This window comes from Poecilia mexicana, unplaced genomic scaffold (genome assembly GCF_051168715.1).
Source record: "Poecilia mexicana isolate PSO_F unplaced genomic scaffold, ASM5116871v1 scaffold_6, whole genome shotgun sequence".
In the NCBI taxonomy this organism is placed as follows: domain Eukaryota; kingdom Metazoa; phylum Chordata; class Actinopteri; order Cyprinodontiformes; family Poeciliidae; genus Poecilia; species Poecilia mexicana.
In genome coordinates, this window is record NW_028263375.1 from 23084419 (window position 1) to 23228597 (window position 144179).

A 144179-nucleotide genomic window follows, 5' to 3' on the forward strand; every position below is an offset into this window, starting at 1 on the left:
TGTGAAGGGGAACAAACATGATTCCAAGTTGATATAAATTAAAAATCAGAAAAGTGTGCCATGCATTTGCATTTACTCACCATTAGTGGATACTTTTATGGATCAGCCTTTTTTCTGTAGCTTCAGCAGAAAGTCCCTCGGGGGGTTGTCTCTGCCAGCCATCTAGACACTAAAACTTCTGCTCATTCTTCTTGGCAGTAAAGCTCAAACTTAGTCAGATTGTATGGAGAGTCTGTAAATGACGGTTTCTGAGGCTTGTCAAAGAATCTTCTATTAACAAAGATTTCCTTCTTGTCACTACTAAACACAGGTCACATTTCTGAAGCATATACCCAACAGCAGTCCTATAAACGGATACTCCCTCCTGAGGCTTGGATCTGTGCAGCTCCTCCAGAGCTGCTTTGTGTCTCTTGGCTGCTTGCTTGACTATTTCTCTTCTTGCCAGCCTGGTCTTGTCAGGTTCTCAGTTGTGCCATGTAGTGGCCTATTTATGGTTTCATTAACTCCAAATTATTTGCAGAAAAATCGCCTATCAACTGAATTTCTTTGTTTTGTTTTGGGGAGTCCTAAAATAGTTGGGGGGAAAAACAAAATCATCCTAGGAAACTGACATACCCAGGCAAAATGCTATGCTACTGGACACATTGTTAGCTATTAATTGGCTGTACCGCCAAGAGCAGAAATAAGGAAGAATGTAGATACTAGGATCTTTGGTTGAGCCACAACACTTACCACTTTGTGCATTATTGCATAATAAGATATATTTTTGGCATTTAAACAACTAAAATGGCTAGTTCTATGTGTCCAGTATTCACAAATTTCAGCTATTCGTGGGTGGTTGTGGTCCCTGACCCGCAAAACTAGCATTCCACTGCTAGATAATTTAATCATCTTAACATCTCCTTGCCCTCTAGAAATATTTATGGTGCATTAAAGGACAAGTGCAACTAAACATGAATTAGATGTAGATGACCTGAATGTATGGTATGCTTACAAAGTTAGCTAGCACTTATTGTCATCCCTGCAGTTCTTCGGGTTATGCACATCATATGAAGAAATATTGCAACAATAAATTTGTGATGCACCATTTTACTCCAGTGTATACTCCATATTTTTAAGTGATGGCCTAAGCATTAATCTGTAGATCTTAAAAGAATGGGATATTGTTTTATGACCAAACCTGCTTTAAGCTTCTTCACGACTGTATCCCTGCTGAGCCGTACGTGTTCGTTGGCGTCCATGATGATGTTTGTTCACTGATGTCCTCTAACAAACCTCTGAGGGCTTCACAGATCAGTTGTATTTATTGCACACCATTGGACTCCATTTATTAGCAAGGAAACTTTGGAAGGCAATTGATTGTACTACACACCTTTCAGATTTTTTTTGTCTTTATTTTCTATATTTGAAAACCATCATGTTTACTTTTGATTTACATTATGCACTACTTTATTTTAGTATATCTCATAAAAAACCCCATGAAATACTGAATTTTGCGGATTAATGATAAAAAATGCTAAAAACTTAAACGGATATGAGTCTTTTTTTTTTTTTTTTTTTTTTTTTTTGCAAGGCACTGGTTGTAGATGGAAAATTTACCTTGGCAACCTTGCAACAACATTACACCAAGGCCACAAATCAAAATGTGCCCACCAAGATGTCACATGGCCTGAAATGTGGCTGCTCCAGTACATTATAATTATACAAGAAGACTTTGCAGTAATAATAATAATAATAAAAAAGTCATATATGTTTTACACAGATTTCTTTGTATTAAATAAATATTAGCACATATTATAATCTCATAGCCCACAAAAAGAAAACATAAACTACCCTAAAACGAAGAAGAAGGGGGAAAAAAAACAACTAAACCTCAGTCAGTTGCAGAAATACTCCAGCTGGGCTGGCACAGGGGGGAATTGGTGGGTTTCACCGCTGCTCCCTGTGTAAAAAGTTGGAACTCGTGGGTGTGAATAAGCTGACACTCGCGGCTGGTTGGAGAGCTGGTGACAAAACGCTCCGGATTTTATCGAGAAAACGCCGAGCGGACACTCGCTCTTCGCAGCTCAAATCCGCCAAAGGAGTTTATCCTCGGAAGTGCACCGGAGGGACTGTTTCATTTCATTTCAGTCGGAGGACAAACAGATCATTTATGGTCCGGATGGTCGCGGAACGGGGTTGATGTTTTCTTTTTTCTTTCTTTCTTTTTTTTTTTTTTTTTTTTTTTCCGAGGTTCTGCTGCTGTTTCCTGGAGTCTGAAAGCAGAGAGAATGACAGAAAATGTGAAAAAAGGCGCGCCGCAGAGGGCCGAGCGGGACGTGCGTGCAGAGAGGAGCAATGCCCTAGATCTGTAGCACAGCTTCTGAGCTCTACTGTCACCCAGGCTCCTTTTTAATGCAGCTCTGCGTCCCGCACCTGGAAAACAAAGAGAAGACTAAACAGATCCATGCGTAAAAGGAGAGACGTGTGTGCGTTTGCGTCCTATGCGTTTCCCAACATTTTTGCACCGAACATTATGAGTGTTTTTTCCACACTTAACTCAAGCCCTGGCCTCCCCCCTGACCACACCTGTATAGATGCTTTATAGACTTCCTCATACTTCATATCGGGCCATGAGTGATGGCGATGTCTACAGAGGCTTGCAGTACCACCGGTACGCAGAGCAGCACTCGTAAGAAAGGCTTCGGCGCACCAGATCGCAATGGGTATGTGAAAACACGCGTCACCCCGCGGTGCAGCGACCCGGACTGCGAAGCGTGGCTCAGGCTGATGTTTAACAAACTCTGGAGTTCCCAGAGGGTCCGGAGGGCTGCGTGCGTGGGCTCGCTCTCCGTCGTCCTCGCCGCCCTGGTCAAATGCGCAGGCTGGACAGCTGAGGCCAGCAGCAGCAGCAGCAGCGCTGACAACACACTCTCGCCCTCACCGTCCCCCCTCCACTTTGTTTCAGACTGCGCAGCCGAGCTGTTGCAAACTTGCTGGAGTGCGCTGTCGTTGCTGTTTGCGCTCGTATGTGCCTTCTTCTGGGTCGGCGTGTACTTGATCCACTGCGGGGTGCTGATCGAGACCCTCCTCTCCCTCCTGACCTTGTGCCACCTGGGCGAAGTCGCGGCGTGGTCTCTTCTGGACGGGACAGATGAGCAGCTGTTCTTGTCCGCCACAGCGGCCGGGGTTGTGCTCCTTTGCGCGGTCGCGGGAGTACTCATGGTAGTTCGGCTGAACCAGGGCACATCGGCGATCGTTCTCATCAGCGTGGCCAGGACTATCTCGCTCCTGTCGCTGCACAAAGTGCGAGCCGCCTGGAGACCGTACGTGGCGTACCTGGTCGGAGTGCTGGGCATCCTGCTGGCGAGGTATGCTGACAGGCTCCTGCCTAAACAAGGGACACACAAGGAGGGCTGCACCCCCGTGACAGGAGCCAGGGAAGAGATTCCTGTATTTAAAAGGCGCAGGAGGTCCAGTTCAGTTATAGCCTCAGACATGGCACACAGTCAGTCCAACACTAAGTCACACCGACGGACCTCTCTGCCATGCATCCAGAGGGACCAGGTAAGACGCTTCTGTCCCATTCAGCTTTTCTCTTTCTGCTTTGGTCTTCATCCCCTCGAGTTTGGGGTTTGTGGTCCCCCCCCCAACCCCCTTTTTTTTCTTTTTTTTAAAAAGTTCATACTTTTGATCACGTTTTTTATTTATTCTATTTTAAGGGTATTTTTGTGAATTTTGAGCAGTAATTGGAAAAAGAAACCCTCTCCAAAATAATGTTTCCCATCACTAAAGCTTTAATACGATTATAACTATGAATCTTATTCTTTTTTTTTTAGCATTGTAATGCATGACGAGGTGCTTTGGAGAGATTGAATGCTTGCATATTTTATTAGGTAAAGAAATATTATAAAAACAGCACTTTGTCATTATGCTGAATTTACGACGTTGGTTACAACATTCCCATATTTTCACCTCTACTCTTTTTCTTTTCCATCACCAGTATGTTTGTTTTCCATCAAGCACTCTTCCTGAGCTTACCACCAAATATTGCATACTAGCAGTCCTTTGTGACTGGGACTTTGCATGGCCTGATATTTCAGTTATAATTGTGATTCAGTATCTTGTGCAGCTCTCAACTCTTTTAAGTCACTTTCTTGATGTTTCCAATCAAGAAGTCTAATCTATTTTACACACTTTTCCCTACAATCGCCCAGATTTTGAGAAACAATTTTTTCATATCTGGTTTTAATAATAGTTTCTAAAGCAACCTGTTTGAAATTATTATCAAGAAGTAGAGTTACTCTGATCAGACTTATTTTTTGGCCTATTACTGATTTCCGGTTTTCCTCGAGGTCTGAACTATGAATTATGAAACATGTAAAACAAGTGCTGCAGACACTTTGATAGAAGATTTGTGCATCTTTTGCATCAAAGCATGATTGCCTAACCTTTATGTTCATCTTTCAAACAAAAGATAAAAAAAAAATCCCATTAAAGTACACTATTGTTTGATGTGCATACGTACCAGTAATAATGGGAATTACCAGTTTTAATTCATATGAAGACACTCCGTTAAATAGTTGATCTACCGATCAACATTCAGAGCCAATCAATGGATATCCGATTTGGATCTCTGATTGGTGTATCTCTATAGAAACACAAACAAAAAAAAGTTGTCAAGCTTTACTGAAACTAAAGCTTGACAACTTTAGGTAGAAAAATAAAATTCTACCTAAATTGACTCACCCAGTTAAGCATTTTATTGGAAATAAATAGTTTTCTCAACCAACTGTGCCTCTGATAAACAAAGCTAAGTCTACAGTGTTAGACGATATCCTTACATCCACAGCTTTTCGTCTTACTGTCGTTCTTCACATCAGTCCTCACGGCTCACTGTCCTCAAATACTGCGGGGATGTTGTAGCTCTGGCTTTTAAATCTCCTCTGACGCTGCTGCACATGGATACATGGAAACGGTTGTCTGTGACGATGCAGCAAAGAGGATTCCTCAAAGCAAAACTTGCAATCAGTGAGTCAGATGATGAATCTGTGAGTGGCAAACAAGCATTCTGATTGATCGTCGCTCACGCTGCGATCTGGAGAGCGTGTTAGTGTCAGGAGACACGAGAGGCTGCATGTCAGTCTGTCCGGTTGGAGGATGCGCTCACCTCCCAGGGCTCACTGGGCGTTTTCCGGGTACCTGTTTATTTTTCTCTAGAAGAAAAAGAAAAAAAAATGCAGTGTGAAAATACAAATTTAGTAGCATTTAAAAGCTCAGGCTTTTATGTATTTTTTCCTTTATATCTGTGGAGTTAACATTGCAGCTGAGGACCATTTAAAATGTCCACTTTGATTAATTTCCTGTGCTGTTGTTTTGCTGGAAGTTGTGCACTAAAGATGCTGTTTTCTTTTGTTGTTTTTGAATGAGAATCCAGCTGGAAGTATGGCTGGAAATGGTGTGTGTCTGAACTCATGTATGCTTGTTAACTGCAGGTTATCCCCCCCAGGCCCCAAGAGCAATCCGTGAAAAGGATGTTGCGTTCAGAGTTCAAACAATATTATGATTTATGCTTACTAAGAAGTTATTTTAATATTTCACATGTTATTTCAGGGTTTAAACAGATACAATTTCAAAATGCTAGTAAGTCCCTTCATGTTGTTTCTATGTTTTAAATCCATGAGGTGAAAAAGTCTGAGACAGTAACCAGAATTTTCTATGACTACATAGAGTAAGGCGGCGCCGTCCTTCCCCAAGTCATTGCTGCACACTGCCATTCAGCTGCATTTACTACATTTACAAGACAAACTTGTAAATGTTTGTCTTGTAACCTCAGGTTATATGGGGTCCAAAGCAGAATCTGATTTGGGATCCACAAGTCAGTGAGATTTCATCACAGTATCACTAATGTCTCTCGTATTTGACCGTAATTTGATCGTTTTTACTTTGTGCTTTTTCAATAATGTTTGATCACTTAGCCAGCTAACCATGAAATTCAAGTTGTAATAAAATGTGATCAGCCCTTTTTCATAACACTTAGGATAACAGGGCTTCATATGACGGTGCATTAGAGGCAGTTCTGGAAAAAAAACTTTTTTTTTCTTAATTTAGGATACATTTGAAGACTGATGATAAAGTTAAGATTATTTATGGGAAATGATTTAAAAAATGCTGTAATCACTATATTTTAGCTCTCACTGGTCTTTGCATTTGTGCCTGTTTAGTGTACTGTAAGCTACATCTGCCATCATTTTTCTTGAAAACATATTTAGTTTTTTGGCATTTTAACTCAAGCCTCTATCACAGTATTTTGACTTTAATCTTAACTTAGTTTTTCAACTTTAATCTAAACATTCCGACTTGATTTCTCATCCTTTATAGACTTTTTTTAAACACGCTAAAAATACTCACTGCTTTCTTTCAAAATGTAAAGTGACCTTAATACTCCGCCCCATTTGAAGTAGATGACATCTGTAAATAAATTGTGTATTCTGGATCTCTGAGTAACTTATGGTCTGACAATTGTGTAGCATTTTAACACACAAATGACTAAACTGCAGCATTGGGATCAAATTATGACTGTTAACACATCTATCAAACCATTAAGTGTCATTTTGGACGTTGCCAGTCATCATAAATCTAAAGTGAACGTAGATGTTAAAATAAAATAAAAAAATCCTTAAATTATTTTTATTGTGCTTTCCAGAATTTCTCTAAAGGGATTATTAAAATTTGTCTGTCTCTTGGCAAACATCATTGCATTTTGAGGTTTTGAAATCCATCTTCTTTCGGAAAAATTAGTCTCTGTTGAAAGCCTCTGTTGGCTTGGGGGAGTCTTGTTGAAGTAGCAATGTTTTAAAAGAACATCTTGTGTTACTCCAAAAAGAGCACAATTGCAAAAAGGTTTATTATTATAGGTGTTCTTTATTTCAAGACTGCGTTTCAAAATCGAAATAACCACGAGTTAGAGGGAAATACATCATTAATACAACTGTAATCACGAATAAGTTACACGATTTTAGCAGCCACATAGAAAATAATGTTCTTGTTTGCTTGAAAAGTAGTGAGATCTTGTGTAAATACCATGATGGCATAAAAGCGTGGTATTTTTACTCAACGTTGTCATACCGTGAAAATCTGATGTGGGCCCATGCCTTCTGAACTCTTAACATAAACATATTCTCACTATTAAAACAATGCCAAATACGTCAGACGTGGAAAAGGAAAAATTCCCACATTTCATAGCCTCAGACTTGGACACAGCCCTAAAATCATCACCTAAAGCTGCAGTTCACTCAGTAACACAGTTTCAGCCACATTTTACTTTTTTGGTCTTCAACTTTCCCTCAGATTAAACTGAACTAAGACCCAAGTAGAGTTAACAATACTTGGAGAGATTTCAGACCTTTCCATCATCTCTGGACGCTCTCTTTGCAACGCTGCCCTGCTGGAAGTCTTTACTGAAAGATGATCCAAGTTTTAACTTTTTGTTGTGGGACATTAACGGACGGCGTGAAACGGGGAGGAATATATTAACGTTTCTACAACAAAGCCATTCCCTTTTATCTGAGCGGCTGTCCGGCGGTGGCCCCCCGTCTGTAATTGAGACACACATGGTGTACATATGCCGTCTTGACCGAGTCTTGTCTGTGTGGTCTAGAGAGTGTAAACAACCCCGTGCCGATCCACTCTAGTCGTCACCTCGCTCGCTCTGGGTTCCCCTGAGTGGGGTGTGGGTGGGTTAGGGCAGGCTTTGTTTTGCGGGGTGAAACCCACGATCCAGCCTCCTCATGTTGACGAGAACAAAGAAGATCCCGGTCTAGCTGACGCCGCCTGCAGTTTTCTGAAAAAAAAAAACAAAAAAAAAACAGCACGATTTACCATGCAATAGCTAAAAACATTTGAAAATATTCCAGAACTTGTTGCTTTATGGTCACCTGCTGCTTCAATCAAGAATAAAGAAAGTTTTGAAGAATAAGACGAAGCCGTGCTTTGTTGCACATGTGGTGACATTAGGTCTTTAATAAACAGAATAGCTCTGACAGGAGAGTGAGATTCAACCTCGACATTCGACCACAGAGGGAAGGTAGACTTCAGGTGGATGTGGAAAAATACAACAGATTGATAATTAGGGAAACGTCAGCTTCAAGAGTTTTAACCATTGTCTTACAAATTATCTTTTTAAAAAAAAAACAAAAAAAAAACACCCATATCGCCATCAGTACAAAACATACAAAACAAAAATAGACCGAAATATTGCCAGGCATCTATGTGGCAGTATAGGAATACTGTAAAAAAAAAAAAAAAAGAGGCTTGGGGCATGCGGTTAAAGTTTCCTGTTGCTTTATCTGGCATGTTTGGGATCACGGAAGGGTCATGTTTGTGTATGTGAGATCTTAATTTTCCAATAGCTGCATTTTTGTTATCTACACAAACAGTTAGCAAATGTTAGCAAGACGGAGTGTTGGGTTTTTCTTGGAAATGCGTGCAAAACATATATTGAGTAAAAAACAAAAACAGAAGGAAAGACTTGTTCTGGGGGCCCTGAAACCTCAAGCCCCAGGCTATTGTCACTAAGCCCTTGCTGAGCTCCAGGCCTCCCAATAGCCACTGAAATCATAATGAAAACGTCCATAAAAGGCAGAGTTCAGGACTTTTCCAATCAGGTTCACTAAAGTAGTTGTCAGTATTTACCGTCATACTTGCAGTAAATAACACTTTCCACCTTCTTTCAGTATAAACTGAGTATAGCTCGTGAAACTAATGGTTAGACTGAGACAGGTCAAAGGTCATCTAAAAAAATCCTGTGTCAAAAAGAGTTTTGTGGTTTATACCAATAATATTAAGTCTATCTTTATAACACAGTTTGCGTCTGATGGCTGTTTACGCCGACGTCGATTATTATTTACCCTGAAAATGGAAAGATTGTCAACAGTGTTCCAGTCTGTTGGGAGTAAGGTGGTATAAAAAGCAACATTGTTATAATGACTTCAATGAGTGATCCTTTACTGGTAGAAATGCTTTCAAATAAAAAACTGCTGAGGTTGGAGGTTGTTAGGATAGCCCGTATGGGATAAATTTAGCTCCATATTTTCTTCCTGATTACTCATTTATATACAAAACACCCGATCCGATGTGACATGATGTTTATTGGCTTAGTCATATTTTCAGATTAAAACAGATATTCTGCTAGAAATGGATCCACCTGAAGCACAATATTTCTGCTCTTCGCACCTCTTTACTTCTAAATCAGACCAATATGTCCAAAAATAGCACTTGCTGAGTCTGTTATGTTTGATATTAACAGCTTTGTCACATCCTACTTTGTAAGTTGCTTTGGATTCGAGCATCTGATGCATAAATCGAAACAGAAATACTCTACCTGTTCCCTTCTCAGTATGTTTCACACAGGGTGAAACATACAACAAACATTGTTGCTGCTCCTCTAACCTCCATTTTCTGTGCATATAGTCTTTTCTTTGAACAACCAAAGTGACAGCAGTTTACAGGTTTATAGCACAGTGGTTATATAAACCGCTACGACATATTTTCAGATTGAAGTTGTTTCAAGACTTTGCTCTGACGATGAGGAAAGATGAGACGATCTCCACGAGGGAAGTTCATGTATTACAGTTGCACAAACACAAATAAATTACAAATAAAGTAACATGACAGCAAAAGGAGCTGAAACCACACGAGTAGCTCGATACAAGAGACCACATCTAGCGTTTACGTTCAGCCTCTGGAACCATCTCGTCTGGTTTTATACAGAGAAAGATATTAGCTGGTCATAACCTATCAGCAGAACCCCACTTCGAATACTCTCAACTGTCTCTTTCACAAAAATTTCCTCTTCGTAAGAACATTTTAATCTGAATTAAATTGCACAAAAACAAAACTCCACCAAGGCATCTTCTAAATTGCCATCTAAGTGTGGAAAGTTTATCCTTCGTAAACTCATTCACACTCCTCGTGATTATATTTTGGCTGCCAGCATCCATCAGCTCTCTAAAGAGGCACATTTTGCAAAGCTGCGGTCGTCATCCACATCACAAAAGTCATTACCAGCTGATCTGATAGCGGTTAGCGAAGGCTTGTGTGGGATAGTTCTTCTTCTCAGGCTAAAACAAAATGACAGGCCAGGCTCCTGAGTTGCAGCAGGGGGATATTAAAGTGGAGGATGAGGTGTGGAGCAGCGGTGTGGATCCCTTTTTGCAGTATGAAAGGAAATTTGATTCCCTCCTGCTGCCGACATCAGCGCTGTCGCAGAACTTTCTCCCCTCGCAGTAAGAGAGCAAAGCAAAGCAGGCAACAGACTGGGAGTTTTTCACGAAATCTATCTGAGCTGCAAAGTTGGAGCAGAACTGATTAGGCAGCGAGTGGGAGTTAGCCGCTCGACGACATTAGTAGTGGAAACCCGCCTTCCCTCCCCCCCCCCATTTACTCTCAAGAGCTCCGCCCCTTTCCACAGCAATTGCTCTCTGTCCTCAGAATGACACCAACACAAATATTATCCCAAATGGAGGAGGAAATTCTTTCTTAACTCGGATAACAGAGATATTCCTAAAAGCTATGGTAATGACTTCCTGTGCATAGAGATCCAAATGCAATTCCTGATGCCGTTGTAAACGCTTCTTCCTCGCAGTCTATTTTTGCTGTAATTGAATTGTGTTTGGGTTGCAGGTTGGTGACAGCCTGTAGGGAAGTGATTTAGCAACGAACACCCTCATTCTGATTACTTGTTTGTATTCTAAACACACAACCTCATGGGATATGAAGCTTAATTTTATTTTATTGTTTTTTTTCTGTACCATTTCGACTCGTATCCAGTTTAGAAAAGCAAAAGAAGAAGATCCTGATGTAGCTTTCTGTATATCAGATAACTGGGTAATCAAATTCACACTTCAAATATCCATCCAAGCCCTGTGCATTAGCTCTGGTGTGCATATATGAGGAGGAGGCGAGCTCCGGATGAATTGGGGTGGGAATGAAAGTAGGTCATTCAAGGTTTTTGTTTAGCTGCCAAGCAAAACAGCATTCTAACTCACGTGCTGTGATTGAGACATTTTTTTTTACGGCTTTTCTGCAGTGTTTTCTATGTCACAATTAATTTTTTGTCAGTATTGCGATAAGATGTCTCAGATCAAGAATGTCCAAAGTATATAATCCACGGGTCCATTTATGGCCCTCTGCATGATCCGATCAAACCTGCCTGCAAGCCCAGACAATTGTCGACGCCTTTTGTTCTTTGTTTTTTAATCTTTAACATTATTTATTTTTATTAACCAGTCCGCTGCAGTCAAAATAGAACAAAAGAGGAAAGAAACATTAGAAAATTGTCTGTTTTTCAACAACACAATGATGCTCGGATTCGTGTTCTGCAAAAATCTGACTGTTAGTCTCCATACAGTCTTTGATGTTTAGTTTATTAACGAGCAAAGAAAATAAGAAAAAGCATTTGAATCTGTTTTTTTAAAGCATTAAAATATAGTTAATTTTTGTGGCCCAGAAGTCCTTTCGACTTTGGTGCAAAAAAATAAAAAAATAAAAAATTACGCCTGTCTGTAATTTGAAAGTATATTTAAGCCCAAAATATTCCCTGCCCTTGACAATAAAATATGTAAAATTGTTATCATTCAACTAGAAGGTTTGTTTCTGATAGAAAATAAAACCAAAACTGAAAGCAGTACCAATTCTTGTTCATAAAAAAAAAAAAAAAAAAAAAAAAAGATCTGTTTTTATGGACATTTTTTACTTTGAGTCGGAAATAATTAGACTGAAAAGGTTTTAAATTCTAGTTTGGTAAATGTTTTTTCAAATCACTGAGTGGACAAGTTTAGTGTGAGGAGAAGCGATGCCCTCCAAGCCATTTATGCTTCACTGTGGAGTGAATGAATGATTAACAGGTGTTAACTATATCACCACGGATACACTTTCAGTTTTTCTCTGAATAAACACCTTGTTATATGAACAGAGCTAACACAATAAAAAATCAATTATTTTTCAAATGAAGTAAACATCATACCCTATTAGTGTTAAAAGTAGGTTCTAGTGGGCTGTAAGGAGGGGCAAATCAGATTATGCAACATCTAGTAAATAAACAAAGCAAAACACTTACTACAGGAGACCTAGTTTACAGGTTAGCCTGTTATACAACTATATTTCTTCTGTAGTGAAAACACACCTGACACATAGTATTTAAAGGATTTAATATTATCAGAAATATTTTATTTACATTTTTGTTTAGACTTAGGGAGCTATAAGAAACCATAACTTTAACGTTTTCATGTGAGTCTTGGCAGATAAGTTAGCCAGACGGCTACCATCTGTACTGTACGTTGTTGATGTAGCTGAGTTTGCTACCTAGAGCTGCTCTAAATACAGTTTTCAGTGTTAAATTTCATATTTCATAAACCCTTTGTCCCGCAGACAGATGATCAAATTTCTTTACTAAAGCCTTCTTAATTCATAATGCTTTGTTTTTTTTGGTTTGTTCTTCATAATCGAGATCAAATGGTCGAGAACATGTATAAGTTATTATTAATGTTGCTACAAATAGGCCCAGCTTCTAATAAAGCAGAATGAAGTCAGCATTAAATGGCTCACCAATCCGAGTCCAATACTTTTACTGTCTTTATCTGCAGAAAGAACAGTAGCTCATATTCTTCTGACCATCTAAGCTAAATGAACCAGAGACCTGAGACTAAACTGAATATCCCGTTACACTCAAATCGCTACTTTGGGCATTGCTACCTTTTTTGTTCCCAACTGATTACCATGGAAATTGTGGAAGTCTTGCATGTGTTTGTGCATGTGTGCAAGCATTTGAGTTAATGTAAGGCATCTTGATGGCTGCCAGCTGTTTCAGCCTGAGAGGCTGAGTCTGCTCTGAGGAAAACGGAGGGGCCCTAAACCACAGACAAAACCTTACGCAGCTAAAACTGGTAGACGGGCGCAGGCCCCCAATCCCAGCACACATCATGCAAATTAACACCTCTGCTTCCCTGCTGCTAACTCAAATTTGAACAACCTGAAGCTTTACGTGTGTTGAGGTTTTGATTATATACTGAATTTTATTTTTGCTAAAGCAGTTGTTTTGCTCAGGGGTTTTTTTTGTGTGTGTGTGTTTGTGTCATCATAATAAACTGACTGTTTCAGCAACGCGGTTGAAAACGGTTTTAGGCACAAACATGTGGGTTGGCAACACATGCCGGCGACCATGTCCAAGCATGTTTATTCACATATCACACCATGTGGCGACAGTGATAGAAGTTTGTTGATCTTTGACTTTGCATGGTGGCCTCGGCTCCGTGAGACTGACCCAGATCAGCTATGGCTACCTTGTAGTAGCTTAGCATCGTGAATGAATGAATGAGTGACTGGCTGAATGTAGTGTGAAACGCTTTGAGATCCTCTGGACTTGATAAAGTGCTGTACAAGTAATGGCCATTTACCATTTGCATATGCAGTACGCAGTAAATCGGCTATCAAATGTCTCGTATTGTGTCCATGGTCACATTGTTTAGTAAAATTTTTGACTGGCTATACTTTATCCCCAGGCCTCTATAGCCAAAAAATAATTTAAACAGAACCCACTTACAGCATGAAGTAGGCTAAATATCCCAAAAGCTAGGACAAAGACTGAAAGCACATAATGAAATTTTGTTTTTGTTTTGTGATTGTTTTGAAGTGACTTAGTCAAAGTCTACACTTAAATCCTATTCTTATTTGCTGTAATTTTATTTTAATAGGGCTTTAAGCGCTAAAAGCCCTCCAAATTGGATAATAAAACAAATTCTGCAAAGAAGCATGGACCAAAATTCCTCCAAAGCAATGTCAACTACTGAAAACCTGGTTTTAGATTTGTGTCGGTGTGTGATGGTGAGGATGGATCCAAAATGCAGAACAGGCGTCAGCTGCGAATGAAGTTGAATAATTTAATGAAAAAAATGATAAAACGAGAACTTACCAGCAACAAGGTGAACGCAGGAAGAAATAATAGGAACAAACGGGGACAAGGCACATGAAATTAATGAAGAAACCAGTGTGGGGTGTGGTGGAGAGTGGATGCTGGAAGAATGGACGCAGCTGTGAGGGCAGAGCAGAAGGCTGGCTGAGGGAGAGCAAGAGTGACACACGGGACCAAGGAGGAGTAAACACAAACAGGGCAGCTGAAAAAAAACAAATCTAAATGACAAAAACACAAGAAATAAATAGTAAGATCTAAAGAAAACAAGTAAAAATGAACTGAGCTAAAGTAAAACAAACAAGGTTGATCTAATCAGCACCAAGGCAAAACACAGATAACAAATGAACAAAACTATAAACCCAGAAACGACCTAAGATATTTGCCTTCTGACATTTAGTTGGTAATTACTTTTTCACACATGGTCAGGTTCTAGTTTAGAAACAGTCTCTTGTATTTACTCTGGCTCTCTTTGATATAAAAGTTGGCTCGAATACCTGAAACATATAAGCGCATCAAAAAAAAAAAGAAGAAGAATCTGTAGTGGGATGAATACTTTCTTAATGCATTGTAGATATGGACACTGAGTGTGGATACTAAATACTGAAACCCTCGAAACAACACAGTGTATTAATATTCCATTTCAAATCCATAGAAAGATATTTGGCTTTAACTAAATATTATTCCAGCATTTCCTTTCCACACATTGATGCAGCAGCGTTCGTGTTGCTACAGTAAACTGAGCAACATCTCATCTCATGAGATGACATGAGATGAGATGTCATCTCATCTCCTGTTACACTTTGCAAACTCTCTGTCCGCAATAATAAAGATTTACTCTATTCAAGATGCCAAATGTGTAAAACTGGCGGTAGAGAGGGCAGTGTTAGCTGTTTAATAATTCGCCAGTATTTATTTGAATAGATAAAATGTTCCTCTGAAATAGTGATTATAAATATATAAATGTGACAAACGATAAAAAGCAGTACTTACAAACTGATAAAAGCATTTTGGTGATTGATTTTTTTGTTGTTTTCACTGAGCGCCTGACGCGGATGTTTTTACTTCTTCAGATGATTGACAGGTTGATACCGAAAGTGAACTGAACGTTGCTCCCATGTTCCTTTCATTTCTGCCCATCCTCTGAAGGGCCTTTTCAGTCACACCTCCGTTAACACAGTCATCCCTCACATAGGGTGGCATTCCTGCACTCGCCCCGCTGCTATGAGCTGGAATGTGCAGGTTGAGCAGAAGTTTGAAGGACAGGCCTGTGGGCCCGCTCACCAACCCTGAGCCCCCTCTGGCACACTGTGACCTGAGCCAACACCACCATCCTGTGCTGTCACCAGGTGTGCAGCTGGTCTGCGCTGAATGAATGGACACTCTCACATCGGCCCGAGAAGCGTCCACTGAAGTAACTGTGTGTGCGAGTTACGGGACAGGAAGCTGGAAGTCGAGAGGAAGGTAATCCTCCTGAGTTGCAGAGCGGTAAAATGTAATGTGCTAAAAACAAATAGAAGCATTCTTAATTTCCACTCCATGTTCAACATTCGGTTTCAAAAACTGATCTCGGAGCCAACGGCGGCTGTAATTCATTTGATAAACAGGAACATTTTGCACATTTTGAAGCCCTCTGACTGGCTTTGTCTAATAAATCCCGGCATAGTCTGGTATTAATTCCTCATGTAATTCAAGAGAGCGACACAGGTTGAGGGTTTCAGTGATAGATGAGAGTAGTTAGTCTTTCATCGCCTAGATTCAGGATAAGTACCTCTTTAAAATCTGTCCACAGAACCGTTCTATATTCAATCTACCAACAAATGTTAAATCGGTACCTAAATGTAGCCTTATTTACGTTCAGTTTGCGCGCATCACAGAAATGAAAACGTGCTTGATTTTATTTTGCAATCAGCCTTGTCATTGTTTTGCAAAGCAGACATGTAATGTTAAAATACACTTTATAACGAGATCTCTCTAAAACAGAAAGATTCACGTACATTTTGTCTTTTAACAGAAAACTGACTTTTTTTCCTGTTTATAACCTATTGTTTTAACACAAATAACTGATCTCTTCGAACTTTCCGACCTCATTCACAATTATTACTTGCAACAGAGACTTGCATCTTTTCTGTTTTTATATGTTTTTTATGCACCTTCTCTTGGCATAAAGTCACATGACTCATAAAAAAATGCTTCTACATCATAGCATCTTTCTGGCATATCTTTGTATCAGGTTTATTTTGGTGGCATACCAGCATCCTAAAACATGATGTATTTTGATTCAGTGGATCTTGACTTAATATCCAAGTAAACATTTTGTTTTGGCCAATGTATGCTTTCTCAAATATATGCTTAATTAATGTTTAAAGCGTCTGTAAGCGGCTTTATTTTGGAAATGCTCACTGGACTGGACTTGACTGGACTTTAATTGCCCAGACACAGACATGACACTTCTGACTGCTCATATGTTGTTGCTGCAGACTGGTAAGCCCAGACAGTCTCCACCTGAACAGCACAAACTCATACAGACTTTCTGCTGTATTTAACCTGATTTATGGTGTGAAATCATAAGTTTGCTCTCAACATTTAAAGATGGGAAATAAGCTGTTCTACTTACTATATTGTTTATGTGTGTACATTTAAAACAAAGTGTGATTTTGTGTAGAAAAGTGAAACTTTTAGCTGCTTCCATTCACTGTGGTTTACAACATAAAAGCACAAATACAACAAGGTATTCTGGAGTTGCTTGGAGAAAAGGAAGCACTTACGTACACTTCTGTGTATCAGAGTAATAATGCTGGTCATAAACAGAGCAAAATATGCTTGAAAGCTGTCAGGATTGTAGTTTTTTTTTTAAGTTGCAATATTTCACCTCACTTTCTCCTCTCCTCCTTACAGGATAAATTTACACAAGAGTCTTTTCCTTCATGGTGGAGCTGAAGATTTCGCAAACATTTTGAATTTGAAGCATTTCTTGTGCCATAAAACTTATTGAGATGGGTTACCTCTTTTACCTTTAACCACAGAGAAATGGTTATGAATGCACAACAAAATCCATCAAACTTATATGTTAGTCAGTTTACCCAGCAGCCAGCTTCAATCTCCAGCTTAGTGCTGTGATGCAGGGAAATGTGTTATTGTAACTTCTGCATGGTGAGCCCTTCCTGTCCCTCCTGCCCGCTGCCTCTCTGGCTCTCCACGTCTGTGTCTGCAGCCAACAAGGCTTTTGCTGTTCCCTGCTCAATGCTATGTTTTACTGTCCAAATATGTAAGGGGGGTGGGGGGGAAGGACTCTGTCTGTACATCTGTCTGTCAGTCAGGTCATTTCAACTCCTTGGAGTTGTGCAAGTCTCAGAATTTGGGTCAGGAGCTGCTTTTTCAGAGTCACTTTCAATTATTAAACATGCGATTTACATCCAAAGATCTGTGCTGAATTAGGCTGGTCGCATAGAGTTTCTATGGAATATACATTTTCAGGGACACACCATAAACATTTACGAGTGATGTAATGTTATGAAACTCGCTTTGAGCCACTTCAGTAGATAAAAAAAAATAAACAGAAATTGTAGCTATTCATAATGTATAAAATGATAAAAGGCAAGCTAAGTTTCACCACATTTTTTTTTCATTTACAAATAAAAATTTGGAATGTGTCAAAGTTTTTATGTTCAAAGGTCTTAACTATAATGGCCCAAAGTAATATCCAGAGCATCTAACTGGCTTTGTAAATAAATAGCCTCAATAAACAAGCAGCTTTATAAACACCAAGGAAACATACTAAACAGATCAAGATAAAGTTGTTGTGGACTCTGTACATCTGACCTCATACGGTTGGAAAAAGGATGTTATTGTTAAAAATATATTTTAATTGCATTCATTTGCTAAGAAGGAGAACGTAATGAGTGCTGAAAAACTAACAAATTACTCAAGGAACGATCCCCGTGCAGAAACATAGTGGTGGCAACATTATGCTGTGGGAATTTTTGTCTTCAGTAGGGACACATAAACCAACCGGTCAGGTGTTAAATACATGGTACCTCCTGAAAAAAAAAACAAAACAAAAAAAACACCTGTTAAAACTGTTAAAAGTGACAGTGGGGTTGAGGTTTACCATAAAGCTGAACATTTAAATGCTTATATTTGTGTCAGAATGGTCGACTAAAAGCCCAAGATCCAATTAAAAATTCTGTAATTTCACAATTATGCATGAGTTGGTCACACTAACCCTAATAATAAGCTTGAATTTTTAGGTTATATTATGACAAGATGTAAAAAAAATAATATTCTTTAATTCTTTATTATTTTTTTTTCTAACAAACATGAAAAAAACAAAATCAGTTGCCTATGTGTCTTGTATCTCCTCTCATTGAAACACAAGGACCCGGCACAAAATGCATATTTAAAGTCAATTCACCAATATTGCCTTCCTTATCTAGTAGTAACAAACCTGTAACCAGTAAAGAAAGACTTTTAGGGACGAAACAGGATTGTGGCACATTTGAATCTGATGCAAAGCAAAGACAGCAGCAGCAGCTCAGTCTGTGGGTTTGCACAGAGCAGAGCCTCTGAGTGACTCTCTGCTGCCCCTCCGTAGCCACCAACAGCTTGTTGAAAATGCCGTGCAAGTTTGCTTGTTTTTAAAGCACTGCGCAGCTTACATGAGGTTTGCTCAAACAGGATAAGGAAATCCCTTACATGCATTTTGGGGATATTGGTGAATGCTGCAAGTTGTAGGCTACGCTACTTTGGTTCCCCGATCTCAGCTGCATTTTCTGAAGGAATGCCCGGCCCGTGATCTCGCTGGTTCAACTCTATTTAACTGTTAATCTGAAAAGGGCTTAAAAGAGGGAGGGAGGCATTATGTAATTTCCAGACACATAGTGGCCTTTTATTCCACAACCAACTTTCAGAGAATGTTGTACATGTCTAAAATAACTCTCCCTTTAATCCTTGTGTTTAGAAATGGGGTCCAACCGACCCCACACATGTAAAACTTTTGTATCATTTGCCACAGCCCTCTGCGTTTGCCTCAGTCCTCACACGCACAAGGGTTAAGAAGCTGCTACTCCTACTGACACTCCCTCTTCGGCACGCCGTCACAAAAATGCTTCTCCTTGATTCCGTTTACATTCGTTCCTAGAAACGTTGGACTGAGAAGTTGTTTGTGTAATAAGTTCAGTTCCACCAGGTGTTTGCTAAGTGCTGCAGGAGATTCAAGGATTCCTCAAACATGCATGAAAGAATCAAAGCAACACTCCGGGTATGTTTTTGATGAGGGAATGACATTATAACATGATGTAAAGTTCAAAACAGGATGATGATTTTTTTTTTTAACACACGGCTTTTCATGCGATACGTTGATGTTTCAGCTTCTTTTCCCATTTTAATGTTAACAGACTAAAGACTAAAGTAAAGTAAAAGGAAACGGTTTAGACATCATCGTTCCACTATACCTTGCATTGCCTGACGATAGTAAAGTAAATTCAGATTTAAGTGTTATTGCATAAATAGTATCCAATTAGCCTGGTAAAAACCAGCCCCTACACTTTGCTTCGTCCAGAAGGTCTGGGGTCTCGATTTTTGAAAAACAATTACTTCCTGGAGGGGTGGACACTGTTGAGGTTTTAAATTTTACCCCATTGTTAATGTTTGCCGGTGATGTAAGTAACGCGTCAGTTCAATGCCAAGAAGCTTACCTGAAATTGCGATCCAAACGAGGTGGGTTGTTGATGTCAATATTTGGAAGTGTAACAAAGAAAACTGAACGACTTCGTTAAAACTACAGGCAGACTACAATTCTAAAACAGTGCAGGAAATCGACATCATCGTTTACAACTTCTCCTTATGTTTGCTGATTGGTCCTGTCAAAAATCAATCAGAGACAATCTGAGTGAATGGGAGAAAACCCAGACTGCACTGGAAGTGAGAATCTTTCTCGAACGGCATTGCGCAGGAAGGCAATGGCCAGGCTAGCATCCAGTGAAATATGACCCTCACACACAGGACGAAAAGCCTTGTTTCAATAAGTACCGTGTTTCCCCAAAAGTAAGACAGTGTCTTACTTTCTTTTTATCCCCAAAAGCCCCACTATGTCTTACTTTCGGGGTATGTCTTATATTGGAAAAAAATTGTCGAATTTTTTGTTTTAACCATAAAATTAACGACAGTGACAAGTGCAGGGGACGGCGCGGTGACGTATGGAGAGGGGGACGGCGCAGGCGTGGGCAGGAGGCGGCGCTCATTTGGATCAGAGGGAGGTGGCAGACGCGGCGACGTATGGAGAGGGGGACGGTGCGGACGTGGGCAGGAGGCGGCACGCAGCTAGATGAGAGGTGTTTTCCCGAAAAGTAAGACATATGTCTTACTTTCGGGGTACGGCTTATATTAGCCGACCCCCCTGAAACCCCCAATACGTCTTACAATCGGGGGTGTCTTACTATCGGGGAAACACGGTACTTGCAGTATTTTGTCTATTACTGATCTTTAAGAGGTAAGAAATGTGTCCTACAGCAGACATATAGGAGCTTTTTTATGGTTATGTCTAGAGCTTCCTTAGAATTCCAGACTTTCTCCATTCACAATTTTCCCTTAGACTCTGTTTCATTCATACTCTCTCTGGTCAGTGTGTGTAACTTGCCAGGCACTGGATTAATTCACCAAATATCTTTCTTTAAATCTAATTAATTTTTTTCTTAATCTTTTCCTTTGGGAAATGCTCAGAGTCAGGTCCTCAACATCTGCCTAAAGTAGAGCCACTAATTTTGTTATTGTATGTTTTCTTGACACCTTGGTGCTAAAAAAATGTCAGATTTCCACCTATTTGCTTACATGAATAATCAAACCTTGCAACTTATTTCTTTGTGTCGTGATGATCAGATCTAGTTCTCAATTACCTACCAGAAGTTCACATTTGCCTGGCAACTCACCAGGACTTCAGGGAAAGGATTTCCATTGTAGGCATGTGGCGGTTTTTGGCAGAGCTCCACAAACCGAAGAGGCAGAAGGACTTTTGACGTCATCAGGAAACGTGACCCACTTCTCAGGAGGAGAGAAGCCTTGGGCTGGTTGAGCAGATGTTGCACAGATGAGCCACCACACACACACGCACGCACGCACACACCTACTTTGTATGCACACTCAGTTCTGCCTTTTATTTTCCATTAAAATGTCCGAAGAAAATGAATTAACAACGCAGAAACGCTTAGAAGGGTCTCATTTGGGTTTGCGGTTGTATGCAGGTGCGAACTGATGTGGCTGTCTGCTGTGCGATGGCAGAAGAGATAGAGCATGATGAACGGGAGGCTCTTAGTGGGTCACTCGGGTCATATCTTGCTGGTTTTCTCATAACAGGTCTCAGAGGGGTAGAAAGAGGCCTGAAGCAGGTCTATATTATGTCTCTCAGTTACATTGCTCTTGTTATGTAACGTGGTTGCTCCATAAATCTCAGCCCTGTTTCAGTGATTCCAGGCGAAGTATTTCCTTCTGCTCTGTCAGTCATGGTTGTTTCTGTTTATCTTTTTGTTTTGTACACCTATTATTAAAAATCGTACTTTCGGCCTGTTCCAGATGCCTGATGATACTGCTCAACCTCATATTCCTACTGGAGAACCCGTGTTTTTTTTTTTTTTCATTCCTTCAGTCTGTAATCAATACATTTGTTTTTTTCAACAATAGATCACATGACTACATACAGGCGTCGCTTATAACCACAGTATGAAGCCACAGAGAGCTATTCCCTGAGTCTGCAGTCCTTCTCAGATTTTGAGGTGCTTTAGCATAAATTAACTCATAGTTTTGGTTTTCTGGCCTGTATCTTTACTGTTTTTTTTTATTTCAACCAGCATTAGGCAGCTGCTACGAGTGAAAAAAAAAAGATTTTATAACACCACAGTAGGCTACATGAGTATCATCAAACAGGGAAACAAGTTAGAAAACAAATTAGAGGCTTAGGTGGTGCTAAATGGCACAGGAACACAATTAAGGAGAAAGGAAACTGAGGTGGTGGAAATTAACCTGCCTGCAAATGTGTAGAGAAAGTTATATTTGCAAGAAAGTGCATTTGTGTAAGTACTTTAAACTGTTCAACTTTTAGAAAGCACTGAGAGGAAGCACAAGCACTTGTTGAAGTGTCCAATTCAGCAGAGATATTAGAAGAACAAATTTTTTTAGAATAAACCTTTTGAGAATGTGGAGTACAAACATACCAAATAGCAGAAATACAGGTGTTTGTCTAACAGCATGGCATGGCAATTCAACTTCATTTATGTAGCACCATTCATACAGTAGACTACCCAAAGTGCTTTGCAGGACATCAGTATTGCCTTGTGATATTGGTACAGCTGGAAGTGAACTCATATCTCTGGAAATTTAACTGCAAGAAGATATTTACCTCAACTAAGAGTTTGACTGACGTTTCCAGCTGAATCTAAAGCGAAGCAGTTGGATATTAAAGGACACAAACTGTTTGGATGATGAAATTCTTGCATGTATTTTAATGGAAAAGCTGAAAGAATACCAGCATCCATAATACGTCTGACGGATTAAATAAAGAGCTAAACGTTGTGAAGTGTGAACAGCATTCGCGCAAATATTTTTCAACTGCATAAATGTATATATTTTTTTAATCATTGCTAAGTAAGTTCTCAGCTTTTTAAAAATGTCTATTGTCTGTCTGCTACATTTTGTGCATCACTACGGAGAAAACAGTGTTACATAACCCAAGTCAGATTTTTGTTAGCTGTGGCTTCACAAATCAACCCATTTTGTGGTTCAGTCTAAATGTGCTGAGTGGATGATAACCATCAAGCGCTGTGCATGCATCGCACCAGACCCAAGCTGTGAAAGAGCCGGGTTTCAACCTGAACTTCATCCAAGTTCTTTCTTACCAATTAGTTTTTATTTGATCCCTAAACATGACCAGGCACTTTGCTGTTAGCGTTTAAAGAGTTGCAGCCCTTGCGTTTGAGCTCATTGGTTAGTTCTCCATCCGCCAGCTAAACAACAAAAGCAACAAACAGAACTGGGATTCTGTTTTTCTGTGATCAAAGATTTTTGTTTCTACTCATTGACCGTCTGTAGCAAAATCCTGCGATGACAAAACATATGAAAAGAAACGTTCTTCTTCAGAAATCAAGTACTTTGCTTCTAACATCTTAATCACTGACTAGCATTTTAGCTGCTCTCTACATCTCTCTCTGTTTTATTTAGAGCTTTCTGCAGATGTTAGTGGACTGTGCCAGTAAGTTACCACATAGACCAACATTCAACAGCCTAAACAACGTCTGTTAAACTGCAAACAGTGTCATTTAGGGAAGCAGTTTGTTAGGAATAACCCAGAGTTATTAAATAAACAAATAATGCTGTCTGCCATAATATATTCATTTTAAATCCATTTACATTAAAATAAAGGATGCTGTAGACACATTATAGACAGTAGAGCAACTAGAGTCTAATAAATATGAGATAATATTTTACAAAACTCTACAGCTGTCGGCAGAAGGACCTTATCAAGAATATATCTCTGTCATTTTCCCTGTGAGGTGAGCGCTATCATTTTATGAAGTTGGTTTTTGGCCAGGTTATTTATTTTTTTTCTCATTGAGTTGAGCGCTCAATTTCCAACGCAGGCGCTATTAACACCTCTGTAGCTTGTTCATACCATCGCTGTTTAGTTCGTTCCCTCAAAAGTCAACAAAACGTAGAATTCGTGCCTTTCAAGAGGGATCTCGATTGCAACAACTGAGGTGTTTCTGTTTGTTGAGAGCTAAATAAACAGCGCACGCTCATTGCATTTCCTGATACTTGATTCTACGCAGCTACAGGCACACATGCAGCTCAGTCTTACGTAAAGGAGGCCGAGGGCCTATGATCCCTGCGAAGTGCAATAAGCGCCTATTCAGATCGACACAGGCAGAAGGTTAGGACAGCCTCTCTGTAGCTGGTGTGGGGAAAGGACCAGTGAGCACGCTTTGAGTCAGTGAAAGATTTCCATCATCGCACTGCATGCTCCAGAAGGCCCAGTCCAAACAACACAAACTCTGAGGCCCTTTGACAACGCTGAATCTGCCATTAAGTCAATAGTCGCTCCTTGCTCTCTCCTTCCTCTTGTCCCTTTCACAACTGACCTGCTGTTAGTTTTACGTACTTCCCTTTTTACTTGCCCTCAACAAGTCTTATCCAAACAGCTGCAGGACTTCTCTCCTTACTTCCTAGACTTGCACTTTTAAAGTTTCCCACAGTCCTATTTACTTTCTCTGCCTCCTCGGTTTATAACCGGCGTCTTTTGTTGTTTCCAGACAGCGGTGGAGCATTTTGAAAGCAGTGTGCTGGATGTCAGGCTTGTTTTGCGTGGAGGAGAGGCACACAGACATAACTACCCCACTTGGACACGTCAGACACACAGAAGGGATGGTTCCAGGAAGGTGGCCATTAAATGAGGATTCAGTGAACCATTGCAGACCTTTTACATATGGCGACCATACGCTGGAAAAGAAACAAACAAACTGGAAACGGGAGTCACAGTTTAGAGAAGTGAAGATGACACATGTTGGAGACTCGGTGACACATTCTCACCAAAGCCCCGTAAAGCTCTTCCCTGATGCTCGGTGCTCTGGCTGGGTTGTTCATTTTTTGCTGATGCTAAATGTTTTAATACTTGTAATTACTCATTTTGCATGTAACAAATGGCAGAATGTCTTTCTTCTTCGCTGTTGTTCTATGCTGAATTTGTTCAATATAATAGATCAACATCCGCAGCAGTTTACTTCCCCACCTGCCGCTCATACTTGGTAGTTTCTTGTAGCAGCTTTCCAAATGAGCAGCAGCGGAGCACCAAACTGCATGACCTCGACCTCGTCCACTTTCAGTCATGCAGGGTGAAAGTCAATCAAACCAAATGTCGGTGATCGTTTTCTTTTAATTTCCTACCCAATCTAACCAATTCCCCCGAGCTAACACATTTGTACAATTGTTTTTGCAAACATTCGCATTCAAGACTTCTTCCCCAGAAAGACATTGGAGCCAATTGTACAATATTAACAGGAACGTGCAAGTTTATCACTTGGATGTTCATCCTATATATATCTGGTGTTAAGTGGAGGTTCTCATTGCACCCATTTATGCTTTTGTACCTTTTTACTTTTGGTTCAAAAATGAATGAGTTAGTTATGCATAGTTTATTGTAAGGAAAAACAGTTATGTGACTCTAATAAATACTATTTACCACCTCTGAGCTTTTTTATTTGATCAAGGATCCTAACTTCAGACTTTATTTCAATAGACGGCAATAATTAATGTAGGGTCTAAAACAAACGACTGTCTAAACTCAGATGAGACATCGAAGATAATAACCATATAGAGAAATAATGTGATAAGCAATGGTCAGCAGCTGCACCATGAATGCAAAAGGGTTTGTTTACATGTATGAAATAAAAGTAGGTGGAGATCAAATTGCAATGTGAAACGATCCAATGTCTCTTACATACAACGTCTTGTATTAAAAAAAACAAACATTTTCATGTATTTCATAAACTGCTGTTTTGTAGGGTTTGTTTGTACTTTGTACTTTTCCCGTCTAAAATCCAGAAGACATACCAAACTTATCATCAGCCGAACACAGTGACGTAAAACAGATTAAAAAAACAAAAAACCGTGTGGCTAAATGGTGGATGTTTTAGTTTGGGGGACATTTTTTATTTTTATTTTTTTCAGTGAGCAGGAGTGGTCGTGTTCTTGTTTGTGTCCTTGAATACAAGAACGTGAAGTGAGAAGCTGATTTTATCACGATTATATAGATATTTACTTTTTAAGGGCAGCTGACATCAAGCACCTCAAAGTGACTTGCTGTAGTTTTTCTTTGACAAAAAAAAAGTCCTACAAAGTTTACTGATGACATTAACAATTACAGTTTGAAGAAAATGTGACTTGCTAAGACACACAGCTCTCTGACTCATGGTGTCAGAGCACCTGGTTAGAGCCTCGGGCGGCGGATGTTGCTGTGCATGCTGCATGAATACAAGACTCATTGAGTTCACCGGCCTGCCAGATGGACTGCAGCTTGCTTCAAAACACACACGCACGAACACGCACACACACGAACGCGCACACACACGTGGGGTACATATGCTCACACTGTAATGCATGAATGTACCCATGTGTGCCTGCTAATCAGTCCACAAATAAGGCACATTCACAGCAACTTAAAGAGGCAAGGCAAGCTACTGGGCTTATAAACCTCTAATCCGATCATCTCAGATATGGTATCTCCGTAACCACATTAGTGATGATGCAGAGTATGCTATATCAGATTTTCGCCAGAGCTCAGTCACACTTGTGCCAGAGCAGTGTCACGAAGCACTTTGTCCAAAATGCAATAACGGACCTGCGTCATGGACAACGAGGGCAGTTAAATATACAGATAGTCTGAGGTTCGGCGACGCTTGTGAATACAATGTCATGTTCACGAGGAAAGAGACGAAGCTGCAGCTTTGTCTCCGATGTTTGTGTTTTTAAGATGCAAGAAAAATCTATTTTATTCACGTAAATCCCAAGACGGTTCTGCCGAAAAGGAGTATTAATATTAGAATAATAAAAACACGTATGATGGTGATTTACGAGATTATACCATCAGCAGTTAGAATCGGGTTGGTGTTTTTGTCGAGTTCTACTGGAAGTACGTCACATGCCATCGGGAAAACAAAATCAAAGACGCTGACTGATCATGTTCATAAAAAAAAAAGAGCAAACAATCAATATAAACCACTGCACAGAGTAGTCTATGCATAAATGCTGATGGGGTTGCAAAACTCTGGAAATGACAAAATAAAAATTCGAGACAAAAACTGAATTTATTAGAATTTTCCAAAGCTGATTTGTTAGATTTTCTCTGTGTGTGTCCTCCCTCTCAGGATTTTTCTGCTCTTGCTGTCTGTACACACTCACCTAATGGTGTCCGTGGTGGGAATGTACACGGCCTTTGTAATGGAGTCTGGATCACATATTTGTCTGTGCATACTCTCCTCTGATAGGTCAGTGCTTCTTAATTACCAGAATGTCTGTTTATCCACTCTATTTGCCTGGATCCTTATCAGCCCTAACAGTGTTTTAACTCCCTGAGGAGAATGTGTGGGAGATGGCGAAAGGAAATGTGCATGTACGTGTATGCGTGGGTGCGTGTGCGTGTGTGTGTGGTGCCCCACATGTGTGTACATGTCAGTGTTTGATGTATTTTGTCAGACATGGGTCAGAGTGTGTGGAATGCAGAACATGCAGATTTTGACAGTGATATTATGCTTGTGGCTGTGCTGATGAGGAAGTCTTTGTGCTCCTCCTGGATGGGATGGATTCGTGGGCTGCAGCCTGAGATCGACCACGTTTGAGCCTCAGCATGGTCCTGGCCTGTTTACCGACTGTTAAAAAACCCCCAAAACAAAACAGGAATAAGCATCCCGTTATTCAAAATCAGTAGTATGATTTGTAAAACATAAAAAAAAAGTGAGATTATGCTGTTTGTGTGTGTGGATATTGAAGTGTAACCTGAGCTCCAGCCATCTCTCTGTCTCTCTCTATTTGTGTGTGTGTGAGTAATGGTCCCTTGTTTTATTGGCTCCTTAACAGACTCTATGAGTAATCACATAATGCATGCTCTGACGTCAGGCCTGTTTCTATGGTAACCCAGGGCTCCCTACTCCGGGGATAGTGTCCTTTCTTTCTTTCTTTCTTTTTTTTTTCCTCACATCTCTTCCTAAAGTCTTCAAAGCTCCGGGTTGGAACAGAGAACCGGTCCAGCTCATAATCACCTCCTATCGTATAGATTTGCAGCGTTATACTTCCAATTAGCGCCACAAATGTTGCTCACTTGTACTTCACTTTTTTTTTTCTGTTCTTTTTCTTACTAAAACATGCTCTGCCACGGTCTTTTAATTTTTTTTTTTTTTTACTTCATTATCCCGACTTTATTCATCTTCATGCGTCTTGCTTTCCTACTTTGTGTCTTTTATAATTAACTCTGATTTTTCCCCAGTCCTCTTCTTCTGCGCTACTTTTTCTCCTCCTTTTCAAACTGTGTAATCCTCAACCAACCACCTCTACTATTTCCATGCCAAATGAATTCATTTTTCTCCCTGCCTTTCATGCGCTGTTGAATTCCACTGAACAGCTGGCCCCTTTCTTTTTTAGACCGTCTCTCTCTTGTTACACTTTTTCCTTTCCCTTTTTCTCTATCTTTCTTCTCCGGTGAGAGGATGGGTCAAAATGAAAAGGAAACACACTCCCTTGTGTATTCTTTCCAGCCAAAGATTAGCACAGTGTCAGCCATCTCTAGGATGACATTGAGTGATAAAGCAAACACGTGTTTAAATTGTTACAGAGATGGGGATTTTTTTCCGAACAGAAGAGTTTCTGATAAATTATACATCATACAGTTTTATAGTTTCTGGAAACTAGACCCATTCTTTTAATTCATTTAAAAAATATCATCATATAAGCAGTGTGAAAGATTAACTTAACTGCACAGTAAAACGTTGGTCTGAGGACACTGTATGTCTTTCCGCTCAACTCATTTTATCAATAATATATATATATTTTTGCCTTAAAATGTTAGCAAGTATTTGAGAAATTTGCCAATAGGACAGCAGCTGCCGTTAAACATGTTTTCATTGGGCTCAGACAGAAAGTGAACAAACAGTTGCAACTGAAACAATTCATGATTTAAGAGAATCTAAAAAAAAACTTCAGCAGAGGTTTGTTTTGTAATGACAGAAGACACAAAAAGTAAAAAAAAAAAAAAATACTGTAAAAGGAAGCTTTTTTGTATGTGATAAACTTTATGCTAAAAAACAACAGCTGTAGCTAGCTTTGGCCTGGCTGCTGACTTCCTGTCAGAATGTAGGGACTTGATTAGTTTAACACTGAAAGTACACAGAAGGAAGAATAACGTCCCCCAGTGAAAATTTACCACAAATATAAATTCATTTTTGTATGAAATTAATAAAATGTCAAGTATCGGTCCAGTCTGATTCTGTAGCTTCCAGCCGGTCCCGCTAGCTAAACACTCGGAGTCGATTCTGTCTTGTGTTTGTTGTCGGTGATCTGACCGTTTCCTCCACTTACTGCTGGATGACTATTGTTAGTAGTGAAAAAAGAAAAGGACTCACCACTTCTATTGTGTTGTAGTGAAACCTGCGACAGTCACTCATCCAGTCAGCAGTCAGATTGGTGACTAAGAAAGGACCGAGTCTTTGTCTCTTGCTCACTCAGGCATCCGTCCTCATTTCATAGTCAGACCTTCTGGGCTCACAGTCGCACAGGTAATCTGTCGCTCAGACTCCTTTTGCACGTGTGGCCAAGATGTGAGAGAGAGGGAGCAAAAAAAAAAAAAAAAAGTCTGTGACAATTTGTGACCGTGTGTAACTTTCAGCGGTTTACTAGCGAGGCAGATGACAGTCATAAAAAAACCAAAACAAAAAAAAACTGGTCAACCTCATGTCACATGGGTTTCTGGCTGACTTAGCCTAGAGACGTTTAGCAGCTGGGACACTCAGTACCCTTTCCATTAGCGCATTGTTGCATCTGAGTAGAGTTTTGACCTGGATCCCTGGGAGCGCTATTGAGCCATAAACCAATGAGTCAGAGTTTAGGGCGAAGGAGCCTGAGGCAAAGACTATTTTGCCAATGCAGGGCTCCTGGCCAGCCAGAATGCAGCATGAAGCTGACAGTTTAGGAAAAGAAAGGTGAAATTAGTGAAAGACGAGGACAATGTGTCCGCGAGAGTCAAACTAGACGGATTTACTCCCTGTGAAAAGGAGTGCCAAAATAAAACAGAAATAAATAATTAGTTTAATGTTTTCTGTGTAAATGAACTGAGTGCTGTGATGGAGTAAGGAGAATATTTTTGTGACCCTGCATGGCAAAGGTATATGACCTTACATAGCCACTTCAGAACGTTCAGCTATTAATCAATAATGAACTGGAAAGACCCCAAATTAAATTTTCACTTTACAAATTCGATGCAGAGTACATTAAGCTTGTCGGTTGTTTTTATTTTCATTTGGGAACCTGAGTGTCATTTTAAATTGCTTCTTAAAACTAATTTCTATTCTTTGGCATTCAATTAAGGCCTGATACCGTAGCTCTTCTGTTATTATTTTAATAATATATATAAATTTTGTTTTTCTTGCATTATTTCTGTTTTTCTTTATTGTTTTTTTTTTTGTTTTTGTTTTTTACGGCACTTTGGTGCAGGTTTACACCTGTTTTTAAAGTGCTATATGAATAAATTTGACATTGACATTGAATGTGCCATAATAATTTCTGCTAAGCTGTTCATCCAAATAAACCCCGGCTTTCTCAAGAAAGCATATCAGTCTCTACAAAACAAAGAAACCAAAATAGAAAAACATAAGATACCTTAAAGCAGTGGTTCCCAAACTTTTTCTTCTGCGCCCCCCCAGTGGTTTCCAAACATATTCTGCCCCCCCCCCCGCCCCCTATGGATTACAAATGGCTGTCTGGTTGAAACAATGCGTGTGACGGGAGGAGGGGGGGGGGCATCGACTTTTTGGGGGGCAAAATGAATGTATGTAGCTGAAAATAGACACCAACATCGGTAGCCTACAAGGTACTTGTTAAGCTTAAGGTTCTGTATTGATATTAGCTAGTCATCTTTTAGCTAACATTACCTGCATCCAACAGCTTTACTCAACTCAGTCGGTTAGTTTGGAGGGAAAAACTGTGAAAAGTTCTTTGCGTTTTGCTGGTTTGCTGCCGTGATTCTAACACACCTGTAGCTCCGCCCAGCAGCAGCAGGTCTCCTTCACAGGTGTAAACCCAGCGCGAGCTTCGTAGCGCTCATGTTGCGTTTAAAGGCGACTCGGAAAAACAGGTTAGAACATGTTAACAACGGATTAAACAGTTTTAACTGCTGATAAAAGTGACAGAGGACACAAATATGGGAAGTGTGGAAGCCTCTACTGTATCAAATTGACATAGGAATAACAGAGAGTTGGCCATTCTAAGGTAAAAACCCAGCGCATACAGAGTTCATGTTTTGTTTTGTTTTTCATCCAGATGGCTTCCCGCGCCCCCGTGCAATGACACGGCGCCCCCCCTAGGGGGCGCGCCCCACAGTTTGGGAACCTCTGCCTTAAAGTATGATGATGGTTAGAAGAAACCCAATAATGGTTTTAATCTTATTTTCAGAAGATTTGTTTACAGAATATGTAAACTAATGTTTTGCTTTTTAATTAATCATCTCGTAAATTTTCTTTTTATGTTACAGTAATTTTATTTCAGTCATCAATAAATGTCTTTTCAAGCTTTGCCCCAATTTCCTTAATTTTAGGAGAGCAGTGATCGGTCGATATTTGCATGTGAAGCTGATCTTATCCGCCGTTCTCATCTTCCTCAGCAAATGTTTAAAAAAATCAACCACTCTTCTCTTCTGCTTTCCTGTGAGAGAGGTTTGACTGACGGACAGGCCCATCGAGTAATGTCTGCACGTTTGCAGTTAACAACAGTCACTGCCTACTCAGTAACTTTCTTGCTATATTTAGCGACATTTCAGACAAAAAAAAAAAAATCTGATCAGTATCGCCCAAAATTGAGGGATTGGATTGACCTCGCATGCGCTTTTACGCTTCTTTTTTCTTTTCCCGTCAAACATCTTTAACTTTACATCCTGGTTTGAATAACATGATGAAATTTGAGCAAAATGTTATCATGACGTTAATGTATTCTTCAACCCAGATCAGATATCAAAAATATTATAACTAAGGTTGATTCGCATCATTGGAAAAATCATTATTTCAGCTCCATTAGATTTGTATTTTTCTGTTTTTTTTGATATATAAAAATTAATTGGCTATGCATCTTTCTTTCCATTTCATCTATACTACATGGCTCTGGCTGCTTTGTCTCTTAATCCCATCTTTCTTCATGTGAGACTAATTTGACAAAGTGTCCATTCTGGTGCAGCTGGACGGTCAATTATTACTGCAAATATGTGACAAATCAACAACTTTTTATTTATCTAAATCCAGTTTAGGATGACTGCAAAACCTTGAAACAAGTTTGCTGTGAAATACTTATGTCACTAAACGATCCCAAACAAAACTTTACTTACTTGGAAAACTAAAAAAAAAAGTCTACCCAAAAACTCCGGCTGCAAACAGGAGACACATTTAGTCTGATTTACTGGCAGCTTGGCGTTCAACACCTCCAGTCTGAAATGTGCATTCACTGATCACAGGCGTGAAAGTCGTATTAAGGTTTGGCTCGTTTTCTTGTGACAAAAAGTTTCATGAATGTTTTTTCCAACCGCATTCATTCCAACAACGGTTCTGGATTAGTGTTTGAGGTCATTATTCAGCTGGAACATCCAGTTCTGTACAAGTTTTAATTCACTTTGTGCGACGTATCAGTGCCACCGACATCCTCTCAGTCCACGCGGTTGTTAAAAGTACAACTAACACAAGCACAACTGCGCACGCAACAAATTTTTAAAAAATATTCAAGCAAAGTGGGCGGAGCCAAGAGACACTGATGGGCGGAGCCGAGTGTTTGGATGAGCGGGGCGAATGTCTGAGTGATGAAAAGTCGTAGTGTTTCAACTGCATAGGCATCGTTCGACCCAATCGGCAAAATATCGCAGAACTAAACAAATTTACACAAAAATGTCAAAATTCGCACAGAAACACAAAGATAGAACACTAAATAACATATTTAGACAGTTTATCAGCATCAACAAAGTTAATTTGGGGGTTAGTTGTACCTTAAATTAGTTTCAACGTGGACAGTGTCCCAGCCTCTTCCAGTTTGTAATTGGTTTGTTGAGTTTTGGTTGGTTTCTGAACTTTCCAGACAAATTTTCCTTCACCTGAAAGCGATTCTTTGAGTCAGGTAGTCGAAACCTGGACACAAGCTTAGCGATGATCATAAACTGCATCTAAACATAGTTTTAACTGAATAAAGTTAATAACTACCTTTGTATTTACGTAGCAACTTTCAAGATAAAAATTACAAGGTGCATCACAGCAAAATAACATAAAAGAGACAATGAGAAAATACATTGGGAAAAATAAAATAAAAATAATAAATAATAGGTTGATATTAATCTTTTGGAAATATTTTCAGGTACAATTACAAGGCGAGTCAGTGCCAGGAACTAACTAACATAGATAAGTTTGACCTGTTCTGACAAAGACATCAGCCAGATGGTCAGCAGATTGTTAATTACTGCAGAGAATTTAGTACTTTTAACCTCTATGGACTAAAGAAAACCCACAAAGGATTTTAACACTTTCACCTATTTTCTTTAATTCATTCAAGCTGCTTGTTGCACTATCAGCCCAAATAACCCATACAGATGTTTATTTGACGTTCATATCCTTGATTAGTGTATGACCATTTCATATCTCGAATAATCAAACTTTTTTCATACATTTTATTCCGGTTGTTTTTATTACACTCGATTGTTGTAAAGCTGTAAATCCACAGCTTCACTCTTACAGTCTCCAAACCAGCAACCTCAGTCCTCTTATTCTACCTTAGATGCTGTAATTCTTACTTTACTGCCATAATTATTGACAAGAAGACGCAAACACAGACTCTTGACTTTATGCAGCATTTGCTCCGTCCTTCAGAGAATAATAACGTGGCAGAGATGGCATAATCTCACACACCCCTCCTTTTTAACCCCATTGATCATCTGGCCTAGATCTATTTTGGGTTAGTCTGCTGCAGCTGAACTAATCAGGTTATAGAAGACGAAGTCATTTGTTTTAGATCTGTTTTCCATAACAGCGGTTCCCATATGCGCATGGCGAACACGCAGCTTTTCCAGAAGGAAATAAAACGTGCACACTTACAGAGATCTGGGTGGCCATCTTGCAATAACAAGTAAACCACGGCGGCCTGCAGCCTTATCAATTGTGCAGTAGGTTTAAGCCTCTGCTTAATGATGCCTCTGCTTTGGTCTGCCTTGCTAATTAATGAAACTACTTTCTATTAAAGTGGATTGTTCTCCCAATTCTTGGTGCCGTTTTGGAGTCTGAGTTGTTTTCACAATGGTTCTCATTTAAGGGAAGGGAAGCAACAGACCTCTCTTTCTGCTTTTTACATGATCCATGGAAAGTGCAATTTAAGCAATTACACATGAGAAGTCACACTAGCTCCAGGCTACGGGCCCAGCGTGCTGGACCTGCACAGGACGTGAACTATGGCCGAGAAAGACGCGGAAATTAGAACAAGTCTTTCTTTTTACCCTTTGATTAATTATCCTGCCACTGCAGCTGATTTGACTATTAAGAGAATAGCAAACTGATGTTTTGGAGATGCAGTGACTTGAAAGGTTGCAAGCAGCCTTCTCTTACGTCTCCCTTCAGATGGTAGCAAGCTGAGCCTGCCGTTGTGTTGTGTCTGTGGAGCACGGCGTGGGGAGCAGAATGTGAGAGGCAAAGGTCTCGGCAAACTGTTTCTTCAGCTGCGCTGCACAGTGGACTGTTTATGAGGAGTTTCGAAGCCCAGGAAGAGTTTTTCTGTTGTTTTAAACTTACTCTATTGCAAGAGTTTTTTTTTATTGGCTTGATCAACAGATTGCACGGCAAGCCCCACTGTGTTGCTAAAGAAGAAGATGTGCTAATGCAGGCAACAAGTGAACATCGTGTTTCTGATTACAAATGTGACATAAAAATAAGTCAGTTTTAATTGGTTTAGACAAACTATCTTAACCCTTTCATGCATGAATTATGATCCTTTGTGTTAGGATTGTTTTTCCAATTTTTTTTTATTTTCTCAAGGCATAAAAAAAGGTAGGAAAAAAAAATTGTAAAAAAAAAAAATATATAATTTTTTTAGGTGATCAATTGTAATTTTCTCCAAATACAAAGTTGTTATTTGAAAAATACATCAGTGGTATTGTTCTTTAGGAGTTATCTGATGTCACAATATTTTCTTTTACCTGCAAGAGTCGTCTACCCCAGAAGGAGGGACCGGGTCGGTCAGCCATATTGGGTTTAACAAAAACAATCTCTTGCATTTTGCAGCTGATGGCCAGTAGTTGATAGTGTATTTTATGATGCATTAGGGTCCACTTCAGTGGCCTGTGTGCATTTATAACATGAAAATCAAGATAGCTGTCCACTGCAGTGACCACGATGCATGAAAGGGTTAAATAATGTGTTGTTGTGATTTGTAAACTGTTCAGCCTGAAATTACCTGGGATGGCTTCAGGCCACACCCTGAACAGAAACAGGAGAAGCATCTGTAAAGTGAGCCTGAGTTAAATCATCCTGACACTGATGGGTTAATGTCAGATCTATCAAAACTAAGAAAAATAATTTTCGTTTTTCATTGTAACTTTTTTAATCGGCATACACCAAAACACTTTATTTGCTTGCTTGAATTAGTTTTTGTTTTTTTTATTGGTTATGATGAAAAGTACCTTGTGCTGCTGAGTTTTATGAAATTATTACTCAATATAAACTCTAATAATGGTACGAGGATACAAGAACTTAATTTGGAGATTTTGGTATTTAAGAGATCAAAATCCATGTCACACTGACAAACATACACCAACCATAATTAGACACTTAAAAAAATCTTCTTGTTTTTTCTCAAATTAAAAGTTGGATTTTTTCAGATTTTTTTTGCATTATAAAGTAATAAAGCAATAAAAAACTAATTATAAGGCTTTTAACACATCATTACCAGTGATGATATTAAGAATAGAGTTCACTGTAAAATCTAATTCTGCTTATTTTAGTTTAGTTTTTTTATTATTCACCCAGCTCTGATGTTTTTATACACACATTATTGAATTAAAGTCATTGTCAATATTCTGATTCATCACAACAATCTAGAATATGTTTATCAAAAATATGTTTATCACACACCTTAAAAAAAAAAACTTTCTGAAAATTCAAGCATATTTATGTAGGGAGTCATTTGTCCCGAGTATTCATATCTTGACAGCAGTTTTGCAATTATTTATGGATTCAGTGTTTTAAGTGGAACAGGAGGACTATTTCAGGCAATACGTCTTCATGACCGCTCAACTGTTTATGATAACAGATGGCAAAGTGGAGGTTATTTATTTTATCAAGAGAAGATAAATATAGCAAACACAGGCCCAGTGAATTATTGCCGCTTTTATATTGTGTGATCTTTGCTCCCTCTCTTTCGGAGTATCAGAGACGGTTATCAGTGAGAACTGAGCTTGATGAATGCGAGGAATGCAGGCTGACGTCAGAGGACGTACGGCGGCTTCAGTCACATGGCTACATAAACACGAGGACGGATGTTGTGGGAAGCAATCGCAGCTCGGATGCAGAACATCCACTTTTCTTGAGGTTTTTCTTCAGGGTTTTTTTTTTTCATGTGTAAGTGTGAAAAAACACACAAATGTTTTGTGTATTTGTACTAGCATTCCTTCCATGTTTAAACAGCAGACTAGGTTTTTTAACCAGTGTTTTCATAGCTTGTGGTTTGCCTTTGTGCCGATCCTCAGCTCACATGCACACAAGGATGCTGTTGCACATCTGTGTTCATTGATATGTCAGCGTCTGCTTTTTTACGCCGAGAAACTAGAAAGGCTTTTGAGAAATTCACTCACAAACAAATACACAGCATTAAAACAAAGCTGGTGTTTAAAAAAAAAAATAAACCTGGTGTTTTTGAAGCAAACACACATTAAAGGGCAGTCAGAGGGTTTCGCTGGTTATGGAGTGAATTTAATCAAAGCTGATCTATTTACCAAACACCTATAAAATAAACCAGCGTTCACCACTGTGCTCTGCACAAAAAAAAAAAAATAAACTATGGCAAACAAAATGTGAACACCAAGTAAAAATAGAACAAGGTAGAAAAAGTAGAAGTTTTAAAGTGAGTAGCTAAAATAGTAAGTAACAGCTTAGGAGAATTAGCATCCATTTAGTTTTGTTTTTGATGTCTCTAAGAAAAGCCCTGTATTTATTTTAAAATACACCGGTGTTGCCAGGCCACAACACCAAAAGCACAATCTGATTTACAAATATTGTAGTCTGGATCTCGGAACAGCTAAACCAGCAGTTTGGGAGATTTAAAAGATGTAGAATTAGAATAAGTACGGAAAAGTGAATAAGACATGCACAATTCTCAATTTAACAGCCGGCCAGCGCATAGATGCTCCAGCGGCCTAATACAATCTCCTTTTTCTTGTTCTAATTAGGATCCTGGCGGCTGAGTTCTGTTCCAGCTGCTGACGGGAAAACACAGACTGACTGATGCCAAAATGAAAAGAGCTGCAGCACTGTTATCACTGCCGCCGATTCACATCATAACCAGATTATATTCAGCATTTAAAAAGGAAATCTTTAATACCTCTTTATTTCAAATCACAGTCCAAAACGGCTTACATGTTCTTTCTACGGGCCTTTGGGTGGTCTAGTTTTAATTTCGGTTACATATAAGCAATATTAGATCTTCAGGAATATTTTCTTAACAGTGATCTAATGTGTTGGGTTATTGGAAAAAACAACAGAAGCATGCTTACAGAGGCTAAACGTGGCATTTGGGTAGCTCCAGGATGGAACAGGAGAAAATGAATATTTTAACAAGAGAACATTTTTACTTTCAGTGGCGATGGCCCTGAGTCTCAACCTGGTCCAGCGGGAGATTCAGAGGGATATGCAGATCAGAGGCTGTTCTAAGGTTCACGCACTTCAAGCTTATCTAACACTATTTAAGAAGAGCAGGCCACAGCGGACTTTAACTGAGCTGATTCAGGGCTATTACCCAGCTGTCAGTCCAAAGACTGGCTACAATTTAAAAAGGATCAAAGCTGTGCATAAATAATTTTGTCTAGAATATCAGAAATAAATTGCAATCTGGAAACTGGCCTATAATTTTAAAATGTTAAGGAAGGTTAGGCTTTTTAAAGAAGTGACTGAGTTGTCCTTAAATCCTAAAAACAGGATGAAACTACTGGACTTTCTTTACCAAAGTAAGATTCAAATGATAAAAACGACACATTTCTTCCATTTGCCAGTGCTGTCAGCTCAGGAGTTTCCAAAGAGTATCTGACTCTTTGGAAGAGTCAGATACTCTTTGTATGATTTTCTATAACATCTCTCTGCGCTTTACTCTCTGTTTTTGCCACTGCAGCACCAAAAGCTGTGATAAACCAGCCTTTTATTACCTGCGCAGCATCAAAAGGCAGACATCAGAAGTCGGCCACAAGGCCATGAAACATTTTATGGCGGTCAAACTCCGGCGAGATCTGTGGGCTGTTCGGCTGTGTGGCTTTCATCTCGTGAAGACTTATGAGCATGAATCATGCAAACAGGGTTTTAGAATAAACTAATTTGAAAACATAAACAACGCATCACCATGCACTTCTTCTATGGTATGCCTTCCTTATAGTTTCCTGGCTAGTTGACCTGGTTGATGTTCTGCATGGTATCAAGAGTTACTTTAATGTCTTAATGTCCAAATTCCTTCCCAATAAAGGAAATGTAATGTTTTAGACCAACACAAAATAGAGCATAATTGTGATTTGATACTTGATCAATTATTTGCTGTACAAAAAAATGGATCTGAAAAGTGCGGTGTGCATTTCTGTTCAGTTCAGAGGTTCATATGTAAGTTAATAGAACTGTTCCAGGAAGGCATCGTGGGTTTGTTAGAGAACAAAGACAAAGGAACACCAAACAGTGCCAGCCCAGCAGTGAACACGGAGAGGGAAGCATCGTGATGTGGAAGTGTTTATGGACCTGCGGATAGAGCACTAGTGCATAAAATCCTGTTAGAGGCTGTAAAAACCTGGGACATTGGCCTGCCTGTCAGCAGGACAATAACTCTAACACTATCAGAGTTACAAGGAAATGATTGTGATCTAAGTGGCCGGAGCAAATAGAGTGTGATTGAAGTCAAAATTCAGACTTTGATTTAAATGAGAATGACAGCTAATGTTCACAGAAGATCCAGTCTGACTGAGCTTGAGCTATTTTGGAAAGGTAAACAAACATTTTAGGCTGAGCAAATCTCATGCAAACATGCAGGATTGCTGCTGCTGCTACTGCTGCAATAATTCCACAATATATTGACTAAATACAAACACATTTTACATGTTTTTGTCTGTAAAAAAAAAAAAGTGACACGTAAGATTTTTATTTGACTGCACAACTGTGCACTACTTTGTTTTGATCTATCACATAAAGTCCTAATTATAACACATTCAAAAGCGAGAAGTCGGAATAAATAAATTTTGTAAGGGGAACTTTGCTGAAGTACTCCAGCCAGGCCAGTGGGTGGCAACAACATCCAGAATAATGACATTAAACACATTAACTTATTGATTGGCAACACAGTCTGGATGAACTTTGACAGACAAAGAGAAACTTAGGTAAATGGTGCCATTGTTTGCAAAAATACTTATGTTGCCTTAATATGGTGCAGACCTGGAGCCATGTATCACTGCTTTGAGACGCAGTGATGAGACTTTACTGCTCCAGTGTGCTATCTGTGCTTATGACATGCATCATGTAGGAGTGTGAAGCAGAGAGCTACTCACTAAGCCTCTGTGATCCCCAGTAAGGGTGTGTGAGGACAGGATGGCTCGCTATGCTCAGGCCTACTTTCCCTGGAGGAAAGCCATCATCCCTCATGTCTTATCCTTGTGTTTGGTTTACATCGGGACTGGTTTCCAGGGTGGCTGTCGTTGGTCCTTCGCTTTGTCTCAAACCAAGACGAGCTCCAGCAAAGGCCGCCTCCTTTCTCTCCATCTCCACAGTGTCCATATGAACGTTACTGTCTTTTTCTTGGGGAACCATGTGGACAAAACGCAAGCTTGTGTTGGGGAACTCCTCCCCTTGGGGGTCGACCCGAGTCTCTTTCAGAGGATCAGGCTCAGTAGTAATATAAATTCCTCCACCTGCAAAAAGAGGAAGCAAAGATTTATGGTCTCCCGCAGGTACACATGCTGTTTATTTGAGGCTTTACAGCACGTTTATATTTGCATGTCAGTGATTTATAGGAGATGAATGGATATGATTTAATGGTACATGCTTGAGGGGGCAATTCCTGTCTGTCTGTTTACTGGAATCCTGTGGGAATCTTGATAGGATTGCATTGGCTGAAATTGTTGGGTAGATGTGTGCATGTTTCCATGTGCGGTCCCTGTGAAAAGCTTGAAGAAAGAAAAAAAAAGAAAAAAGAACAGGCGTTGCCGAGTCAGTTCAGTTCATAAAAGATGAAATAACGTGGAGGCAGCATCTGTACACAAATTCCCATACTGCTCTCATAACATCGCCTCTGAGTGAACTCTGTCGTCAGTCTCTCAGTGTGACGGCAGCGCTGATGTCTGAAACCTTCTAGATCAGAGTAATTTCAGAAGACAGAGCTCCAACATTTTTTTTTTTTCCTGCCAAAATTAACTATCTAGCTGTTTGGTTCAGTGTATTTTACTATGTTGTAATGAACAAGTTTAAGCTTTTATTGCTTTGTCATTAAACCGTTCATTAACTTTAGAAGTCAGGCTTGATGTTCTTTGCCTCTTCTAGAAGAAATAACAAGACTTCTGGCTTCATAGAGACATTTTCTTAGCCGACTGTAGCGCCTATCTCTGCGGATGTCTGATACCTTCTCTTGGTTATGCCGAAGCGAACTGGCATTTTTTTCTAACTATGTGGCTTTTAATAATGTGTTCATCGCTACGGCAAACCTTAAAAGGATAGATACACTTGATAAACAATAGCATTGTGACCGCATGTCTGACAGTATGTTATTCTACCCAGACATGCTTCATTTAGGCCCACTGGACTCCTGGAGTATCTGGAACCATCCTGATTTATTTGGCACCAGATCCATTGAGTCCTCTCAAGTGGGGCCTGCATTGATTGGACTTGTTTGTTCTACACTTGTTCGTTTAGATTACTATCTGTGTAAGGACGCAAAATCGGCACCTCAAGCTCTTTGTTGTGCTTCCCAAACCTTTCCTAGTGCAATTGTGCTTTGTGGTAAGGTGTGTTATCCAGTTGAGAGAGGCCACAGCATTACTAGAATAATGTAGCAAACTAACATCTAAAGTCTGGTTTCCCAGAAGAACATTGCCCAAATCGTCAAACTGAACATGGTCCAACTTTCAAGCTTGTTCCACTACTGCTACAACTTTTATTGGTGGACAAGGGTCAAAGTTCATTGTGCATTTGTGCAGCATTCTGTCATTTAATTTGAGCTGTAGTACCTCATCTGTTTGATCGGACCAGATGAGTCAGGCTTCACTCCCCAAATGCATTAATGCCCACGCTGCAGTCGCTGGTTCCCTGCTGGTTCCACCTTGGACCACCTATGATGGAGGCTGACCACTGCAGACTGGGCACACCCAGCAGAGCAGCAGATTTAGACGTGCCCTGACCCAGTCATGTAGGTGAAAGTTTCCCTTCATCAAACTCGCCCAACTTTCCTATTTTGATTCATTTTACCTTCTTCTAACACATCACCTTTGAGGAAAAGTGTTCACTTGTGTCCACAAGTTTTCAAAATGTTGTGCAAGTATCAGCTATGGTACTTAAATTGGGCCTCAAGGGAAATTTTGGCTAATTATTGACAAGGTTAATGTAAAGGTATTAACTGTGATAAACATATAGATAATTATATTATTTTCTTTAAAATCTTACCTTTTCCTGGGTAGTCCACAACAGGTTAAAGGAGTTTTGTTTCATTCCTCCTGACAGAACCGAGTAAGAGATCAGACTTTTGTCATGCTCAATCAAACAAACTGATTTTATTGACCCAAACCTCTTCAAATGTGTATGAGTCTTAACTTCCTGTTGTTTCAGTGTTTTCCTACAATGTTTTTTTATTCCCATTGTCATCCATTTGGTGAAACACAACAGTTCCGCCTGCAGCAAACACAACCACACATGATTTTCACTTTACGGCCGAGATGACGTCCTCAGGTTTGAAAGCTGCCTCTTTTTTTAACGTAAACTGCGAGTTTCTCAGGAATCAAGCTGCCAGATACTGCAAAGAATAAACCTCAGCAGTGACATGTTAGAAAATAGAAATGTCTGAAAACATAAAGTGTGAATAGTGGATGAGAAGGTAAAGGAGCAAATGTAAATCTACTGTGGGACCTTGGCATCATTTTTTTGTGTGCGATTTTGTTCATTAACGCTACACTTTGGAAGCGTGAGAAACTGAGGATCTGTGGATGCTTTTAGCAGTGCATGTGCAAATCTTTCACTACACACACGCACACACACAAGCGTGTTCCTCATTACCTGCACACAGCCCCCCTCGCCTAGCCTTGGCAGCCCACCTCAATAGTTCCCTTCCCTCCAGTGATGACGCAAATGGCTCACAATTACTGACCCCCACAGTAAAACCTGTAAAACATTAGCCAGCATGATTAGGAACAGCTCTCCATATTCCTCCCCAGCAGGCAGGGAGGCAGGCAGGAGGAGAATTTACAACGTCGTTTGATAGCGCGCTGCAGAGTCGATGAATGCTCCGGAGGAGAATGTTTATAGGTTTGCCTGGAAAAGTGAACACAAGTTTGCTGAATTTCAAACTTTTACTGAGCTTTCGGTTTCGCTATGTGCGGTTGAACATAGTGGCGTAGGTTCCACACGAGCTTTCGTTTTTCCCTAAATACATTTAGCTACAATCACACAGCAGGTCATGATTTGCCATTTCCCAATTTTTTTTTTTTTTGTCTAAAATCCGAGTTGTTTTTTTGCGCGTCGGTTGATGCTACAAATTAAGTGCGAACGCAATTAGACTTCTGCGTAAACGATTTATGATCCCAAAGTGACCTCAGTGCGAAGAAGACAAAACGTAGTCTCCACACGGCCGAACGCTCTTTACTCTCTTTATGCTCTTTACGCTCTTTATGTCATGATAGTGTTTCTGTGTATTTATTTTTAGAGTTTTTTTTGTGTTCAGTTCCTTCCTGTGAGTCTCTGCGTCTTCCCCGTTGATTGTTCCCAGGTGTTTCTCGTTCCCTTGATTACCCCGTGTGTATTTAAACTCACCTGTTATCTTTGTCTCTTGTCGGGTCCTTGTCGTTTGACGTCTATGCGCTCCAGTTGAACTGTGAAGTCCTGGATAGCGTTTGCGCCTATTTCCAGTCCTGCTATCAGTTGCTACCGGTGTCTAGCTGTGTGCTAGTTTCTCCGCCGTGCTGCCTGTTTTTGGACTGTTCTGAGCTTTATTATTAAATTCATCATCATTATCACCGTAACCTGGGTCTCTGCGTCTATCCTCACCACCACCCACAACCGCTTCCTGACACTTTATGCTCTTTACGCTCTTTACGGGATGGATTCTAAAGTTCTCGGGCTCAGGGAGTCGGCACTGCTTGCTTCAGCTGATGTTTATTTCTAAATTTACTGTGTTTGGCTTCTTCTGGTGCAGAATTATGACGCGTGTCTAAGTAAAAAGCAACATGGTTGTTCTGACTGCAGACACGAAGAATTGCTCTCTAGCCCTTTTCGTTGACTGACATTTTAAAATCCCGTCGTAATCTATTTTTACTCATCGTTTTTTTAATATAATAACGACATACTCGATTGCATCTATTTTTTTTATTCATTTTAATTACATTTAGACAGAACAAGTAGAACAGACAGTCAACACTGTACCGTCACACAGATGAAAATATGCAACTTTTTACTTTGGCACAAATAACCACATATAAATATTGAAATCAAGCAATTGCATTTAAAATAACAGTTTACTTTCCTCCTGGTCCACATGCACACGCTTGTGTGTAATCAAACGTCTCAAGGGGGCTTGCTGCAGACAGTTTATTGTCATGAAGTTTTGGAGTTTCGCCTCGGACAGATGACTTCTCGCTGTTTTGGTATTGATCTTGGAGGCTTGAATCCGTGCTCTGCTGCCACACTGGAGACTGAAATTACAAGCCACACTTCAGCTAAAGAGAGGAAGCAGAGCAGAGCCAATGTAGAGATGAATGGAGCTCAGTACTGGAAGAAAATAAAAGCTCTCAGAGGCTGTAAAAGACTTGGCAGAAGTTTGTTTTCCTGCAGGACACTGACCATAAACATGCAGCCGCTGGTACAATAGAATGAATCTGAGCATACTCATGTACCAGAATGACCTAGTCAAAGTCCAGACCCACGAGAATCTGTGGTGTGACAGAGTTTGAGCTATTTTGCACTGGAGAGGATTTTTAGTACTAAACTGATAAATTTTACATTTGTTAAAAGCATGCATCATTTCCTTACCACTTCACAATTATGAGTATTTGTCTGTCACATAAAACACCAAAAGAACTAATTAAAGTTTTTACTTGCGATGGACAAAAAGTTCAAGTGGACGAATACTTTTGCGAGGCATACGAAAAACATGAAAATAAGCGATCAATGTCAACGAGAATGATAAAGAGAAGCTCTGAGCTGTTATCTTGCACCGAGCAATGGGTCGAGGCAGATACTGGTACAGATTTTTCCGACTCTGTAACGATGTGATGACAGCTTGACAATACGATGGGTCGGCCTCGTTGTGAGACTTCAGCAGGATCGATCAGAAGACGGGGGTGTACGAGCCGTCACCGCTTCCCATCCTCACAACATCGCCTCTCAGCTGTTTGTGAGCAGAACGCGACTTGAAGGTTCAGCTTTGGAGCGATGAGGTTCTTCTATGTTCCTGTTTTGTCTCCAGCGCTGCCCTGGCTGCCATTGTAATCAGTCATACTTTATTTGAAGAGCAGTTTTTATATTTCAAGTATGAAGCAGCGTACTGCGCACAAGTTAAAATGTGAAGACAGAAGTTGGAGCTGTTGCCTCACATAAAGACGGTCTTGTACTGAAAACCAGGATGGGCCAAGTCTTTTCTCTAAAAAGTCTGCATGTTCTGTCTTGCAGAGTGTCCGTGCGTTTTCCACTGCAGTATACCACAGTGCATGCACGCTCAGGTTGAATGTGTGTGTGGATGGTGTAACACCTTGATACACCTAAATAAGTCCCATTTGCAAGGAGTTGCTGGTTGTAACGTTTAAGCAGGACAGTAAACCTATGCGTACAACCAGAGTCACAATCAAATAGTTGACATAAAAGTCTATTCATGTGGCCCAAAGTACAGGTTTAAGTGTTTTGTCAAATATGCTTAAACCTGTATTTGACAAGTTGTGCAAGTTGATATTAAGCGTATGTTAGCTGTGGCACTGCAATCAATATGCTACAGAAAGTTATGTTCTCACATTGCTATTCTATCCATTTAACATTGTTATATGAACAAATTGATCACCGGAGAAAACCGCTTATTGCAGAACATTTGGAAATGTAAAACACTTCTTCCTCACAAGTATCAAGGCTCGTGTTAACAAATGCATCACTGCTGCACAGCTGATGTAACTCTGACGGTAAACGCTCTCATTGCGACCTTCAGAGTTACTCTTTGCAGGGGGGCCTGTGTGCAGGGCTCACATTTTGTGCACAGCTCAGATGTTTTGCTTTTTTCTTCTCCTTTTTTTTTGGCACATCAAACAGCATGTTGAGACTTCGATGCAGTCTAGGTCTGTCTTTCAGAGCAGAGATGAAAGGTCGAGTTACATAACATCAGAACGTGGAACGGCTGTGTGTGTGCGTGTGTGTGCGCGATCAGGGCGCTTCACTGTCATGGCGATCCTCTAGTGGCGCAGCACTTTTGCTGCTGCTTAGCAGGGAAGGTTTATGCTGCCAGCTTTTATGAAGTTAAGGTAAAAAGTCGATGTCAGAGCAATAAAAAGTTTGGTAAACTGCAACTAATAGTAATTACTATAAACTACAGTTATTCACATTGCTTCTGTGCAATATTTTGCACACTTGTTAAAACTTTGAGGGGATTGCTGATAGTCAAAACCTGCTTGCCCCTTCATAACTGTAGTACCAAATAAAGAAAAGTCGCCCTTAAGAGGATGAGAACATTGTTTGAGAAAGCACTTCATGTTTCTTTTTTTAACTTCCAAAATGTCAAAATATGGAAAGGCTGTTCCAGAGCCATTTTCTTTTTATTTATGATGGCTGTTTATAACATTGTTTGCTCACTGTCAGGGTCATTAATTATTGGACTGCTTTGCCTATTGTTAATAAAACCTTGACCAAAGAACAACGTGTTTTCTCTCTAACAGATATCCTAGTCTGCTAAATATTTGAGTGGCATGTTTGTTTATCAAACATACATAAAAATGTAATCCCTTTGGTTTAATGCCAGCGATTGTGCTCCAAAGGACTGTTAAATAATATTTAATGACTTGCTTTAAAGTGTATTTTTCAGTTGGATGACTTGGTGTGCTGAGCTCAAATTCTAGGAAAATATGGTCATGTGACCAACATGTGAAGATCAGCAATTATAGTTATTGGTTGGGTAAAAAAAAAAAAAACTTCATTACAATATTGGTAACTTGCTGCTTGATTAGATTATAGTAAATTCAATAAAATGGCGAAAATTACGACTTTTGTAAGTATTAGGCTATTAGACATTTGTGTGCTACATGGTGAAACAACCAGTGGATGGATGGATGGATGGATGGATGGATGGATGGATCAGTAGGTGACGATCTAAATCTAATGTGAGTTTGATTTATTTTATTTAAAAGCTTAGCTTGTGTCTTTATTTTCAGAACAATGCTGTTGCTGATTTTGAACATTCCTCTGTAGCTTAATGCTACCAAAACATCAACAATATCTAACAAAGTGTGCTGCTGAACGTAGAACTAAATGTGACAATATTAAAGGTTCAAATGTTTGCAGACAATGGCGCTGATGGAAATGGGGAACATGTCAAAGACAGAAGATTATTTGTGCTTTCATTAGCGTTGATTGGAATGGTATTGTTCAGTAATTATACCTATTTTTTAAGCAGGAAATAAAAACGTATCCGGTGCAAGGAGTTCTAGTCTAATTACACACAGCAGCACTGGGCAAACCTTTGACTAAGACGTGAATGCTGACGCCTTTGGCCAGTGGATTTAGCTGAAATTAATTTTCATTGTTCTTATTAGGCATGAGGATTATCAGCTTTTGTCTTTGTTTAGCAAACCGGCGCAGTGGGGAACTTGAAGGTATACTGTTGTCCAGACCGGCGTCATTTTTCCACTCATAGCGTGACACAATTCAGTGACCTCCACTGACACAGTAAATTACACCTGAATTATTAAATTGGCTTTTATACTGAGCCTCTTTCTTTGCAGCTCTCAGCAGCAATTTAGCAGCATGCTGGGCTCGCTTGTCGCTGTGGCAGTGGGTCCGACAGAAATAACCACGAGTTTAAGGTTGAGCTCTCAGGCAACATGCTCAGCAAAAAAAGAAACAATGGCAGAACCGCACTTATGCGTGTGGGGAAACACGAGAGAGTGGAAAATGGGCTTACGAGGCCCGTGGGACGACGCAGAGGCTGGTAATTAGAATAAATAGAAAAATCCTCAGCCTTCACGTGCTACTGAGGCAGTAAATAACAACTAAGGTAAACCTAAACCTGACTGTGAAATTACATTAAAGATGTGTGCTTACTGAAAAGCACTAAAAAGTAAAACAACTGCAGACTTTTTCTTCTTCTTCGAGAGCATTTCCCGTCCATATGCTTCCATTTTCCGAAGAAAAAAATAAAACAAAAATCTGATTATTTACAGTTTTTTTTTGGGGGGGGGGGGTGCCCTCTGATGCAGGAAGTCACCGGACACAGGATGTGAAGCGCTGTGCTTTGAACATGTTTCTGTCTTTGTTTTCCACAGATGCTCTCCCGTTCAGAATGGGACCACAAGAGAGGCTCCCGAGGATCACAGGTTAGCACAATGATCAGATAGACATGCAGTACCAGACACGTTTACTGGAGGGCCTGATCTAGATGTGCCAGGCCAGAAAATAAGAATACACCCCTTATCCCAGCATAATAATTTTATATTTAAGAATCCAGTCTTGAATTTGAGTATGCTTTTTAAGTGGAGGAAAATTCACGTTAACAGAGCCGGAGCTTATAAAGGAGAATCGTTGGCTCTTCCTTCTTTGCTTAGACTATCTTAAATATCCACTCCTTGTTATTGTCAACTAACCCCTCGTGTGTCTGTAGGATTCAGTCAAAACGACTGAGACAAGATTGATTTTCTAATTTGATTTTGGTACATGTTTCGGATTATCATCCTAATTTAAGAAAAATGAAGACATACATAATGTTTTTTGTCTAAAATCTCCTGGTATTTCAAAGGTTTCATGAAGCCTTGCACACTAGTAAGCTTTCTTAGCCCCTCTGGGTGAGAAAAAGGCATCACTGACTCTCCACCACACATTACAGTGTGTGTGAGTAGCTTTACTACAAATCCATCCTGTATTTTTTTTTTTATGTTTTTACCTTTATAAGAGCATACTCTTCCAGTATAGTCCTGGTACGGTTTATCAGACTCCATGTTTATATTTGTGATGGTTGGACAAACAGGGCTTTTATTTCTGGAATCACTTACGAACCACTCTTTGGAGACTTTGTGACTTTCAGATTCCTTTCTTTTGTGTGGTTTCATATCACTGTGCTCTGAGTTACTTTTTCTTTTACCACTTCTACCAGCAAGATAAGAGTGAGTCCCAGTTCAGTCTTGTGTCCAGAGGCTAAATAAAAGGCCTCCATGTCATGTTGTATTTATAAATTGTATTTATTTAAAAAGATTATAGTTGGTATCATCATTAACCATGGCAACTGTAATTTTGTTAATAAAATAATTACTTATTAACATGCACTTTGCATACATTAATGATTGAATTTTTTTCAGATTTCTTTCTGTGAGATTATGCTTTAGCAATAAAAGAAACATTTCCTCTAAGGCTTTTCGACGTCTTTACTCCTGATGAACGTGTCCAGCGTCGTAGATGTAACAGCAGACAGGAACGCCCCTGTCTCTCTCTCTACAGATAGAGCTTCAGATTATCCACTCGTCTTACGTTTGCCTGAGCACCATGTTGGGAGGCGCCGCTCTCTCCAACAGAGTCATCGTCTCAGTGCTGGTTTGAAAGATAGAGTGACTTGGCTCTACATGAGGTTCTCTAAGCGATTAAAGGGCAAGGAAATGGGAATAGACTAAGCAGGGGCCAGGGGAATTGGCTCTTTGAGAACAGACATTCAGCCACATCCTTCAGATAACCTTCCCCATCTTTTGTGGGCATGGGAATTTGTGGATGTGTCTGCGCTTGAAAATTGATGTATTGAGCTGCTATGGAGCTTCGGGGCAGCACTCCTGAATGAGAATAAACAACGCCCTTGGCGCCGGTTTTGCCACGTCCAGCATGAATGTGTCCTGTACCTCATGTCCTCCTATCAGGAGGGGGGGGTGGAGACATCCTTCAGAAATAAATGGACAGCCAGTCTTTGCTGACAGTGTGCGGTTTATTTAGATAGCACCAAATGCTGCAAAGATGCACAGCACTACACTTAGAAACTGTTTATACAGAGCTGAATTTTTACTTAACTCAAAAAGTATTGGGGGAAAAACAAACTGTGATAATGCATTCTGGGTAGGCTGGAGAAGAGCAGAAATTGTTACTTGTAAAAATGAGCAAAAATATTAAAATAGTCGACAACCTGCTAAGGACGTTTAGCTCTTAGCAGAAGCAATAGGTCAAACTGCTGTGTGAGATGTTGAAAAGGCAAAGTTAAAATAAACAGAAATGAAATGCGTTTTCATTTAACTTACGGGCAAATTTACCTAAAATTGATAAAACATACTAGATCATTTTAAATATTTTTTTAACCATCGTCACGTTGATATGGTCAAAAGTTTAAAGGCAATAAATGTTTGGATTTTATTGTCCTAGTGTCAGAAATGTGGACAATGTTCAAATTGCAAGTTGGTTGGTATTTAATGCATTTGAAGCACATAGCTCAAACTTCATTAGAAACTGCTGCTTAAAGACATGCTATATAAAAGAGGAGAAAAGTCAATACGTTCTTGATGTAATGTTGATGACATGGCAGAAATTTGTTGTATTTGATCAGAAATCTAATGGAAACTAAAACGTGATTATATAAAAAGCGGTAGAACCTGAAATTGGCCCAACGTCATTTCACCTGTTTTCATTGTGTGTCGGGCCGAAACTAAGGAAAAGTAGAGAGTCCTTAAGAACACAATGAGTTTCAAAGGTTTTAAGGTTTGTCCTATTCAGATCTGTTGAAGTGTATTGCCAAAATAAGTAAAATATTTTTAAAAATGTAGCACTTTGCAAATAGAAGACATGATGGCTACCGGATTGTTTTGAAATATGCTTGAAATAGCTCTTATATTGCAGGAGTAGCAAGAAAATATGTGGGGAAAGTCTCAGCAGCTTTAGGATCCCAAATCAGCCTTAATCTAGCAACTTAGCAACCCTCAGACCAAAGAAAGCCTTAACTCTACCCAGAGCTTTATTCTCTGGGACTTGTGTAAAGTTAGTAGGAGGAGAAGACATATTTCATGACGGAGGCATCACCTAAGTTATTTACATTCAGTGGTCAGTTTTGGTTTTTTTTGTTTTGTTTTGTTTCTGGACAGGAGCTGCACATTCCTCACTGGACCCTGGCAGAGATCCAGAGAATGACGAGATATGGAAGAGGCCCAGGCTTATGTTGGCATCTTTCTCCATCTTGTGGCAGTTTTCTCCTTAACTGTTGGACCAGGTTGCTGGTCAAAAAGGCAGGCTGCACCTCTCTGTGCCCCAGCAGCTCACAGCATATTCAAATCACAGACAGAGCGAGAGAGAGAGAGAGGAGAGTGGGGTGGACGGGAGACTGGACCACTTGATTGATCTTCTCTGTGTTGTATTTGCCAACATGCACACATTAGTGGGCTCATTTTCCAAACCACATCTTTTTTCCACCTCTAAAGCATGCGGTGGATGTTTTAGCTTAGAGACTGACAGTAGCGTTATGTATGGAAAGAGCTATTCAAATATTTGTATTGAACTGGAAAGTTGTTAGTTTTGGACGGAGACCAGGGGAATTAGAAAGGGGTGCTTGTAGTCCTGGATGGATTTTCTGACTGTTATTCTAAATTAATGAAAGGTTGAAGGAGTGCGAAGCAGACAATTGATGATGTTGGTGTCATGCCATACACTTGTGAAGTGGTTGTTTATTTTCCACCATATTAAAGGCTGCGCACTGCTTGCTTCACTGGAATACATATTCCCGACTTTCATAGATTGCTCTGTGTTACCCATGTGCTCAGGATAAGTTACTGCCTTTCAAGAGCAGCGCAAGTGGCAAAAACAACCCAACGTGTTTTGATTTGCGCTGGGCCATTGATTGTGCCTTTTTCCAGAAAGCTTATTTATTCAACAGTCTATCACGTAAAGCAGTTTGAATTGCCTTGTTGCTGAAATGTGATGTTCAAATAAACTTAACTTGACTGAACAAAACATGTAAAGTTCAGTCCACCAGGAAAAAGGCGACTATCTCTCAGCTTTCAGTGGCAGCAGTTTAAAGTCGTCGTGTTGCGACGGGGAGCTCCAACTTGAACTTGAACATAAGTTACAGAAGCAAAATTTAATATTTCACTTTAGGCCTAGCAACAGTTCTCTGGGTGTTTTTATTATTATTATTATTAATATCTTAGTTTTGTTTTGTTGGATTCTAATTAGCCCATTCATGCATAGTGGTCACTACAGTGGACAGCTGTCTAAAAGCCATTTTCTTGTGCTTTTGTGGATTTTTATGTTATAAATGCACACAGACCACTGAAGTGGACACTAATGCATCATAAAATATACCATCAACTACAGGCCATCAGCTGCAATGCAATGCAAGAAATTATTTTTGTTAAATCCAATATGGCCAACAGACAAAAAAAGCACGCCAACCGACCCAGTCCCTCCTTCTACTGTAGACGACTCTAGCAGGTAAAAAAATATTGTTACCTCAGATAAGCCCTAAAGAACAATACCACTGACATATTTTTCAAATAACAACTTTGTATTTGGAGAAAATTACAATTGATCACCTAAAATAAAATAAAATAAAAAATTACAATTTTTCACAAAAATTGTTTTCCTACCTTTTTTTTATGCCTTAAGAAAATAAAAAAAAAATGGAAAAAAAATCCTGATTCAAAGGATCATAATTGATGCATGAAAGGGTTAAAATCACCTAAATATGTGTGCTTCCCCAGCAATGACATTACTTGATTATTAAAATAAATAAAAATAAAATAAGATCGTGTGTAAGGGCTAAAGCAGCACCAGGCTACATTCTTGTAGCCCATGTCTTTGTTGACGCAGTTAATGTCATTATGTCATGATCCGTTTTATTTTTAGGGTTTTTTGTGTTCAGTTTCCTTCCTGTGAGTCTCTGTCTCTGCGTCTTCCCCGTTGATTGCTTCCCAGGTGTGTCTCATTCCTTGATTACCCTCCCTGTGTATTTAAGTCCACCTGTTGTCTTTGTCTCTTGTCGGATCGTTGTCGTGTGTTCCTGCCCGTTGTTCTGTTGGACCATCATTATCATCTTCTTCTGGGTCCCCGTGTTCTACTTCACCACCACCAACCACATCTCATGACACATTATGTTTGTCTGCTTATGTTTGAGGTTTTCTGGTAATAGAGACAAATGTGGAACAGTTCAGAAAACAAAAAAGCTCAATTAGTTGTTTTGGTTTCGAGCACAGAAAGCCACAGTGGGGCCATGTATGGAGCAGTGCTCTTTGTCTGTTTTTAATGACCTCCAAACATCCAAGCCACATTTGTACACCATGCAGAGTTTTAAAAGATTTGACTTTTTAAACTTGTTGAATCTTTTAAAGTCTTAGGTCAGTAACAACAGCAAAAAAAAAAAGCCATTATTGGATAAAAGGTGCAAACGAGGCAGAAAACCTTCAGTTTCCAAAGCATCCTCTTTAGTGTGGACAGGTCTTTAAATGCCACCTGGTGACTTGAGTTAGACTGGAGTTGTGGGACGCAAGTCTCACAATCTTTATTAAATGTGACCATGAGTGCAAGTGCTTAAGCCTTAGAGAGCAGTCGTCACAGACAATGCATATGTTTTCCAGTGAGTGGTTACTTTGATTTATAAACCAGGGATGTTTGCAGACCCCAGGCTACTAGTAGCTCATAGAACAAACTTACCTTCAACATCATATGCCTCATTTCAGCTACACAGGTTGGTGCAATCCGGTACGCTGTTTTTGCTGTTTCCATTATCAAAGCGACCCATGTCACTCCGTTCCTGGGTCCACAGGACAATGTAACAGTCCGGTTTAGGGCAGAGCTGCTAGCATCGCAAAACAAAGTCCAAGGATTCACTGCTTACGACAAGGACGAGACAAACTAGTGTGTCACATTGACGCACCAGTATGACAACACGTTAGGTGATTGGATTAAACCCTGCCTGCCCAGGAAGGTCCATCTGACTGTAAAAAAAGCGCCGGACTGTAATGTACCCGCGTCTTATCACTCGGTGGAAATTAGGCATTATTCTTTAGCTTTTACGGTAGTGTGTTTGCAAAAAAAAAAAAAAAGACAATTTGGCTTGTTGCTGAAAATGTGCTATATAAAATTACCTTGTCTTTAATTTAAAAAGCGGGATCAAATACAATCCATGATAGAGAAATATTTCCATCTATCCCATAAGATTTTTCCAACCTTGTGAATATTTTAGACCTAGTAGGTGTCCAAGAACCACTTCTAACAATATCTAGTTTTTTTTTCTGCTCTACCTTTCATGTCAATACTGCATGGATCTGACTTCTTTTAAATCCTGTGTTGCAACTTTTCTGGACCCAAACGAGACTGTTGTATGGTTGAATATTAGGACTCATTCGTCTTAACCTTTCTCTTCAAGTGAATCTTTGACAAAGCAATTTTTCCCTTTGCTTTGGACCTCCTCAGTGTTCCCCCAACAGCGTTCCCCGCCTCTTTGTCATAAAACATAGAATAGCGTGTAATTGTATCCAGGCTGCAGCTGAGGACCTGGCTCTGTGTTTGAGCTGACTGAGGGTTTGTGATGGGAGTTGGGTAACAGCAGGGTTGAGGGTTTGTTGTGAGTTTTTAGGTGCAGTGCTGTCAACTTCGGTACTGGCAGTGGCGTCTTTAGTGGAGTCTCGTCCTTCCAGTTTTCTGTTGACCAGTAATCCCAGTGGACACATGTAAGTATGGAGGCACTGGAATGGAAAGCTTCTGGATCTTTTTCTGTTGTAAGGTGATTTTTATTTTTGTTTCCCACACAGTTTTTAATGAATTACTCTGCGTTGACTTTAACACAGAGGCATGTTTTAAGGTTAGTGTGTGGCAGTCGAAAACTGACCTCCTGCCATCTGTTGTCGAGCTTTTTCTTGACATGCTAGCAGAATTTTACAGTAGCTAATCCACCTCATTTGTTTTTGCTTCTGCTTCCTACATCTCTGCTTTTAAAGCTAGGCTGATTACCATTATAATCAATGGTAGGAATGGTTTGAGCTTCCTCCTTCTGTTTCTACTCTCTGGTCCTCCTCTGCATCTACAAAACATCTTTCAACTCCTCTGGCATTTGGGGTTGTACTTGTAGTTCAAGTATAATTTGAGCTTTTGAAATGCTAATTGGCTGCTCCTAGCTGTAAACACAATTACTTGTTGCTGAGATTGTGCAGCACAACAACTATCTGAAAGTAAAAGAGGAAGAGCTGGACATTCTTCCAGCTGCAAAACCAAAGGGAGTAATTGTCCAATCATGGAATGCAAAAATTACAATCAAAAGTTTAAAGAAAAGGACAAAAGAATCCCAAATCAGAGCTCAACATAAAATGAAGAAAATTATGGACAACCCTGAGTGTCTTCGTCATGAGGCATTTTTAGAAAAACAGTCTCTTCAGTCAGAGGCTTCTTCAAATTCACTGTCACACTGACTGCTACAGGAGATCCTTCCTGTGCTTAGCCATCACCATCTAGAATAATTCTTTGAAGAACCTTGTATTAATATGAGCTACAACAACATTTAATTTCCCTTTGGAATCAATACAATATTTTTTCTTTTGAATGAAATCGAATTGAAGCTGCTGCCACCACTAGTGGCTCAGTTCCAGAGTGTAACGATACGAGAAAATAAACAACACTGAGTTCAGGAGATTGAGAGAAGGCAAGAGATTATCGATATTTTCAAGAAATCATTTCAATTAATGAACTGAGTTTTAAAGAATGTAATCAACTCCAACACAAATGGGCAACTGTTCTGTCATCTGTGATGTTTTATATTTCAACACATGTTCACCAGCTACTTCATTTGGTTAAAATCATCTTTCAAAAGTGAGTCCAAAAGAAAGTCATTGTTGGCGATGGTCTCTAGGCCTTATCCTGCCATCCAGCTCACAAAGCATTGGGTTATTTACAAATTGTTTAGGCTGCGACACAATAATCTGTGTCAATGTTGTTCAGAAATGGTAAAAAAAAAAAAAATCTACCGTTGCTTAGGTTGTCAGTGCGATCACTCACACTCTCCAAGGAGGTCCCTTTGACCCCGAGAGTCAGAGTTCAAACCCAATATAAGTGTTTTCCAGCTTCGCCAGTGGGATTTGGTAAATGATGTGGCCAGTGACCAGGGTAAATGCTATCAGCTGTTGAAGTCCAGACAATGTTTTTCTCAGCATATCGTAAATTCCTCTGCAATGCGTTCACTGACAGAAGTTATGTAGTGCTTTGTTTGTGACTGCTTTTAATGAGATGCAAACCACCAGAATTTGCATTTCAAGTGCGTGGTAGCCATGTTAAATGAAAACTCACGGGATGCAGATTCCAGATGCGTTCCAGTTGATGGAACATGGAAACAGTGACACAAGTAGAGCACGTCTCAAAACACATCGGATAGAAAGAGGCACGTGAGCGCTACATTGCAGCGTAGCAGCACTTTACATGCTTGTAGTTATTTATCAAACAAGAATCACAGTAAACAAAAATTCGTATGAAAATTCAGGTGAATTAAAGGCTAATACTGCCTGCTTGGAAAAGTTTGGATTTTGTGCTGAATGTTATCAATGACATCTGAATTTATAAATATGAATCATCATTACCTCATTAAGAAGAGTTTGTGCGACAGAATAGTTTGTTATAAAAATACAAATTTCCTGCATCACAGCAAAGAAGATGAAACACCAATGTGGCCACATCAGCACCCAAAGCAGCTGTCCAGTGTCTTTTTCTCCAAAGGGAGACATTATGTCCCCAGTGCTGGACAGTTTCAGAAGTCCTGGTATTTCACTAATGGCTTTGAAGACTAAGAGTTTAGATCTAAGGGCTGAAAGTGTATCAAGTAGACCATCTCAGAAATTACAAATATGTGACCCCTGCGAGTGCGTTTGTGTGTGTGTCGTTAATAAAACCTCATTGATCAGAGGCCTCGGAGTTTTGTTTTGTTGCACCAAATGGGTTTTGTCCCCCTGCATTCTGCGGTTACTGGAAAAAATACATGTGGACACAGCAGGAACGTCAGCAGGCATATTTCCATGAGTCAGAGATGTAGAGGTCAGTTCTGTTGTTTGTAAAATCTATTGCACTTTCTAAGAATTGTAATCGCCTGAAGTTTATAAAAGCATGCTGAAAATAACGAGATGTTATTAATTGAAGTAATTTATGACAGTAAACAATACAATAGCAGACAAATTCAGCTGTGCTGAGTTTGGAGCGTGATTACTGGTTTGTTTTGACGGCTTCTCAGTTTAGTTTACTTGAATTGCTGCGCTGGTGTTGATCTGCAGTGTGTCTATAGATGTACTTTTCCTGGCAGCACTCACACAAACAATTAAGGCCATTGATCATGAACACGGCTGTTGGTCACACCGAGATGTCATAACAGGGTGTTCATGCATGGTTTAGTATATTGCTTAGCCTGTTGAGGAGTCATAAAAAGTGATTCTGATAGTCACTTTTACCTAATGTAGCGTGTCAAACAAAGCTGGGGGCTCGTGGGGGAACATAGCGCAGATCTGTGGTAAATCTTTGACTGGAGGGTCTTGCACTGGGGGCCGGCTCAGGAGGATCAGTGATAATCTGGAATTTTTCTGGCTTTGATAAACAAAGTGCTCCATGCCAATTGTACAGAAACCCCCAAAATATTGAAAGATTGCAAGCAGGAAAATACGTCACCTTCCATAAAAAGGTGGTTGGCACAAAATTGGACGGCACAAAGTCACAACAGGTAAAAGACTGGAGATTCAGAATTGGGGAAAAAAAAAAAAAAGAAATTTCTCTTTAAGAGATAGCAAAAATCTGAGAAAATGAATTTCTTAAAATGTCTGAGGTTATTTAAGACTGTTAATTTGCAGCCGTTCTTGGGTGCATTGGACTGATGAGTATTTCCTTTGATGAGCTCAGCAGACTCAGTTGCACCAGGTTTTTGCTAGTTGCCGTTGCCACTAGTCTGGTGGAGCTGAGTGGGGGAGGTGCGGTGCTCTGTGGCGCTGAAGCTCAGACTGCAGCTCCATGGTGGAGCTTTGGGGGAAATAGGCGGTTCTTTGTGTGAGCAGGCATTCAGGACCCCTGCATTACTGCATGGGGAGATTCAGGATTTTCTCCAACATGTGTAAAAAAAAAAATCAAAGCAACACTCTAGCTATGTTTTTAATGAGGGAATAACATTATGACATGATATAAAGCTTAAAAAAGGTTGATTTTATATAAAACCTTCCTTTTAAAGTGACCATTAACAAGGTAGGACTGATTTCCTATTTCAGATTTTTTTTTATTTTTTATTAAGTTACACTTTTGTAGTGCATACATCAAACTTACAAATGAAACACTTCTTTTCTAGAAATCACCCAATGTGGTTTGCATTACATCTATTCAGTGAAAATGTTTCAGATGAGCTCTTGGCTGATGTATTAAACTTATCATGAAACTTGACAGGAAGCCCTTATGTAACCCCCATGGCGTTATGTAACTCACAAGGTTTTGCTCCAGGATCTCCATCAATTATGTTTTTTTTTAAACTTGCAGATGACTGGAACATTAGGTACATTAAGCATTGTCTTCCTGCCAAAATAATAGTCTTGAATAAATATTAAACCTCCCACCAGGGATATGACGATGCTTAAAAGCTCCATAAAGTCATAAGTATTTGTTATGTTGAGAATTTCAACTTGAATTACTTCTATACTGCTCAAAAAAATAAAGGGAACATTTCACTTTAATTTTGTGTGTGGCTCCAAATCCAGGCCTCCATTGGTTAATAAATTGGATTTCCATTGATGATTTTTGTGTGATTTTGTTGTCAGCACATTCAACTTTGTACAGAACAAAGTGTTCAATGAGAATATTTCATTCATTCAGATCTAGGATGTGTTATTTGAGTGTTCCCTTTATTTTTTTGAGCAGTGTATAAATCTGTTATTTAAAACGTAAGAGCAAGCATATCCGATTATCATTTTGGACGTGGACAAATGTTTCACAGTACTGTGTATGTTACAATTCAGTTGTGATCTTTACCGCAATATTGCTTACATGTGTCCACAGCTGTAGTCAGAGGGTGTCTCTTAGGTTTTTTTTAAGTACCGTAGGTTTTTATTTGGCTTTTTGCACAATGCTGTGAACAAATTAAAGTTACTAAGAGCATGCAGTAACGATGCGAAGCATTTTATTCAGTGTCTTGTACTCATTACCTCACTAAATACAGTAACGTCTCACTTACTGTCAGTGTATTCTATTCTATTCTATCCCTAAATTATTCATTCACAACTATTTGAGACCATCACAACTAATCTCCCTTCTGCCATCTGAGAGTCAAACTAAGGTTTCTTATGGAGAAAACATCTAGTTTCCATGTGAACTCTGTCAGCAAGATATTTTGCATTTTGCTGAGAAACACACACATGTGTCAGTAACTCCATGTTTTGAATTGAGGCTCAGATTTTTATTTTATGTTGCGGTCATTAGCATTATGACACTTCTTCCAGAAATGTATTCATTTTACAGATACAGATAATTAGCCAAAATTATTCATGCATCTGTCAGATTATTCCTGGATGGATGGATAATTGTCTTTCCTGCAAGTAGTTTGTGTAGAAAAGGAAGTGGCACCACCTGAAGGGGTATAACTTTTGTAAAAAGTGAATATGCTTGTGTGGTGGGATGGTGTTCCACCCTCCCCCCACGCTGTGCGCCGGGTGCAGCTGGAGGCGCACCGTTGATTGGTGGGCGGGGCAGATACCTTTATAGTTGGGCAGGCCGCTGCAAGGTGCGCGCGTCTTTGTTTCTCCCACGGTTGCTACAATTGGCGGCTACATGTCGGCTTGTGTGTTTGGTCAACTCGTCTGCGATTTGTTGCTCTGCTGGCGTTGCCGGCTGCAGCTGGGGGTTGCTGTGGCGTGCGGCTTCCATCTGGTCCTCACCTGCTGACCCGCTTCCTCCCGGGTTAGGCTGTGTTTCCACCCCTGGGCACCTGATTGTGTTTGGAACTGCAGCGCTTTGGACGCTCTGCTGTCTTGTCTTGTCTTCCCGTTGTTTGTTTGGGCCGCTCTCAACTAAACCTGTTGCGGATTGGGCAGGCTGTGTGCGCGGGGCATTACTCCTCTGGCCCCATCGAAGGACATTTGGAAGCAGATGACAACGATTTGTTCCATTGTTTTCTTTTAGTTTTGTTTTGTGATTGAAGTTACTAATTTGTTTTCTTTTTGTTTGATTTACTAATTTCTTTTGCATTGCATGTTTTGTTTTTTTTATTTCTTCCTGTTTCCTTTTGTGTTCCTTCTTCCTGTTTCCTTTTGTTCCAGGGACCGAGTAGTGGGCCTGAATCCTCGTTTTTACAAAAAGAAATGTTTTAAGGAAATTGTTAAATAAAATATTGTTCACTGCTCAGTCTGTGTTTGGGTGCATCTTATAACTTTTAAAAAGATCTCCACCTGCTGGTCACACTTGTTTACATTTTAAAAGAATGTGATGTTAGAAAAATATTTATACTTTGCACAATAGATAATGAACAGTATTAGCATAATAGCAGCAAAACAGGTTGCGTACTTGCTGAAAAGCTTTTTTGCATGTTTTCACTAGTATGGTAATATCAACAATAACAAGTCAGAGAAAACATATTGGTAAAATCTAAAGATTACTCCAAATCTAAATCGGCCCGGGGTTCAAATAATATTGGGCTTGATTATAACTGCGATTAGTTGTAATTGTAAACATGTTCCTGCAATTGTTTGTCCAGCCATAAAGAGAAGCGGACCATCGTTAGGCTTTTAAATCTCACGGCCAGCTAATTGCACCGACTGCTAAGAACATTATGACTACATTATAACCTTGAGCAGCCGACTTAAAGCCCGACCAGCGATATTTTGTTCCACTTCATTCAAGTACATAGATGTGACATCACACTGGTTTTACAATTTTTGAGCAAACACAAAATGATAACGGGGTTAACATTTTGGACTTTATTTAGCAGCTTACATAAAGGATTAGCATGGCATGTATTCTTTAGTGCATATATATCAAACTAAAGGTCCGTGGGTCAAATCTGACCCGCCATAAATATTTAAATGTACTTACTTAGTAATAGATGTTTGGGTTATTCTTTCCCTTTTTTTTGTTTTTGAATGATTGAGTTTATGTTTTGCTTGTGTTGCCTTTTTACAATGGTTTTAGGTGTTATTTTCAGGGCTTTTGTCAGTGTGGATTGTATTTAAATGTGCTATATTACAGTCATATTCCATAATTTATTTGGACCTGCTGATGAGGCTGGTTTGTTAGATTAAAACTACATTTGAAAACCACAACATTTAAGGAAGTTTTAAACATACTTTTCATTAAGCCCACATGTCTGTTTTAAAAATAATTTTTGATTATCGTGTTACTCTTGAAAGTTAGACATAGCTCAGAAATATTTGAGCTATGTCTCAATATAACCCTAACCCTAACCCTATAAGCGACTTATAGCTTATTTCAGGCTATAAGTCGCTACTTTCCCCACGCTTTGAATCATGCGGTCCATAGCCTGGTGCGGCTTTTCTGTTGATTTTTCTTCAACCACTAGGGGGCTCTATAGCAGGACGTGAATCATTGAAAGTCAAAATTGGAACGCAAAGAAGAAAGTGCTTATTTTCATTTAGAACAAGCACATGCTAGCAGCAGGCACGACGGAGAAATTTCTTCAAACTCATCCCCCCTCATCATGGAAACAACACAAAGAAGTTCATATGATGCAGCTTTTAAGTTTAGCTGCACGTAAGTTTGGTGTGAACGAATCCATGGTTTGGCGTTGGAAACAGGGTTTCGTCCTTAATAGCAGATTTATTATGAATGCAGTCCTTTGCTGCGCTCTTGTGAGAAACCGAGAGCGGCGGAGATACCAGCAGCCTATAGCCCGGTGTGGCTTATATATGTACGTTTCCAGTTAAAAAAAAACTTTGTGGGCGCGGCTTATAGTGAGGTCCGGAAAATACAGTGGTTGCATGTTGTTCTGAAATCATGCAGTAATGCAGAAGACGGGGACAGAGAAGGTGAATCAGAGAAAGATAATTTATTAGCTAATTAGAATAAAAATCTTTTGTGCAAGGAATTGTTCTGAAATTCAGATATCAGTTGTTTTGGTCCGGTACTTCAATATAAATCCTGCATGCAGTGAAAACTTTCTTTTTTTTCTTCTGACCATTAGGTAAAAATATTTACCAATTGTTAAACTTCCTCATCTGATAATATTCTGTGAAAATGGAAAATGTTTTCCGTTCCCACATTTGAACGTTATTGAAATTGATACTCGGGTCAGCTTCTTGTTTCATTGCCGATGTAAACAGAATAACTCTGGGTGTCTGATGGCTGTTGTGAGAATCAATAGGACATATGGAGAGAAAAATCTGATAACATTCTTCGAGGGTGAACGGGGAACATGTGGTCTGTTCAGATAAATTAGCCAAATGCCTCCTTGCTTTTGCTTGTGGTTAATTGACACAAATTAGCTGTGGATGGTTGTTGCCTTTCATTGGGGTCGGGTCAAAGCTGAGAGGTTGTTAATAATGAGTTTGTTCATTAAGTATCGGGGACTGCTCGGCTGTGCTGAGCATGTTTCAGACTTGATGCTGTAAACATATTTAACAGGCTACTAGCACGTTGCCTCTCCGCTTCTTTTTTGTTGCTTGTGTGAGCTAAAATGTGGGTATAAAATAATGTTTTTATAAAATAATGTTTTGCAGAAGCGATTAAACAATTTACAAAACTTTACAGTCTCTGTAGGGTAATATATGGTTAAACGCTTTCGCTTTAATTCGGCAGTTTCAGTTTTAAATGGTAATTCTTTGTTTATTGGTTGTGTTTTTTGTGCCATATAGTTTGTTTTTTTTGTTCTACATCTTGCACGTGTTTCTGCTCATGTGTTTGTAAGCTGAAAACTTGAAATGGTAGGAACCTCCCAACGACAGCTGACCTGTTTCCAATTGACCATGGCTCTGATGTCATCCATTTATTTGAGGGAAATTGAAAGAACTGAAAGAGGACAATTTAATTTTCAAATTTATTACAGAAATCTTGGAATAGCTTAAAGAGATATGTTGTTAGTTCAACATGGCAGCTTAGGGATGGAAATTTATCCTATCACAGTTTCATTTTCATACCAGTCGACATCAGCATATGTCTGGATGTACAACAAATTACTATTTTTGTACATCCAGAACATTAAAAAAAAATATTTTTTTTTAATGTTCCCTTGCACTATTAAGTGATCATTGTGTACAGATCCTCTGTGTAAACCATTTATGACTCTGTCGTAAAGTCAAGTTAATCTCAGTGGTCTCCCTGTTGAACTTTGGTCTGGTCATTATGTTTTTTGTAAAGAAGAACGTTTTCCTGTTTGCACACCTCCAATAAAACCTTTAGAGCCTCTTTCTGGGCTTATTGGCATGTGTTTTTGCTCAATACCAGCCTCCTTTAGGTCCTGTGAAGAAATTTTTAATCTCTTTGGAAACTTATTTTAGTGTGTTGCTGTCTGCTGCTTTCAAGGTGAAAGCAGCAGACACCTTGACCAGACCTTGGCATTTTGTTAGTATTTTGTTTTTATGTCTTCCACTTGAAAACATTTAAGTGTGGAAAATTTGGGGGATTTCTAATCCATTCCTCACAAAAACTACATTGCTTTATTGTCTCAGTTTTTACTACATAGATTTTTCAGTGTTATGACGCCGATAACAGCATAGACTATGTGAGAAATGCATACAGGCTGTTTCATTTTTAAATGATTATCTACATGAGGTTGTTCAACTTTTATGGTTTTAACTGTCCTGGTTTGGTAAAATAGCACTGACCTCGGTGTGTGAGGACTACCACTCTGCTCACTGATCTCTATCGATGAGAAGGTCACGCACCTTAGCTTCACTTCTGTAGGAATAACATCAAAGGTTCGTCCATGTCACAGTTAACCACATTTGGGGAGCTGCTGGTGACACAGTTTATGCTCCTCTTCTTCAGGTTGCCTTCCTCGCCGTGGTTGCATGCGACCGACACCTGCTTCAGCTACCTGCTGCATCCTGATGTTTATTTCTCACTTCTGTCTCCCTGTCGACGTGTAGTCCTCCGGCACGACTGTGATGGTGGACATAGCGGTGATGGGAGAGGCCCACGGACTGATCACGGACCTGCTGGCCGACCCCTCTCTGCCGTCCCACACCTGCACGTCGCTGCGGGCCGTCAGCAGCCTCCTAACCACCCAGCTCACCTTCCAGCCGCTCCACCGGCCGCGCCCCGTCCCCCTGCTCAACCCCTGCGATGCCTACACCTGCTCTGACTCAGAAGAGGGACCCGAGAAAGGGGAGAAGACGTCGATACACAAGGTGGGAGAATCTGTGAAAATTAATCATCCCCATGTTAGACTTTACTGAGAAGAACAGCGGTCCCCCCCCCAATTCCACCCTCCGAAGCCGCTGAAATAATTTATCAAACCGTTGAAAGGTCAAGACTGTTAATCAAGAGCACTCAAAGAGGTTTCATTTGGAAACACTCGAACTAATCCGTAGATGGCGATGCGGTCCACCTCATTTAGGTCAAACATCCCGTCCTGCTCTCCTCACACGTGTTAATCTCTTAGTCCCAGCTCTCAACTGGAAAGTGGTTTTTCCCTCCGACATCAAATGAAAGAACGCATTTCTTAAACAGTTAGGCGGAGAAAAAAAAATTAGAGCGCGTCTATTGCTCGGAGCAGCGTTCTCCCTTTCATAGCCGCAGCTGTGTCAACATGACAGATGTGCCGAGCCAGACAGTGTGTCTGAATGAGCGTATGTGAGAGGGAGTTGTGTAAGGGAGGCAACGCGCAGCTGGATGCATTTCTCAGAAGCTTCTGAAGAGGGATGGGTATGTGTCAACAGAACTTGACTCCCACTGCTATTATGCATCTGGCTCCTTATCTGGCGAAAGATACCCCCGGTCTTCGAGGCCGGCCTGCGGGCTTCGCGTCGAGCACGTCCGGTTTTGGCAGATGTCGTTTTGCGTCCTCTGGATCGTGTGTAAAAGCGTCAGAGTTGAACCGCACCTGGAATGACATGAAAACCTTGCAGTCATCTCGACATTCCCTCTCATAAAATGTCCAGCATTAACAGCTAAGGGAAAAAAATAAAATAAAATGACGTGAAGAGGGAACAGAATTTGGAAAAAAAATGCTGTTTTTGATTTAACTGGTTTGCCGTCCATTTGCGGCACAAGCTAATAATGGCTTTTACACTCACTTACTTCCAAATTAATTTTCTCTTTTTCTCTGCTACACAATAACTAAAGAGTAAAAGCATGTGGAGTATTTAAAAACTAAATACTAACCTGAAAGACACTGTACATAAGAATATATGTAAGAGATTTTAAAATGTGCTACTTTTTACTTGAACAGTTGCAGAGATGAGTCTGTTTATAGACCAAACATCAGATTGCACTGACTTGTTTTGCTGCACTTTTGGCTGATGGCCATTTTTGTGTGCATCAGTGCTCGGCATGTGTGTGTTTTTGGATTATATCTTGAAGCATTCAACATAAACTACAGAGTCATCAGGAACATCAGCCCATTATGCCTTTTAAAAAATGTTGATTATGTATATTTAAGCTGGTCTCTCGTTCAAGTAAGCAGATAAAAACAAAGTTTCTGCAACTTTTTATATTGCAAACAAAACGTTGCATGCATTTTATAGGGACAAAGTAAAGCAGATTGTAAAGAGGAGGAAGATGTGTAGTTTTTGTTCTGTAAATGGGTTCTTCAGAGAACCTATTTACAGTTTTTTGGAGATAAATCAAGACTCTGCCAGCTTCGCACACATGTACACAGAAATTCATAGCCGTTCTTCTAGCTGAAGTTCAGATTGCAAAAGATCATGTGAGATCAGCAGTTTTCACGTCTCGTCTCTGACTGGGCTGTTCTAAAACCATAAATCCTGCCACCGCCATGTTTCACCGTGGAGATGTTGTGTTTAGGGAGATGTGGAGCGTTTCGACATTTTACATGAAGGCCAAAATGTCAAATTCTGGTCCCACCCGACCTGAGCATCATATCGTCCATGTATGGTCTGTTGCCCGTGTGACAAGCCGTAAACAGAACTTGGTATTGCTTTCTTTCAGTCACAGGTTTCTTCTCGGTGCCCTTCACCAATCTGACCTTTAGCTTTGAGCACTAAAAGTTTCCCTGTCAGCAGAGAAAACTCGCTGAAACTAAAGCTCCTCCAGAGCTACGGCGGGTTTCCTCGGTGCTGCTCTGGTCCAAGCTCTCCTCTTTGGACAGCCGTATCTTGGGACGTTCACGTTAGTGATGTGCTATTTTTTAATTATTTTCAAATGATGCATCATTTTAGCTATGTTCTGTGAGATGCTCAGTGTTGGGACGTTGTTTTTATAGTGGAAAGCCGCTTTAAACCTCCCGTCGACTTCATCCCTGACCTGTCTGGCGTGTTCCTTAGGGGTATTAAAGTAATGGGCTCAAATAAAATCTAGGCCACACTTTTCCATTTTGAGTTTGCTCAAACCAAATTAATGCCATGCACTATTTTTCTACCACTTTACAACTATAGACATAAAATCCTAATGAAAATACATTAAAGTTTGTGGCGACAAAGTGCGTAAAAGTTCCAGGGGTACGACCACGTTTTGTGAAGGCGGTCTGGAACGACTGGAGCGGCTCGGCTCTCTGGTCGAATGTGAATGGACCCATTCAGAATCCGGGGGTGATCTTTACTAGGTCACCCTGCAGAGGACGAAGCATAGAGCCAGCCATGTTCAGTGCTGTTGCGCCAAACTGCTGCAGCGCAGCACCAAAACAGATGGAGGCATCACAAGGGCACACACACACACACACCTCTGGGAATCTGAGGGAAGAATGAGGCAGATGAAGACTGCGATGAAAAAACAAAAGGAAGAGACAGAGAGTGAGGAGCACACTAGCACAATCCATATGACGAAATTAATCTATGTGTAATGCAATACTGGCGATTTGGCTAATAATGAACCTCAAGGAGCTTTCCTGCCCCAGCTGTCTGTAAATACCCCCCCTGCTCCTCTTTGACCATAGTTTCTACGCTCTTTGAATGTCGTGGATATTTAGCTTTGGAATCATATTTCAGCATCATTCTAATGGTGATTTTTTATTTTTTTTAGCTTATCTACAGCTTCATTTATTTCATCTATGCGTCATGATCTAGCCCCATTTAGTTGATGAATTAGACATTAACTTCTCATACTTTTCCTAGGAGCTATTCCAGTCATGTTCATCCTGCTCTTTTAATCACTGCATGGTCCAACTTTCATTCATAGAGTTCAGTAGCGGCCTTTAGATTCTATTGTAATTGTTGATTGAGTCTGTAAAAGTTACCCTGTGTGTGTGTGTGTGTGTGTGTGTGGGTGTGTGTGCGTGTGTGCGTGCAGCGTCTCAGGCGGAGTCTCCACCCTGGCCTTCTGAGGAGGATTTCTTCCACGTGGACGACCACCACCTCAGCCACAGGACTGCCCACCATCGAGCCTGGGCCGGTTCGAAGGGACCGCAGCTCCAGCATCAAACCGTACCATGAAACACTCACATGCAGGTACCCAAAACAAAACCGATTACCTGATACTGTTTTGAGGAATCTAATGGCCCCGTTGTAGTGTTATGAGTTCGATCTTTTAAACATATGCTGGTTTGAGTAAATAATGAGTAAATAATGCTGTTGTATCGACTGCAAGCGCCACAGATACAGAATCTAAGCAAGCGACTGACTGAGCTTTGGTGATGCATTCTGGTTTTATTGGGGATTCTTCTTTTCTTGGTTTCATCAGAGTTATGTTTTATTTTTTTTAGTCTATTTCTAAATCAAACAAAAGTTGAATCAAATTTCAAACGAGTGATGAAGCAATCCGAACCAACCTGGTCCAAGAGAAAGTACTTACAAAGAAGTCCTGACGCATGAATGGCCCTTTGCAAGGTCGTAGCACAGTACCTCAATCAGACTGACGTCCGGACTTGGACTAGGACACCCCAAAACCTTAATTTGAGCCATTCAGAGGTGGACTTGCAGGTTTGCTTATGATCATTATGTTACTGGATAATAGAGCTTAATATTACAAACTAATGACTGGAGATTTTCCCCTCGGTATTTTCTGGTAGAAAGCAGAATTCAGGGCTCAATCAATTAGTGCAAATTTTCCGGGTCCTAACGTAGTGAACAGCCCCAGAACATCACATTACCACCGCCATGTTTGACTGTCAGCATGATGTTCTTTTTTTTTTAAATGATGTGCCTGTTTTACACCAGTCTGGAGAATGTCTTGCTCAAAGGTCAATATGGTAAATGTTCTTGTGTTGCTTTTGTTCAGTGGAGCTTTTCTTCTTTGACCTCTCCGTAAATGTCATGTTTACTCAATCATCATGTTGATTGACCTTAACGCAGAACGGCAAGTGAGGCCTGTAGTGCTTTAGATTTTGTTTTGGGTTTTTCTTTGACCTTATAGGTGATTTGTTGATAGACTGGCAAATCCCACAAAGGTTCACCGCTGTTCCACATTGTCACTGTCAGTGACTTTCTGAACTGTTTTTGGATTATCCTCACATTTGGATTGGAGCCATATATATATATATATATATATATATGTGTGTGTGTGTATTTATTTTTTTTTACCTTTTTAAATGATTTCTGTTGTACAGGTCAGGTAATAATCAGACCTGGGTGTGACTCGTGAAACTGAGCTAAGAAAGTTAATCGGATAATTCATGATTTTATTCATGAATTACTTTTTCACTGGATCAGTTTTATGTTGGACTGCAAAACGTCCCGCTGGTATTCCAGAAGAGTCGTGTTACTGCTAGGCCTGATCTTCCAACTCCATTTCCTTTCAGCCCATCTTTTTCAATGTTAACTTGTTTACCAATCCCAGATGCTGCTTTGGATGGAAAAAGTGGATATTCAATCTGTAATGCATTACGTTTTTTTTTTTTTTTACAACAAAAGAACAAGTCAAAGAAATCAATAAACGTACTAATCCACAAAAATGTTACAGTAGGTCCTGCTGTGTCTGTCTGACAATAGCTACCGCGGTTTTGATTTATGTTTATAAGGTTATTAGATTTATCCAACAGTGTGGCCACATTTATATCAAACTAAACCAGTGTGAGTGAACACTGATGGCACAGCAGTCTGGAAGAAGATGTGTGCGCAGCGAAAGCCGGAATGGAAATATGCCCCACAGGCAAACGCATTAACCTGAATAACTAAGATGCACATCAACTGTGAGCGCATTAATGCTGAAGACAGCATGGGACCAGGGTTACGCAGAAGTATGAAGGTTCAGGACAGGAGCGGTATAATGGACCAGGCCAGTGTTTGCCTGGGAGTTTTAGTCATTTTGGTGTAATTTTAGATAGTTGTACTGTACATCAGAGGACAACCTGGGGTCATGTGAGGCCTCATAAACATTTTGGTCCACATGAGACAAGTCTGGACTAGTGATGTGCAGTGACTTTCTATCTATGTTTTGCTTTAAATTACATTGATTCTTTGCTAAATAGATGTAGGTTTACATGTAATCTAGACGTAGTGGATATTAGGGAACAATTGAAGCACAGTTTGCTATAAAAAAAAACACATTGCAAGCTTTATATGTGCTTTACAACTTTGTTTGAACATGAGATACTGCAATGTCAGGTGGCACAAAATGAAGTTTCATAATGAAAGATACTGAAAGATTTTGACACTGCATGTAGAATACAGTTTATTATTGTACAGTGAAGATGAAAAGCCGACGACACTTTATTTGACAGGGTGTGCACAAGACTGACATGACATAAGTTTTCATAAATGTTTACAACTGTTGTCATGTAAATAATGGTAAATAATGAGACTTTTAACGCATAGTTGGCAATTTTAATGGACTTTTAATACAAGTTTTAACGAGTCTTTTCATTAAAAGTGTCATTATTGACTGAGCAATGCACAGTTGACACTTTTAATGTAATTTTGCATTAAAAGTGTCATTATTTACCAAATGACTGCATGACAACTGTCATAAACATTCAGTTTAAGATTCCTTCATGTTCATGACAGGTTTTATGTTAGTCTTATGCACATCCCTTCAAATAAAGTGTTACCGAAAATCCTTGATAAGGGACAAAATGTCTTGATTTTATATGTATATATATATATATATATATATATATATATATATATATATATATATATATATATATATATATATATATATATATATATATATATATATGTTGATGAAAGACAACAAGGTGCTGTTGTCTTTCATCAACAGCACCTTGTGTAGTTTCTCCCCTGTAAAGTTTTGGTCCCCAAAAATCTTCCAAGATCTGCACCAGTCTGCAAATACAGTCGCCTCTGCTGTAAAACACCGTTTTTGTGTTGATTTCTGTTGTGTCAAACAAGTAGGACAGTTTTTTTTGCGTCATCCTTCTGAGAGAGACTGATTTTCAAAACGCTACATGGGAACTTTTGTTGAATAGATAATCTGGATCTGCAACTCAATTATTAATCTGCAGAAGGATTCCAGTAAGACACGTCTGATGTCGGCCTCAAAGAGACGGAGAAAAGCCTGCTGGGATCCAAACAACACAGCTCCAGCTGATGATAACCTATATATTGCAATGTCTGCAAGAGTCCGCGTACGTGTGTGAAGTCACACGAGTTCTCACTTTCTGGATTTAGAAGTTACTGTTTAACATTCCCCCCACCCCCAAAAAACCCCCATTCATTATTTAGTGGGAGTCTTGTGAGGAGATATGAATCGGCTCGCCTGAGCTCTTACTGCTTCAATCACCAAACTTTTAGATATAAACTAATTTAGCTTTGGCAGAAACTGCCTGAAACTTAGCTATTGTTAAATCCTGGAACTGCACATGTAAAATGAGGCATGACTCTAATACTGCATGGCCTAGTTTAGAAACAAATGTTGGGTGGATAATTGTTAAAAAAGAAAGGACTACTTCAACCAGGCTTTCTTTTTTTTCTTTAGATTTGGAAATTACAAGGAAATGCCATCCTAGGGGCATGCTGATCTGGCAGTATAAGGAAAGGAAAAGTAAAATAGGGCAGCATTTTACTGTAATAAATGCAGAGGATACATTAGGTATGGCGAAACATAATAAATATCTTAAAATAATTCACCCATGCTGCACAGCGAAGCCGACCAGTCTGTAGCTGTGTGTTCTGAAGTCGCCTTTCTTTGGAAATATTGCTTTCATCAAGTTAGTAAATGATTACAGACCTTGTCCTAACAATGAATTGTTCAAATAAAATGCATGGCTGTTTTTTTTTTTTTTCTGGAATTAGCTGTAAACCATGTTGTTTTACAAAATAGACAGAATGACCTCCAAGACAAAGCTCTGGTAACTCGGGCTAGACTAAACTTTTAGTTGTCAGTTTTATCCACCAATCATGTGGTTTTCATTATGTGAACTCAAATTAAGCCCATTTAAAGGCCTGTGATCGTATTTAAGGATCTGCTAGAAAAGTTCTACTTGATTTTGCTTTTAATGCCACACTGCTGCAGGTTCAGGAAAAACAACAGAACAAACAAACAAAAAAAAGAAACGTACGTGTGGTGACACACAGGTGGGATCAGAGGTGTTTGGCAACTTGGTTTTCTGTTTGTGTTTCATTTGGGGAAAAAAGGCTTTTGCTTTTAAGAAAATGTGATTGAATGAAATGACTGAAAATGTTCTGCTACTCAAGAAACTATCCTGCTTTGTCTCAACTTTTCTAAGACATTATATCACATTGGAATATGCAATTTACAGATAGTTTCTCTCTCTTTCTCTCCATTCAGGAACAATTTATCTAAGCTGCAGCTTTCTCACTTTTGTGGTGCCTGTTTTTGTGTTTCAGAGTTTTCTCTATCATATATTTGCAGTTGCAATTGTTATTCAGCCCCTCAGTGAGTAATTTGCATCCGACATTTGGAAATGGTAGAATGGAAATATAACTTGCGCGCCAAGCCCCCAGAACCTTAAAAATCCATCTTAAAGAGGCAATTACTGATTAATCATCAGATTGTTGCCTGGAGTTTGGAAATCAGATGTCAAGAAAAAAAAAAATCAGGCATAGATTGTACATGTGATTTTTTTTATTTTTTATTTTTTATTTTTTATTTTTAGGGTTATGATTTAATACATTTTCCCAGCAACTATAAAGCCGGAGTTGGTCATAATTCTTTACATTTACTGCTGGTAAAAGAATTGCTTAAACAAAGCAACATTACAGCCCAGATTAAGAGTTGACAGAGTCTCCATTGCTGCAATAAGCGAGTCCTCAGGAAGGGTCCACTGGGTTTCATCTGACGTCATTTTGTTTACTGGGTTGTTTTCTACACTCCCTCCTTTTTCTCAAGAGTCTTCAGCCCTAAAAAAAAGAAAAAAAAGAAAAAAATAACTGTGTGGGCTGCTTCTGTCGGTGACTTGTTTGGCTCTGTTTGCGCACCGACAGCGTGATACTCAAGCAACATCTGTAAATGCAGGCACACCGAGCCGACTCTGTACACAAAGCTGGGTCCCCTGGACTCAAACAGTCGCTCAGCCCAGCAGAGGGCCTCAGCTATACCCACTTATGGTGGTGAGAGTGTAAACAAACACCTGGGCTTTTCCCCCAGTCACCACAACCCCGCAATTAAACACACACACGCACACACACACGTGCCTGGATGAACTGTCGCAGCTGCTACTTCTGGCGCAGGTTATGGAGCATTTCAAGTGTACCGAGTGACTCTTGGTTTGGTTTACTGAAGTCTCTTGTCAGCTGCTCTTTAGCTGATTTTCAGCCGTCTGGATGTTCGAAAATGAAAAAGAAAAAAAAAGATGGTTCAGTGTTAAAATAAACTGCTGTTAAACATGTCCAGTGCCTTCTGAAAACAGCTTGTTCCTGACGACTGATTAATCGACAACATGAAAAAAAATTAAAAATAAAAGTTCTCGAGTTAAGCTTTTACACGACAATGGAAAGAGTCGGTATAATTTCTTTTCTTACTTATGTACAGCCTTTTTTGTCTTTTCTTTTTTCAATTCGTCTGGCCAAGAAATTTGTTCTATATAAATCTCTTTAGAGATCAAACGGAGCAAAGGAATAATCTGTCCTCATGTGTCCTCAGAGAGAAAACATGGACGAGGAGAACACATGAAGGGGAGGTTTGGAGGAAAAAAAAAAAATGAACACATGGTTTCAATTCCCCCCGTTCTCTACTCCTCATCAAATCTGCGCGATCTTAATTAGGACATTAAGCGTCTCCTTTCCTGCACACTTTTTTCCATCCTGTCAGCCTTTAGTGACGTGCAGGAACAACACCGACTTCAAAAGCTGCAACATCGGCTTGTTATCGGACAGTGCTTGTTAAAAAGGGAGCGAGCGATACCTTCCATTTGCCTCGGTCTGAGCCACGGCGCTGTTATCTCCTTCACGTCATCTAGCTCAAGAGTAGGTAGATTACTGGAAGCAGAAATAATGGCTGCTGTGTTTATCGTGGCTTGGACAATGTCCGTTTGGGCTCTGAACCAAAGATAATCTGTCAACCTGCTGCGAGGAAGGCAGCCTGAAATCTGGGAGTAAAATGCAGCAGAAGAGGGAGCAAACACAGGCCAGCTGGAGTTTACAGTTGGAGTGTGCAGCCAAAAACTTTTACGTCTAAAAAAAATCCCAATTAGAGCAAGAAGCAAATTAACACATAGTTTTCTTGAAAATAAAGTGAATGGGTAGAAACCACGGCAAAGAATAAATGGTTGTTTTTTTTGTTTTTGTTTTGTTTTGTTTTTTTTTGCGGTCTGACTTGGACAAAGTTCATTGCAGATGAACCTAAAGTTTTTTATTCTTTTGCTGTAGGTCAACTAGGACTGACATTATTTATATTTGCTAAAAGATAGAATAATGACCGAGAGACTTGTGTTTTTATGCAGTTTATAATTATCTTTTACATTTACTAACATAGATAAGCCTTTAAGTTGGCACAAATGATGACGCAAAGCATCTAATTCACAACCGGAAGCACACCTGTATTTTAGAGAACAACACAAGCCCCTTTACTTCCTCTTATCAAATAAAGCAAAAAGAAATCAGTCATGATATCAGGAGAATATTTGACCACCAGAAATCTGGTTCGTTCTGGGGTGCCATTTCCAAATGCCTTAAAGTTCGACGTTCGTCTGTTCCGGGTCGTGACGTTCTTGGTGCTAGAGATCAACCTGTTGCGGTACAAAACATGCAAATCATCCTCTGTACAAAACCAAAAGCCCCTGTGAAAATTCTGTCGAAAGCTCGTAAGAAAGTAACATTTTACACTAAAACGAATCAACATGGGTTGAAAGGCCACAAAAAGCCGTTTCATTAAAAAAAAAGAAAAATGCGATTCAAATTTAGAAATGCGAATGTAATTTTTGGAGATGAGTTCTTTTTGTGTGGTGAAACTAAAATGTAGGTGTTTGGCTATGATGACTATTGTTACATGTGGAGGAAACAGCAGGTCGAACGGCATCATCCAAGATGTTCTGTACAAAGGCGGCGACATCGTGCTGCTGGAGAGACAATTTCTAAAAAAAGTTGGCATTGTGTGGAAATACTGTAGCAACTTCTTAAGACGTCAACCACCAAGTTAAAGCTTAAACTCATCAAGCCAGTTACCTTATTCTGGCACTAAGCTGTTAGAAATTATTTTGGTGATCTTACTTGACGTATAAAAGGGAAAGTTTGTTTGATTTAAAGTTAGACAGTGTGGTGGGGGGAGATGTGTGCAGATTTACAGGTGAATGTCGAGCGTCTGCGTTGTAAATTGCGAAGCAACACATTCCTTCATCCATTTACATTCTCCCCATAAACACATTCTTACGCAGCAGATAAATGTTATTTCTTTCGGCTTATGCATACTGGAATGCGTATTATGTTTTTACAGTGTTTGCAGACGTCCCACTGAGACAGTTAAATTACTGTAACTGCGGCTCCTACCCCTGCAACTGCTCCGGTTTTTCAGCGATAAAAGCAGAGAGACTTGACACTTGACTGACGGACTGTGCGAGTGAGAACAGCCCAGCCTCCTTATTTACATTTTGTGCTGGAGGCTCGGTGTCAGAACTCAAGGTTGTTCTGCTGCATTAGCAGAACGCCAAAAGGTGTCTGCCAGTTCTTCAGCTTTCATTAAAGCTAAACCTTTTAGGCCAAACGCTCTGCGGCCGACGCAGACTCTTGCTCCCCTGACAATAACGTTCTAACTGTTCACCCGCCAAACTATCTAACTATTTTATATTCCACACCTGCGATGTATTAGACGCAGCGGTCCGGCCTGACCGCGCAAACACGACAGTACGCTCCTTGTTGGAGCCCCGGGTCCATTATAGTGGGTGGGTTTGGCCCGAAAGCGTTCCAGAAACACTTTATCAGGAGGAGATAGAAACACTGCAGGCCTTTGTGCTCCCCGTGACACAACACTCTGACGGCAGGCATTTCCTCAGCTCAGGAGGAAGGTTTTACAACATTTAGGGCGAGGTATTTTAATTGAAACCACCTACGGCCTGACGGTAGCCTCAGCAGAGACACATGGAAACCCGTCGAGGCTCCCTACGGTGTCAACATCCCTCTTTCAAAACGCGTGACGCTTGATTTATGTTTTAAACTCGGCGCTTGTGACGGTTTTCATCTGTCTGCGAGTTCGTGGCTTCGCAGTAGGTTGCTCATGTGGCTGAAGTCGCTCTGCCGTAAATCACAAATAGAGCGGGCACGTCTGCTAATGAGTCGTTCATAACAAAGCCAGCACCGGCGAAGGCTTGAGATTTGTTTGGCTGTTTATTCTCGTCGTTGTTTGTGTTAATGCCCGCATTAATTACGCTAATTAATTGGCGTTTTCTTGGAGCATCTGTAAATGTTGAGTCGGACAGCGGTGCTGGGATCCCAATTAGTTTACTTGACAGCGGTTGGTTATCAAAGCCTGACTACTGAGTGGTGTCGTTTTTGCTCTTTTGGCTCAGCCACAGACAGCCAGATGTAACATGCTCTACTACCACTGATCCATTTTGTTTTGTTGTTAATTTGATATTTAAACATTTACATCAAAACCTCTTATTATGGTATTCATTACATCAAGTTTTATTTTACTCAGTGTTGTAAAATTTTTCCTCTATTCTCTCAGTCACAGTGGATTGCGAAAGTATTCAAAGTTTACTTTACAACAGCCATCCTCTTAAACTACCAATTTCAATTTATTTTGTTGGGATTTTATGCGATAAAACAGCATAAAATGGTTGTAAAGTAGAAAGAAAATTAAATGGTTTCCAAGAAATGTTACCATTAATGCAAAATAAGATCCAGTTTGGTAAATGTAACTGTTGTGTGCATGTTATGAGAAATTTTGGGGAACTAGCAAACTAAAAACATGAACACTAAGTAGCACACCAAGAAGATCAGGGATAAATCTGTGGAGAATGGGGCAACAATATGCTTCCTGTACTTCAGCAGAGACAAGGAGAGAAAACAATTTCTGCTGCAAAAAAAAAAAAAAACTTTAGATTTTGCCTGGTGTTCACCATTCAGCATTCAGCAACGTCAAAATATACAGCCTGAGATGGAATAGAAATGATTGTGTACAAGGGAATTATCATGTGAAAACAGCCTTGTCAAATTATACGCCTAAGTCCAATTCAAACACTATTGCAAAACTTAATTGTTCTAGGAGAGCTTGAACTAATGCGGTAACAAGAACAGCCAAAACCTGCAGTCTTCAGATGTGCAAAGCTGCTTGGGCCGGACCCAAAAGATCAGACCCAAATGTTACCAAAGAAGTAGTGACTCAGTGAGGCTAAATTCAAATACATGACACATTTCCAGACTTTTTATTGTAAAAAAAAAAAGAAAAACTTTGGAAAACAACCATCATTTTCTTTCCACTTTGGCCATATTCACTAAAGAAGTTCACAGATAGTAGCTAAACCTCTGTTGTACTAGTAGTAGAGAAATTAAAGATTTGTTTGCATGTGTGTAAACTGTTTTCTGCAGCTGTGGGAGGCCGTACATCAGACTGTCCCATGGAGAGGGCTCTATAGATAAGGGAGACAGGACACCTCGAACAGGTAGGGGCAAAACGGAGCGGTGCATCTTTCCTGTGTCAGATAAAGGACATGCAGGCATTTTTACAATTGTGGAAAACCCAAGCACATTCCTTTTGTTGCTTTTGCTTTATGAGAAAATGCACCTTCATTTCTGATATCTGCAAAGATTCATGTTTCTGTATGAATTATTTTCTTTAACTTTTAATTTTTGATAACGAGAGAGGCATTTCAAGCCATTTGAATTCTTCAAATCTTAGAGATTTTAAATAAAGGGACTTCCTGCTTTATTGGTTTAAAGTAAAAAAAAATAAATAAACTGCACAAGATGCTCAATATAAACACTACCAGGAATAGTAGTCAATAGAAAATGACTTGGATCTGTCTGAGTGCATATTAAGAGTAAATCCCCATTAAAATGTATTAGAGAAATACTAATGTGTTTTAATCTTTCAATTAAATTAAGTGAACACTTTACTAAACAATAGTCTAGTCCAGTGTGGATATGAATGCAGTTCATTTAGCTTTATTTACTTTCATGGCTCTAGTCCACAACAAATGTCATCTCAAAGCACAAGACAAGCAGATCCAATAGGATCAAGCTCAGTTTAAATCAGATTTATTCAAATAAAGTTGAATTATCTAGTTCAGATTAGATGCAGACCAATTCAGGCCAGCTCGGCTGATTACGTAAAGCCAGCTGACAAACGGAGATCTCTGTGAGGAAGGTGAGCCGATTACAGCGAGTCACGGATTCTGCAGCAGTCCGACGTCTCTTTGTTTTTCTGTATTGACAGAGGACCCTGTAGTTGTGTCATCAGACTACGACAGCACCCACGAAACCAACCACAGTGACAGCAGTGATGTAGCACAAACGGAGGAGGACACAGAAAAGGGGAAAAAACCCTCCCAGAATGTCATCCTCCATGCACTAATACCTCCTGAGGTGAGTCGAGGCTCACGCGTTCAAAAACATCTCTTTAATGTCAGAGTAGGACGCCGTACGATGCGGAAACGTAGTGACAAAAAAAAAAAAAAGTCTGCACACCCCCTGTAAAAATGGCAGCTAAAAAAAGTGATGTTGATTTTAAGAGCTCCTTAAGTCCTCTTACAAACTTTTACAAACGTCTTCTTCCTTCTGAAGAACGGCATCGCCATCCGCCGCCATCTTTTACGATGGATGTGGTGAAGTTTTGGTGATGCGCTGTGGCCACATGTTCCCGCTTGGTTTCATTAGACCATGAAATTGTCTTCCGTTTGGCTTGGGGGTATTTCTGCCGGATCTGTAAGTTCTTTTGAGAGGAAAGGGGGTTCTATCTGTCAACACGACTCCTGGAAATTACAGCAGACTGATGTAACCAGTAAACAGGAGCAACCAGAAAATCCTGCAGTTTCTTCCATTCGGTCAGAGTCTTGAAGGTTTCCCCACGTCAGATTATGTTTCGTCTACAAACGATAGAGAATAGTCCAGCTGTGTAAAAGTAATATATGTCCTCCAATTATTGATAGACATGAAATGATGTGAATTGTTGCTTTGTACAGTGAGAGATTTTTGATTTTTTTTCTTTTTTAAAAGTAGTTTCCTTTTATTAGACATTTGTTTTTATTTATACACTGAAGTTGGTAAAAAAAAAAAAATCAGTAAATATTTCAATTTTCCAACATTTAACAACACAACATAAATGTGCATACTTTTTCCACATCCAGTGTACATGCATATGGTTTGTGCCATTGAGAAATGTATTCTTTAAAACATCTTCATCATGTGTTTTTTGTACAGGACAAGCCCATTCTGGCACAAGAGCCATTAGTAATGGAAGACCTGGAGCCTTTAATGAGTCAATTAAATAATTGGAACTTTCCTATTTTCACTCTAATGGAGAAGACAAATGGAAAATGTGGGAGGATCCTTAGTCAGGTGAGAACATTAAAAAAAAAAACAAAAAAAAACACAAAGAAGTAAGATCTGAGACGACTTACTGCAATCCTCACTTCTTATTAAGGATATCAAACGAAAACCCAACACACTTAAAGACTTTATTCTCTTCTTCAAGAAGCAACAACTGTTAAATCACCACCACAGTTTTACTCCTCCAGTGTTTCTGACTCGGAATCAAAAAGAAGAACATTTAAGACGAATGAAAAACACGGCCTCATTAATAAATAAGAACATGTTTATAGGATATCAGATGAACACTAAATCCCCCAGATCCACAGTTGTTGTTCTCTCACCATGATGTACGAGGAGAGAACGTCTTTCTCCAAATGAACAACCGTCTGCCAGGTGCTTCAGACTTGGCTTGGGGTTTGTCATTAAAAGCTGTGTGTCTGGGATCACTCTGAAGGAGTCTGCATAATGCAAAGGTCTCTGGGTGATTTGTAAGGAAGAGAACAACAATCTTCTTCATAAGGAAACTTTGCTGAACAACATTTTAGGAGAAGCTATATGTTTTTTTAAGAGCCAGCCTGACTGGTGCGCTGCAGTAAATGTGTATTCCTCTTAGCAATCCACAAAGCTGGGAGTGTGATTATATTTTTATATTTGACTGTTTTTGGCCCAAAGGTTCCTAGGAGCGAAAACTACCATGAGATAACGACCAAAAACTCAAAAATAATAATAATTAAAAAAAACATCATTACTTCATGATGTTTCAGCTGAATACTTTGTAGAAAACAATAGAATAGAAAACATCTTTATTTTTCACCAGAGATTTAAAAAAACTGTCGTTGAGATAAAGTACAGATTAACAACTATTTATAAAAGGGTTATGACCAAAAAAGGAAAAATGTAAGGTTACAAAAGTGAGACAAAGTAGCATTAGACAGATAAATGAAGTGAGTCATGTAGTGGTTCGCAGCCATTCAGCTGGATGACACAATTAACTTCCATGGGATTTTAGCAGATATTGTAATAAACTGTATTTTTCTGATGGTGGTTTTCACAGGACATGTTGTGTTGCAGGTGTCTTACAGGCTCTTTGAGGACACCGGCCTGTTTGAGACCTTTAAGATCCCCGTTAAAGAGTTCATGAACTACTTCCACGCTCTGGAGAGCGGCTACAGAGACATACCATGTAAGTTTAAATGCCTCTCATCCGGTCGCGGTTTCACTCGCACCGTTTTCCTGTCAGCCTTTGTTGCAGCTGTAAGAAACAAATCAGCCACTAGATGCAAATGCACTTCTTCCAGTTTTTGCTCATTCTAACGGTGTACAGTACAATGCAAGGATTTGCCTTTACGTTGCTGTGAGAAACCTGAACGGCTCAACAGTGCGCCCTGGTGGAAAAGCGATTTAATTTGGAAAAAGTGTGCTTTGTCCTCTGGATCAGATCACAACAGGATCCACGCCACAGATGTGCTTCATGCGGTCTGGTACCTCACCACGCAGCCTGTGCCCGGTCTACCCAGCCTCATTAACGACCACAGTTCAGCCAGTGACTCAGGTACGCACCATTTATTTTATCAGTACCTATAAGGAGATGAGCTTTCTTTTTTTTTTTTTTATTTAATTATAAGTTTTGTGTTGGATAAGAAATTTCGGGTATGAAAGGTTTCTCGGAGGGTTGTTCCATGTGCCTTGATCCTCCCTGTAAGCCATCTCATCAGTGTGAGAACATCCAGCTTTCGTCAAGCTTTTGGCTCATGTTTTTCTGCATGAAACTCTATTTGAAGTCTAGGACAGCATGAAATTGCTAGCAAATTAAGAGTTCCCTCTCACCAATCTTTCAAAACCTTGTTTGTATGCCTAACCAGGACCATCCCTTTGATCCACACATAAGTCGATTAAAACATCCGTGTGTGTGTGTGTGTGTGTGTGTGTGTGTGTGTGTGTGTGGGTGTGTGTGTGTGTGTGTATCTGGGTGCATGCGCTCCGGCGTGCATTACTGGCACATATAGATGAACCTAAAGTGTTGTGTGTAAATTCTGCAGTCCTGATCCGAAATCCCCTCGCTTTGTCTCTTCCCTGTGGTTAGACTCTGACTCTGGGATAACACACAGTCACATGGGCTTCCTGGTTTCAAAGACCTACACTGTGTCAGAAGACGGATACGGCTGTCTGTCTGGCCTCATCCCCGCTCTGGAGCTGATGGCGCTTTACGTAGCTGCTGCGATGCACGACTACGATCATCCTGGGAGAACAAATGCTTTCCTCGTGGCCACCAGCGCCCCTCAGGTACTTTGTTCCCGAAGTCCTCCAGAACCACTCTCTCATTTGAGTCGGGAAACATAGAGATTTGCCTGTCTGCCTTTTCTGATGTCTTCGTTATCGGAAAAGTCAGACAGACGTTGTCGCCGGTGAGCTGTAGAGAACAGCAGCTCTTCACACCGTTATAAAAACAGGGCAAGAGAAGCTGCGAGCGTAAAAGTGTGCAGATTTCCTGAAGCGTCCGCCTGTCCTTGCAGTTGTTTCATTTTGTTTTTCGGAACAGCCTGTTTTCCTTTCTAAGAACCTTTCACTTGCTGCTAACATGAGTTTGGGCTGTCCCCAAATAATTCACCTCTTTAACATATTTTACTGTTTATTTTTTATTGCCTCATAGCCTCTCCTGCCTAAAACTGATTACATCACTCCCTCCGCTCAGTTTGTGCAACTAATTTAAGCCTAGAGCCACATCTTTAAAACAAAATTAAATCCACAGTTTACAGCAAACACCAAAACATGGGGCAATTTAGTTACATAATACATATTTATAACGTTGTAACTTTCAAGTAACAGTGTCTTAAACGATCCGAAACTCCACTCACCTCTCTGTAAATCCTGATGTAAAAATCTCACCAGGTTTTCTAAGAACTACAAACTAAATCAATGTTTAACTAACTGCTGTGTCAACATTCTCGATAGCAGGGCAATAAAAATGTGACATAAAGACGTAGATTAAAAGAAGCAGATATTAGCCTGATTTAGAGATAATTTGATCTCTTTATTGTGTTTTGATTTACCTCCGGTTCTCTCACTTCCTTTGGTTTTTCAGGGACTTAAAAAGTATTTAAGTGATTTGAATTGAGGCCTCAAAACATCTTAGATGGACCCGCTTTTGAGATTAAGGTTTAAAAGGTCTTAAATGTGTACACTTGCTCATTTATTTCCTCTTCCAAGAAAGAGTTTTTCTTTGTTTTTAAGAAATTCTTTGGAAACATTCGTTTGTTCCACGTGGACGTTAACCATTACAGACCATGTAGCCCAGTAGCCAGTCCTGCTGGGGGGAATTTAAAGCCTGACGTTGTGAAAACCTAAAACAATGTTCGCCCCAAAATGTCCTTATTAAAGACTCTGTCTATTTCCTGCCAGTAGTTATGCAGCTTTAGTTTAACCCCTTTTTTTGTGAAATTCTTCCTACTTCTGCAACTTTAACAATATTAACAATCTCATTTATTCTACAGTGTGAGTAATAAAATAAATGTATCCGTTTACAAAAGGTGGTTTTTATATGAACAACTCTACTCAGAAGCCAAAAAAACAACAACTAAAAAACAAACTCTGTGATCTATAAAGCAAACAATTTGATCAGGTTTTCCAAGACATATAAAAAGGATCAGCGCTTTTAACTCACCGCTGGATCTGCTTTCGTGACATTAGGACAGTAAAACCTCTTGTGAAAGCAAATGAGTCAAAAAGTTTGATGGGTGAAGTTCCAGGAAAAAGCAGCAGTCTCAGGGCCTCAGCCGCTTTTATTACAGAACAGCTCCCGTAATGGGCAACGCTTTGATCTAATCGAGCCCCGGATAGCAGAAAACACGTTTAACCCCTCATCTCTCGAGGGCTCACATTTGGTTCCAGGAGATTTTAGCGGAACAACGTTAAAGTCCTGCTTGCACTCGCTCATGCAGAGAGTTTGGCTGTTTGCAGGCAGTGCTCTACAACGATCGCTCGGTCCTGGAGAACCACCACGCCGCCTCCGCCTGGAACCTCTTCATGTCACACCCGGACTACAACTTCCTGGTCAACCTGGACCACGTGGAGTTCAAACGCTTCAGGTTCCTGGTCATCGAGGCCATCCTGGCAACGGACCTCAAGAAGCACTTTGACTTCCTGGCTGAGTTCAATGCCAAGGTACTGCGAAAGACGGACTCTTAAATGGTTTACATGAAGTATAACATGAAATGGAATATGTATTATTTTTGGAAGTGGTCTGTGAAGAGAGGAAACTATTAAACGTTTCTAACATTTCACATGCTGCTTATTAAATTCTGTATTTTTAGATGTGAGAAAAGCTGACCGGCCTTTTGTTGTTCCCTCAATAGGTGGGCGATGATCCGTCAACGGGTATTGATTGGTCTAATGAGAACGACAGGTTACTGGTGTGCCAGATGTGCATTAAGCTGGCAGACATCAACGGGCCTTTAAAGTGCAAGGATCTGCATCTGCAGTGGACTGAGGGCATTGTCAACGAGTTCTACGAACAGGTGGGCCAACTCTCTGCAAGGCTGCCATGTTTGTGGCAATGAAGCAATAAAAACGCCGCTGCAGCACCATGCAGCACAACGCCGTATTGCAAAATCGGTCTTCAATTTGTTTTATTTGAGTTTTTAAGTGATGGATCAACAAAAAGTTTTTTGTTTTTTTTTATGTTCACAAACAGATAACCTGACCAGATACAGGCAGAAGGAACACTTTACTATTATTTTTTTCTTTAAACAAGAAAAACGCAACAAAAAACCCCAGAAACTAATACTTGCAGTAGGTAATGTAAATATGATTTATGTCACAGCACGATAAAGTACTTCCAATGCCAAATGACAGCAGGTGGTGATGGAATAACAAAGCTTGTGCATAAACAAGATGCTTGACTTTAACATTTAGGTGCCATCTGCTCTTAGGGCACCCAAATGGCTAGCAACGGCCCTGGATACAAATGATATTGTTGCTTCAAAGAGCAATTTTTTTTTTGTTCACCCTTTTTGACAGTTCTTTTTTTTTCGGATTTTTAGCTGTAAGCTTGACGACTCAAACTGTAGGAGTGTTGCATAATTATCTGTACAGTAACTGTGGCCTCATTCTGAATGGAGCTGCAGTAACAAACGTAACCTAGTTATGAGCACAGCTTATTTCCACTCACAATTGTTTGTTAGGATGGCATGCACTCTTGACACTGAATTCCTCCCGTCTCTCTTAATTGACAGAGACAAAAGGTTTGAATGTTTCCAGGGGGAAGTGACGCACAAAGGTTTTCTCTTCAAGGCACTTGACAGAGACGGCTACTCGACCTGAGTGCACTTCACAGTCTCCAGCATTATAAACCGATAGCAACTCACTTCCTTCCCCAAAATGTGACACCAACTTTACCAGCTTATTTATTTCTTTCCCAGGTCTAACTTATCAGGTAAAGTGTCATTAATCAAGAGCTCTATTAGCTTCCTGAAGGTGTTTTAAAGTTTCTCTCGCCCCATGCTGTCCTGTCCTTGTGCCCGAGCATGTCAGCATTTCATACACTTAAAAATCTGAAAGTGGAGCTGCAGTGAGTCCCTGCGGGTCTCCTGTGCAGAGACAGTTTGTCCTTGACTCAGGTGACCATTGCTCAGGTCTTTTGCTGCATGACCCTTCACTGTTCACCTGCTTTCCTGTCTGATTATAAAATAAAAGCCACAAAAGTAAGAAAAATATCCAAAGATAGGGTATTTTACTCTTCATGTAATCATCCATCATAGGTCAGTCTTTCACCTGATATCTCATTGATAAAATTTGTATCTTGCAATCTGTGTTATTTTTTTTTTTTAAGGATTACATAAATAATACAAAGAATCTTGAAAATCCATTACATTTGTGACAGACTAGTCTCTCAGCATCCCACTGAAAAATGGTTCTTTGCTAAATTTTCTATTGTTTTATTGGCATTAACTGGTTCATTCATTGATCATTTATCCTGTTTTTATTTTGATATGAAACAGTCATAAACTGAATCTCATTCTGCCAGACCGTGAATAAACTAATCTAAAGGTGACAAGAGAGGAAAACCAGAAAACCTTAAAGGAGATGTTTTCACTTCTGTCTCTATAGATGTCATGGAAATCACACTTTTTTAATTAATTTCAGAGATATTTGAATTGTAAAAGTACAAAAAAAACTACAAGTTGCTTATATTTATTGTTCAGTAGAAGTAACTACTTGTATGTGATATTCAGTCATGTTCATTAAATTAGGATCTGCAGATGAGGCCCATTTGTCAGATTAAATGACAAGCAGGTATCAGACATACTTTTCATTAAGCTCACGTTTCTGTATTGAATATGTTTTCTTAATTGTATAAGAAAACATAATAATCTAAATTTAAATGTCATCTTTTCATTGCCCTGAAGCGGAAATATCATCCTAATTAACAGGAATAAAGACTTTTAAACGCCCCTCTGTATTCTCCGAAAGAAAGGAACTTAATCAGTAATATTATATTTTATTGAATGGGTCTGTAGATGACCAATCAGAATTGCATAATGCTGTAAATCAGCTCTTGTTCGTCCTTTTAGTTTGTGTCATTTTGTGTTAATGGCTCACGCTGTATGTAGGGCGATGAGGAGTCCAGCCTGGGGCTTCCTGTCAGCCCCTTCATGGACCGAGCAGCGCCGCAGCTGGCCAAGCTTCAGGAATCGTTCATCACGCACATCGTCGGACCGCTCTGCAACTCCTACGACTCGGCTGGCCTCATACCTGGTCGGTGGGTGGAGCCAGAGCCTGAGGAGGAGGAGCCAGAGATCGCCGAAAGCGAGGAGGCGGACGAAGACGGATCCACCTGCTCTGACGCATCGCGTGAGTACGAGGGTCCAAACCATAGTGAAAACAAGACTAGAACCCTAAACCGTTTTTTTTTTTTTTTTTTTAGAAAACCATTCTCTCTGTATGCAAATTAACTCCTTTCAAGGAGCCAATTTTTGTTCTTTACCTTCAGATTTATTTATCCAGCACAATTGATATTTATTCAACCAATCTCTGCAAACAAAACCTGCTTCGATAATTTGTAAAAAAAAAAAAAAAAAAAAAAGTATTTAATGCAGAGGTTCCCAAACTGTGGGGCGCGCCCCCTGGTGGGGGCGCTGTGCAGGGGGCAGGGGGGGCGCGGGAAGCCGTCTGGATGAAAAAAAAAACAAAACATGAACACTGTATGCGCTGGGTTTTTACCTTAGAATGGCCAACTCTCTGTTATTCCTATGTCAATTTGATACAGTAGAGCAGGGGTGTCAAACTCCAGTCCTCAAGGGCCGCTGTCCTGCAGTGTTTAGATGTGCCACAGGTAAAAAACAGTGGAACGAAATGGCTTAATTACCTCCTCCCTGTGTAGATCGGTTCTCCTGAGCCTTGCTAATGACCTAATTATTCTTTTCAGGTGTGGTGCAGCAGAGGCACATCTAAAAGTTGCAGGACAGCGGCCCTTGAGGACTGGAGTTCGACACCCCTGCAGTAGAGGCTTCCACACTTCCCATATTTGTGTCCTCTGTCACTTTTATCAGCAGTTAAAACTGTTTAATCCGTTGTTAACATGTTGTAACCTGTTTTTCCGTGCCGCCTTTAAACGCAACATGAGCGCTACGACGCTCGCGCTGGGTTTCCACCTGTGAAGGAGACCTGCTGCTGCTGTGCGGAGCTACGTAGGTTTGTGTTAGAATCACGGCAGCAAACCAGCAAAACGCAAAGAACTTTTCACAGTTTTTCCCCCAAACTAACCGACTGAGTTGAGTAAAGCTGTTGGATGCAGGTAATGTTAGCTAAAAGATGACTAGCTAACATCAATACAGAACCTTTAGCTTAACAAGTACCTTGTAGGCTACCGATGTTGGTGTCTATTTTCAGCTACGTACATTCATTTTGCCTCCCAAAAAGTCGATGGTCCCCCCGTCACAAGCGTCGTTTCAACCAGACAGCCATTTGTAATCCATAGGGGGGGCGCAGAAAATGTTTGGAAACCACTGGGGGGGTGCAGAAGAAAAAGTTTGGGAACCACTGGATTAATATAACTTTAGTTATAATCCACCCTCTTTCATTCTGCGAAGATTTAAAGATCCTGATAACTCAATATTTATTCCCAGAAGGTAGCTGTAATTTTCAACGAGCAGAAAACACAGAAGGCCTTGACTTGACCTACGTCCATCAGGTAGCTAAGTGTAATTTACTAGATATAAAATCACTCCTCTATGCAACACGCATTGTTTGGATTTTCATTTGTTACTAGAGATTCTTCTGAGTCAGCACATCCAGCTGCACTGCACTTCATTATGCTCCCATTTTGCTCCTGCTGAACATGTTTTCATTTTTTATGTCTTATCTTTTGTATTTTTAGAGATAAACTTAAAAAATATTAAGAAATGAGGACTAGTAGTGCATTTTAGTGCCTGGATGTCTCACTAAAAATTGCTTCTCTAACTAAAATTTCTTATGTGTGCACGTTCTTAAAAATAAGAGCCTTTCTTAATAAATATTTTATAGGTCAGAGTTATGTAACATACAACTCAAATTTTTTTCATTTTAAAAGTCTTACAGTAAATCTCTGTTTCACTGAATAATGGCTAACATTAGTTACTAAGGAAACCAAGAACCACACTTACGGTTACAGCAGGGAAGGGCAGCAAACTGTGTCCGCTTTACGGCACAAAGCCAGAACTTTTTTCACATTTTGCTTCAAGGTATTTTTTAAAATATCTTTTTAAAAAGATTTATGAGATAGATCAGAACAATGGAGTTTACGATTACAAAATGGAAAAAAACATGTTTTCCTTTTTCTTTTTTTTTTTGCAGATGCTAGTCTGAGAAAAGTTGCCTGGAAATTTATTCACACAATCTCCTAGCTGATAAGTTGCAGGACGACATATTTCAGCAACTGTTGCTGCAATCTGGGCTGGACCGTAGAAAGGCTCTAAGAAACAGTAGCTTTGATTTTCAAAGATTGAAAATAAAGAAAAGAAAAGAAAACATTGTACTTTATTTATAACTCACTCACAAAATTAGATGAGTTGTATTTTAGGATTTTTATAGATAAAAAAATATAAAAAAATATAAAGTTATATTAAATTTCTTTGGGAAAAACATGGTGTTATTGGCTGGTGGATGTAATGAACAAATCATGCAACAACTCAAACCTGCTGATGTTTAGGACTTCTCACTAATGTACTATAATTTGCATTTGTAAAATAATTTGTCCTTAGTAGATAATGCTACAAAATTGGCTCCAACCCAGTAGCCACATTTTTACATCCTTTATTTTTTTTTTTCAAACTTTGAATGAGACTTTTTATTACTTTTTTCGTGCTTAAATACATAAACATGTCACAAAAACCCTGTGTCCAGTTACTTCCACGTTGCAAATAATTTTGACCAATTAAATAATCTGCAATAAAAAAGACACATATCCTTTATAAGAGGCATATTGGTTATCATAAAAAAGTAAAAATAACACTAAATAAATTACCTTCCTCTTTTTTTTTATCATCCAGAGAAAGCAGCTCCCAAGAAAAGGAGGAAAGTATTTTGCCAGATCACACAGCACCTGCTGGAAAATCACAAGATGTGGAAGAAGGTGATAGAAGACGAATCCCAGAATGAGGAGCAAGGAACGGAGTCCGCCCATTTAAACAAAGTCGCTGAGCCGATTCTGGCTATTGACGAAGAGGAGGAGGAATCGGGGAGCAGGGAAGAGCCGGGGGAAGGAGAGCATTGTGAGGAGGAGGAGACGGAGAAAGCAGAGTGGCCCGTCTCTGACAGGGACGACTCTCAGACTCCAGAGGAGGGAGGGGACAGCGAACCACAGTGAAACCTCTAAACTCCAGACGCCCTCAGATAGAGACGCAGCATCAGTCAGGATAAGGATGTAAAGAAATGTTCCTTTTGACCTTATCCTACTGACTCCTGCTTCTGCCAGCACATTACTTAGACACAACACTGTAGATGTTTGGGAAACGCGTGCCTACACAGAAAAAAAAGTTAAAATAAAATAAAAAATACAGGGTGGGAAATCTTGTGCTTTACATATTTAACCTGAATATGTGGTTTTACCAAACATTTATATGGGTTTTTCTTTTCCCAGATTGCAATAATGCATTATTCATGGACTTTGGGATACAGACTATTTTGCTACTGTCAGGAGTCGAAGACAAGCAGCTGCATAGGTTTTAACAAAGTGTGGTAACACAGGACTGCAGAAATTTGCTGCCAATTTATACAGAATTATTTCCCGAATGTGATTATATATAAACATCACCATCACATGCTTGTGTTTCGATTGTAGCTCATCTTTTTCGGTTTAAACTGTGCTAGTTTATGTTTTGTTTTGTTTTTTTTAAATCTACACATGGATTGTAAAGGGACTGATTCACATGAGGAATAATCTTCCTTTCAACTCTTGACAAAAATAATCCCTCACTTCTGGGCTTTAACAGCCAAAGTCAAATATTTATGAATATTATGTTTGATGTTTATTGCCAAATGAGGTACTTAATGCCGTCATGTAGAGATTTGTCTCAGAAACGCAGAGACGGCTCTGAACAGTCTCTAAGCGTCTGCATTTGTGTGTTCCTCAGTTTTTACTCTAATGTACACATTTTTTCTCCATAAGGCACAAGGAAGAAGAAAAAGAAAGTCAGATTATTGCATTTTTAAACTACAGTAAACCTGATGTCGAAGACACAACTGTTTTACAGCATTGCCTATCAAAAGTATTCATACACCTTTATCTGTTTCCTACCACAATGACAAACTCAAAGTTAAACTTTAATCAAACGTGCAAAACACTATTTGTGAGAGAAAAATAATGCTGCAATGCCAGCCTGAACCCCGTTCACACAGTGCGACAAATAGCGGTGGCAGCATCATGATGAGGGGCATTTTATTCCTCCATTAGTTAAGGAAGTCATGAAAAGATGGATAGAAAAGCAGTATTCTCTAGATCGGGGCTAAGCTGTCACAATTTAGCCAGATCTGGACTGAAATAGTTGAACTCAAACACATCTGGACCAAAAATCCAAAGAGAATATCTGACAAGACTCAAACGATGCTGTTCTCAGATGTTCTGACGGAGGAAGAGGAATTGGATAAGGAGATTCTGCAAAACATGGACTGGGTTTCAATACAAGTTTTCTCATTTTTAATTATGCAAAACAAAACAAAAAAAGATCTGTGAAATTTGTGGCCATAATTATTAGATTATATCTTAATCATAGAAAAAATACTGTCCAATTCAACACAGTGCTGAAAACAAGACAGTAATTATATGCCAATAAAAACATTTTTTACAGTTTTTTTTCTGTAGAAATTTTTTTTTGATAACTTTTTTATGTTTTTAATTTTAAAGAAAAAAACATCAGGACAACAAATCTCTTAAGTGAGCTATCACTTAATCAAAACAAGATCTAAATTCAGTCAAATTGTTGCCAGAAATCAATCATCTTTGGGGTATTTTTCACCAAAGCGGTTCCAGATCTTGTCCAGAGCTTGGAACCAGTTTCAGTTCCAGTTTTCCACAGCCAGAGGACCAGCTTCGTTCTGCTTTATGTCACAAAAAAAATCTGTAGAGGACCACAGTGCAGTGAGTAATTTAAACTAAGCTAGTCACATAATTTATCTCTGTGCCTCTGCAATTAAATGCCTGAGTCATGTAGTTGTGACCTGTGGCTCTCTGGTCTACAGTTGTGAATCACACACGGCCTTTAAAAGAGAGAGAATTACCCTTTGTAAGGCACACACTACATAGATCGATGGATTGTTTAAATAGCGACGGCGAGCAAAACTCGAGCATTGCATTGACCCACATGTGACTCCATGATGCGTGATAGCAAAACTAAAAGCTGAAAAATGAGAAGGAGCCACTCGAGGTGTTCTAATGCTTGTTCAGTCTTAGATTCGTGTCAGAGTTTAGTTGTTTCGTCTTAAATTGGATCTGAAACCTGAAGTAAGTTTGGAGTTTGTACTTGGCCCAGATAAGTGTCAGTTCAAGTGTCCCGTTTGCTTAGAGAGCACCAGAGTTTGGGAGCTGGAAACGGGAAGAGTTGGTGCTGAGTGAGCGCCGGGACCGCTGTGGTGGAAAACAAGCTAAAGCTAAAGTTTATATTAAAACGGTACCGATATGGTCATTCCTCTGAACTGGTGTTCAGAAATGGCTCAGCATTTTTGGGAAGTCATCTTGTGACCAAACTTGAACAGGAGAGCATAAAGTTCTTAAATTTACAACTTTTGTTAAGTGAATTTAATTTAAAACTTACAAACCAATACAAGGAATGAACCAACTAAATTACACGTCAAAGGTTTTATGGGAATTGTCAGTTTTTATTTGATTAGAGATGTTTACACTTTTTGAATGGGAGTTCTTTGAAGCCTGCCAGATTTCACTTGCAGGTACTTTTAGCTTCATCCATATTTAGATTAATTATGTAATCGGATTCAAGGTGCTGAGTTTCATTTTTTTTAAAAAACAAAACAATGTAAATCTTACTGACACTGGTTGTTACCCTCAGGAAAACTACATCTGTATCACATTTAAAGACAAACACGTGTTTGAAAGGCAAAGGACAAACTAAAGACACTTACCGTCACGTTTTTCTGTGATCTTTGTGCTGTGAATCGGTTTGATTCTCCTGACGCCTCAGGGACTCGTTCATCCTCCTGCAGTTCACAGCAGACGGCATGCTGACAAACACAGGCTGGTCAGAGGTTCACAGTAAACATGCGCAACAAATTTAATAAAGTCTACTGTGGCGTCTTATTCAGAAGAGAGTTTAGACAAAGCACATTTTGTGTGACTAAAGCCAAGAAACCTCATGCAGTCCATGCAGCCTCTTAAAACAGGCCTGGAGCTTCATTAGAAACCGTAGAAATGTTTGGACAATGTGGTTATTATCTGACTTTTAGGTTTAGTACCACCAACGTAGTGAATTGTTTCTATTGTCTAAACTCACCTGGCTTTGTTGCTCAAACTCCCCAATAAATGTCAAGTATTTATATTACTTTGAAAATTAGGTTTAAAAAAAAAAAACATTATTTAGTTGCAGTGATAATCTCTTGCCTCTGTTAGGATACATGTATATTGGGAGAAATGGTTTCCCACCAGGGGATACGATTATTGAAGTGAAGTTCTGTTAAAAGGCTATAGTCAGTTTTTTTTAATTTCTGGTGTTTACATTTAGCATAAATCCAGATAATGTGCTAAAAAAAAGTAATATAAGTATTTAAAGTCATTTAAAGACAATGGAAATCTGCTTTGGCCTTTTCCTCTGGAACAAGCCGTTAATTTGGATTTATAATGAATGAATACATCTTTAGAGTTTTCTAATACAGGTAACACTTTAACCATTTAACAGAAACTCATGTAAACGAAATCCTGAGCTAACTTTTTGAGGAAATTAAAAATTAATAAATTCTAGTTTTGGTCCTTAAATATCAGTTTTGAAAACATTTCCCTCAATTTGTTTTTTTTTGTTTTTTTTACAAAGAAGGAGCCACAACAAGCATCTTTAATGAAAGAAAAAACAGTTTTTAGGGATCTATATTGTACTGCGCTTTACATTGTGTGGAAGAGCCGTAGCTTTAATCTGGGTGCAAAACATCGAAGACGATCCAAATAAAACCAACCATGTTTTAAAGCTGAATGGAAAAAGATTTGGTAGCATTTTATTTGAAGGTCATAAATATGACATAACACCTGTTATGAACATGAAGGAGTTTATGAATTTTTATGACTGTTGTCATGAAGTGTCATTCGATAAATAATGACACTTTAATGCAAAGTTGCTTTAAAGGTAGCATTAAAAGTCCATTAGAAGTGCCAACTTTGCATTACTTGGCAAATAATGTCACTTTAGTGTAAAAATTGCACTTTTAATGGACTTTTAAAGCAACTTTGCATTAAAAGTGTCATTATTTACCGAATAAACATTCATAACAGGTGTTACATCACATTTATGCCGGTGTAATGTCAGTCTTATTCACACCCTGTCAAATAAAGTGGCACCAAAGATTCTTAGAATACCTCTCTGCTGATTTTATGCTTATTTGTTTGGCTTCAGGCATGTTTCCTTTCTGTGAGGGAACAGAAACAGTCGCCCACCTTATGAGTTTCACAAAGATGCTCGATTGCAGCTAGATTCTTGTTTGAAATGTCTCCATCTACTGCTAAGTGCTTTGCTCTTTTTTCAGGGTCTGAAACACAAACATCGCATCAAGTGGGTTTGTGAGTCTCAATACCACAAATGCCAACCTTTTGTAGCGCAGTGCTTCAAAATGCCTATTAATTTTGTGCAGTCCCTGGTCGGTCACACAATGGGAGCTGTGTGTACATGTTCGGATGTCGGGCGTGAGGCCAGACCATTGTTGGGTGTTTCAGTGGGAAAGCTCAAACTTTAAAGCTTGAACCCCTCCCCCCGCCTTTTTTAAGCGATTTGATGCAAAGGTTTCCATACACAATTTACTCCCATAATCTCAATCCATTTCACGTATCTTCAGGAATTATAACAGCAGCAAGTAGATTATGCACTAACATGTTTTTTTTCACCACACAATGACGCCGTCTGTGTGGAATCGGCGGTTCATGAACAATGGCGTCTTTGCTACCGTCCTGACTCTGCCGCAGTGGGTGCTGCTCAGAGTGGAGGCCACACACAGGCTTGATAATTGGCTGACCTACCGATTGGTCTGGCATCACACATGTTTGCCCTCGAGCCTTTTATCAGGTCGGGATTGTTTGAAGCCAGTGAATCATCTGGTGTTTTTCTAACCCTTTGCATGTTTCTGTTTGCAGGATTTAAGTTTTTTTTTTTTTTGCTTTGTTGATTCGTTTCATTCCAAATGAGCCACAACTATCACAAAACAGACAAAAGCCACATTTCTTTCAATCTTAGAAAATCTTTATATTAGAAACGAACATTTAGTTCGATTGGATTTCCCAATCCTCCGTACTTTACGCTCCATATTGTGTGTTTGTTGTTTTATCTTCTTTTTTTTATTTTTTTCCAATTAATCCACTGGCCCTTTGAATGTGACTGTCCAATGTTGTACTGCTGTGGTGAGGGATTCTAGTGGGAATACGCGAGGTGATGAAGCTCGAAGAGATGCAGTAAGCAGTTTTTAATTCCTTGCACATGCTCCGCTCAGATAGTTATCCTCCCGCAGTATATCGCTCCTAGTGCTTCCTCTTTGATCTGCACACTTCCTTTTTCCTCGCTGCGTAAAGCGGCAGAGCTTTCGCTGCACAGCTTCAAAAGCTCAGACATGAAGGCGTTCAGACTCCGTCTGCGGTGTTCACTTGTTCATCATCACTTTATTTTAAGACAGACCGATATATGCATTTTCCCACCTCAGAATATTTGCGTTTGAGTTGAAACATTGCATCTGTTTTATAGTGTTATTTCTTCTTTCTCTTTTTTTCTTCCATGAAATTGTTTTTTTTTTGATTGTCATGATTATTCACAAGTGTAAGATAATTGTAACCGTTTGAACCAAACAAGCTTTACAACGATGTAAACAAAATGAAATGAGTATTTTTATATAGCTGACACGTAATGAAACAATGACTTGCTTTTTTTTTTTTTTTTTCCTCACTAGTACTCTTCACTTACCACACTACACGAAAGGAAGACTACATCCAAATTCACAGTATTTGTGGAAGTAAATTAATGAATCTCTGTGCAGGTTGATGCTCCGTTTTGTACAATATATGCTGTACAGATAAAGAAATTTTAAAACTACAAAAACTCTTTTAGATATACATTATTTATTTTTACCGTTTTGTAATTTAGACACTATACTGTAGCTTCAATATTGCCGGACTTACTGGAAGTGCCTATATTGGTATTATGTATCATACAGTGAATATATTTGGAGATCATAGACTTCGTCACAGACTGAACCAGTGTGGATGTTGTAATGTGAATACATTGAATTACAAAATTACAGTCTCCGTGTTTATTTTTGTCTTGGTGTTCTGTTGGTTTCACGCCTTTTACATTAGTGGCACCCCTGGCAAAGATACGTAAAAACAAACTTTAAACAAAAAGCAGTGGGGGATTGTGTTAAATTGATTATTTGAGCTATATATTATCATGCTATTCCCTCATCAAAAACATCTCTGGAGTGCTACTTTGATTATTTCATGTGTGTTTGAGGCAGCCAATCATACGACTCCTCTCACAAAGCCTATTCCCATAAAGCTCCTCCAGACTAGCGGCAGCAGTAGTTAACAAACACTTGGTGGGACTGTGAGTTCACTGAGCTACCTCTCTGTCCAACGCTCCTGAGGACGACTGTAAACGGCATAATGAGAAGCACTGTCGGGATGATGGGCCGATGGTGGAGTGTCTGAAAGAGCAGGAGTTTCTTAAAGAGACAGAGGAGCAATTTCAAGGTGTCAAATTGTAAAGTCAACTTTGTTTGAAGTTATGTTTGATATTTAGAGCATTTTTACAACAACTGAAGGTAACATAGTTACTTAATGTGCTATGACATGACACTGTGCATGGGAAATAAATGATACTGTCCCTTTAAACTAATGCATACATTCATTAGAAGAAAAACACAATAATTGGTTTTAGCAAAATCACTGATGCCACATTATTGGCACCCTAGCAGCTGCGGCTTTGGCCTCTTTTGCCAAAAGGACAATATCTGTCCTTTTAACATTTCATATGACATTCCTATATGTTTTGGATAATTATCCTATTGAACGACCAAATTTGGCATAGGTCATCATATTGTTTTATAATCTCCTTGTATTTCATTTTGCCCATAACGCCACAGTAGCAAGGTCTCCAAGGTGTTTGAATGAGAAACGCTACTTGAATTGTTTCAAATTTTGTCAGGTTACAACCACCAAAATCCAATATGTTTGCAAAGAAAAAAAAAAGCTTTTCATTCTATTTTTTTAAATGCAAAAAATGTGGCATAGAAATGCATTGAGCCTCCTTTACTCTAAAATCCTCTTAATTAAAAATTTTGCAACCACCTGCCCATCACAAGTCACTTAATTAGTTAACGTAGCAGCTGACACACCAGGAAATGAGAGCGAAAATTAGAGAAGCAGCCAAGACTGCCATGGTAACTCTGGAAAAGCTGCAGAGATTCACAACTCCTGAGGGAGAATCTGTTACCAGGACAACTGTTAGTCAAGCACTTCACACATCTGGCCTTTTTTAAGAGTGGCAGTGAGAAACTACTGGTGAAAGAATGCCAAACGTAGCCGCATCTGCAGCTTACCAAATGCCGTTTAGGGAACAGAGGAAACTAACACTTTACTTCACCCTGAACTCAGCATTCCTGCTGTGAAAGTTGGTGGAGGCAGAATTATACTGTGGTGATGTTCTTTTATCTTAGTTTGGACAATCAAACTTTTCATAGGAGTATTTGTAAAAAAAAAAAAAAAAAGTGAAAATTATGTCTATTTTTTCCTTCAACCTGACAATCGTGCAATATTTTGTGTTTGTCCATCACTCAAAATCCAACTGAGATACAATGAAGTTTCAGGTTGACACTCCACCAAAGTAAAAGTAAAATGTAAATTGTAAAAATTACTAAGACAGGCATTGAGATCCTATCAGGAGAGGCGGGATCATTACATGTCTTCATGTGCATTTATTTTACTAAAATGTAATGCCCAACACTGTATTGCATTTTGATCATATAACAGTTGGGCGAATTAAATGACTGATGATTTTGCACGTGATGATAACATAAAGGTTTGTTGTTGTTGTTGTTGTTGTTGTTGTTTTTAATAATCTTCAACATTAGATTGCTGAGAGCAGCCAGTGAATGAATGTCCTTTAAGAAAAATGACGCACAAGGCAGGACTCTGAGTCACTCACGTCACAACGCGCTACAGGTCTGATCAATGGGAAATCTGAGCCTTAATGCTGGGACTCACACGCTGAAGATGTTAACAAACTATTCGGAGCTTATCAGAGCGCAGGAAAACCCTGGCATATGTTGTCACAATTAGCCTTTTTCTTTTTTTTTTCCCAACCTTTGAAACAGCAAGTGTGCGTCGCTGTGCAGACGGCGTTCAGTCCCCGTCCACTGGGCACTCGCTCTGCGCGCTCCGGTCTCAGCTCCCGTGGATCTGGCACTGTGGCAGCAGGTGATTTAACAAGCAGTGGGGAGGTTTTCGTCAGAGAAGAGGATTTCTTTTTTTTTTAATCTATTTTTTTCCACCTTTCTTTCCATTTTTGCCTCGCTACTCGTACAGTAAATAACAAATTAGAGCAGCTGTAACTCGAGAGATTAGAAACGCGACTTGGGTAAGTAGCCTGGTCTGATTTATGAAATAAACATTAGCTTTCCTTGAGCGGGTTGCCTGTCTTTCAGACATGCCATGTGACTGACAGAAATAGTCCGTTTCAGTGCAGCATCTCTCCTTCAAACACTTTGCTGGGGCAGCAGACACCGTGTTTATCTGCAAATATGCCCGGATCTACAAAATCATGAAATCGCACCGTTTGCATGTGACCCAAATCCATATGCTAAATCATGGGTTGAAAGAGTCAGCTGAGATTTAATGCTTTTAGTTTAAATTAATAATTCATTTAATGTTTTATTAGATTTTTTTGTATTAATAATTGCATTTTCTCTCTCTTTTTAAGTGGAAATAAAGTTATGTATTTTGTCATTCTTTAATTAAAATTGGTTTGGAGCAAACATCTCCAAATAAACGTGGTAATGTATGGAGTGCCAAAAGTGCCACAATTCTCAAATAAATATATAATCAAACAGTGACATTAATCTATCAATGATTCTGTTAATGTTATTTGGTGGGCAATGTTGTAATCTATTGATAAGCAGTATTGACCATTTGAACATTTACAAGTTTTTTTCTAAATATTTAATTCAGCGTAAAAAAGAGCTGCTGTAAAATATTTTAAAAGCTGATAAGACGCAACATATATCTAATTACAGTAATAGTTTTATATTCAAAGGAAAATGGCAGACATGGTTGCCACCTGGTAATGATGAACTTTCTCCATGTGGTTTCATGGAATAACCTAGACTATTGGGAAATCATGTGCTAAATCCACATTTAAAACCTTTGCTGGTAAGTCTAGGCAGTAAGCATATTTCAAGGTATGAAGATTAAAGCTGGGTGTGAAAAAGTGATTGTTTGTGAGACTCTGGTCTCAGATTTTGAGTCTGAATCGAGCTGAATTGAGACGTGACTTGTTGTTTCTTGATATCTTAAAACCTACTTCATGTTGTCAGACAGGTACTGTTTAAATGATTTCCTAATTTTTACAGTTTTGGCAGGAATTATGGCTGGTGGCGGGTAGCGAAGCATAGCTAAGGTATCCATGTTGTACTTTGATACCTTTTTTCTGTATGAATCAAATCCTCCTTTGAAACCACTTTTATATTTACTCAAACAGATTTCTATATGTATTTGATGTTGAAAGAAATTTGTTGCATTGTAATATTTAAGTATAAGAAGGCAAAACTCTATTTAGGTTTTGTTGTAAATCTGTTCTGAATCCAGAGCCTATTTATAATTTACTGCTCATGTTACAATGTTTATCCAATTTGTTTGAATTATTACTCTCTTCGTACCCCAGGTGTGAGGAATAAACCCGTAAAAAGACCGGAGGCCTGTGTGTGAATCGGCGAGAAGGCTGTTGTCATGCAGAAATTGGAAAAACCAGGCACATCTAGCTGGATGCTAGAGGACAGCCCTGCCACTTGTACAGCGAAGAACTGCCACCCAAATCTAAAGGTAATTTGTAGGAATAAGTTACAAGTTACCTGATATCTAACTAAATGAAAAATATTGTTGAAAGGAAGAGTGAACTGTAATGTGCAAACCTCTGAGAATGAAAAAATCCCAGCTGGATTCATACTAACATTAAATGACACGCTCAGGTGGAGTATATCTTCTAATAGGTAACTCTGTTTAGTGGATTTAATTTAGGGGTATCAGAGCAAAGGGGCTAATATAGCCACACATTTTAGATTTTTATCCGAAAAAACGTTTCAAACATTTTCCTTTCCTTTCCCTACACACCACTCTGTTAGTTTTTCCACATAAAATCCCAACAAAATAGATTAAAGTTTGTGGTTGTAACATGTCAGGGTAATAAAAATTCAGACAAAAGATGGTAATTAAAACACAAATTGAAGTCCATTTACTGTCTCGCAGTCAGCAAAGCTATATCTGCCACAGAGTTAATTTTGCATACCACACAAAGGTCATATAAACATATACAGAGTGCTTGAGCTTAGTGGGACGTGGGGCCCCACGTGCTCGTCACTTTCAAAGACATTAAAGCAGCCTTGAACTGGAGGTGATCGTGTGTTGGGAGCAGAGAGATAGAGAGACACAGAGCAGAAAATTCACCCTCTCGTGTGTCTGCAGTGGTTCAGCTCTTTTTCTGTCAGCTTTAGAGTCAAAGTTTTGTTGGTATTTATTCGCTAGCAGACGCTAGCACCGAAAATAAGTGGACTTGGCACATAATGAATTATTTATTAGTAAAACAGTTTTCTCTGCAGCATTACTGCAACCTGTTTTCTATAGTAGGAACGTTATGGTCTTTATCCAGGTGTCATATGAATGAAATAGCCAAAGAGATATCGTACTGGCAGCCCTAGTCAGTGTAGCTTAAAATCTTTCCTTCTGAACCGGTTGCCTTAATAGTTCTGATTTACAACTAAGAACTTATTTTGGTGGTATTTTGTTAATCTGCGCCTATATTTCTGTTGACTATGAAGTGTAAATTCAGGATGCAGCAGCATTTGTTCGTCGGCCTGGTAAGTTGCTGAGTGCAGCTGATCTCAGTGTTCTTTGGCCTCTCGGGTTGTTCTCTGTGAAAACTTTGTGAAGTTTGAACAGATTCTTATTCCTCGTTGTTAGATTAGAGAGTGTGTTTAACAGCCCTCACAAAGCTGCTTAGTGGGGGAAAAAAAATAATAATAAAGGAATTTCAGACAAGCTGCTTTTTGTCTGGTTTTCTCCCACGCCAAGAAATACCCCTGGAGTTAACCCTTTGTGATAAAAGGCTTTGTGAAACCGTGTTTTAAAAGGAAGTGTGTGGCAGGAGTTCAATGTGTTCAATGAAAGGTCAGATCTGTAAATAAAAACATGAGTGTAGTTTTCACAAAGCAGGGCTGCAGTTTGTTGTTCCCAGTTTAATATCATCTGTCTCCGTCATTTATTTTGGGGGGTTTTGTGCACTTTTATTTATTTATTTTTTATATAGTATACCTTTGAAGTTTGAACATGGAAATCAACATTACACTGACGCACTTCAAGTTCAAAGGCAACTGAGCACGAAACTATCCAAAAATCATAAAATATGCCCTTACTAGAACGTTTATTTCTGTCGGAAAAGACGTGTATCTGATTATTCATTTCTTCTAAGTTCAGGATATTTTCAGCTCTTTCATCAGAGTGTAGCTATAGTTACCGCCCTCCCCCCCCCCACCACCTGTTTCCAATTATTCTTACAGCTCAGAGTACAGTGGATGTGACTAAGCCTTCCTGTTACTGGGTCCACTAATCCTTCTTTTGTTACTGCCTGTCAGTGTGCGCAGGTGATGAGCCAAAGACATGAAGAACATGATACTCTGGCCCAAGAATTATGCCAGCTTCCTTCTAACAAAGAGCCACTTGCACCATCCACTCATCATGCAAATCTTTATTTTTTTTTCAAGGCGTTCTTTTAGTAATTTTAAGGTGATGTTAAGGTCTCTTCTCTCTCTAGATGTTCCTTGCAGCCTTGTCCTACGCCTACTTTGCTAAGACCTTATCCGGCAGCTACATGAAAAGTACGATTACACAACTGGAGAGACGATTTGACATTCCCAGCTATCTGATCGGCGTCATAGACGGGAGCTTTGAAATCGGTGGGTTTCTCTGTTCCTTTCTGCCTGGTCTTTAGTTTTACAGTTCAGTTAAGTTTAATGTGAATGCCTCTCATGCAAATGAGTCTTGTATTTCCATTGGGATGCCTAATGATCTTGAAATAATGACATATTTATGGATACTTTTGGAATGTTTGTGAATTTATATTGCAGTCAGATGTGGGTTCAAACTTTTAGTTTTACACTGAGTAGTTATTTTAACTATTTTGTGTTCAATGCATTCCACTGTAGCCTCTGGTAGTACAACCCCCAAAAAACTGAAAAGTGTGGTGTGCGCTTGTACTCACATCCCTTTCCTTAAGATTCAGAAGTACCAGTTGCTTAGTCAAGTTAACAGATTTTTAATCCCTATTGTTTATTATTTTTAATCCATATATATATATATATATATATATATATATATATATATATATATATATGTTTTTTATTATCTTATTTGTAAACTCTCTGCAGGGAATTTGTTAGTGATTGCTTTTGTGAGCTATTTTGGTGCCAAGCTGCACCGGCCCAAGATCATCGCAACTGGATGCATTTTGATGTCTCTGGGAACCTTCCTGATCGCCATGCCTCATTTCATCATTGGCCGGTGAGTTAACGTCTTCAAAATTCAAAAACCTTTTTGCATCTAAAGCTGTTGCAAGTATTCATATTTCTTCCATCATAGAAATGTGTCCGCATTTAAAAAAAAAGAAAAACATTGCTTCACGTAGCCACTGTGTGGATTTAAATTGCGAGTGTCTAACTGTACCTGATGCTTTCTCCCTCCCCTTGTTTAACAGTATTGGCATTGGTATTTTATACGCAGCTATAAGATTGAAACAACCTTCAGAGCTTCAGCGAATTCAACCAGCCAGCTCTCTCCATGTCCAGTAAGTTCACTGGAGTCATCCAGGGCAGGTGATAGGCCCTCTTCGCTGCCCTCTGAAGGTAAGATATGGAAGTTCAGCCGTCGCATGTTGGCAAAAAAAAAAAAAACAACAAAAAAAACAACAAAAACCCCCACATCTTTATGTTTATGCTTTTTGTAAATTGGTGGAGTCACAACAATTAAAACTGGTAGCTCTGGATCAGCCACAGCATCCCTGGAAAGTATGTCCATAAAGTGTGCAATGTATATTACTTTGTGAGCTTTAATAGCAGACAACTTTGCAAAAACTTTGGACTTAATAAGCTAACATCAGTAGACGACAAGGCTCCCCAAGTCACCGCTGACCATGGGAACCACACACTGGACTTCAAGCAAACTTCAAAGTCCCAAATTCATGTTGAATCTGGGACTTTGATTTATGAAAGAAATGCAAAATTTATTTTCATCTGAAGACGGAGTTTGGACCACTAAGCAACACTCCAGTCCTTTTTCTCCTCGGCACACATGAAACACATCTGACGTCGTCTTGGGTTCAGATGTAGCCTTGCTTAAAGACTCTGACAGATGCATCCCGTGTTCTCAGTCCCTCTGTGTGAGGGAAAGCTACTCCTGCACAGCCTGCACCTTGTGAATCTCACCTTTAAAAGGCTTTTTCTTCACAATCCACTCAAAGGTGCATTTATTGCTGTTTCTAACACAATTTTACCTTCCTCTAAACTTTTCACTAACAAGCCTTGATACAGCATTTCATGAACTACAGTGATCTTTTCTGGCTTTCCCTTTGTGTGGAGGTTGTTAGTGACTATCTACTGGAAAGCTGTCCAATCAGCAGCCTTCCCTTTGATTGTGTAGGACAGAACAGAACAAAGCATCTCTCCACTGAAAATCATTCAAGATTAACTTTCCAGAGAAATTGAATTTTAAGTTTTCATTATCAGTAAGCGCTACCAAAATGTAGCGGAGTAAAGCTTCTTCTCAAACAAGACGGAGGCTCGTATTTCCTTTACTGAACCCTTTTGTTCAGTATTTATTGAAGAGGAAAAAAAGGGCTTCAGCCGATAAAAACAGAACAACAGCAACAACAACTGCTCGTAACCAAGCAATAAAATCAACAAAGCAAGATAGTGACTAAACAGTAACAGATCCTTAAGCATTCTTCAAAATAAAAGACTTCCTCTATTCAAATAAATCATGTCTTACACTGAAATATATTTCACTTCGCCTTTGTAATTGTATACAATCATATTCAATATAATAATAATAATCATCATGTAAATTATGCTTAACATATAATTGTAATCAGTCACTTATCATGCAAATATACTGAACAACATAAGTGTAAAAAAGTCACAACATCCTCCCACCCGATGAACAACTGTTCATCTGTGTAGGATTTACCTTTCATTTAAGATACTTCTAAAGGGTACAATAACTGAATAGGCCTGCGTAACAAGCCACCAGTCGAAGTACGAACATTGCATGAACGTATGAGACCATCCCTGCCTGGGAAGACCTCTACAATTCTACCCATTTTCCATGTCTGTCTGGGTGTATTGTCCTCCCCCAAAAGAACTACATCTCCTACTTTAAGTAGTGTTGGAGTAGGACTGTTCACCCTGTGGGCTGATTTTAAGTCCATCAAATAATCTCTGCGCCAGCGTTTGCAAAAGCCTATCAAAAGTTTCTGTTGGTATTTCCACCTTCTACCTAGCTGTTCGCGATTTGCAGTGAGAACCTGATTTAGGTGAGGTGATGGAATAATCTTTGGTGGCAAGGAAGTTAAGCGTTTACCAACTAAGAAATGAGATGGGGTAAGTGGCTGGGGTTCTAATGCATCACTAGTTACATAGGACAGAGGCCTGGAGTTCAACACTGCCTCAACTTCAGTAAGAACAGTTGTGAGCTCCTCAAAGCTCAAAGATGCTTTCCCCAGTACCTTTCTTAAGCATGTTTTTACAGATCTCACAAGCCTTTCCCAGAATCCCCCCCACCAAGCTGCTCGCTCAGCGATAAACTTCCACGTGATTCCCTTGTCAGTGAAAAACTCTGTGAGTGTCGATCCTAAGATGTTTTGCCATAACTCCTTTAAATCCTTGTCAGCCCTTTTGAATGTTCTAGCATTGTCAGAGTAAATGACCCTACAAAGACCTCGTCTTGCAATGAATCTCTTTAAGGCCAATAAGAAATTCTCTGTAGTCTGATCGGAGACCAACTCTAAGTGTACTGCTCTTGTCACTGCACATGTAAACAGTGCTATGTATGATTTTACAGACCCGTCCTTAGTTTTAACATATAAGGGTCCAGCAAAATCTACACCAGTAACTTCAAAGGGAGGTGATTCTGTTACTCTGTCTCGAGGTAAGGGAGCAGTAATCTGTTGTGCTGCCTTAACCTTTAGTTTTTTGCAGATGTAACATTTTGAAACAATGTTTCTTACAAGCTGTCTGCCTCTCAAAATCCAATATTGTTCTCTAACTTGAGTTAATGTGTCTCTTACACCAGAATGCATCACTCTTTCGTGACATGACTGAACTAATAGTTCAGAATACTTGTGATTTGTCGGTAGTATCCAAGGGTGTTGTTCTCTGAAACTAAGATCTGAATTCTGCAGCCTTCCCCCAACACTTATTAGACCATTTTCATCTAAGAATGGTTTCAAATCTTTGATTTTAGAATCTACCTTCACATTTTTGTTTGACCTTAACTGCAATATTTCAGAACTGAAACAACTCTCTTGTGTTGACTTAATCCAGTACATTTCAGCTGCACCAAGTTCTTCTGTACTTATCTCTCCCTGAACCTTCAGATAAGATCTTGTGTTATTAACAAACCGCTTTACCCATGCAGTGATTCTTAACATGGTCTTAAGCTTGCTGTACCTTTCTAAGTTTAACAGAGGTTCAGTTTGCTCAGTGGCAGTGAACTGCACAACAGTCTCATACCCAGACCTCAGCTCTGCATTCACTTCATCCACTACATAGTCACTACAAATGTTCAGTTCCTTCTCATCCGTAGACAGTGAAGTGGGTCCCTTCCACCACAGCTGGCTCTTAATAAGGCTCCGAGCATGGTAACCCCGCGTAAGAAGGTCGGCAGGGTTCATTTTGCCAGCACAGTGGAACCAGAGTTCTGGATTTGTGAGCCCTTGTATTTCTGCCACTCTGTTGCTCACAAATGGTTTCCATCGACGTGATGAGCTGCGGATCCAGTGAAGCGTGATCATAGAGTCCGTCCACATGTTGAGCTGGTTTTTCTCCATGTTCAGTGGCTTAAGGAGGCTGTATCCTAATCTTGCTCCAATAAGTGCACCCATGAGCTCCAAGCGAGGTAATGTCATTTTCTTTAATGGTGCTACTCGTGACTTGGAGGCCACAAAACTGTTAATAGTCTCTTCTTGGTTGTTTTGTCCTTGAAGATATGCCACGGCACCGTAAGCCTTTTCACTTGCATCACAGTAGACATGCAACTTTACAGTGTGTGACTCTTTGTTAATCTCAGTGTGGTACCACCTGGGAATAGACACCAGGTGTAACAGTGGTAACTCCAGACACCATTGCTCCCACTTCTCTTCTAAGTCAGTAGGTAATGGTTCATCCCAACTCAGTCTCTTTTCCCACATCTCTTGGAACAGGCACTTTACTCGGATTGTAAAAGGAGTAAGAAATCCAATAGGGTCGAATATACGGGCTGATGTTCTTAGTACACTTCTTTTTGTATTTTCTCTGTCTTTCAAAATGTCCATTAACCCCTTTTGATCAAACACAAAATCATCGTGTTCCGGTCTCCAAACCAGTCCAAGTACTTTAAGCACATTTCCACTGGACTCTGTATCACCAGTGAGCTCTACTCCATTTTCTTTCCACATGGCTTTCAGATCAGGTGAGTTGGTAACCCATTTGCAGAGGTTCATGCTTGCCTGAGAGAGAATGTGCTTTGCTGCAGTTGTCATGTGAAGAGCATCCTGCACAGTAGGTGAGCTTGAAATAAAGTCATCTACATACATAGAGTCTCTGAGAGCCTGTACTGCCTTTGGCTGTTTTCTTTCAAATTGTTTGAGATGTTTTCTGATAGTGGCAGCAAGCAAGAATGGGCTGGGAGTTACTCCAAAAACAACTATTTTCATCCTTAAGACACGCACCTCATTTTTCCAGTCCTTAGCTAAAGGTCTGTGCATCCACAAGAACCTGACAGCATCTCTGTCCTTTTCTGCTAGTGAGATTTGAAGAAAAGCCTTAGTTATATCAGCAGTAAATGCTATCTTGTGCAATCTGAACTTTATGAGCACATCTAGCAGGTTTGGGTTCAGGTTAGGTCCAGTGTACAGACAGTCGTTGAGGGATGGACTGTTTGCCTCATGTGAGGATGCATCAAATACCACTCTAAGTTTGGTTGTGGCCTTTTCTTCTCTTATTACAGCATGATGGGGCATATAATATTTCACAGTCTGTTGATTCATTTCTGGTTTTCCATCTGCAACCTCCTCACAGATACCATTTTGAAGATAGTCTTCTATTACATCGTTGTATCTGGCAAATAAATTTACATCAGTCTTCAGCTTTCTCGTTAGATTCTCAAAGCGTTTCTTCGCTACCCTGAAGTTGTCTGGAAGCTGGTCTTTGTCACATTGCCAGGGTAACTCAACTTGGTACCTTCCGTCTTCAAATGTTGTTGTTTGTTCAAAACGTTGCATAATTTCTGAGTCCTCTGGGCTTTCTGACTGTTTATTTACAATACCCAGGGACTCCACCTTCCAGAATGCATGCAACTGATTAGACAGCTGGGTGTCTTCGTTCAAACTAATGTGCATACACGTGGTGTCTGTAACACTGGAGGTAGTCACTGGTCCCTGTAAAGCCCATCCAAAGAGGGTTTCAACTGCCACTAATGAATCTGTAACCCTTTGGACCTTTCCAGTAACAGCCTGCCAGTAGTAATCTGCTCCAATTAACATCTGCAACTCTTGTTCATTAGCACCCTCTAGTGGAAAGTCTCCAAGCTGCAGTCCTCTTTTCTTAATCTCTGCTTGAATGGGCTCAGTTGGTACCTTTATTACAGCAGTGCACACCTCGGGGGTCTCTACAGCATCTATTTCGATTTTCCGTTCAGCGTTCCACACATTTTCAAGTTGAACTCTCACTATGTTGCGTTTTTCCACTACAGGACTGGTGGAGCCAAAAACATGGAGTTTTAGTGTCTCTTGCCTCACAACTTGCAGTCCTAGGGCTCGGACAATGTCTCTGTGAACAAAACTACGCTGGCTACCTCCATCTAACAGACAGCGAGATATTTTTCTCTCCTTTGGTCCTACAGCCCATGCCTTAACCGTTTGGAGCAATACTGTGTTCTGAGTATTTGTCTTCACTTTGACTGAGCTGGTCAACGAAGACAACACAGCTTCTGCATTTCCACTATTACTTGTACTGTCGACTTCTGGTTTAGCTTCAGATTGTTCACAAACTGACAAGTGGTGTTTTCGATTGCACTGTCTGCACAAAATCTTCACTCTGCAGTATTTCGCAATATGTTTCGGGCCCAGGCAGACAAAACACCGTCCAAGTCTTTTCAGTTTCTCCCTGCGTGCACTTATTGTAAAACCAGGACAGTTCTCTGGTTTATGGTCATTACCGTCACAAAACACACAGGTTTGTGGCACGACGCTGGCTGTGTGCAAAGCAGTCGCTGATGGAATGCTCCACTTTCTAGGTTGATCACAGGCATAGGATGGCTTACCCACATGCTTGTGTTGTGGGCTCGGGCTCTTCAATGTGTGGCCTGGTCTAGTCAGCAGAAGCGCCCGTTCTCTGCTTTGCACTTCATTTTGCAGAAACTGAATCAATTCTGGGACTTTCCATTCGTTAGTTGAGTTTTGTTGCCGTGTATAAGCAAGTGCTATGTCTTCTGGAATAAGCTGTAGCAACACTGGACATAGGAGACAGCCGTAAGTATCACTTTGCACTCCAAGAGACTCCAAGCTGCGTATCTGGATCTCACATTCATCATAAAGGTGCCTCAAAGCTGCAACATCAGATGATCTTCTCACAGGTGTCAAGTTCAGCAATTTAGACATATGAGCACTTATCACAATATCCTTCCTTCCAAAACGATTCTGGAGCAACTCTATTGCAGCATCATAGTTGACATCTGTCATTGTCAGTCCTGCAATAGTCCGAGCAGCTGCTCCACTTAGGTAAGATCTCAGGTAAGTGAACTTGTCTGTCTTACTTAGTCCATCATTTCTGTGAATGGCTGATTCATACTGTGACCAGAATTCCTGCCATTGGCTTATTTCTCCATCATACTTGATTATCGTTAGTTTGGGCAGTTTAACCGTCTGTTTGGATTGTGATGAAAATGAGCCGTTGTTCACGTCACTCACATGCGCTCTTAGGGTGTCTGTAGCGGTCTCCTGCAATCCAATAACGTTGGTGGTGCGAACCTTCCAAATGAGAATCCGGTCCGTGTAATCCTGTGAGTTCGTTATCTCAGTGTCCAAGTCTTCAATTGACGTTTCATCTTCTATGCTCTTGTCCAAATCCAATAAAATTTCCTCCTTAGAAGATAAAACTGCCAGGAACTCACGCAGTCTATCCATATCGGGACTCTCTTTGCCCACCTCATCTTCTAGTCGAGTTAACAGCTTCGTCGTCGCTGTTCGGATAGTCGACCGTTTCCTCTTTAACCGCTCCAGTCCTTCCGTCATGTTGGCTGCTAAACTGAGCCTTAGCTTCACTTCGTTCAGAAAAATCAAAAAAATTCTTATTCCCGGGTTTCGGCACCCGGGAATAAGAATAAGAAGCATTTAACTAAAATTAAATTTAGTTAAATGCTTGAATCATCTGTGTAATGACTCCAATGATATGTAAGTTTCACTATTTGTACTGAATTAGTGTTTTTTTTTCCCTCTCTCTGTTTTCTTGTGAACTGCAGGATGCGAACAAGAGTCCAGCATTTCAATGTGGATGTATGTGTTGCTGGGAAATGTTCTGCGTGGAATTGGAGAGACTCCTGTGCAGCCTTTGGGAATATCCTATATTGACGACTATGCACAGTCAGAAAATGCTGCCCTGTATATAGGTAATGTAGATGAGTTCACAACTATTTAGAACAAAAAAACAAACATTTATTTTATTTTTTTGGTGTTTGGTAACTGCTATCAAAGTAACATTTTTGTATACATTCTTATAGGCAATAGTGACACGAAGTGGAGTTTAGTTGCTTATATTTCACATGCTTAGTTATGGATTTCCTGTGTGGATTATTTCATACATAATGAGCGTTTCCCAAGACAGCCACCTCGACTCTTACTCTTAATATTGGTCCTCGCTAAAAACATCAGTTTTAACTTTGGTCAAACATGCTTATGCATTGAATACATAAAGAAACAGATACCTGCAGTGACACTGAAGGAACATGTAGCTGAGACTAAATGCTTTCTGTTTGTCACAGGTTGCGTCCAAACCATTGCAATTATTGGTCCTGTGTTTGGTTTCTTGCTCGGGTCTCTGTGTGCCAAGATTTATGTCGATGTTGGCTACGTAGACATGGGTGAGTAAAGCTGAACTCCGCCCGATGATTCAGACACGCTGTTGGGTAATTCTTTAATGGTTTAGCCTCTGGAAAATTAAGTTAGGTTTGGAAATTATATGTTGTGCATTATAGTTTCTTCAGGCATTCTGCCAGCAGAAAATCCAACTGGACAAATTTCTGTGCCTTGTTGAAGTATTCACAACCCTGAAACATAGAAAATTCATTACATTACTGTCACAGATTTTGATGCACTTCGTTGGGTTTTATTGATACTTTATTGAGTTTTACAAATGGAAGTATACAAAATTAAATTAAAAATTAAATTAGAGCTCAGCCCAGAAGTCATTTAGTTAATAAAGAACTCCACCTGTGTGTCATCTGGTCTCTATATGAATGATACTGTCCTACAAAACTTTGTTACCGAACATTGGTGAGCATAAATATGATCAGGGTTTCTTCCACCACTAAATTATGGACTTATTTGAATTTGTCTATCTTCTAAAATCACAATAAAACACATAGTGGTTTGTGGGTGTAACCAGACAAGATGTGAACGCTCTCATCAAGAAGCAAGACATTTTTTTAAAGCTCTTGTGAAACTCTAGTTTAACCCTAAAGTGAAGAAAAGATGGACTTCATGAACATGTATAAAATCAGTTTTATGAAAGTGACAAACGTCTGATTAATTCATGAACATGGGAATAAATTCCACCACCAAACTCTGTCTGCTTCTCCTTTCACAGAAACAATCACCATCACCCCTGAAGACGCCCGCTGGGTAGGAGCGTGGTGGCTGGGTTACCTTGTGGCTGGCACTGTCACGCTCCTGTCCGCCGTTCCTTTCTGGTTCCTGCCCAAGTCTTTGCCAGTACCTGTGGATAAACATGATAGTGTCTGTACTCCAGAGCAGACCAGGTTTATCAAAGATGCAGATTCGCCAACCCTGGACCACAAGATCAGACCCGAGGAACCAACCAATTTACACATGATGGCCAACGGTACAACAAACCTCACAGGGTTACGCCGTAACCTACGTGTTTTTTTTTTCACCTCAAAATCACAAACTGCGATGTATTCTTTTGAGATTTTATTTAACAGACAGAAGGAAACAAAAATGTTTTGCAATGTTTTAGACATTGCAAACCATGTCTAATTACTGCCTTCAATGTTTGAAGTCTCCCATCGGTCAATACTTCTATTGCCGCTGCTACTCCAAGTAGTTTGGGGGAATCTGTACAAGCTGTGCACAAATAGAGCCTGAAATATTTTCTCATTCGTCTTTGGGAAATAGCTCAAGTTCAGTCAGGTTGGATGGAGAGCATCTGTGAGCAGTAATTTTCATGTTGGCTTTAGATCTGGACTTTGAGTAGACCATTCTAACCCTTGAACATGAGCTGAACCGAACTATTGTAACTCTGGCTTTTAGGTGTGTTCATTCTGATGTGCAGTCTTAGTTTTCTTCCACTCTCAGGATTTTGTCTGTGGACTAAAAAGTCTAATTAAACTGGATAATTTTGACCAATATGAAAATAAGTTCTGATACATTACATAAAACCTCAACAAAATACAACAATGTTTGCGGTCGCAGTGTGACAAATTTCAAAGGATGCATTGTGCATTAATTGTTTTACAAGGGAATGTTCTGGATGTAGACAGATTTGTATCTTTATGCGCTTACTGGAGTATTAAGAGTTGCATTGCCTCTTTAAATAGAGGCATTATCTTCTACCCTGCAGGGTAAATCTCATTTCATTAGGTCATTTCACTACATTTTACAACTTATTAAGAAAGATTTATTAATTGTTACTTATTTTTAATGTTTAATTTGACATGCAAACAATGACTTTTATTAATTTAAACTTTCCTTCACAGAATTTGTGCCAACATTGAAGATACTTCTTGGAAATCCTGTCTACATCATCTACCTGGGTGTAACAATCATCCAGTTCAACTCACTCATCGGCATGGTGACCTACAAACCAAAATACATTGAGCAGCACTACGGCCAGTCGGCTTCAAAAGCCAATTTTCTTATGGGTAAGTAAATTTAGACATTTTTAATCATATATATATATATATATATATATATATATATATATATATATATATATATATATATATATATAGTCGGCAAGTTGTACGTCTTTTGTTTTTTCTAGTAGGGCATCTTTTGATAAATTTGTATAATCCAACCTCTACCTATGTTTGAAGTAGGTGCTGCAGCTTCACAGAGCGACATTTAGCACAACGCTTGGTATTCTGTTGTTAGCGACAAATGTCACAGATTAATAAGGCCAAGGGCATAGGTTCGGTCTAAGTTTTGGTGGGGACCTTGACACCCCCCCCTGGCAGCACAGTGAAATGCCCAAGAGCACCGAACATTTTTGAGAAGGGGGGGGCAAACCACATTGGCTTAATAACCCCCTCCCCCCAACCATATCATACATCTTGTGTATACAACCAGATACAGTCATACTCAGCAGATCAGTTCAAGAACACTTTACTTTTTCCTTTACAAAATTCAGCAAACGTTACAAGTAAGATCAAAAGAAATATCCTCTGGATACAGCAAACACAATTGCAGATAAGAAGAAATCAATAATAACATAAAAAAGAAAAAATATTACATAATTAACAGACCTATTCTACCTCACATTCAGTGCTGACCTTACTAAACACCGGACTTTACAACAAATGCGTTGCGTGATAGATATCTAACTTATGGGTCCACTCACTGTACTTACAGCCGACGTAGCGAAATAACTTCTAATGTCTGTCCTTTTCTTTTTTGGTGGCGACATGGTCTCGAGACTCAGAAGGAGACGCGTGTGCCCAGCTAGCCGCCGCCTTTTGCAGCTAATCAAAGAACGTCCGACGATTCAACTGACTCCCCCTCCCCCCACAGCACCGTTCCGACACGGTCTCGGAGGCTCATAATAAATGTCAAACTAAGAAGCTTCCGTTCCGCGCACCGCCTGTTGCTGCTAATCAAAGATCGTAGATCCACGTTCTTTGAGCCAATATGGCAAAAATTGGTCGGGACTTTTTCATATCCCGTGAATATTGGTCGGGACATGTCCCTACCGTCCCTACCCAAACCTACGCCCATGAATAAGGCCATTTAAACAATCAATACATTGCAGCTGAAAACAGTGTAAAAACATAGATCTCATTCGTCCCCACAGAGTTCATGGGTGGGAGATTTATAAGTTCAGTGTGAAATACATTCATCCTCTTCACCATCAGAAGACAATTTTACATCTTTTAGAGTGGCTTCAACTCTATTTAAATGAAATACGTATGAGACTAATTTCTTATTTTGACCTCTGTTTGGAAGGGAAGTTTCTGCACATGCTCCTTATGTAACTTCCTTCCTGATCCTCTCTCTCTTTAAGAATGAGTTGGTTTTTCTTTGATTGGCTAGGCATGATCAACATCCCAGCTGTGGCCCTCGGGATGTTTTCTGGAGGCGTCGTCATGAAGAAGTTCAAACTGGGAGTCATGGGAGCAGCTAAATTTGCCTTTGGGACTTCCCTGTTGGGGTTCTTTCTGTCATTCCTATTCTTAGCCATGGGCTGTGAGAACTCGAAGGTGGCTGGCATCACAGTTTCATACACTGGGTATGTAATCGTTATAGGAATTTGGTTTTAAATGAATGTTTTCAAGCCGTCCTTATACCTGGTGAGGTATTCAAGTGTCCAGGTTAAATAACTTCTGGATAGGCCGATTTTGCTTCCAAGTGCCAAAAGCAAAGCAAGGTTTAAGTCAGTAGTCATGTTTGCCGTTGCCGTGGTTACCAAGATACAGTTGCCTTAAAGGATAATCGGCCTAACGAGAGCAGAGGCAGGTGGGAACGTTGTTTGCTTAAATTTTCCGCAATGCATTTCCAAAGGCGATGTAGACGTGACCTTCTGGAATGTGTTTTCTTTTTACTTTTTGCTCTGACTGTTTTTGTTCTTGAGACAGAAGTGTTAGCCAGACAAACCCCAACTTTATCCCTGACATTCTTGAATAGCTTTAGCAAATCCACTGCGAGAATGTTGACACAAAATAATCTGTTTAGAGAGATTTGGTCGGTATTTTTGAGAAAGTCCTGCACCAGTAACCAAAATAATTCACGTTTTCTCATATGGTTTGGTTGTAGACTTTTTGTTTTTATAAATGTCTCTTTGTTGGGTGTCATGCCTGCGATCATTCGCAGCACATTACGTGTTGTTGGAATTAAACAAATCAGGTTTTTTGATCAGACAGTTTGATAGCCTCAGGATTTTCTTGTGTAAAGAGTTTTCCTAGGCGTTCTTGTGTGTAAAACATATTTTTGCTTTGGTCAAGTAAAGTTAAAAATACTAAGTAGCTGAGCAAACACTTAACATACAGTTGGAGGAACATGATTCACAGCTAAGTCTACCCATGAAGTCAGAATGAATTAAGTATTTCAATCGTAAACATGTTGTACCAGCATAAAGACAAATTACTAGAGATTTTCTTGGCATTAATTCGGGTCCAGAACTGTGCGGACATTTGGAGACACGTTTTGTCCTTGTAAAACAAGTTTTGTACGCATCAAAAGGCATATATCATGTTTTGTACCAGAACACTTGAGCTTCCTCCCATTGAAACCAGAAGAGAATGTGAGTTTCTGTCTGTATTCCTAGACAAAATGCACAATGACATGTACATGTTCTGTTCTCATTCACAGAGTGGACGACCTGTCTTATCAGGAACAGTCTCTGTTTTCTGACTGTAATTCCGGCTGCTTGTGCTCGACGAAGGAGTGGGACCCAGTGTGTGGAGAGAATGGGATCACCTACATCTCTCCTTGTTTAGCTGGATGCACGTCGTCCTCAGGCTCTGGCAGAAACATGGTTGGACACGCAGCATTTCCATCCTATCACCTATAGCTAATTGATTTTTTAAAATTTATTTATGAATTGATTGTTTCTCCCACTGTCAGGTTTTTGACAACTGCAGGTGTGTGTCAGTGACTAATGTCCAGCCAGGAAATATAACGGCTAGTTTAGGCCAGTGTTCACCCAGACGCAGTTGTGACGGAGTGTTCCCGTACTTCCTGGCTCTGTCTGTCCTCAGTTCCTTCGTCATCTCTCTCGGGGGCACGCCGGGCCTCATGCTTCTGGTCAGGCATGTAATAAACGACGCATATTGTGAAAAAATTTTTCAGTGTGATTAAATAAAAAATATTGAAGGGTTTAGTTATGTGCTTACAGGTGCATAAAGCCTGAGTTGAAATCCCTAGCTCTTGGAATCCACACACTGGCCACACGCACCCTGGGTAAGAGCTTTTGATTACCCAGCTTTTACTGGATGCTCCCGACTAATTAGCATGAAATGAACTGGTAATATAATCTCAGACCTTAGTTGATGACAGTGTTCATCACCGCTTATACTGTGCATTATTTGATAATATCACAGAAGACTCATATCTAATGAGGGAAGCTTAGTCTACTGGCACTTGCTATTATTAGCTTTGAACTGTAAGTGTAAACAATATCAAACAGCCTCATTAGTAGCAGATGAATAAACGAAGTTTTCTTCATCTTGCACAACAGCAGGAATACCCGCTCCCATCTACTTTGGCGCCATAATAGATACAACCTGCCTCAAATGGGCATACAGCACATGTGGAGGAAAAGGCGCTTGCAGAATTTACAACACTTCATCTTACAGGTAATGTGAACGCGATGTATTGAAGCGCAATAGCAATTTCTACATGAAATAGTTTCCAGGAACTGAAAAACAGTTTGAAGTTTAGTGATTTGTTGCAAATTTAAAACACTTTAAATCGGGGTTTAAAGCCAGAGCACCTCATGAATATAGAAACTGAACTTTTCCTCCCTGTTTTGAAGGTAATACTCTTCAGCAGAGAGCGAACTCTTGATTAGTGTGGCAGGGAGAGAGCAAAGACAGATATGACTGGATTCCTTTTAATTGTCACACTCTGTAAGCTCCGCGTGGATTTTAATTACGGGCCAAACTGTTTGTTTCTAATTAAGAAAATGCTGAAAGGGCGGTAATCCCACCTCGTCTTTTTTCCGAGCCCTATCAGCTGCGAGAGGACGACCGACGTGCCTTTAATTAAAATGCAGTGGAGTGAAGGCTTCTTGAAAATATGAATACGAAAGTGTGAATTTTAACAATGACTTTCCCCTTAGGGATTTGGAGCCTGACTTAGACATGCACCAAAGACTACGGAGCAATCTGTCCTCTAACAATATTGTTTTTAACACAGGATAGTGTACCTGGGCCTCACACTCGGTCTGAGGGCGGTCTCCTTCTTCCTTTGTGTTTGGGGATTTGCTCTTCTCAAAAGACACATTAAAAGGGAGGAGAAGGAGGCTCTGAGCAACCAAAACGGCGAACTGGAGTCGCTGAGGAAAGACGAGAACAGCTCCATGCACTGTGAGCAGTTTATACTGAGCCCTGACTGCAATCCCGAAAGAGAGACTCGTTTGTAAGCTCCTGCACATCATCCTCTCCTCTGGCTCTTGATGCACCACACGTGTGCCGAGCTATATCTCAGACCACACAGGTATTTGTGCAGAAATGTGTTATCTGAAATATTTAGAAAAAACAAACAAAACAAAAAACCAGTTGTGCTATATTTTCTGTAGAAATCTTTGCTTTTATTTTCAGCCTGGTTGTAATGTCAGCTAATAGAATAAGAAAACTGTAGTCACACGCTGCTTTGTTAACGTCGTGTCCACGTATTTGCTCATATGTATACTCGCATTATTTCTTCGGCGTACGTCGGGACGACATTTTTAAATTTCTGTAGGCAAAGTTTAAATGTAAGTTCTCTGCAAGGGAAAACAATCGCTGTATGTCCTGAATATGTTGATTCTAGCAATGCCCTGCATACCTTACACTGTAAGTTGCAAGGGCAACAGTTTAAGCGTTCTAACTAATGTGTTACTTTTAAACAAATAATGCAACGATGAGGCTCTTTGCCACAAAACCTACCTCATTTTTCTGGTTGTACTGTGTTGTGTGTAGAGCTCATGAAGCCACCGCTGTGCCTCATTTTGTTTTAAATTTGAAATTTCACCCTGATCTTATTTTTTATTGTCTGTTTTTTGGATCATGGAGTTTTGTCAACACCTCTTCCTGCAAGTCTAATACGACGGGTAAAAAACAGGTTTTGCATATGTCACCATTTGATGACATGGAACACCCACCAGGTATCATAGACAATCCCAAAAATCAACATAATTTCATGAATTCAGTTGTGTGTGCTTTAGTGGAATGACACAGGAAATGGATATTAAACACTGTTTCTTTAAATCCAGTTCACGTCACATTAATCGATCCCTTAATACGTGGCCGTTGCTATATTTAGACATATTTATATTTAAAAGAAATCTGCTCCTTCCACTGAAACTCCACTCCAGGTTTTCCTGGTTACCTGCAATAAACGATTACAGGAAAAAGATTTTTGAATTAGTTTAAAAATAGCAGGAGAGTCCTTCTGTCTTTATACAGGAGATGCTACCTTACAATCTCACAAAATTTTCCTAATGTATGTGTTTTTGTAAAAGTCAAAGTATCTACTCTTAAATCCACTTCACGTCTGGAGTCTTTTGGTCTGTTTTGGGGCATTATTGTACGTCTTTATTAAGTAATACATCTTGAATCTGTGGGTCTCATAAGTTATTAAAAAAGTCATAATCAGCAATAAACGCTCAAAACATTTTTCCAGCCAGTTCTAGGTTCTAAGATGTTCTTGCATGTGTGCTGAAATGTTGCCAGGCCAGCAAAACAAAATGGAAAATGGGCTTTTATTTATTCAACAAATAACATACAATTTTCTTAATCTTTTACATGTATATAAAACAATATTCTCCTCCAGAAGAAAATAAACCTGAAGAGATTTGTGACGGAGACATATGGCGTCTGCTGTTCTCGTCTGTGAGCGGAGTGGAGGTAAACCCAGGTCTGGTCACAGCTACATGATTACTGATCTTTTTTATCCTCAGCACTCTGGAGGTTCTGTGGATCGAAAACCGTGTCATCAACAAAACATGACGGCAGTGAGTGAGGTGAAAATGTTCTGTAATTTGTGCCGCGTACCTGCAGCAGATGATGCTCCCTTAGTAGTCTGTCATATTCATGCGCCAGACCTTTGGCCTGTTTTTTCATGGCTTCAACTTCAGCGTCAGACCTTCGCACAGCTGGACACAAAAACAGTCAATCGTTTCTAAAGAGTCATAAAAATCTCTGCTGCAGTTGTTAGAGATGACTCAAGGTAGAAGCAAACTAATCCGCTCCTTAGAAGACCTTAAATTTTCATCCAGCTTAATAAAATGGATGCTTGTCGTCTTGTTTGGGAGGAGTAAGTCTAATTTTAAATTTGCTCTGAAAGTTTTAGAATAAGAACGTAGGAAAACTAATATTTCTTGAAGATTTAGCGTGTCTAAAATATAATCGTACAAGGGAAGAGTTTAGTTTTTACTTTAACAGTGATTGTTCATTGACCTCTACTGGATGTAATCATTTGTGTGTTTTGTCATTGGGCACAAAACATACAAAAATATAACCTTAGCAAGTAATTAGCAAATATAGAAGTTTGACTGTTTAGATTTGTTTTTAAATTCATTTAAACAAATTAAAGCAATGACTACTCACCTTCCTCAGCAACTTTTAGTTGACTTTGAAGCTTTTCAATCTCCAACTTCAATTGATTATTTGTTTTCAGCGAAGATTGTTCTCTTTCCAGGAGAGCCTAAGCAAACATGATCATCCTTAGATAACAAATCGCTATTTTTCTATTTTTACATTGGATAAGAGAATTCATTATCTTATAACTACAGCCGTCCTTTACTTATTCTTTCAGTTTAAATATTAAAATTTGAAAAAAAAAAAGTCTGTATGTCTGATTGCAGCAATTAAATCAGATCTTGTAATCAGTTGCTGAAAACTTGGAATGCTTTCATGTTCTTTATATTCTTGACTACTTGAGTGGAAAGTATATTGATGCAGAACAATTTTTGGATATTTTACCCACCTCTGCAAAAACATCATCAGCTATAAAAAAAAATGATCTCAGATCAGTTGTACATGACGAAGGCCTTCTGCAAAACGTTTGATCAGAACAAGAAATGCATGCAAGATATTGAATGTTTTTCAGGTTTGTATCGCTGCAGAAATATAAATCACTAGCTCTCACTGTTTTGAGAATCTGGTTGTCCTCCTGGTGCCTCTCGGCTGTTTTAAATGCATTATCCATCTGTGCCTGAAGACCTGCAGTGTTTACCGAAGTCTCAGCAATCTGGTTTAGCAGAGTGACAATCCGGCGCATGACGCTGCAGAGCAGAAAGGCAAATTGACTGCATGTTGCACAGATAAAGCAGGACCTCAGGATGTCGTTTGTCACCAGGGTGGGCAGGAGTCGCTGAACTCACAGCCAGAGAAAGAGAGAGAAGCCGCAGATGTAAAGGTTCCTCTGGGCCCTGAACAGCTTCATGTGGACGTGGTCGTACAGGTTCGGGCTGGCCTGAGCGTCGTGCACGGGCTCAGGGCCAGAGTACTTCTGCACGTCTCGGATGGCGTCTGAGGTTAGAAAGCAGGCGGGGCAGGTTGAGCAGGAGTTCCTACTGATATTGCTTACTCATGCAAAACTTTTCACATTTTGTCGTATTACGACCTAAAACGTTTTATGCAATACAGGAGCATAAAGTATCCTGTTCATCCTTGTCCAACAGTTCAGGCTCTTTCTACAGAGTTTATAAAAGTTCATTTTCAGACACAGGTTGTCAGTTGGATGTGCTGTCGTTGTGGACTTTGACTGGGCCATTCAAACTTATTGTACTTCTGGGCTGTTTTAAGTTGTCCTGGAGTTTATATGACCCATGTATTGTTGGGATGACCTTTCACTTTTAGATAGCTAGAATATATTACGATGTCTTTACACTCTTAATTTATCACCCTGCTTTTCAGATTGCCCACAACTGTATGTTTCATCATGTTGTTTGTTCACTAAACCTCGCAGGTCTTCACAGAACAGCTGCATCAATGTTACGATTGATTTGGAAATTTTGACATTACACTCAAGTTGAGGGCAATCCTGCTGAAAATAGTAGGATTTGCTATTCTGTTGGTGATAAAAGCTATGATCAAAACAAGCCAATATTTATGTATTTCCCTTCATATCAGACATTCAAGCAGTGAACAAATAAAGTATCCTGCAGTACTATATGTCTGCCACTGGTTTAAAAAAAGACAGACTGTCACTATATTATATATGCAGCCATAAACCTCCAATTTCAGGACGCATTCAATGTTTTTCTGATTCAGAAACTGGTTACAATGGACAATTTCACAGGATGAAAACAAATGTATTCATGGTCATTGTCTTCCCATTCTGTGTCATAATTTCGTTTGACTTTATTTTGGTGTGTCAAATACATGTGAGAAATGATGAATGAAATAATGAGGAACGCCAGGCTTTTTGTCATAAGCTCACAAAGTATGAGAAAATTGAAGGAATGTGACCGCTTTCTGTCGGCCGAGTCCTTACCACAAAAAAGAACAACAAGGGCCATTATCATCGCAAAGAAGAACTTGTTCCAGTATGGAGATAACCAGCTCCAGATTCTCCATCTGAAAACTAAATGCCATCTGCAAGGACGGTACAATACGTGTTGCTTTAATGTCAGACAATAGACAACAAGTATGCATTAGAACAATAAAGATGCAATCAGCTGGAGAATTATTAGAACTGCATTGTTTGCGCTTTGACTCAAAAGTGTAGATCAGCAGAGTATGACCTACACAGGCCTCTAATTGCATGTAAAGTGTTGATCTAATGGTAGCATGTTCTGGTACCTGTGTGCTGATATAAAGGGTATGCACAGGATGAGGTTGAACACGATCTCTGCATACAGGAAGAAGGCCACCGCGGTCCACTGGAGAGTCATCACAACGTTTCTGTGGAGAATAAATGGATAGAAAATGTTTTATAAAATTAGACAAATCTATGATCTGTGTGGCTCCCCAGTAAAGAGGTTAAACTGACCTGAACCCAGTTATACACAGTATAGTCAGTAATAAGTTGAAACTTTTTTTTTTTAATTCTAAGCTACTTTTTCCTACTATATTAAACTACATCTGTGTGTTGCTTTCTCAGCAATACTAATTTTTTTAAATTTTCAATCAACTTGCAGATGATCCTACCTGTCTCTTTGTCCCGTAACTTGAAATCCTGCCTCACTTCTCCTCCGAGCAGCACTTTGAAGGTTTTCAGAGAAATGGGAGTAAACGACGGAGCTGGTAACTTACCAGGCAAAGGTTTAAGGTTTAAGCTGGAAAGTACTGGAGAGTCCCCACACGCTGACGCTCATCCACATGCTCTCACACACACACAGAGTCGCAACAGCTGCTGGGGAACATCACAACACCCGAAGCCTGAAATAAAAACTCTGTAGCTGACCTCCTTCGTCGTTCCCCTTGGACTCAGTGAAAGATCAAAGCGTTAAAACCCGTCTGAAATCTTTGTTGTGGGACACAGAAAGACTGAGAGTTGTCTTTTGGTTTGAGTCTCTGTCTTTCTCTGTGTGAAGGAGAATGTGTTTGCCGGGTGTGAGCTCGTGTTACATGTTGCTTTACAAAAATAGCCAAGTGTGGACGGCTGACTCGAAATAGATTCAAGCTGGTTGTTATTCTAACCTTCTGTTCAAATTTGTATTATTTGCTTGTACAATTTAGGAGAACACAATCTGTGTGTGAGAGATACAGAGCCTCGAAAACAATCAGAACTTTTTTTTTCCTCCTTGGAAATCACCTTGGCTTCACAAATAATATTAATAATAATAATAATAAACAAGCTTCATATAAGCTTCCTGTATTTTGTATAAATCCATCACTGGGATTCTCAGATCGCAGTGAACAGAAATACACCTTAATTTCAGTTTATACATTTTATTAGAATAGAACAAAAATACACTTTATTGTCCTACAGAGGGGAAATTCAGGTGCAATACATCAAATTTTGATCACAAAACGATCTAAATTTGTTAAAAAAATTTTAAAATAGTAAATACAAAATTAAGAATATTATACTATGCAGATCACAATATATTAAAAAACTGTCAGAAAAGCCGTTCTCCGATCCAAGGGACGTGTAACTGTGTGGGATAACTTTTTAAAAGTGTATCTGTGCATTAAAAAGCCATCAGATTATGTAAAATATTTGAAAAATTAAAACTGTGCAGAAAGCCTGAGTTGTAAAAGTGTGTAAATAACTGCAGAAATAAGAAAGAGATTTGTGGCGATGGTGGAACTACCACCAGGTTCAGAGAGGCTTAAAAAAATGTGACTTTACTTAATTTTTGCGTTTTTTTTAAAAAAAGAAAATGATCAGTGAGAAGCTGATTGAGGTGTAATTATATGCTAGTTTTGGGTTATTTTTTTATGTACAAATACTTTCTTTGTACTCACTTCCTTTTTGTTTCTAAAAGAAACTCCAAATAACAAAAAACATTTGAAGACATTTAGCAAGTTCATTGCATTGCTCAAGTGTTACTTCAAGGTTTTTAGTCAAAAAATTCTAGCTGCAGTTTTTCCACACACATTTTCACATCCATGTATCAACATTCCCATCTGGAAATGTCTCAAACATCCATAAGGGGGCAATGTTACCTCTTGGACAAATCAAACATGGTTAGATATTTTGAAATGAAATCAAAAAGTCCTTTTTAAATGATTAAAGTCAATTTTTAACACAGGTAATCATTTCAATAATTCTTTAGTCATAAACACCTACAAATTATTTATCCCAGAAACATACTCCCAGTTTAAAAATAACTACATTTAGTATTCAGCGTCATTTTTTTTTTTTTTTTGGATGAGTATTGCCTTTTCCTGCCACGAGTCTTTCTATTTTCTCCTCTCCAATATTTTCTGCTCACAAACTGTAATCACACAGGCTTCCTCTGTGAAAAAGCTTGATAACTGCGATCGTCTTTGGCTGCTGACTGAGGAGCGCTCAGCTGCAAACTGTTTACAGCTGCACCCTGTCACAGCTTTTTAGGAACGGATAAGCATCTCTGACACAACTTGTCGCCGCGCCGCTTTAGAGGCCACTGATTTGCTCCTGCATGGAGAGGTAGCCATGATGGCTTTCACCAAGGACCACCTGTGTGCAGCTACTTGTGCATATCATTGGATGAAATGTTTAGGGTCATTCATAAAATGAGTCCTAAAGACGGCTGGAATGGGTGGGAGTGGCTTCAATAACTACTAAATAACTATTAATATGCTCTCAGGAGCAACATATTTGTTCTGGACCCGGCCAGGTTACCACAGGTCAGAACCGTGTCAGGAGCTGCGCAGCATCGCCATTCAGCTGCAGGGTCTGCAGGAATTATATGATGCAATAACATCAACATGAACCCTGAAGGTTTTTGTGGCAGAGCCTATAAAAAAAGGCCCTTTTTAGAGAGCAAAGGGAGATCCCAGCCAGTAATGGCTTGACATACCTGATGAAGTGCTCAATGAACACGTAAACGACCTCGCCTCTGTTTTCCTTCGGGGTAGCAGAGGAAAACTCATTTCAGCTGCTTGTGTCCTTGATCTCACAATTTCAGCGACTACATCAGGTCCTGCCTGTGGCCGATGGCTGGAACACAAACCCACTTGTAGAAACTCGGCGCTTTCAGGCACGGCTGAGTCAGGCGTGTCCAATGTGCCGTTTGTGAATTTCTTCTCAGTTCTTCTCCGTCTTATTCTTTTGTGTGTTAAAAACTTAACCCAAGCACTCCAAAGGTTGTTTTTTTTTAATGAGATGACTCATTTCCTCTGAGATCCACTTAAAAGCTGTAGTTAGCTGTTAGTAACCATTTATTGACAAAAGAAAGACCTAATCCTTTGTGTTAAGTGGGCTGCAATGTGGCAGAAAATGTCTACCTTTCTCTTCAAGATATTACAACCAGCTCAGCTACAATGAGCTGGTAAAATGAAATGAGGCTGGCTGTGTCAATTATAAAGTTAGTAAGTCTGTTTTGACTTGCTCTTGATTACAAAATTAATCTTAAGCACAAACCGACAAACGTTTCCATGTCTCATTCATAAAAGAAATGCTTTAATATGAGTGTATCTATACTTTGAAATGAAAATGTTCTTCTGTTTTTATTATGTGAAGCACCTTGAACCACCTTGCTGCTGAAATGTGCTATTCAAATAAACTTGAGGGATTGATTGATGTATTAAGTAATTAAATTAAATAAGGGCTTGAAAACATCAATTTGTGTGTAATTAATTTGTGTAATGTGCTTCTCTCAGTGAACTGAGTTACTGAAATAAATAAACCTTTTAAAAACATTCTTAAACATTCGTTTAAGTTTACTATTATTACACTTTAGTGGCCCTATTATTGCTGCCTTGATCACCTTATTGTTGCATATTCAGAATGCTCTGTTCACTGTCGTTGCTTTCTTCCTCCACAGTGGCAGTGTAGAGGAACGAATAGCTGTAAAGAGCTATTCGTTGTCATATTTGTTGTATTCTATTGTATTGATCATTTCATCCAGTAAAACTGAAAACCTTTTGTTCTAAACATTTAGTAATTAATGGTCCATCAATCTGATGAAAAGGTTAGCATTATTTTCAGCGGTAACCTGGTTGCGTATTGCTCTGACGTTTTACTGAAAGTATTTTTTTTTGTCCATATTTTGTGCTTTAAATTCATTTTATACATTGCTAACGTCGGTGCTTCAAGTGACCTTTAGGGAGAACTCTTTTACTTGTGGTTTAACATTTTACTTGGCACCATGCTGTCTACTGGCTGTGTGACATTTCACTGTAATTAGCACATCCATTATCTTTTTTTTTTTTTTTTCTGCAGAGGTATTCAATTCGATTCTGGTTTCTTCCTCCAAAGAGTATGTGCTGTGCGTGTCGTTTTCTCCTTTTCTAAATTATTTTTGCTACCACAAAAAAGTTTATCAATATTGTGCATTTCTGTCAGACACTGAAGAGCAAGTGTACAGAACTGTGGGGCATGTGGGGGAAATTTTTTTCTTTTACGTTACCGTGCAAAACTTTTGTGTTTCCTCACAATATGCTTACTGCATTTGCTGGTCTGATTGAAAATCGATTTACCTGCTTGTGTTAGGTTGAGATGGAAGTGTGCATGAAAACGGCCCTTTAAACCATTCAGACCAACACAAAAGAGACACAATCAAAACTGACGGTCGACTTATTACCCCGCGATAACTCAGATAATAACTGTGGTGCATTTCTATCCTAAAGAAAAAGATATAAAGCTTCAGATATTTTGCAACGAGATATTAATATACATGGAAAAACCTTACGAAAACCTTATATAATAGCAGAGAGCACGATGGCCACCGTAAGAAAGGCTTACAGTGTTCAATTATTCCGCATGAACTGATCAGTACATAAAAAAAAAAATCCTCCATGTCTCCTTGGGGGCTCTGCATAACATAATATAAATTGTTGTGAGGGGCAAAAAAGGATTTTATTCTTACAACTCTATGTTTTATAAACGCAGCAGCCATATTGGATATTGACGTCAAAGTAGCCTTTTGACTTTCCAAGTCTAATTTACAACTCTAGCAGCCATCTTGGACAATCTGTGGCAGCTTGGTTATCTGGAGATCACATGACATTACAGTCATATGTATGGAAAAGGCATGTTAGAGTTGTATGTAGTTTGAATGAGGTGGCAGGGAGATACACAATAAGTGTGATAATACAGATCACAGAGTGTGTTCTCATGCAGTGGTGTGCTAGACAAGGATTATAAAAGCATGTTTCCTGAACTTTCTTGGCCTGGTTCTTCTAAAAGGGAACAGAATTGTGGGAAATTATGGCTTGTGCTGCCATGTCCTCTGTACTTGTTGGAAGCAGAAATTGGCACTCGGGTGAAAAGAACACATTTTTCTCTTTTGCGACTATTTCTACCTATTAAATGGCTCGGAACAGTTAAAACATAAAAAAAAAGTCTCTTTTGAATATGAATGCGCTGCATGTCGTATCAGATCAAACTACAGGGTTGCGTTAATAAGGTGCTACGGCGCCCCTATTCATATCTCTTTGTGTTGAGAGATGATTGCTGGTGTAATCACAAGACAGCAGTCATTCACTGGGAGGAAAACTGGAGGGGAGCAATCTTGGTTCTGCTGTCGATCCTCTCTTACCCACAGTAGCTGACATTCTGTCATTGCCTGGCATACAAAAAAAAAAAAAAAACAGGACAGAATGTGCACACACAATGGGCAAAGCTGCAGGAGCTGAAGAGGAGACGGCATGGAAATGGACACAGAAAGTGTTGGATGGTTGCACATTGAAGGACAAGAGCACAGAGGCCAGAGAGCAGGTCGTGTCGGCACGAAACCTGACTTCATGCTTCTAGTTTGTTGTTTTCCTGGATAGGAATATGCCAGGCAAACCATTTATCTGATTAACTAAGAATTAGCTTTGCAGTGGCATTTTTCATGAAATGTTAGACTTTGTTAACCCGTAATCGAGCACACTGTTGAACACACACATCCTTGTTTACCCCTGAGGATTCATCTCTTCTCTGTCCTTAAAAAGAAGAGAATGCTTGTGCCAGCTCTCTGCTGGTGCAACCATAAAACACTAAGCAAGAAACTAATTCGATAGCACACTTAGCCTCACGCTAACGCCACAGAGGTCGTTGCTGGTAGAGGACAGGCTCCATTGTCTGGTTGTCTGCCGTTCCTGGTTTCTGCCTGTGAAAAGGCTTTTCTTGCCCGCGGATCACAGGTTTGCCTTTATCAACATTGTATATCTTCCGACTCTGTAAAATGTGCTTCCGTCTCTCTGGATGCGGCTCTGAGAGGGAGAGAGAGAGAGAGAGAGACAGAGAGAGAGAAAGAGAGAAAGAGAGTAACATTTGGAAAATGACCACAAGCAACAATTTGTCAAGCCGCGCCGGCCCGGTGTGTTCAATTCACTTTCTGTTTCTCTACAGTAGCAGAATTACAGTTGAGTGTTCGCTGACCTAATGCAATAGAGGCTCCATACGAACAGAGTAATGTGATTTCCCTGGGTTTTATTCTGTGTCTGCGGTGAGATAGAGAGTGGCCCCGAAGAGATGGCATCTGAATCGGGGCCGGCCGTCTGAGAAAAGGTAGCCATTGACCAGGAGATAGAAGAACATGATGCATGTGATACGGACAGAAGCGAGCGGCAGCCTTGATGTGGACTGCACTGCAGAAGGACTGGGGGAAAGAAAAGGGCCCACTTGAACATGGGAAGAGGCTTCAGTGAAAGGATCTAGTGGCTCTAATAAATCTCTCTAAAGCTTGTTATACTGACACAATGCACTGGCCTGTTACATATACAGGTAGGCATATCAGACTAATTCAGGGCCATAAAGGATTTAAGGTCATTTTTTCAGGCACGGCATAGTTATTCCATTAACTGCATTACCAAAGATTAGGTTCAAAAGTTTTATTTTGGCTCTTCCATACATACAAGCCGACATGTAAGCATCCACTCACTCTAGTGTTTGGAGAAAAGCCCTGTACCGATTTGCGGCAGAACCTCTTGGCTTTTGTGGCCTTAAAGAAGCATGTGGCATAATTCTCTTCTTCCAAAATAGTTGACATGAGCTGGTCACTGACACAACTTTTAAACACGTTACCTAAAATAAATTTTCAATAAGCTTGAAGTCAGGGTAGATCCTGAAGCTCAACGTTAGCCTGATTCATCTGTGTTTTCTGTGTTTGGGATCGTTTCTCCTTGGAGCACCCAATTAGTGTTGATTTAAGATAAAGTAGAAGATTTTGGTGGCATTCTTCTCCCTTCATTACTCCCCTGCTTCATGCACAGGCCTACAGCATGATACTGCCACCACTGTACTTCACTGTGAATAGGGGAAATCTGAAATGATCAGACCTTCTTCTTTTGCTCTGAAGCTCAAGTTCTGTGCTTCCTGTGTAAGCGAAAGGCTTTCTTCTAATTAGTCACATGGATAAAATGTTTTTTTTTTTCCTTTTTTCTTATGGCTACACAGCTGTCGAATCCAAACCTCTTGAGCTTTCCTCTTTCTGTGCAGTGGAAGACGCTCCTACTTCTACTGCTGGACACAGCCATGAGCTCTGCTGCTGTTGTTTTTTTTTCTACAATTAGATTTAGCAAGACATTTTGGTAACCAGTGTTCATGAGGGCTTAAAAAATCAAATATGGTTTCCCGCTATTCTTTCACTTTCTAATAATATATTGCACTGTTCTGAACCAGACTTTAGTAGATTTAGCATTAGATGCTTTTTTGACAAATGAATGCCAATAATTTGACTCTTCTGAAACAGAATAACACAACCACCCGATGCCTTTTGATGTGGTTGTTTAAGAAACGAGAAGCTACTCACTGCATCAATTAGGGTTAAATGATTTGCCACCTGCTCTTACCTGTTTGCTCTGTTAAATCCTTTTTTTTTTTTACCCTAAATTTATTTCTCCTAATAATGCAAGAGATTTTCTCAAATTGACCACTCGGTTCAGATTTGGCTCATTTTAACTTGAGCCAAATAACTTGTGAAATATCCCCAATCAGAAAGTGAATAAATGAGATTATTCTACACAATGTGTACATCTTGTTCATGCTAAATAGAGCATAATCAAGGGGGAACAATTGCTTTGTTGTTTCTGCCTCCAGTGATCAAATTGCTTAATGTACTGTGGCTTTAAAATGAAGTTATATTTAAAGATGACAACGAGGCCAAGGCAAAATTTACTCACAGGTCACCGCCTTGCTTTAATCACAACATGTTATGACGCGCCCGTAAGCCCTTTGGATATTTTACAAGATCAACCCTTTAAAAATACACCAGATGATATTTTCAGGTGGTATTCAGGGAAGAGGCTGACTTAACACTTGTGGACCTTGGTATGTAAAACAGAAACGTGTTCATGACAGTGGAGTAAATAACTACAAATACGCTCTTGAAGAAAAACTTTACACATTTCCCTAAAATTACACCTATATCTTAAACGATGATCATAAATAACTTCCAGAAACAATAGGACTTGCTGATTCACTGCAACCTCAGCAAAAAAGAATGACAAGGCTTTGGAAAAATTGCTATAATTATCAGAATTATTGCATAACTGTTTATTATTATTAATCAGATGTCACCTTCACAGTTTGTCTGGTACTAATACTAATTATGTAACCTAAATTGTTTATATTATATAATGTTATAAACTCTTCTTCAGTCTACTCCAAGCACATTATTAGTAACTATTGTTTCTTTTATTTTTATTTTTTATTTTGTGGTAATTTACATAAAACATTAATAATGTTTTTAATGTGATAAATGCAATATGATAGAGAGTGTGTTGCAGTTATTGGTTGCTAACATCTATTTAAACATGTTGAAGGAGAATAACTTCATTCTGCTTTACCCAGTTGCTCATAAGATTTTTTTTTGTGTGTTTTATTGATTTTAGATTTACAGGTAAAAATCTAAATCTAAATTTAAGAAAGTATCAGGTTTGTAAATTGCATTTTTCTTTTTTTTTTGCTATCTTTTCAGGGAAAAAAAATACTTCATATGAAAAATAATTTTCGTCTAGGATTTGTTGATTTATTCTAAAAATAAAAACATTTCCTGTTAATAGTTTAGTGGGCAAAAAAAAACAATGAAAACTCATCCCAATAATAATAATAATAATAATAATAATAATAAATAAATAAAAAAATAATAATAATAATAATAATATATTGTTTTTATTTTATTATAATAATTATTTTTCCAGGGCTTCCAGAATTTGCAAATGGGGAGGATTATTTGTCACATGAATGAAGACAATTTGTAAAAATAATAATCATCTATATGCTATAAGCCACAATGTTGTTTTACATTATGAACCTAGTCTGGTTGAAACACTGTAGTTCAAATGCAAATGCACTGCTTACAACTACCAAGATGAATTCAAAAGGGCAAAACTAAAAATAGAAGACACCAAAAAACATAACCTGAAAGCATAAGGTCAGTGTTTGCACTGAGGCGACATATTGTTGGTTAATTTTACCTGCAAACTCATTCCTTTTTCATCCAGTGAGCATTACTAGCTTTCCTTGGTTGCAATTTGGAAATGTCATCTACAATTTCCAACTATTAAAGAATTATTGTTGCTGCAACATTTTATACAAAATCAATTTATATTCACCTTATTGTTGCACTTTGCAGTTTTATGTGAATAGCTAATTTCCCACTCCTGCTATTACTCTGTCCACCACTTCAGTGGGGAAGTCTGAGTGAAGCTGTAAAAAAATGTGAAATAGTTATTCAAGCCTGACTGAACGTCTGCCCTTTTTCTTCTTTTGATTTATTACTTTAATGCAGCCCATGTCTGAACGGCAGTGGACTTTGCCGGAGCCAAAGCTCTGTTAAAATTGAGAAAGTCTGTAAATTAAATTCTTTGGACAAGATTTCTTGGGCTGCACTATCTCAAATTGTAAATCATCCATGTACCCGTCTGTTGTGGTTTAAAATACATGATTTTGCTTCATGCCGTTTGTTTATTTTTGCAACTTGTCCTCAAAGTCAGTGGATCCAAAGCCTGAACCGTCTGACTGCCAAAAAACAGACAGTGGAAGTGGAGACACTCATGGAAACCGGATTTTTTTTAAAAAAAGACATTGTTATGTTCACCGTTTTGTTATCTTATTTGTGCTAAACAATGCCATCTAGTGGTCATTCTTGGTAGTTGTCAAAAAGCAGTAGGGAAAGTAGAAAACAGGAAGTACAGCACAGTTTCAGTCGCATGGCAGTTCCTCAGTCCTGCTTACGTTGTTTTCTTGCTTGCTAAAGGATCATCTGTAAGTATTATAAGTTGAATTAATTACATATGAGAACAGTTATCGCAGACATCTTCATTTGTAGAGAAATCATGTATTTTTCTGTTAGAAGTAAATTCGACCTGATGCTAAGCTAACTCTGACCACTAGTCTTTGTATATTAAACGGTGTTGCTACAGCAACAATACTTGTATGTATTTCTTTGTCCTGTTACAGTTTCACAGAAAATTGATGTCAGTAAAAACTTCAAGACGTCATTCCTGAGTCTGTGGAGTTTCTGCATTCGTGCTGTTTAGCTGTTTGGATAGCTGGTGTCATTCGGCTGGCGAGACCTATACAGACGCAATGAGAATGCTAACGTCCTCAACAATCTTTTATAAAATCATCCTAATGTTTGGAAGACAGTATGCTCAAATCTGCTGTTGGTAACATTTTTCAAGTTCAATTTCATTTCTGAAGATCATTGCAAGAGCAAACAACGGTATTTTATCACTTCTTGAAGGAGTGGCCATAAAGCGATGGATGAGACACACTGCCTGGACGAAGTTAGCTTTAAATGAATTAAATATAATAGTGTTTTTGTCTACGTTGTACCATCTAGAGCTCAAAGTCAAGCAGCCGTTAATTAACTACAGATTCATTTTTAGCAGATATTTTTTGTAAGATGATAATAACAAAGCTTAATAGTACCTAGCATTTGAGAAGAGCTCTAATTTATTTACTCCTGAGGGCGATGCAGTTGGCAGTAATTACATATAATTTAGACTTTACAGTGAATTTATTTAATAATATTCAGCAACAGATCACAGGATTCATTAATTGTAATTTGTACCTGCATTTTGCCCCTGTGGTGTGCAGTTTCATCACATTATGCTTACATTTCTTACCCATAAACAATTTCATTGTGTATATTGCTTTATTGTTAAGCAGCTAATTTATAAATGAAATATAATTTAACCAAATTCCACATTACTGTCCAATAATGTTTCATGATACAATATTTAGGTTTCGATCCCGTCATGTCCCTCGTAGCTCTCCTGAAATATCACTACTACTCTGCACCAAACCAGAATCACTTGAAATGACTTCCTGTTGGTTGGTACTATTTACTGGAGTCACATTTTAGAAAATGAGTTGAAAACGTTGGTTGTCAGAGTAGCTGTGAAACGTCCCCCAGGTGGGTTTGAATTGACGCCTGCGGCAGATGGCGCCCCTTTTTTTAGAGGCTACCTCTGGGGCATCCCGCCCCGGTTAGAGAGCAATGTTGCAGAATTCAAAAACTACTAGTTGCAACCCTCCGCTGTCGACGCTACGATCTAAAATATCATCGGTGCTGTATAAATATTCATCTTTATAGGTCAGTTTCCCTCTTCTGCCGGCTAATCTGTTGCTGGCTCTGATCCCATCTTCTCTCTCGATCAGATGTGCCCTTAAGGCACCGTGGCATCCTGGCTGCCGCTTTAAAGCGGGCCCATAAGGATCCCTTGCCTGCCTCAATATTCCCACATCAATTTTCTCCGCCGTGCCACTAACCAGACGCTGACAGCCAGACACGCATTTGATTGAGGCTGTGCAATCAGTCTGGTAGCCAACAGCTTCGTGCTTTGTGGATTGAAAAGGGCTCCTCGATTTTCTGCCATACGTGAGACAGCAAAGGTGCACATGTAATAGGTTCATTAAGGAGATGAAGAGCGGAGGCAGCGTGCATTGTGGGTAGCTTTTTTTTTTGTATGCATGAGAATTCTATATGGACTTCACAAAGAAAATGATTCTTGACCTGAGGACGAAATGAAGGATGCCTATCATATTCATGTGATAACCAAAAAATGAGAAATTGTATGCAACCCTGCATCTAGATTTACTGTTAAAGCACACAGTTTCTTTTTTTCTCTTCTGAAACTCTTCTGCAGCTGTACGAATAGAATATTTCCGCCTATTTAGGGCGAGCCTGTCACTAAGACCAAAATACAAAGCTGCAATAACTCAGGGAGAACAACTCTGCTGCCTCCTTCGTTGACATATGATAAAAAACATGCATTATTAGCCATATACGGGCAGCAAAGTACTTTATTACAGCAGAAGGCGAGTAATAAACATTTTTTTAATTCTCTTTGAAATCTTTGTTTTAATTTAAACCGTCACGGTCTCTCCTCTACCTCGTGTTACACTCAATTCATCATCTTAAAATTAGGCTATGATAGCTTTTTCAGTGACAAAAAAAATCAATGGCAGCAGAAAAAATAAATAAATAAAGAAGAGGCAAACCAGAACGAGATTACATCTGGTTTATGTCAGCCAGGATGACGAGAAGCATGGCGCTCTGTTGTGTCTGTGGAATGTGTGTGCGATTGGTGAACTGTAAACAGTACTTCCTGAGCATGTTTTTTTCTTCTTTTATTTCAAAACCAACATCCCCTACTCTCCTCTGTGTACAGTACTCATGTATTCGTCATGCGCATGAAAGCCTAACTAATTGAGGGCTTTTATTGACTTGCTTGAGCCATTCTTTATTTTTCGCTGCTTCTTTGACTTTTAGAAAGTAAACAGGTTGCACCAAATTTAAATTATTATACATCACCTCTTATCCAACAGGTCAAATTATACATTGAGGTTAAAATATATGGGTTCACCTTCACTTGTATTTAGTTAAGCTCTCTTTAGGAAATTGTGGAAAAAGCACAGACCTCTTGTCACAATAAGCAAAAGCTTTGGGATAATTCACGATATTTGGCCAGGGCTCTTAGTAGAACAGGAAGAGCTCATTCATATGTGTCGTCATCCTGGCATAAACCCTGCTTTTTAAGTGCAGTCCACATGTTTTCAAAGGGTTAAAGGAAGCGACTATTTCAACAAAAAGCTTAATTCATTCCAAAACCAGTTTTACTGTGAAACTGCGATTGTTGTTCCAAGTTTATGTCTAAATTTTTGACCGTCCAGGTGTTAATTTGAGGGGAAGGTGAAGAATTTTTCTTACAGCATCCATTTTGTGCTGCAAAACAGACATCAGACATAATGCTACAGCCGCTATCCTTGGCAGGTTGCACAGTGTTCTCAGGTTTTGAAAGCCTCAACCTTGACCCTAAAGAAAGTGCCTGTCACTGCAGCCAAATAGCTTAATCTTTGTCTCATTTCATTGTATTCAGTTTTACAGAGGGCGCAGGGACAGCCTGCGCTGGCAGCTGTACATTTGATCCAAGCTTAAAGGTGCTAATTTTAGAGCAGAAGCGTTTGTCTTGGTCAGCACTCTCTCAGTCAATGTTGAAATGAAACTGTCCTCATGGTGGACAGAGGGACAGTTGTTCCAGCAACTTCCTGTTTACAATAGCGTCGAGACGTGGCGCCAATTAGGGCCATCGGGTTGAACCTTGAACACAAGACGGTGGTCCAAAAGAATAATGGTTGCATTTTAAAACTGGTGTTGGAATGGGAAGAAACAGGCAAATATTAAAGCTTTGAAAATTACCCAGACTTCTCTAAAAAAAATAAAATAAATACAACTCCGTTCCTGGAAAGCAACCCATTTAAATGAGGCCTTTCAATGCTGATAAATCAAGAATTGAATCTCATAGCTTTAAAAAGCATGTGTTTTTTCTAAAACTTGCAAAAATACAATTCCACAAAACTACAGTAGAGGATTTTTTCCCCCTCAGTACATCATTTTTCTGGATGACAGAAAGTCTCCTATAAATTCAAACATGTACTCCCAAAATCTAGTCTTTAGAAATCCTTGAAGTTGTTTGTTGCGTCATCATTTCACCACGTTTTGTATCTTGAACATATTCATGCCTGTTGATGTACGTACGCTTCTCACCTGCACTGCATATGACCTGTCTTTGTTTGCGGCCTTGTATTTATTATAAAATTGCAGTATAAGGGCCTTCTTCTCAAACACTCCCGAGCAATAAGGTTAGCGGTCGCTGGAGACCGCCGGGACTGGTGTCAAAGAAAAGTGGCAACAAGATAAATGTGTGTAATCTCACAGCTGTTACCGATTCACAAACATCTTTCCTGAGGGAGCGGAGAATAGGAAGCTGCACTGGATGTGAGCACAAAATTTATTATAAATATACGTTTACATAACAATGCCTACGTCTCTCTCTATTTAAATATCTCGTTTAACCTGTTCTGTACCTGTATGTACATAATGTGTTGCTGCTGCTGTTACAAAAGGCCATGCAATATCTACAGTACAATAATACATCTATGAAACTTATCTCAATTCTCAATAAATAGTAATAAATTATCCACCTTCTACATTTGTACATCATATTGCACATCGTATTTTACATTACTGCTTTGGAATACAATTTTCCCTTTTTCATGATGGCTTGAAGTCACTTTCAGCTGCTTTGGCTGCGTTTCACCTTAACGTGATGAGCTTCTTCACTCCACATCTTCAGAAGAAAGACATTTCAGCTGCGCATCTTTGTCCTCGAACGTCACCTTTTTGTTCCTCTTTGGGTCGATCCAGGAGTTGTGAATGATCGCGTTGTTGGGCGTGGGGTCGGCCTCGATGATCGACACCACGCGCTTTTTCATCTTGCTTTTCAGGACCTTCTGGAACTTCTGCCTCGTAAAGGCATAGAGCAGCGGGTGAAAGATGGTGGTCCCGTATGCCATCACCAGGAAGCCGAGTCTCAACCGCACCATGAGGTTGCTGGGACCCATGCTCAGGATGACCGTGTTGAGAACCGTGATCGGCGTCCAGCACAGCAGGAAGGTGGACACGATCAGCAGGGACATCCTGAAGACCCTTTTTTGGCGTTCTCGCCTCTCTCTGTGGCGCTTCACGGCCCGCCGCAGGGCGATGATGACGGAGACGGACGTCCGCATGCCCAGCGTGGGATTGCGGCTGGTGCTGCTCTGGGACGCGTCCGTGGCCTCCTGTTGCGTTGACATGGCCGTCATGGACGGGCGCTTTTTCCTTCGAGCCTTTTTCTTCTGTGACGCGTGGAAACGTGTGCCGATGCGAATGTTGAGTGCCTGCAGGATCTTCGAGTAGGTGATTAGCATTACAATTGCCGTAAAGAAGAAAATAGGGATCTGAGCGAGCAAGTGATAATACAGGCCAGGTTCGGTGTAGTACTCGTTGCTGAGGGCCCCGTTCTCCACCGCCGTCTGGTTCAGCTCAGCGTGGTCGTTTGCGAAGAAGCCCACTTCGATAAAGGGAACAAGAAAACTAGCAAAGGACAGCACCCAAATCGAAGCCAGCAGTGCCAGCGCACGACCCATGGTCAGCACCCTGTTGGCCGGTTTCACAGAGATGTCATAGCGATCCAGGGTGATGGCGAGCACGTTAGCAGCAGTGGCGACGCTTGCGAAGGAGACGCAGGCCTCGTGAAAACAGCAGACGAGGGCCATGTCTCTTTCCAGGGAGAGAAGCACCACCACAATTGTTAAGGGGATACAGCACACACAGATCAGCACGTCCAGCACATGAAGGTTCATGGTGACGATGTTGCTGACGGAACTAATGAGGTTTGACTTCATACAGTAAAGTGCAAGCACTGTGAGGTTGGAGCTCAGACCCAGCAGTATTTCCAGCATCAGGAAGCCCGTCAGGGAGATCTGAAAGCTAACAGGGTAAGGGTACGGGTCGGGGGCCGCCGGACTCATGGCACTGCTGATGGGCTCAGTGTTGTCGGTGACTGTGACGTTGCTCATGGTGGCTTCTTTTTGTCGGCAGGGGAAAATATGCATTATCCTGCAAGTTAGGTAGAAGAAGAAAGAACTTTATAGAGTAAATGCTGTATTTGTCCATTTCTAGACAGTAAAAAACTTCACATTTAATGCTAGAGTTATTGGTGTCATTGTAAAAAAGGATAAGTCTTAGCTCAACGTCCTGACCTGCCTTGCCAGTTGCTTTCTTACCATATGTATTACCGGTAATGCATTATAGAGATGCGTCGTTCAGACTTTAGTGGCCCATTTGCGACTTTTATTGTGCTAATAAACATTTTCAGGAGATTTCGATTGGACTTTAAAAATCAGAAGCAACTACCTTCAAAATAGGTTTTACGAGCCCACCTGGTAAGAGCAGTCTTTAGTCGAGTACCTTAAACACTGAGTGTGCTGGAGAGGTATCGCTTTAGAAGTGGATGTTATTGTTTAAAGACAAAATGATTACGAATTAGCCATTTATAGCTGCCTCTGCATCCTATTCGCAGTAGAGCTTTGGTAATCCTATTTAGTAACTGTAAATACCCGTCTCTGTGTCCAGTCCCTAAAGTATGCATCAGATTTTTGAGTTTCCGGCTGGCTGATCACAGCTCAGAAATACACTTGGTGCATCTTTAGACTGTATACCGTTAAAACATAACATCTTACGTGAATGCTTCTTATTGCTTAAATAGCTAAGTGTGATTTGGTTATAGATTTCACTTTTTATTACTGACAAATATTCAAAGTGATTTATAAAAAAAACCAAAAACACAGCTCCACTCTGACTAAACACGCCTCCATGTCTCCGAGTCTCAAAAATAGAAATTGAAATGTGTTTCTTTTAAATAAACGCACCAAAGACCTCAGTCGTTTCAACAGAAGGTCTTGATTTTATGTAATCACAAAAAGCCTCAAGAGCGGCTCTGCAGACACTGCAACAACTGCTTTGCATACACACAGTTAATATTCTTCCCCAACATTATTCAAGGTAACACAAAAACAAAGCAAAGGCAGCTTTAATTACCTTTCACTCCAGAACTATCTGAACACCAGGACTGTGTAGTCAGAGCAGGCAGTCCATGCTGGATCCACAGAGAGACGCATCGCATCCAAACATAGCCGGTGGAAACGTTTCCGCTCTAGCAGAGCCCCCCCAGCAAGGCTTTTCCTTTCACTCCATCCCAGAGGTGCACAAAAGCACCTGAGTGTCTCGCCAAAAATCCTGGCTTTTTTCGCCCGAGCTCCACGGCCAAAAAGCAAGAGCTATCGTCAGTGAAGGCTTGCTTTGAGGAAGATGTCAGCATTGACAAATCAGTTGGGGAAAAAAAGTGTAAGATGTCAGAGGATTCCTCTGTTTAAAATATTATATTCCCAATTTGAAGCGATTCAAGCCAACCAAGAAAACACTTTTTAAAAAAGTCTTCTTTAGCACAGTACTGGAATATGTAACTCACAAAGCACCCAGATGTTTTTTTCCTTCTCTGTTTTTATTCCGGCTTACGGTTAACGTTACGTGTCTTACGGTAAACTTTAAATGTGGTAAACTGCTTCCAAACGTTGGGATAAACTCCAAAAGGAAAGAGCTGTCATTGTGTTGTTTGTTCCCCAGTATGCAGCAAGGTGGTGCTCAGAGTGTGCCGGGAATAGGTCAGTACATCCAGACGGTGTCGAGGCCTTTGCCTCCCCGGGGAGCGCTAATGGAAGAGGCCTTCACTCTCCAGCCTTCACACCAGTCTTTGTTCTTCTGGCTCCAGTCAACGTTGACTTGTGAACCGCGCTCAGGCCTCCAGTTTTCCCCTCGACAGGCAGCACCCTAAATCATCGGAGACTTTGCCGCCACATGGATGTCCAATTACCATGACACATGGGATCGCCGGTAAGTGGACGCATTGTGGCTGGATTCAGCAGTCTACGAGAAGGTCATTATCATGAAGCAATGGAAGTCGCTTCTTCAGCCGGAGAGCAGCAATCGCTGACATCAATTTGAAATCGCGGGGCAGGATGTCATCTGTATATCCTTCATTTGTATGTCTCTGGATTACAGTAACCTGAAGTGAGAAAGGAGGAAAAAAAGGAGAGTAAGTGACAGAGGGAGTGAGATGGGGGAGTGAGAAACAGCAGCGGGAGAAGGTGGGGGGGGGGGGGGGGTGTGAGCGAAACATAAGCAAAGAAGCAACAAGGAAATTCCTAATGACAAAGAACGCAGCCTCTGATCTTTCATCGAGTTCCATATGGACTTTACGCCATTGTTGTACCAATGCATCTTTATTGGCAGACATTTTGCTATTTATAAAGCCACAGCGCTGATGAAATGGTCATTCAGTTTTCATGACCAGACTGGCTGCCTTGAAGCTTTAGTACAGAGTGATCCCTTTGGGGAGTCTGTCACAAAGACGCGATTACTTTGTGTGTAGCTCCTTGTTATCCATGTAATCTCCTCAAAGAAACGTCTCGTCCCCTTTTCAAGGTTGTTCCGGCCGTAGGAGATTCCTTCACTTAACTCAATCGCACTAAAACATCGGGGGAAATGTTTGGTGTGAGTGATGCCTCTGTACCATGAAGATGTGATTGCACACACTTCACACAGTTGAAGCTCTTGCTTCACAGAGTGCATGTGCACTACAAGATGCACACACATGCAAACTTCTAAGTAAAGATGCCAAAAACCTTTAGCTTGAGTCATTGTTCATGAAATACAGTGCAACTGAGAATGTGCCGGACCCAAGACTGTGCACTTGGGGCTTCGTCTGCCGTCGTGCCCGCGTTATTTATAGTCTGACTTTAAATCAAGCCTACAAGTGTGCAGTGTCCTATCAAAGCACAGCAAAGCTCACCATGTGGAGTAAACAGAGGCTCCAGAGCCGCTCCGGTCACCACACTGTATCCTCTCCTCCCATCGCTGCAAAACAGCTGCAGGTCGACTGCTGATGATTCTGGTTGATTTCAGGGAGCACTAAAGGAATCACACCTGGTTTTCTTTGAGCAGCCAAGAGTCTTCAGTGTTTTCTTCATTTAGAAGAAGTCCAGCAAAGAGTTGTCCTTCATGGATAAATGTGACATTTCTGTTTCTTCCTCTTGTCTTCATTTTTGTCACCAGCTTAGACTGTGTGAATAATCTACATCAAACTAACTCTGTTACGCTTCCTCTGGATTAGAGTGCAAACCATCACACTCCCGGTATCTCTGCATCTCCCACTCTCTCCTCTTCCTCCCTCACATCTTTGCTCCCCCTCTCTCTTCCTCTCTCTCTCTCTCTTACTGCGGAGGTTTGCAGTGCTCCCCCAGTCCTGATTGGTCTGCAGTAATAGGCTTAACCCTTTTCTCACCAGCAAGGGGAGGTGTTTCTCGTAGTTCTGCCTCTGTCCTCGCTTCCCCGCCGCCGCCTGTGCAAGCCCCTTAGGGATTCGTTTCAAATGCTCCAAACGTGTTTTTGCTCTGTGACTTTTGATGTCGGTGTGCAAACGCGCAACGCTGCTGCAGAGACACAGACTTTTTAAAGATAAGGTGATGAAAACGCTGCGACGGTTGTAATTATCACGTAATGATGGAGCAATGTGTTTGTGAGGATTATGAGGCAGGAAAGAGGAGCAACATTTGTTTTGAACTGATTTCTTTTGCACTTACATAAGTCTTTGCACGTGAGACAACAGGGCTGTCAGAGGAGAGATCAGTTCTGGCAGCTTTGAGTGGGAGAAATGGATGGATGTTGCAAGAAGGACTGAAGTCAGAAAAAGCAGAGATGGAGTGCTGCAGTTCTGACTTATAGTGGCAATTTAGTAACTCGATCCGATCAGCGGGGGGGTTGACCATCCTCTGTTCCTTTGTCAGGTACAACCATGACCAGAGGCTATTCTGGCAAATCATGTCCTTCCTTTAAAGACAATGGAGGAAACTTTGCTCTCTTCTCAGAAAGGCAAAAGTTTTTGTCAAACAAGACATTTTTTCATTTGTTTTTTTGTGTGTTTTTTTTACATTAGTAAACAAACAAACAAAACAAGATTCTTATCTTTTGGCGCTGGATGGTTGCTTAATGGACATTACTTTAATTATGCCTTCTATGTACTCAGAAGTCAAAATGTCCAGGATTTATAGTTGGAAAAATTGATAGAGTAACTTGGAATCTTAACAGAGTTAGCATGTGTTTAATGCAAAGTTGTGTGACATATATTGTTTTTAGTAACATGATATTTTTGTGATAATTTACGCTACATGTGTCAAACTCATGGCACATGTCAGCATCAGGCCAAGTGTTGATGAATGCCTTTTCTTTGCCGTGGTTTAAAAATAACACTGAAAAAAAAAACACACTTTTCACCTGAGTGACACCTTTGTGTAATTGTCATATTGATCTACACTTAATTTTTCTTTATCTAAAAGCACAAACGTCACTAGAGTCCTTGAACAGTTTAATTTTATAGTAATAAGATTCACTACAGTTAGTGTTAGGTGTAACCTGGCCTTTGTCTTTGTACTCTGTTGCTCTTGATCCTCATCTCCCCTCAGTGCTCCATCTGGACTTTCTCCCATAGAAGGGGATTTCTCTGTTAGAATTTCAACTGGGCCAATCAGTGAACAGAAGGAGAAGTTGTTGTGAACGACGTCGATTTTCAGAACTGCAGTCTGACTGTAGTATGGCAATGAAAAATCATCATCATTAACAGATACTGGCTTGAAAACATCTGTCTGTATTTAATTTATCTATAAAATGTGTTCCATGTGGTGAATTGAGTAAATTAACGTTTCAATAGCATTCAGATTATTAACAAATGACTAAGTTAGAAGTTCTCAAAACGTGATGAGGAACATGGACTAAGTTTTCTTTATTTTGGCTTGAACTGGAAGGAAGTGATAATTCAAGATGCTCCCATTGCTAGCACAGACATGTTTTTATGAGCTGCAAGAATTTTAGATACCAGTTTTGGGGATTTGTTTTATTCATCGACCTCCACCCATCTATCCATTATTTAACATATTTATTTCCAGGGGTCTGGTGTCTACCTGCAGCGGTCAACGGGTGCGCGGCAGGCTACACTCTGGACAGGTCGCCAGTCCATCGCAGTATCTATTCACCTATGAATAATAAATGGGATTGATCTGAATTGGTTTTGCACAGGTTAATGCAGTGCTTGTTTGTCTTCTCTGTGTTGCACCCAAGATAATTTTGTGACTGAACTGAAATGAGTAGAAGAATCAACCAGCTCTTGTTAACTTGAAAACAAGCAAGATCCCAAACAAACGACCAGAAGTACACTCCAGAATCAATAACTCATATAAAAGGCATGGTTACAACACAAATTGCCCCTCTTTACTGCTGGAGCATGGCACACAATGAGCAAGAGAACAGCCTGATTTTCAACAAAACAAGCTGCCACACAGGTTGGACATATGAAACTGTCTCTGAAGGCCAGTTGGACAAAATCAGAGACAGTTTGGCTCAACACAGGACCACTTTACATTAGATCATGAGTATTATAAGTTAGCTGAAAATTTATTGTATGAATTTACTTGGTATGATTTGTTTGCTTGTGAAATGATTGCATAGATATATATTTTTAGCACATATTTATATTTAGTTCCAAAGGCTGGAACAATATTTGCTCCACTTGGTTATTAGAACAATATTTCCATGGTAACAAACTTAATTTATTCAAAATTCATAGATTTTTGAATCATCATTTTTCCAGGGTGCTGTGATTTTTAAAGCGCTTGTGCCAATAAAAAATAGATTTACATGAGATTTGTAATAAAATAGATGAAAACGTTGTTGGGGGGGGGGAACGTGAAAGACCGGAACAGAGTTACTCAAAATGTTATTCATGCTGAAAAAGAAAAAAGTCAGGATGTAACATTTCCCTCTCTGAATGTCAAAAACTGCAATTTCAGGAGATGTCAGAAAACAACATTTAGTCACCGAATGCTAATGTGTAACATCTACTTTCCGTGTCCCACTTACAATGTGGGCTTTAATTGACGCATATTGGAAGTGGTGTAATGAGCTTAGCAGCCAGTCGGTCTGAGAGTCCTGATGGAGTCCATTATTGACACCAATGTCAACCCTTTTAATGTGGGAGTAGAGGAAAAACCTTTATTGTAATTTGGTACAATCAAGGACACTGGATCACACTCGGATTCAAGTTGCTGTTCCAGGTGACGTGCACAGAGCGTCGCTGTTTGTGGGATGAAGAGAACCACATATGAAAGCTTCACATTACATGAAAGACATTTGTAAAGAGGAGCATCTTTATCTGTAGAGGTAGCAAAGGTGTGAAGTTCAAGACAGAAAGAGAAATCTCATTCCTAAAATCTCTTTATCATTCAGTAAACCATTTGGGTCGTTAGAAAGAATATAGCATGATGCAAAAGCATCGCATCAATGTGCATCCTACATCAATCAAATAATAAAAAAATATTAATTTACATATTTATTGTTGGTCTTACACCAATGGCAAGCTGTCAGCACTTGGAAGGTACTCAGCATTTTATTTAAGTAGCTCCAGAAACAAAATAATAATAAATGAATAAATGCTTGTGCTGTAAATAAAACTAGAAAATGTGCATTTCTTGTGAAAATGCAGCTGATGTACACTGAATGTTATTGGTGAAAATCCAAAGATCCCACCCAAATAGTGTTGGAAATTGGGGCAGAACAATGCTTACAAAGCCTAAATTCTAAGGTCACAGCGGTTTATAAGGGAAAATAAGCTAATAAGCTAAAACTAGCTAAAATACCAATGATCACATGTAGGCTAGCACTTGCATGTTGACCTACAGTCACATAATCCATGCAGAGTGAAAAAATCCATGTAAATGCTAAAATGCAACGCTAACACCAAGGCTAGCAGATTGACCTACTGTGAAAAAACTCCACGTAAAAGCGAAAATTAGATAAAAACCTGAAACTAGCTAAAATGTTACGTCTGGCCTTTAGCACTAGCAAGGTGACTACAAAAACATACTGCATGCAGTATGAAAAAAACCAATGTAAAAGCTCAAGTTAGTTAAAATGATTAGCATAAAGGGTATCATAATTATGTTGGTTTGTGCTAGCATGATAGCTGACAGTGCTACATCTAATTCACCATTAGCAACCAAAGATCTAGATCTTTGGTTGCTAATGTATCCAGTACTGGATGTAAAATTCTTAAACAGCATTTGTGCAAAGCTATATGAAACAGTCCTTTAAAACTAATCAGTTTTCCCCAGATATTAAATATGTTTAAACCTCAAATGGTCTTGTTTCCTCCCTGACATCTCTGAAACTGGGTGATTCATTGCAATTAGTTAGACAGAAACTGAAACATCAGCTGTAAAACACAAATTACATTTTTTATTGTAATTCTCCTGCTTAGTTGGACTTTGTATGTGCCATGGCTGATTTTCTTGGTGGAACAATAATCTTTAGAAGTGACTTCTTGATTTTGCAATGCTACTGCAACGCAGATTTTGGTTTGCAGTTTTTGGTTTTAAGGTGCCGTCTATTCATCAATAATTAAAACAATTGTCGTCGTAAGGTAGCATTGAAGAAATAATTCTATCGCATCATTCACCTAAGAAAGTAGAAACCTTGACAATGGCCTAAATTACATGCAGCACGTCTCTTTTTTTTTGGTGAAAATATTCCACAAATTTAAAGAAGGCTTAACAATATGAAAAAATGTTTACCTGTAGCCTGAGCCTACTTATGGATACTCATAAATCCTTCTATTTGAAAACGTTTTAAAGATCTGCACCAAAAAGAAACAGCATTTACCAAACCTTAGAGTTCAGCAGAAGAATGAAGTTAATATTTAATTTCACTTCATTCATATTTTATATCACTTTCTTTGCTGTCTGGTTTCAACTAGAGCTTTTTTTTTTTTTTTTTTTGCTCCTCTCACTCTTGAGTGCCTTTAGATGTTCATGGATCTGCTGTGTTCATTTGCCTGTTGAAAGCCTTGAATATCTTCGTACACCCTCCCCTGGTGCATACTTTGTGGCGCATCTGTGGGAAGTATAGGCTCTCTTTCTTGGGTGTGATGAAGAAAATGTGCACGTATTGTCCCTCGCTGGTCAGTAAGTCCACCGGATGCAAGCCAAACATCAGCAGGTAATCATGCAGCAGCAGGACAGGAGCCAGCAGAACCGGAGCACCCCGCCTCTTATACACTTTATCTCCTCTGTGCAGCTGGCATCGTGCACCCATACGACGCCACTGTGATTTGCCCCAGAACTGAAGCACTAATGGAGAGGCTGTTTTTGGATCTGTAGAAAGTGCCCTCTTAAAAGAAAAAAAAAACAACCCCAAGGAGCTTCGGTTTCATCCCCTCATGGGCTTGTGGGATCTGTTAACAATGGGGAAAACAAAATGCTGCTCGCTGTGCTGCTCTGGCTCAGCTGTGTGTGTGTGTGTGTGTGTGTGTGTGTGTCGTTCTAATAAGAGCAACAGCACATCCTATTTCTCTCATTATTCTCCTAACCCTAAATCGATGCTGGAGCAGGAGAGTCAGTGGAAAGGGAAAATGCAAGTAGATCCTGGTTTCAGATTTCAGGTGGATAAATTATGTTGATATCTTAGTTGTGGGGGAAAAAAAGTTGAAATGTTGTGTTTTTAGTGTTTTTATATACTCTTAATTTATTCCACATTGTCCATCCATGCCGACAAAGAACTTTAATGTATTTACGTCATAAGTCAACAAAAAACAATTGCATATTTTTCAAGTGCAAGGTAGAGCAGACTTTGTTGAGCTAAAGTAGTGACAGCTGAAACATTAGTTTGCCTACCAGCTGTGCTCATCCAGAGTCAGAAGTGTTCGTAGATCCTCTGACCGGATCTTAAATTAATCTTGTATTCATAGGTCACAAAGGTCACTCAGAGGAAGAAGTCATCACTCCAAAAGCAACACGAAGGACCAGATTACAGCTTGTAAAAACTAATATCTTAATGTTGGAGAGTGTTAAGAGAATAAAAATGAAAACTTCTGGCTTGTTATATTCTCTTGTGCTCCGGGATTCAATGATTCCATGTGTGGAAACAAAAGCCACACAGAGATGACAGTCAACGCTCCATAGCATACATTTTCAGAGTTTATTCTAACATTTAAAAGTATAAAATCCCATCAACAACACAGACACTTCAACACTAAAACAGACATTCATTTACCTGAGACAAATAGAAAAGAAGAAAGAAAGAAAGAAAAGCAAAGAC

The 144179-nt window shown here is 39.7% G+C and overlaps 4 protein-coding genes and 1 long non-coding RNA gene across 5 annotated transcripts in view; 3 read left to right on the forward strand and 2 right to left on the reverse strand.

Annotated features, from left to right (window-relative positions):
• Nucleotides 1-2011: 2011 nt before the first annotated feature.
• On the forward strand, nt 2012-94190 carry LOC106916499 (cGMP-inhibited 3',5'-cyclic phosphodiesterase 3A). Its single transcript, XM_088006437.1, has 14 exons — nt 2012-3546; nt 47652-47702; nt 63375-63635; nt 66694-66851; nt 76287-76360; nt 77134-77282; nt 78117-78254; nt 79299-79410; nt 79666-79779; nt 80311-80510; nt 82185-82388; nt 82580-82741; nt 84836-85076; nt 87752-94190. The coding sequence occupies exons 1-14, from the start codon at nt 2620-2622 to the stop codon at nt 88066-88068; spliced, it is 3108 nt and encodes a 1035-aa protein (XP_087862563.1). The 5' UTR covers nt 2012-2619; the 3' UTR covers nt 88069-94190.
• A 3664-nt stretch (nt 94191-97854) lies between these two features.
• LOC106916496 (solute carrier organic anion transporter family member 1C1-like) lies at nt 97855-115599 on the forward strand. Its single transcript, XM_088006440.1, has 14 exons — nt 97855-97989; nt 99974-100115; nt 100587-100719; nt 100939-101060; nt 107929-108075; nt 108448-108546; nt 109272-109526; nt 110401-110565; nt 111953-112148; nt 113228-113393; nt 113483-113667; nt 113754-113818; nt 114096-114213; nt 114776-115599. Exons 1-14 carry the CDS (start codon nt 97897-97899, stop codon nt 114999-115001), a joined length of 2112 nt encoding a protein of 703 aa, XP_087862566.1. The 5' UTR covers nt 97855-97896; the 3' UTR covers nt 115002-115599.
• Nucleotides 115600-116307: 708 nt separating this feature from the next.
• Nucleotides 116308-120108, reverse strand: LOC106916497 (B-cell receptor-associated protein 29-like). Its single transcript, XM_088006439.1, has 9 exons — nt 119972-120108; nt 119716-119769; nt 119368-119469; nt 119060-119160; nt 117945-118092; nt 117710-117845; nt 117169-117265; nt 116614-116714; nt 116308-116532 (listed from the first exon to the last, which is right to left on the reverse strand). Exons 3-9 carry the CDS (start codon nt 119457-119459, stop codon nt 116497-116499), a joined length of 711 nt encoding a protein of 236 aa, XP_087862565.1. The 5' UTR covers nt 119460-119469; nt 119716-119769; nt 119972-120108; the 3' UTR covers nt 116308-116496.
• A 9152-nt stretch (nt 120109-129260) lies between these two features.
• Nucleotides 129261-144179, forward strand: part of LOC148158706 (uncharacterized) — a 19499-nt gene continuing 4580 nt past the window's right edge. Inside the window, exon 1 of the long non-coding RNA XR_015763073.1 lies at nt 129261-129355. This is a non-coding gene — a long non-coding RNA (uncharacterized LOC148158706). The remainder of the gene's footprint in view (nt 129356-144179) is intronic.
• LOC106916495 (G protein-coupled receptor 22-like) lies at nt 133372-136975 on the reverse strand. Its single transcript, XM_014984825.2, has 2 exons — nt 136020-136975; nt 133372-135038 (listed from the first exon to the last, which is right to left on the reverse strand). Exon 2 carries the CDS (start codon nt 135032-135034, stop codon nt 133718-133720), a length of 1317 nt encoding a protein of 438 aa, XP_014840311.1. The 5' UTR covers nt 135035-135038; nt 136020-136975; the 3' UTR covers nt 133372-133717.

Excerpts from the sequence above, each read along its gene's own strand:
- LOC106916499 (XM_088006437.1), top strand. The coding sequence starts at position 2,620 with ATGGCGATGTCTACAGAGGCTTGCAGTACCACCGGTACGCAGAGCAGC. Across the intron at positions 77,283-78,116 it reads ATGCACTAATACCTCCTGAG|GACAAGCCCATTCTGGCACA; the intron begins GTGAGTCGAGGC and ends TTTTTTGTACAG. Across the intron at positions 79,780-80,310 it reads CAGTTCAGCCAGTGACTCAG|ACTCTGACTCTGGGATAACA; the intron begins GTACGCACCATT and ends CCCTGTGGTTAG.
- LOC106916496 (XM_088006440.1), top strand. The coding sequence starts at position 97,897 with ATGCAGAAATTGGAAAAACCAGGCACATCTAGCTGGATGCTAGAGGAC. Across the intron at positions 97,990-99,973 it reads ACTGCCACCCAAATCTAAAG|ATGTTCCTTGCAGCCTTGTC; the intron begins GTAATTTGTAGG and ends TTCTCTCTCTAG. Across the intron at positions 101,061-107,928 it reads CTCTTCGCTGCCCTCTGAAG|GATGCGAACAAGAGTCCAGC; the intron begins GTAAGATATGGA and ends TGTGAACTGCAG.
- LOC106916497 (XM_088006439.1), bottom strand. The coding sequence starts at position 119,459 with ATGACTCTCCAGTGGACCGCGGTGGCCTTCTTCCTGTATGCAGAGATC. Across the intron at positions 117,846-117,944 it reads TTCTCTCTCTTTCTCTGGCT|CGTCATGCGCCGGATTGTCA; the intron begins GTGAGTTCAGCG and ends TCTGCTCTGCAG. Across the intron at positions 116,715-117,168 it reads ACTAAAAGTTGCTGAGGAAG|CTGTGCGAAGGTCTGACGCT; the intron begins GTGAGTAGTCAT and ends TTTTGTGTCCAG.
- LOC106916495 (XM_014984825.2), bottom strand. The coding sequence starts at position 135,034 with ATGCATATTTTCCCCTGCCGACAAAAAGAAGCCACCATGAGCAACGTC.